This window comes from Phodopus roborovskii, unplaced genomic scaffold (assembly GCF_943737965.1).
Source record: "Phodopus roborovskii unplaced genomic scaffold, PHOROB, whole genome shotgun sequence".
NCBI classification, from domain to species: Eukaryota; Metazoa; Chordata; class Mammalia; order Rodentia; family Cricetidae; genus Phodopus; species Phodopus roborovskii.
This window is the reverse complement of record NW_026125893.1, coordinates 17,065-133,968: the sequence shown is the minus strand read 5'-3', so window position 1 is coordinate 133,968 and position 116,904 is coordinate 17,065. Positions and strand designations below refer to the sequence as shown.

Here is a 116,904-nt window from a genome sequence, read left to right as displayed (position 1 = left end):
TGTTGTGGGGGCTGGAGCCCACAGAAGTCAGAAAAGGGCATCAGATCCCCTTGGAACTGGAGCAACGAAGGGTTGTGAACCACCATTGTTTCACTAAGCTGGAACTGCAGGTCCTCTGTAAGAGCTCTAGGTCACCGAGCCATCTCTCCAGTCCCTATTTATACACATTTTAAACATTACATGAACACAGACATGGAGAATTAGAGAACTTGTAACTCCCAAGTGCTGTATCCCCACTTCACAAGAATGTCAGCCTTTTGTTGCTAGCAGCTATTTTTATATGCATGTACAATTTCCTCTGAATTAAAATTCCTTCCTGGAAGAAAATATACAAAATATACAAACAAACAAACAAAACTCCAGAAGTGAACAAAATTTACCAGTTCAGCTGAAACAAGATTTATAAGCTTCCAGGGACCATTGCTAGGGGAAAGAGCCTAGGACCATCAGCCATGCAAGTACTATGGGGGAGCTTCAGGGATGCAACTTCTGTGGGGTGCTGGGGTGGGCTTTTCTGTGATGCAGCTGTCTTTGAGTTATCCATCTGCCTGCAAATACCTCCAATAAACTTAGTTTCACTAAGCTAGATTTGAGTGGAATAATTTTCTTTGGCTTGTTGTTGGTGCCCTGAAACCACAGGAGGAAAAAAAAAAAAAAAAACCACACACACACACACACATACACACACACACACAACATTAGAATGCCATTATTTTGTACATGGATTGTGGTGATTATACTATCTTTCACTTTACTCCTCTCCACTTAACTATAGACATTTTAAAAATCTTAATTGCATACATGTGTGTATGTACATGGACTTACTCATGCCCCAGTGCAGATCAAAGGACAACTGGATGGAGTCAGTTCTTTTCATCCTGTGCCTTCTGGGCATTGAACTCAGGTCACCAGACTTGGCAGCTTGTTGAAGCATCCATCCAGTCCTCTTAAGAACACATTTCTTTAGCTGAGCACAATGCTACACAACTTTAACCCCAGCACTTGAGAGGCAGTCAGGTGGATCTCTGTGAGTTTGAGGTCAGCCTGGTCTGCAGAGTGAGTTCCAGGGCTATGTAGAGAGACCCTGTTTCAGAAAAGAAAGAAAGAAAGACAAGTAAACTTTTATTTTTTCTGAAAGTCCTTCACTGATTCTAGTATTGGTTTGTTTGTTGTGGGTGTTTTGTTTTATGTATTGACAGAGAAAGATTTTTCTAGTTCTATGTACTTCAGGACACCTGGCTGGAGAACTCCAGGCCAATTTTGTCTCTACCTCCCAACTTGCAGCAAGAAGGCTAAGATGGTGGAGGTGTACACCATGGAATCCAGTCTTTTATGTGGGTTCTAAGCATCAAAACCAGGTGTCAGGGGAGCATCCACATCTCAAGAAACTCCACCCCCCCACTGTGTTTTTGAGATATCTCACTTTGCAGCCCAGGATGAACTGGAACTTAACAATGATTTTTCTGTTTCAGCCTGCTGAAACAGCATTTCCATTTTATGCCACTATGCTTGGCTTGGATTTTTTTCCTCTTAGACAACTGTAGCTCAAACTGGCTTTGAAATCTCTATCTCCTGCCTCAGTTACTTATGTGTGGGGATACAAGTGTGTAGACCATGTCCAGCTCAGAAGTGAATATTCAATGAATAATGAAATTGAGAGCCTATTACGTAAATTGTTTTGTAATACCCTCTTTCACAAATAGTGGACATTTTTCAAGAATCATCAAATATTTACTAGCTGCTCTCTCCCAACTCCTCCTTTGCTCTTGCCCTCTCACCTTGGAATTGATATGTAGGTCAGCCTGGCCTTGAACTAGTAAAGATCTGACTGGAATCAAAGTAGTTTGCCACCAACTCACACCCAACAGGGTTTTTACTATGTAGCCCAGACTAGCTTTGAACTGTCAGCCTTTGAAGTGTTTATATCATACTTATGAACTACTATAGCTGAAATATACCACTTCTTGTTGGCAGACTTTTCTGTCTCACCAGCCAGTTCCCAAATAACTGCACAGAGACTTATTATTGTAAATGCTCAGACAATAGCTCAGACTTGTAATGAACTTTTACATTTTAATTTTTTTTTTTTTTTAATCTACACCCTGCCATTGATGGATGATACCTTTTTTTCTCCCCAACCAAGGTTTCTGTGTGTAACAGTCCTGGCTGTGCTGGAACTCCATTTGTAGGCCAGACTGGCCTGGAACTCACAGAGAGTGGTTTCCAATCCAGTCTCGGCTGGTCCCTACCAGTGGCCTAGAAAGCTCGCATCTCCTGGACCATCGACATTCCTGGAGGCGACAAGCGACCTTAGGTGGGCTCCTGGTCCGCCCATGGCGACACTGATAGGCTGCGTTCCCGCCAGATATTTAAGTCTCCTTTCTAGCGTTTAACGAGAATTCCCCTCCCACTTCCAGCAGTCTTTTCCAAAAGTTGATTCTTTCATCCCGGAGCGGAGAAAAGCTGCTATGGATGGTCACCACGGAAGGCCGACCTGCGAAGCTCGCCATGACGGAGTCCAACCAGACGGTGGCCTGTCCCAAGCGGGAAGCTGACGCCCTTAGAGGCGGGCGCGATCCCGGCATGCCGAGCTTGATGGGGATCCCACAGAGAAGCCCCGCGCCCGAGCGCCCGAACCCATTGGGGGGGGGTGTCCGTGTGCACCAAGGACCTACAACAGCACTAGGCCAGGGACCGACGGTAACAGCCGAACTGAACTGCCCGCCGTGAAGGAACCCCAGCTCCAAGCAATCCCTGATCCCGAGGTGCTCACTTTCCCGGAGCCCCAGCAACCAACCATCCCTTATCCTGAGCTGCTCACCAACCCAAAGGCCCAGCCAATAGCCACCCCTAACCCCGAGCAACCCAAGCCCATCTACCAGCTGTCCCTGAGCCCCAGCAGCCCGCCAAACTCCCAAGGTCACAAGGGGCCTGGCTGCTGGAGGGGCGCACCGCGGGGGGTCTAGGACTCAAGAAGGGGTTGAAAAACGACACTGAAATGCTGAGATCTCGAGGTGGGGGGCACCAAGGTGGTGAATGGGGTCTTGGGGCACCTGCTGTTAAGAATGCAGAGACAAGAGTTGGGAGTTCAAAGGCCTGCAGTAGATGAACACTGGCAGCTATTATGAGCATGTGAAGGTGAGTGGCCAAGACCTGCTTGCTGGAGGGGCTCTGTGTGCACTTCTCACTTGCCTCATGTGTTTGAGTTCTCCACAGTCTTGAGCTCCCCTCTTACCTTCTGGAACTACCCAAGCACTATTTTTCTTTTTTAATTCATTGTTAACCTGGAGACCAATTTTGATAGCTAGTTTCTCTTAACACTGCTTTGGAGGAACTCTGGAATTCCTCCTGAGGTGTTATGGTGGAGAAGATGTGATTTTTAAAGCAATCACAGTGGAAGGTCTGCACTCAGGATGGAGGATGACTCTGCTATGGCTGAGTGGATGGAGTCGTTTTCTTAATCTTCCCTTCTAGATTGAGTCCAGCCCATTCCAGAGATACTAGGACCACTTGCAATTATGCCAATTAGGGCAGAATTGTTTATAACTGGTTGGGTGAGGTGGTTGGATACTCAGGTGAGGGTCCAGTGACCTTCTCACACCTCCTTCAATGAGCAAACACTTAACAGTCAACAAGCCTAGCTCTGGTGCCCTTTGGAGAGCATGCCCCCGAATTCCAGAAGATAGTGGCAGTGTGGCTCAGAGTCCAGGTTGTAAGAAGTAAATCAATTGTAGTAGTTTTATTCAAATAATATGGCAACTACTGAAAGACCCCCAGAGACCCCAAGAGTTTGGAGCCTGTCAGGGGGAAGGCCCTTGCCCCCAAGAGACGAGACCAGACCACTGGATGCAAATGCAAGAGGTTGTTTATTGTTTACACAGGTACCTGTGGACGCTTCAGTCTTTCGGGGGACTGAGCGTGCTGAGGTTAAAACTCAGGCAGTTTATATAGGGTTGGGGTGGCAAGAAACAGGCTTACAGAAGCAGAAGCATGGTTACAGGGATTTCATTGTTTCATCTAAATGTAGCAGTTGTAGTTAACCAAGGACAGTTGGTTATTCGGGTTGGGCACAAAGAATACAAAGAATTCAGTTATGACTATCTCAGCATACTGGACACTGTCCTGCTGACCTTGCTTTGGTCCAAGCTGCAGACCACAGATATCTGGTTGGCGTTGGATGAGAGCAGCACCTGGTTCCCTCCAGTACTTTTCTCATAACTTGACCTTGGCAAATTAGCAAGAGCAATTTAAACAGGCAATAAGCATAGTGGGGGTCTTTCATTCCCCCCTTTTTCTATAAAATGAATAAAACCCTTTATTCATGGTTTTTCAGTTTTCATTTGTTTTAATTGCTGGTACTGCTGGGTCAAAACTAGGGCCTGAACAACTGACAAGTGTGTGTGTGTGTATTTGTTTTTGAACAGTACCAGTCTATTTAAAATGCATCCAGGCAGCAATCCTGTCTACTTTCAGGGCGGTGGGAGTTGTCAGGAGCACAGTGTAGGGGCCCTTCCAGCGGGGCTCTAAGTTCTTAGTCTGATGTCTCCGAACCCAGACTGAATCGCCAATCTGGAAAGCGTGGGGCTGACAAGAGGTTCTTTGTTCCTCCCGGGATGCAGCCGCCAGAGGTTTCCAGACCTCTTCTTGGACTATCTGTAAGGCTCATAGATGCACCTGTATGGAAGGGGTGTTTGCAAAATCAGAAATGTCAGCATCAAAGAATGATACAGCTGGCGGTGGACTGTCATATAGGATTTCAAAGGGAGTTAGGCCATGAGGGCCTGGAGTGTTTCTGGCCCAATAGAGGGCCAGAGGTAGGAGTTGTACCCAGTCCTTAAAGCCAGTTTCAAGGGTTAATTTGGATAAAGCCTCCTTAATGGTTTTATTTATCCTTTCTACCTGTCCTGAACTCTGGGGTCTGTAAGCACAATGTAATTTTTAATTTATCCCCAGCAACCTGGCCACCAACTGACTTACCTGGGAGATGAAGGCAGGCCCATTGTCTGATCCTATTACCTGTGGCATCCCATATCTGGGAAAGATTTTTTTCAATAGTTTCTTGGTGACCATTTTTGCAGTCTCATGTTTGGTAGGAAACGCTTCCATCCATCCTGAAAAGGTGTCTATAAAAACCAGTAAATATTTATAACCATATATTTTAGGTTTGACTTCAGTAAAGTCTATTTCTCAATGGACATCAGGCCTATGGCCACAAAGCCGGGTCCCAGAATTCAGTTTGGTTTTCCTTGGTTTATCTGAGCACAGGCCAGACAGTTAGCAGTTACTTGTTCCAGTAATAAATTCCGATTGGGAAGGTAAGTTCCAATTTCTTGTCTATCTAGCAAAGTTTTCATCTTTTTGGCTCTTAGATGAGTCAGTTTATGGAGGTAGTCTATTAACATTTTTGCCATTTTTATAGGCAGTATAGTCTTTCCTTGGTAGACCTAGCATTGCCGATTGGGGTCATAATCTGCACCTAGTTTCTGAACAATGTCCAAATCCGTTTCATCATAGTCCCAATCTGGAGTCTTAGCTGTTTTCTTTTCAGTCAATATGCTAATAGTCAATAGTTGGGGGCTTAAGGCTGCTTGTTTGGCTGCTTCATCAGCCAGGTGATTTCCTTTTGCCTCCAGGCTTTCCCCCTTTTGATGTCCAGGGCAATGCATTATGCTCAATTTTTTAGGAAGGAACAGGGCCTTTAATAATGTCAAGATTTTATTTTTATTTTTGATTTCTTTGCCTTGTGATGTTAAAAGGCCCCTTCTCCGATAAATTTCTCCATGGACATGGGCAGTGGCAAAGGCATACCGGCTATCAGTGTACACATTAAGCTTCTTACCTGCTGCTATCTGGAGAGCCTGAGTCAGAGCAAAGGGTTCAGCTCGCTGAGCAGAGGTGCCTCCGGGGAGTGCAGTGGCCCATATGACCTCTGAGGCATTCCTCACTGCAGCCCCTGCCCATCTCTCACCATTTAGCAAGTAGCTGCTGCCATCTGTGAACCAGGTGTAGTCTGCATCTTTCAAGGGCTGATTGGTCAGATCAGGCCACATTCCATGCATCTCTGCAAGGATCTGCTGACAGTCATGGGAGGCTGGTTCCTCCAGCAGTGGTAACAAGGTGGCTGGGTTCAGGATTATTATTAGGGGTGGCTGTTGTATGGCCAGCCCATGCCCCCTGTTTCTGCCCAGGCCAGGGGGTGTTGTTTTAACCATAAGTCCATTCCTTCCTGCTGTTCAGGAGGCTTTTCAAAAAGTCTATATTCATTTTTCAATTGTAAAGTCAATATTTGAAGTGGAGCCCCTTGTGGGCCAGAGACTTTAGCTCCTGGTCTTTCAAAATGGATCTGGGCTTTTAATTTAGTCAGTAGATCTCGACCCAGTAATGGATATGAACAGTCCGGTACATGCAAAAAGGAATGTGAGACTTTACCTGATGCGAGATGAACTTTTCTCTCCGTGGTCCATCAGTATTGTTTTTCTCCGGTGGCTCCTTGTACCCAAGCTGTTTTGGTACTCAATGGCCTGTTCGTTTCGTTGAGAACTAAATGTTGGGCTCTAGTGTCCACCAGGAAGGTGACTAGCTGCCCCTCTCCCGGACTTTTAAGGTTAGCCTGGGCTGGGGGAGGGGGCTCCTGGCCCCAACCGCCCTAGTCTTCATCTAGGGCTAGAAGCTGAGTTGGTCTTTGGGGTCCATCCCCATGCCTCTGATTTTTAGGTCTCTTAGGGCAATCTTTGACCCAATGGCCTTTTTCTTTGCAGTAGGCACACTGGTCTCGATCTACCCTGGGCCTCCTTTTTTTTTTTTTTTTTCTTTTTTTTCTGACTTCCTGCACTATGATTATTCTGAGCTACAGTGGCCAGGATTTTGCTTAATTCTCTCCGGTTCCTATGATCCCTCTCTCTCTCTTTTAGCTACTTCTTAAACTTGTCCTCTCTTTTCTCCTGTAACTTTTTAAGTCTTTTTTTTTTTTTTTTTTTTTTAACCAACTGATTGTGAGCTCGGCTCTGTACATCATCAATGATCTAAAATAAACTTAAGGGGGTGGTTAAAGATTGTTTCATATTTTTTTCGAAATAAAGAATCAGACAGATAAACAGAACAGACAAAACACATAGACAGCCGGCACAAAGACACGCTGCGTGTTTTCGGCGTAAAACCGAAACCAGATACTGAGTTGGAGGCACAGAGGATCTTAAGTCCCCTGGCCCCCCCAAAACCACGAATCCCTGGGACTCGTTGTGGGCCCCGAAAAATCGGGCGCCCCAGATCCCTGAGACGTCTCCCAGGGTGGCGGGTAGAAGTCCGAGCTCGTCAGCTCCTTCTCAAGCCACGTACAGACTCCACTAGCCTAGCCGATTACCGATCGCTGCGCAACAAGCAACAAGTAAAAGACATATGAACAAAGCAACAAAGAACAGAAATTAAGCGCTGGCCAGCTTACCTCCCTGTGGGTGTCAGTGTCAGTCTCCAGGGGGAAGGGTCTCCAATCTCGGTGGAACCTCCAATGAAAGACCCCCAGAGACCCCAAGAGTTAGGAGCCTGTCAGGGGGAAGGCCCTTGCCCCCAAGAGACGAGACCAGACCACTGGATGCAAGTGCAAGAGGTTGTTTATTGTTTACACAGGTACCTGTGGATGCTTCAGTCTTTCGGGGGACTGAGCGTGCTGAGGTTAAAACTCAGGCAGTTTATATAGGGTTGGGGTGGCAAGAAGCAGGCTTACAGAAGCAGAAGCATGGTTACAGGGATTTCATTGTTTCATCTAAATGTAGCAGTTGTAGTTAACCAAGGACAGTTGGTTATTCGGGTTGGGCACAAAGAATACAAAGAATTCAGTTATGACTATCTCAGCATACTGGACACTGTCCTGCTGACCTTGCTTTGGTCCAAGCTGCAGGCCACAGATATCTGGTTGGCGTTGGATGAGAGCAGCACCTGGTTCCCTCCAGTACTTTTCTCATAACTTGACCTTGGCAAATTAGCAAGAGCAATTTAAACAGGCAATAAGCATAGTGGGGGTCTTTCATTTTCAGTGTGGTGTCTCCAATGAAACTTTCACAGAAAAAAAAATGCAATTGTTTGAAAAGATTTTATAAGAAAATATTTCAATGTTATTTTTACTATTTCCTAGATATCTGCTCCTAATGAATTTGATGTTATGTTTAAACTCGATGTCCCCAGAATTCAGCTACAAGAATATTATGACACTGGTGCATTTTATCTTGTGAAACTCGGAAGAATTCCAAGAGGAAATCCACTGGGTAATTTTTTAGTAGGGGAAATATTGTCAGCTTCCAAGATGCTGTCAAAGTTTAGGGAAATCATTAAAGAAGAAGTTAAAAGAATCAAAGGTGAGATTTTTGGTTTTCATTCTTGCAGACCAGAAGCTGCCTTACTCATGTACATTGCTCTACTGATCTCCTCTTATGTCATCCCCTCCTTCATCCCCATGTGTGTATCTCTCTACCTCTCTCCCCAACTTCTCTTTCCCACTTCCGTTCTGTGGGCACTCCCAGAAATCTTTCCTCAGTGCAGTCTACTGTTACCTCCCAAAGTCATCTTATCTGACCACACTACTGTCTCTACAATGATATCTGCTCCAGCAATCTGTCAGTCCATCCGTCTGTGCGTCCGTCTGTCTGTCCATCCATCCATTCAAATGGGATCTCACTATGTAACCCTGACTGACCTATGTAGTACCTAGTCACTATGTAGACCAGGCTGGCCTTGTCTCTTGAATGCTGCTAACATGTTGCCTTACACCAACACTGAGCAAGCTTATGGTGAACTTAATTTTGGTCACTGTTTCTTCATCCTGCTTATTCTGTTTTGGGAAATGGAAATGTCAACCATTTTATAGGACAGACTCCTGGAATCACATCAAAGGCATCTGCCTTCCCTTCTTCACTTACAGACTTAGTGCCCTGGTGATTTGAGACTACATGTTTATTTAGAGGTGGGGTATCAATGACACAGCCCAAGCTGTGCTTGAAAACATTTTCTGGTGGACAATGGGACTGTACTCAAGATCTTGGGCATACTGGGCAAGCACCACCACTGAACCAGAGTTTGAACTCTGTAATTACTCTCTCTTCTGCTACTGTTTCTCGATACTCGATGCCTCTCTTCTGGACTGTAGCTGTGGTCTGTTCTCCTACTCTCTTCCCTGCTGCTCTGTGGCTTTTGCTGGCTTCTCTCCTTTTAAAATTCTAAATGAAAATTTAATTACAGCACTCCCAAATACAAAGTCTTCAGGAATGCTTCCTCAGGTCTTAGATAGAATCCTGACACTGTCTCCAGATAGTTAACTATTGGTTACATGGTGAAACACTATGCCTCATGGGGGTATAATTCTATATTAGGGCTAAAGTTTATTAAGGTTTAGGCTATAGATTTTAAATCTTGTTCCTGATTTTAGAGGAATTGCCTTAAGCATCTCTCCATTTAGTTTGATGTTGGCTGTTGATTTACTGTATATTGTTCTTATTATGTTTAGGTGTATTTCTGTTATCCCTGATCTCTCTAAGACCTTTATCATGAAAGGGTGTTGGATTTGTCAAAGGCTTTTTTAGCATCTAGGGAGATGGTCATGTGTTTCATTTTTTTTTTTCAATTTGTTTATGTGGTAGATCACATTGATAGATTTTCATATGTTAAACCATCCCTGCAACCCAGGGATGAAGCCTACTTGGTCATTGTGGATGATTTCTCTATGTATTCTTGGATTTGGTTTGACAGCATTTTTTTAAATTAATTTATTTTATATAACCAAGTCCATTTAAATGAAAACAAACATTTATAGACAATATTTGGGAATTTGGGTGTTTTTCTTTCCAAACTACTTCCTGCTGGTAAGGGGTGCTGTCAAAGGGGATTCTAAGAAGATGTAGAAATCCTGGCTGTGGTCTGTAAGGCTGCTTTGTCCAGCTGTTTTGAATGTAGGATCACCTGGTACTCTGTTTCAGGTGGTCTGGCTTGATCAAACCAGATTAGTCTGGAAGGACTCCACAGCTTTTCATTTTCTGTGGAAACAAAAATAGAAATCCTTTTCCCTAGTAACTTGCCCTTCAACTTAAATTTGGAGTCAAAGCATTTTTTTTAGTTTAATATATTATTTTACATGTAGATCCCAGTTCCCCCTTCCTCCCTCTGTCACTTCCTCCATCCCTCCTTCCCTCTCTCCCTCCTTCCCTCCCTTTTACCCTCTCTGCCCTCTCACATGCACCCTAACCACTCTCCCCTTCCATCCCCAACCCCAATTCCATATGTAGGGGAATGCCATCCAGTTGGGGTCATGTAGATCTGATAGGTCATGTGAAGTAGGGACTAGGGCTTCTCTCCTGTCTCTAGGTTAAGGCACTTATCCCTCCATGGGGGATGTGTTAGCAAGGTCCTTTTGTGCACCAGGGATACATCCTGGCTCCACTGTCTGAGGTCCCTTAGACTGCTCAGTCGTTCTGGCTGAGACCCATATTCAGGGGGGCCTGAATCAGTCCCATGCTGGCTTCCCATCTGTCTGGTGGCCGCTTAGCTCCTCCTTGTTCAGGTAAGCTGTCTCTATGTGTTTCTGCAGCCTGGTCTTGTCCTCCCCATCTGCACCTGGGTTCTAGTTCGACTCAGTGTTTATGTATGGGTGTTTGCTCCTGTTTCCAACAGGCATTAGATGAGGGCTCCATGGATAAGTTAGTTGTTGATCTCACTATCCGGGAAGGGCATTTATGGTAGCTTTTCCACGGAAGCTCAAATTGTTAGTTGGCAGCAGTCTTGTAGTTCTCTAGACCTTTCTTTGTGTTCAGTTTTATCTTCAAACCAATATTGGATCCCTCTTTTATGTTCTCTCTCTCTCTCTCTTTCTCTCTCTCTCTTGTCTTCTATTCCTAACCAGGCTCAATCTTCCTAGTCCCACATGTTTTCCTCTCATCCCCCTCGTTTTCTCCTACTTTTCTCTCCATTCGCTGCCCCCCCTCACTTCCCTTGTGCTCTGGGGGACTTGTCCCTTCCTGCTTCTGTGAGGGACTTTATATGAATCTCTTAGAATACACCTTATATCCTAGTTCCTCTGGTGGCATGAGTTATAGGCTGGTGATCCTTTGCTCTAGGTCTAAAATCCATATATGAGTGAGTACATACTATGTTCCTCTTTTTGTGACTGGGTTACCTCATTCAGGATGGTTTCTTCAAGTGCCATCCACTTGCCTGTGAATTTCAAGATACCATTATTTTTTTTCTTCAGAGTAGGATTCCATTGTGTAGATGTGCCACATCTTCATTATCCATTCTTCAGTTGAGGGGCATCTAGGTTGCTTCCAGGTTCTTGCTATTACAAATAGTGCTGCTATGAACATAGTTGAACAGATGTCTTTGTTGCATGGATGTGGATCCTTTGGGTATATGCCTAAGAGGGGGATTGCTAGGTCCTGTGGTTAACTAATTCCCATTTTCCTGAGGAACCGCCATACTGATCTGGCTGTACGACTTTGCACTCCCACCAGCAGTGAAGGAGTGTTCCCCTTTCAACACATCTTCTCCAGCAAGAGTGATCATTGGTGTTTCTAATTTTAGCCATTCTGGCAGGAGTAAGATGTTATCTCAAAGTTGTTTTGATTTGCATTTCCTTGATAGCTAAGGATGTGGAGCACTTTCTTAAGTGTCTTTCAGCCTTTTTGATTTCCTCTATTGAGAATTCTTTCTTTAGTTCTGCACCCCATTTTTTATAGGGTTATTTGGTGTTTTGTTGTCTAGTTTCTTGAGTTCTTTGTATATTTTGGAGATCAGCCCTTTGTTGGATATAGGATTGGTGAAAATCTTTTCCCAGTCTGTGGGCTGCCGTTTCGTCTTGTCGACTGTGTCCTTTGCCTTACAGAAGCTTCTAAGTTTGAAGAGGTTCCATTTATTAATTGTTTCTCTCAGTGTCTGTGCCCCTGGAGTTATGTTCAGGAAGTGGTCTCCTATACCAGTTTGTTCAAGGGTACCTCCTACTTTCTCTTCTAAGAGGTTCAATGTGGCTGGATTGATGTTGAGGTCTTTGATCCATTTGGACTTGAGTTTTGTGCATGGCGATAGACATGGGTCTATCTGCAGTCTTCTACACACCTTCATCCAATTGTGCCAGCAACATTTGTTGAAGATGCTGTCCTTGCCCCATTGTATAATTTTAGCTGTTTTGTCAAAAATTAGGTGTTCATAGGTGTGTAGGTTAATATCAGGATTTTCAATTCGATTCCATTGGTCTACCTGTCTATTTTTATGCCAATAATACCAGTCTGTTTTCAGAACTATAGCTCTGTAGTAGAGCTTAAAGTCAGGAATGGTGATGCCTCCTGAAGTTCTTTTATTGTAAAGGGTTGTTTTGGCTACCCTGGTTCTTTTGTTTTTCCATATAAAGTTGATTATTATCCTTTCAAGGTCAGTGAAGAATTGTGCTGTGATTTTAATGGGGATTGCATTGAATCTGTAGATTGCTTTTGGCAAGATTGCCATTTTTACTGTTTATCCTACATATCCAAGTGCCTGGGAAATCTTTTCATTTTCTGGTATCTTCTTTATTTTCTTTCTTTAAAGACACAAAGTTCTTATTATATAGGTCTTTCACTTGTTTGGTAAGCGTTACACCAATATACTTTATGTTGTTTGTGACTATTGTAAAGGGTGATGTTTCTCTGATTTCTTTCTCAGCCCCGTTGTCATCTGAATAATGTAGGGCTACTGATTTTTTTTAGAGTTTATCTTGTATCCAGCTAGTTTTCTGAGGGTGTTTATCAGCTGTAGGAGTTCCCTGGTAGAGTTCTTTTGGTCACTTACGTAAACTATCATATCATCTGCAAATAGAGACAGTTTGACTTCTTCCTTTCCAATTTGTATCCCCTTTATCTCCTTTTGTCATCTTATTGCTTTAGCTAGAACTTCAAGATATGGAGAGGGCAGCCTTGTCTTGTTCCTGATTTTAGAGGAATTGGCTTAAGCATCTCTCTATTCAGTTTGATGTTGGCTGTTGATTTACTGTGTATTGTTCTTATTATGTTTAGGTGTATTTCTGTTATCCCTGATCTCTCCAAGACCTTTATCATGAAAGGGTGTTGAATTTTGTCAAAGGCGTTTTTAGCATCTAGGGAGATGATCATGTGGTTTTTTTTTTCAATTTGTTTATATTGTAGATCATATTGATAGATTTTCATATGTTAAACCATCCCTGCAACCCAGGGATGAAGCCTGCTTGGTCATTGTGGATGATTTCTCTATGTATTCTTGGATTTGGTTTGACAGTATTTTATTGAGTATTTTTGCATCAATGTTCATGAGGGATCATGGTCTGTAGTTTTCTTAGTTGTGTCTTTGTGTGACTTGGGTATCAAGGTGATTGTGGCCTCATAAAAAGAGTTTGATAATGAACCTTCTGTTTCTATTGTGTGGAATAATTTGGGGAGTATTGGTGTTGTTCTTTTGATGCAGCTAATGCCTATAAAGCACAAACACGAGACTCAGTATGCACATGGAGTTTATTGAGAGAGGGGAGAAAAAGGGGGTAGCTGGTGGGTGGCCAACAGAAAGCAGGGGAGAGAGAGAGCAGAGAAAAAAAAGCAAGAGAGGCCCACTTGGCACCTTTGCTTTAAAAGGGGGCCTTGAGCATGCCAAATTGAGTCCTCTGGCAGCCAGGTAAAGCCTGACTTAGAGATAACATGGCCATGAGCTTCCCGCCCATTGTCAGGGGCACAGGTCATCAGGCTGCTGATTCCCAACATTCCCACCTCTTATTGTTATTAAAAATGTGGGGGTTGGGCGTGGCAGGTAAGGGAATAAGGAAGTTGAGCTCTCAAGACTGTTTCCTGCTGACTTGGGGAAGTGATCATCTTTGGGTGAATTAGAAAGCTGGGGTGCTGCCAAGTCCTCCTGGTAGTTGGTTGTTTCATCACAGTCCTGACTGTATGGAATGCTGGTGTCTTTTTGAGATCAGGCAAGATGTTAGCAGAGCAGAGGACAAGGTTACATTTTTTCTTAGGTCCAAGTACTTAATGGGAGAAGTGTAAGGTGGGGGAGGGCCTCCCAAGGGGGTCCCAGGACAAGGTTAGGAAGTCCCAAGGCCAGGAAAAAGTTGAGTAATATTTATTTGGAGTGAATCTGACCTGTAAATGGATCCAATTCTGCTCCCTGGAACCTAAAGAATCTTTTGGGTTTGTGAAACATAAATATCAGACACTTCATCAGCATACTCATGTTAGAAATGATTTGGCTGAAAGAATTAACACATACAACTGGCAGATTTTTTTTAGCAGAATGAAAAGCACCTTAATTGTAAGCTTATAGTTACAGTTATGATCATATAGTGGCAGAGTATGGTGTTTAGTACTCCGTCAGAATTTGATTAGTAGCTTATTAAAACTTTATTGATTAATGTTAAGACTATAAACAGTAGTAACCTTTTGAAATTGTTTTGTAACAGTTGGAGTCTTGGCTGTTGCTTTAAGCTGACAAAGCTACCAGTCATCAAAAGCATCAGAGTTCTTGAGAAGGATAAAATTTTACCTGAATGATTAGAGAGTAACAGGGACTTACTAGCTGGCAGCATGGACAGCCACCCCCAGATCCTCCACAGTTGTTGAAGTCAGAGGCTTTAAGGACATCTGCCTTCTGCTGATGGCACAAGACCTGTGGATTAGGAGCTTTTGGAGGATTTACCTACTGTTGACCCAAGCATCTTGGAGAAAGTCTATTCCACTGCCATTTTGTCCACGGTCCTTAGAGCCCTTTGCAACAGTTGAGATGAAAGGCTGGATTGTTCAGTGGCTAGTGTTGCCACTTTTGTGGGTGGAGCTTCTTCAGTGTCCATCAGTCTTCTTGGAGGAAATGGGTGGTGCCAGCAGCTGGCCTGTCTCTCTGTTACAAAAGATTTTTAATGAAACATTTTAAATGCCATATTCTCTAGCTCTCTGAGCATTTGAGGGCTGTCTGACTGTTTAGTATACCTTGGTATACAAAATTTGTCTTTAGCTACTTGCCTTAAGCACATAGGTGGCTAGGTAAGGCTTTATCCCTGTAATTAATTAATCTGTCTGGAAAACTGGATCCAAGTTGAGAGGCTGTGGAGGGATGTTTTACTCAGAGCCCTGCAGCCTGACTGTAACTGGTTTTAACTTAGTAGGTTAGACTTATACCTGTAAAGGACAAAGAAATAGAGAAAAACTCCCTTTGATAATAGAGGCTTAACCTTTATAAACAGCTTACAGGAAAGACTGGGTGGCATAAATATTTTGTTAGCTTGAAATAGACATTTATAACCTTAAATATTTACCATCATTTAAAGACACATAACAATTTAGAAATATTTGAGACTTAGTACAGTTGAATTTAAGTTTATGAAGTTAGCTTACATTTACCTAAATTTAAATTTAAATCAAATGTACAGATATATTAAACAGGACTGGGTAAAAATGGAAGGGCTAGAGTGTGAAGTTATGTATGACATAGTCAGTGAAGAAAGAAATTAGAGACAAAGAATAAAAGGCAAAAGGTAAATGAATTACAGGTTTTGTTGGCGGCAGAAGCTGGCTAGACTCCCTCTGCCTAGGTGGCTGTGTAGCAGAGGGAAGAACCTTGGGGGGTGAGGCTAGGCCACATGGTCAAGATGGTGGCTGACATAAACATATCCCCAACAGCTGGCAGAAATCATAAAGTTTTGAGATATAATTTTGTTTGTTTTTTTTCTCTCCATGAGTGAGGCAGAAGGATTTGTGAAACTAACAGGACACTGGAGTCCAAGGGGTACTACATCCAAAAAGACCACTGTAGGCCTGAGCAATGTATGTACCAGTCTAAGGGCAGTGCTAGTGTATAAAACCCGAGAGACCCTCGTGGGTCTGAGAGACAAATGCACCAGTCAGCATGAGTGGTGCTAGGGCACAGAATCTGAAAACCTCATTCGTGGGGAAGAATGAAAAACTTGAGCAGATGCTGCCTCAGCCCAGCCCACTGCCCTGAGACAGGCTGCAACTGCAGCAGGCAGGAGAATTTCAGCGTGGCGGGAAGAGAACAGAAACAAGTTTAGGGAAGGAGATTGTTTAGTAGAGAGGTAGAAAAAACTCCTTCCATCTACCTGGCAGTAATTTTGGCCAATTTGACTTATTTTATAGGGGATATATAGGCTAGTTTATTTCCCATGGGTGAAGTAAAAACTGGCCAATCATTTTTGGAACTCATCAGTCCAAGAATGTGGCCAAGGGCAAAGTGCTCAATAAGGACTCAGCAGTTAGAAGGCAGGAAGGCTTCAAGCCGGAATCTTAACTCACCAGTGGGAAATGCACCAGACCCTAAGGAAATGAGTAATAATGAAAAAGGGTACCTTACCGAATTGTAGCCGGTGTGGGATGGTATTTCCAGCAAAATGGGTGAATGGAAGTGGTAATCAGGGTCCCCAAATACCTCAGGCTGGCCATCCAACAATAGGTGGCTGCTGAGTACTTGAGGAGGGCCTCATCTGAGTCATGGCTCCAATGTTGTTCTTTTGATGCAGCTAATGCCTATAAAGCACAAACACTTAGCGCCCACATGGAGTTTATTGAGAGAGGGGAAAGAAAGGGGGGGTAGCTGGTGGCCAACCGAAAGCAGGGGGGGGGGAGAGAGAAAGAGAGAGAGAGCAGAGAGAAAAAGCAAGAGAGGCCCACTTAGCACCCTTGCTTTAAAAGGGGGGGCTTGCACATGCGAAATTGAGTCCTCTGGCAGCCAGGTAAAGCCTGACTTAGAGATAACATGGCCATGAGCTTCCCGCCCATAGTCAGGGGCAGGGGTCATCAGGCTGCTGATTCCCAACAATTGGTATTAGCTCTTCCTTGAATTTCTGGTAGAATTCTGCACTGAAGCCCTGGGCTTTTTTTAGTTGGAAGGCTTTTGATGACTGTTTCTATTTCATTAGGGGTCATAGGTCTATTTAAGTTGTCTATTCTTGTTTTAATTTTGGTAAGTGATAATTATTTAGAAATTTGTCCATTTCCTTTGAATTTTCAAATTTTGTGGAGCACAGGTTTTCAAAGTATGACCTGAAAATTGTCTAGATTTCTTCTGTGTCTGTTGTTATGTTCCCCTTTTCGTTTCTGATTTTGTTAATTTGCATGTTCTCTCTCTGCTTTTTCGTTAGTTTGGATAAAGGTTGTCTATCTTGTTGATTTTCTCGAAAAACCAGCTCTTTGTTGCATTGATTTTTTTTGTATTGTTTTTCCTGGTTTCTACTTTATTGATTTCAGCCCTCAAATTGATTATTTCCTGGCGTCTACAACTCTGGGGTGTGTTCTAAGGCTTTCAGTTGTGCTGTTAATTCTCTAATGTGATTATGCTCCATTTTCTCATATGGGCACTTAGTGCAATGAACTTCCCTCGTAGCACTGCTTTCAAGGTGTTCCATAAGTTCAGGTATGTTGTGTCCTCATTCTTGTTGAATTTTAGGAAGTCCTTAATTTCTTTATTTCTTCTTTGACCCGGGTATGGTGTAATAGCACATTGTTTAGTTTCCATGAGTTTGCAGGTTTTCTGCGATTTTTGTTGTTGAATTCCAACTTTAAAGCATGGTGGTCTGATAAGATACAGGGGACCATTCCATTTTATTTTATTTGTATCTGTTGAGGTTTCCTATGTCACCTAGTATGTGGTCGATTTTAGAGAGGTTCCATGTGAAGCAGAGAAGAAGATATATTCTTTTGTGTTTAGATGGAATGTTCTATAGATGTCTGTTAAACCCAATTGATACATAACTTCTGTTAGTTCTTTTGTTTCTTTGTTAAGTTTCTGACTGGTGGTCTTGTAGAGCGGTGAGCGGTGGGTGTTGAAGTCTCCCATTATAAGTGTGTGAGGTTTATGTGAGGTTTGAGTTTTAGTAGCGTTTCTTTTACGAATGTGGGTGCCTTTGTATTTGGGGCATAGGTGTTCAGAATTGAGACTTTGTGCTGATGGATTTCTCCTGTGATGAATACAAAATGACCATCTTCATCTCTTTTGATTGATTTTGGTTTGAAGTTTAACTTGTTAGATATTAGGATAGCCACACCTGCTTGCTTCTTGGGTCCATTTGATTGGAAGATCTTTTCCCAACCCTTTACCCTGAGGTAATGTCTGTCTTTGAAGCTTAGATGTGTTTCTTGTATGCAGCAGAAGGATGGATTCTGTCTTTGTATCCATTCTGTTAGCCCGTGTCTTTTTATAGGCAGGTTAAGACCATTAATGTTGAAGGAAGGTAAGCACCATTGATTGTTAATGCTTGTTTGTTTTAGATTTGTTGTTGGAGGTGGTATTGTGAATATATTTGCCCTGCTTTACCCTTGGGTTCTGGTGAAGTGGGATTATCTATTTCCTATGTCTTTGTGAGTGTAGTTGACTTCCTTGTGTTGTAGTTTTCCTTCCAGAACTTTCTGTAGGGCTGTATTTGTAGATATGTACTGTGAAAATCTGGCTTTGTCATTAAATATCTTGTTTTCTCTGTCTATAGTGATTCAAAGTTTTGCTGGGTATAATAGCCTGGGCTGGCATCCGTGGACTCTGAGTTCTTGTAGAACATTTACCCAGGACCTTCTGGCCTTGAGAGTTTCCATGGAGAAGTCAGGTGCAATTTTGATAGGTCTGCCTTTATATGTTACCTGTCCTTTTTCCTTTGCTGCTCTTAATATTCTTTCTTTATTCTGTATGCTAGGTGTTTTGATTATTATGTGTTGAAGGGTCTTTTCTTTGGTCCAGTCTAATTTGGTGTTTGGTATTCAGATTGGTGCATGGGCATTCAGATTGAGAAAGTTTTCTCCAATGATTTTGTTGAATATGTTTTCTGCACCTTTGAGCTGGGCTTCTTTGCCTTCCCCTATGCCTATCATTCGTAGGTTTGGCCTTTTTACGGTGTACTACATTTTCTGGATGTTTTGTGTTAAGGATTTGTTGGATTTATGATTTTTTTTTCTTGGTCAATGCATCTATTTCCTCTAGTTTATGTTCAGTGCCTGAGAGCCTCTCTTCCATCTCTTGTATTCTGTTGGTTATCCTTGTGTCTGTAATTCCCGATCATTTGCCCAATTTTTCTATTTCCAGCATTCCTTCAGTTTGTGTTTTCTTTATTGTCTCTATTTCAGTTTTCAAGTCTTGAACCGTTTCCTTCACCTGTTTAATTGTTTTTTCTTGGCTTTCCATACTTTAAGAGATTTGTTCATTTCTTCCAACTTTTTGTTATTTTTTTCTTCTGTTTCTTTAAGGGATTTTCTCACATCGTCTTCGTTTTTTTTTTTTTTTTTTTTTTTGAAGATATTTTTAAGTTGTTCTCTTCTGCTTCATCTGCTTTGGGGTGTTCAGGTCTAGTTGGTGTAGAGTCCTTAGATTCTGGTGGTGTCATGCTTGTCTTTCTATTGTTAGGTGTTTTCTTGTATTGACATCTTCCCATTGCTTCTTCCAGTAGGTACAGGTGGGGTCTTTCTCTCTCTCTGGTACTCCCCAGGTGGGTTTAGGTGGGTCAAAAGTTCAATGTCTGTAGCTCTGGGTGGTCCAAGCTCTCTAGAAGGTCTCTCCTCAGGCAGGGGCCCAATGATGGGGGTCAAACATCAGGCTACAGCAGAGGTCGGGCAATGGGGGTCAGATATCAGGCAGGTGGGGATTCAGGGTGGTCCCGAGTGGATAGGCAGGTCTAGTGTGCTCAGAGCAGCTCCAGGAAGTTCCCCCTCTTCTCTCTCTCTCTCTCTCTCTCTCTCTCTCTCTCTCTCTCTCTCTCTCTCTCTCTCTGAGGCAGGGATTCTCTGTTGTTTTGGTTTTGGAGGCTGTCCTAGTACTACCTGTTATAGACCAGGCTAGTCTCGAACTCACAGATCCCCCTCTCTCTGCCTCCTTAACACTAGGATTAAAGGCATGAACCACTACCGCCTGGCAAAGAGACAATTTCAGGCCTTGAAGTTTAGATCCCCTTGCCCCAGCTTCACTAGTACCTGGGGATTACATCCATAAACTACCAAACTGGGTTTGTACTATTCTTTTGTGTTCAACTCATGCTGAGATCTTGGAAAATGAGTTTCTAAGTGTTCTGATGGCTTTTAAAGCACTTTAAGGAACATCCATTTGAAGTGTACAGGATAATGGTGTACCTGGGTCCTCTGCAAGAAGAATAGTGTTCTTAATTACTAAACCATCAAGTACTTTTGACTATGAAGCCATCTTCTCAGTCCCAAAGTACTGCCAATTCACCTTCTGTGTGATGGCTGCAGTTTTTGTTTGTCTCCTAGCACCAAAAGGGATAACACCTAGAACCCTGTACATGCTGGTCAAGAAGTTTACCACTTTAAAAAGTGGGTTCCACCTCCCCTTTCTTTTTCCCCCTCTTGTTTTTTGGAGGGTGGTTTCTCTGTAAAGTCCTAGCTGTTCTGGAACTCACTTTGTATACCAGGCTGGCATTAAAGTCAGAGAGCTGAGTGCCTTGGAGTTCTAGGATTAAGGGAAAGTTGATCTTGTGGTTATTGGAGCTCTGATTGCTCCAACATCATCCTAGTACTTCGGTGCAGGTTTTATAAGAAGACAAAATGATAGGAAGCTAGCCAGTGCCAGGACTGTACAGTTGTCACTCTCAGGGAAGCATGTCACTATGTCACTGTCCCTACACTCAGCTCTGTATTACTGTATACGGTAAGAACACTTACCTGCTCAAACTAGCAATTTGGGAATGCTAAAGAGAAAGGAAGCATGATTTAAAAAAAAAAAAAAGTAACATGGGGGCTGGAGAGATGGCTTGGTGGTTAAGAGTACTGGCTGCTCTTCCAGAGGACCCAGGTTCAATTCTTAGCACCCACAATATTCTGTAACTCCAGCCCTAGGTGTAACTCCAGTCCCAAGGGATCTGACACCCTCCTTCGGCCTCCATGTGCACTGCAAACATGTGATATACAGACATATATGCAGGCTAAATTTCCATAAATTTCCATAAAAAAACTTAAGTGAAATGGTCTGAATAAGGAAAACTAATATCCAAACATTTCCAAGATTTACAGTAACACTGATCTATCTGAGATTAGGAATAAAGGGGAACATTTGCTAGCTTTGCTGCAATGACTTAACTGCAACTTAATTTGTTTGTGGGAAACATCAACTGAAATTATGTTTCATGGGGAATCTGTGCCCCACAAAGTATCAGTCCCTATGAAGACTCCAGCAAAGAGGCCCTGAAACAAGTACCACTGAGCTTTTTAGTGCAGAGATGGATAGACTGGATAGGTGTGGTCAGAAAACAGATTGCTGGGGAACTAATGTCCACCATCACCAATACTGTGGCTATATTTCCAGCAGAATGTATGATGATGAAGAGGAGAGCTGAGGGTGCAGCTTAGGACTGAGCACTTGTCAGTCACATGGGAAGCCCTGGCTTTGATTACTTGTACCACTGACACCCCCACCAAAACAAGCATGGTACCTCCTCCAATTGTGAGGTGATGGCACACTGATCAAAGCAGGCACAGCAAGGTCCAACATGTCAACAACCAACCAAATTCCTATTTAAAGCTTACATAGAAAACATTTTATCATCTTCAAATGTATGAGCCATGATGTCCTCAAATAAATCTTGGTTGTAAGGTCTGGCCCTTCCAGCTGTTGTCAGTGTTTTCGGTGTCTTCTGGATAAAGGAGAGGTGGGTGCTTTCCCAGCCAGCTTTCTCAGCTGATCCCCATGAGTGACTGAGAAAGTTCTCGTCCCATGCACTGCCTCTTCCTGGCAGCGACGTGCTAGCTCACGTGGGCACCTGCGCCTGCTCAAGGCGGCGCCACAGACAGGCTGCGTTCCCGCCAGATATTTAAGTTTCGTTTCCAGAAGTTACCGAGAGTTCCCCTTCCTGTGGTCTTTTCCCCGAAGTGGATTCTTCCTTACCGGATTGGAGAGACGCAGCTATGGAGGGTCAATGCCTAAGGCCTACAGCATCGCGCGCTATGAAGCTGGCAGCGAACCGTGCCACGACAGAGGCCAACCGGGCCGAGGCCGCCCTGTCCCACGTGGGAAGTCGCGGCCCGCAGAGGGGGGCGCGATCGCGGCGTGCGGAGCCTGATGGGGACCCCATGGAGAAGCCGCGAGCTCGAGCGCCCCGAACCCATCCAGGGAGGGCGTCCGTGCGCCCCAAGGAACTTCAGATCTCAGCAATGGGCGTGGCTGGAGATGCTGAACTGCCTACTGCTCCGGAGCCCCGGCTGGCTGCGGTCCTGGACCCCCAGCTGCTCGCAGACCCCGAGGTTTCCGTCTCAAGGGGTCTTGGCCACAGGAGGGGCGCGCGCTCTATGGGGAAGCAGAGAACGCCGCGGGGATCCCGGAAGGAGCATGAAGAGACTCCCGACAAAAGGCTCAAGAAGGTCCTGGAAAACTTGAAATTGAAACGCAATGAGATCTCGGTGGCGGCGGAGGTGGTGAATGAGGTCGTGGGGCATCTGCTGTCAAGAATGAGGAACCGTGAGTCGGAGTTCAAAGGCGTGCAGCAGCTGAACACTGGCAGCTACTATGAGCATGTGAAGGTGAGTGGCCAAGACCTGCTTGCTGGAGGGGCTCTGTGTGCACTTCTCACTTGCCTCATGTGTTTGAGTTCTCCACAGGCTTGGGCTCCCCTCTTACCTTCTTGAACTACCCATTCTTGATCTCTCTCTCTCTCTCTCTCTCTCTCTCTCTCTCTCTCTCTCTCTTGTTCTCTTCCTCCCTCGTTCCCTCCCCCTCCCTCTCTGTGATCTGAGACAACCTTTTTTTTTGTTTTGTTTTGTTTTTTAATGCATTCAATTAGCATGCAGACCAATTTTGATAGCTAGTTTCTCTTAACACTGCTTTGGAGGAACTCTGGAATTCCTCCTGAGGTGTTATGGTGGAGAAGATGTGATTTTTAAAGCAATCACAGTGGAAGGTCTGCACTCAGGATGGAGGATGACTCTGCTATGGCTGAGTGGATGGAGTCGTTTTCTTAATCTTCCCTTCTAGATTGAGTCCAGCCCATTCCGGAGATACTAGGACCACTTGCAATTATGCCAATTAGGGCAGAATTGTTTATAACTGGTTGGGTGAGGTGGTTGGATACTCAGGTGAGGGTCCAGTGACCTTCTCACACCTCCTTCAATGAGCAAACACTTAACAGTCAACAAGCCTAGCTCTGGTGCCCTTTGGAGAGCATGCCCCCGAATTCCAGAAGATAGTGGCAGTGTGGCTCAGAGTCCAGGTTGTAAGAAGTAAATCAATTGTAGTAGTTTTATTCAAATAATATGGCAACTACTAAATCCCAGCAGGAAGGCAGAGGCAGGTGGATCCCTGTGAGTTCAAGGCCAGCTTGGTCTACATAGAGAGTTTCAGGACAGCCAGGGCTCTGTAGATAACCTGTGTCAAAACAAAACAAATAAAAATAAAAAAAGGAAAAAAAAAAACCATAGCAACTTGTAACATGAATGGATTATAAAAACAAACTAATGCATACAGCTACTATAATAAGACAAGAAAAAGAAACCAAATGACTAAGATGGCAAAGGAACAAAAACACTTTTATTGTACAGGTGACAGATTTATGTACAAACAATTAAAATGTGTTGATTAGAAAGATTATAGGGTACAAAAGCAATAAACTAAAACCAACTACTTAAATGTGGTAGCAAGAGATGGGCAAATGAGGTAAAAAACAGCATTAAAAGCCAAGTAGGGGTGGAGAGTTGGTAGTGCTCGCCTTTAATTCTAGCACTAGGGAGGCAGAGGCAGGCAGATCTCTGTGAGTTTGAGGCCAATCTGGTCTACAGAGTGAGTTCTAGTTCCAGGACAGGCTCCAAAGCAATACAGAAAAACCCAGTCTTGAAAAGCCAAAAAAAAAAAAAAAAAAAAAAAAAAAAAACCAAAACAAAATAAAACAAAACATGCCATGTTTTTCAGGCTAGCATGAGCTACCGTGTAAGACTCTGTTTAAAAACAAACATACTTGTACTGCTTTAAAAAAGTGATGTATAATAACAGGAAATGGCTGTTCTCAGTTGTGGTAGTCCTGTTCTGAGAGGGGATACATATTTGCAATCTTGTTTTCCTTCCTTCCTTCCTTCCTTCCTTTCTTCCTTCCTTCCTTCCTTCCTTCCCTCCCTCCCTCCCTCCCTCCCCTCCCTCCCTCCCTCCCTTCCTTCCTTCCTTCCTTTCCTTTTTGTTCTTTTGAGACAGGGTCTCTCTATGTAGTCTTGGCTGTCCTGGAACTCACAGACATCCACCTGCCTCTGCCTCCAGAGTTCTAGGATTAAAGGCTTGTAAGATAAGCTGGGATCTTGCCTCTTTCTCTATTTATTTATTGATTGATTTTTGAGACTCACTCTGTAGATCAGGCTGGCCTTAAACTCACAGCCTCTGCCTTCTGAGTACTGGGATAAAGGCGGGCACCACCACTGTTCTGCCACTTACTTTTTGAAAGACCTCCCCAGAGACCCCATGAGTTTGGAGCCTGTCAGGGGGAAGGCCCTTGCCCCCAAGAGACGAGACCAGACCACTGGATGCAAGTGCAAGAGGTTGTTTATTGTTTACACAGGTACCTGTGGATGCTTCAGTCTTTCGGGGGACTGAGCGTGCTGAGGTTAAAACTCAGGCAGTTTATATAGGGTTGGGGTGGCAAGAAGCAGGCTTACAGAAGCAGAAGCATGGTTACAGGGATTTCATTGTTTCATCTAAATGTAGCAGTTGTAGTTAACCAAGGACAGTTGGTTATTCGGGTTGGGCACAAAGAATACAAAGAATTCAGTTATGACTATCTCAGCATACTGGACACTGTCCTGCTGACCTTGCTTTGGTCCAAGCTGCAGACCACAGATATCTGGTTGGCGTTGCTTGAGAGCAGCACCTGGTTCCCTCCAGTACTTTTCTCATAACTTGACCTTGGCAAATTAGCAAGAGCAATTTAAACAGGCAATAAGCATAGTGGGGGTCTTTCATTTTCAGTGTGGTGTCTCCAATGAAACTTTCACAGAAAAAAAAAATGCAATTGTTTGAAAAGATTTTATAAGAAAATATTTCAATGTTATTTTTACTATTTCCTAGATATCTGCTCCTAATGAATTTGATGTTATGTTTAAACTCGATGTCCCCAGAATTCAGCTACAAGAATATTATGACACTGGTGCATTTTATCTTGTGAAACTCGGAAGAATTCCAAGAGGAAATCCACTGGGTAATTTTTTAGTAGGGGAAATATTGTCAGCTTCCAAGATGCTGTCAAAGTTTAGGGAAATCATTAAAGAAGAAGTTAAAAGAATCAAAGGTGAGATTTTTGGTTTTCATTCTTGCAGACCAGAAGCTGCCTTACTCATGTACATTGCTCTACTGATCTCCTCTTATGTCATCCCCTCCTTCATCCCCATGTGTGTATCTCTCTACCTCTCTCCCCAACTTCTCTTTCCCACTTCCGTTCTGTGGGCACTCCCAGAAATCTTTCCTCAGTGCAGTCTACTGTTACCTCCCAAAGTCATCTTATCTGACCACACTACTGTCTCTACAATGATATCTGCTCCAGCAATCTGTCAGTCCATCCGTCTGTGCGTCCGTCTGTCTGTCCATCCATCCATTCAAATGGGATCTCACTATGTAACCCTGACTGACCTATGTAGTACCTAGTCACTATGTAGACCAGGCTGGCCTTGTCTCTTGAATGCTGCTAACATGTTGCCTTACACCAACACTGAGCAAGCTTATGGTGAACTTAATTTTGGTCACTGTTTCTTCATCCTGCTTATTCTGTTTTGGGAAATGGAAATGTCAACCATTTTATAGGACAGACTCCTGGAATCACATCAAAGGCATCTGCCTTCCCTTCTTCACTTACAGACTTAGTGCCCTGGTGATTTGAGACTACATGTTTATTTAGAGGTGGGGTATCAATGACACAGCCCAAGCTGTGCTTGAAAACATTTTCTGGTGGACAATGGGACTGTACTCAAGATCTTGGGCATACTGGGCAAGCACCACCACTGAACCAGAGTTTGAACTCTGTAATTACTCTCTCTTCTGCTACTGTTTCTCGATACTCGATGCCTCTCTTCTGGACTGTAGCTGTGGTCTGTTCTCCTACTCTCTTCCCTGCTGCTCTGTGGCTTTTGCTGGCTTCTCTCCTTTTAAAATTCTAAATGAAAATTTAATTACAGCACTCCCAAATACAAAGTCTTCAGGAATGCTTCCTCAGGTCTTAGATAGAATCCTGACACTGTCTCCAGATAGTTAACTATTGGTTACATGGTGAAACACTATGCCTCATGGGGGTATAATTCTATATTAGGGCTAAAGTTTATTAAGGTTTAGGCTATAGATTTTAAATTTCCAGAGAAAATGGATCAACCTTTTCTTTTCTTCAATATGTGTAACAGGCGTAGATGTCAGTGTGGAGATGGAAAAACCAGGAAGCCCTGCTGTAACACTTCTTATCAGAAACCCTGAAGAAATATCTGTGGACATAATTCTGGCTTTGGAGTCAAAAGGCAGCTGGCCTGTTAGTACCAAAGAAGGACTACCCATCCAAAATTGGCTTGGCACAAAAGTTAGGACTAATCTAAGACGAGAGCCCTTTTATCTTGTACCCAAGAATGCAAAAGTTGGAAATGGTTTTCAAGGTTTGTTAAATGTGAATATTAATGGGAAGATTGTAAAAGTTTCATTACTGTTATATGCAAAGGCAGCAAAAATGAAGTGTGCTGGCATTTCAAGAGCCATCAGGCTACATAAGCCACAAAAGGAGTGTGGCTAAATAGAATTGAGAAATGGGTGTCAGAGGAAGCAGGCAGAGTAAGGCAGAGCAGGAGGAACAGGAGTTTCAGGTCATCTCAGGTACACAATGAGTTGCAGGCCAATCTGGGCTACATGAGACCCTGTCTCAAAATAATTCTCAAGCTACAGCAACAATAATTATTTCATTTTCTAATAATGGCTATGGGTCCCTGCATCTAAATTTTGTTTTAAGTGAAGACAGTACTGCCTTCTTGGACTTACCAGATTGTGGTTCTGAATCTCAAGGCTTTCCCTTGAATAACTCTGACATCTTGTGCTAGTTTTTAAGCCTCTTTAAATCTGTTCAGCAACTCATCTGGACAAATCAGAGCTTTTAAAAAGATTCTGAGAAAGTTAAAGCATCAGAGAAACAAAACATTAATGCAATGAATTTAGCACAACATGAGAGATAATGTATCTGATGTTGGCTAAGTACCTTAGGTCTGATGTCTGTGTTTCCCTATTTAGATCCCCTTTTGCTATGTAATATTTATGTCAATACTTATTTCGTTTATCTGTTCACTTCTTTTGGTCTGTATTCCTCTTAAATTTCCTCAGAATTGTATTTTAGTGTAGGATTTAACCTTAAATAATATTTTTTTCATATGGTTACTTTTAGTAAAATAGCTGTTTTTCTTTCTTAAATTAAGGCAAGACATGGCGCCTCTCTTTCTCTCACACTGAAAAATACATTTTGAATAATCATGGGATAGAAAAAACATGTTGTGAGTCTTCTGGAGTCAAATGTTGCAGGTAATGTCCTGTTTTTTTTTTTAAATTGGCAAATTACCTAAGATATTAACATTTAATGCTTTCTTGGTGCCATAGCCCGGATGTGAGAATTATTATGGCTCAGCTGGGAGAAGGGTAGTGCTGGGATGATTTGGGGAAGAGACCAAGGGGTAAAAGAGAAGGAGCAAGGGAAAGAAGCAGAGGAGGTTATGTATACACACATATGTAAATTCAATAATGATTACCCTTTTTTGGGGGGCTGGGATCTCCCTATATAGCCCAAGTTGGCCTTGACCTCACTCTGTAGCCATTGTTGATTGTGAATTCATTGTGATGTTCCTGCCTTAGCCTCCCAAGTGTTAGGAATGTAGGCATGCATACTACACCTGGCTAATTGAGTATATTATTGTTATGAAAGGTGAAGAGGCCAAAGAATGACTCTTATTGGATAGTAGAGGCTACTTTGGGATAGAGTAGTTTTGTTGCTGTTAGAAACTGACTGGTAGAAATAAAAAAATCCAATAAGTGGGTCATATTTCTTCTTAGAATATACACCATTAAATAAGTGAGACTGAGGGCTGCAGAAATGGCTCAGGGGTCAAGTGCACTGGATGCTCTTCCAGAGGTGCTGAGTTCAATTCCCTACACCCACATGGTCTGTAATAGGATCTAATGTCGTCTCCTGGCATGCAGGCATACATGCAGAGCACTCATACATAAAACAAAATAAAATAAAACAAAAAGATTTAGTAAAAAAAAAAAAAAGTGAGACTGAATGGGGCACACCTTTAGTACCAGTACTCGGGAGGAAGGGGCAGGCCGATCTCTGTGAGTTCAAGGCCATTCTGTTCTTCGAGTGAGCTCCAGGACAGGCTTCAAAACTACAGAGAAAGCCTATTTTGAAATAAACAAAAGACAAGGAAAAATATAAATGAAGTGGTTGAGGCAAGGATGGTAGTGCAGACTCTAACCCAGCACTTTATGATGAAAGAGAATAGAGCTGAAGGCCATTCTCTGCTATATGACAACTTAAAGGCCACCCTGAGCTACATTAGACCCTGCCTTAAAAATTTGGAAATAAAGAAGAAAGCATGTTTACAAAAGAAACAGGACAGATAAGATGGTACACAGCTTTAATTCTAGCACTTGTATTTGGGAGGCAGAGGGCGTGGACCTCTGTGTTCCAGGAAATTTAGGATTACTAAGAGAGACCTTGTCTCAAAAGAGGCAGGTTATAAATAAATAAAAAATAATATGTTTTCTTTTAACAGGAAAGATTGTTTAAAACTAATGAAATACCTCTTGGAGCAGTTGAAAAAAGAGTATGAAGAATTAGATGATTTTTGTTCTTACCACGTGAAAACTGCAATCTTCCACATGTGGACAGAGAACCCACAAGATAGTCAGTGGGACCCCAAGCACATAAGCGCCTGCTTTGATAACTTTTTGACATTCTTTGTTGAGTGCCTCAAGACAGAGAAACTGATGCATTACTTTATTCCAAAGTTTAATCTATTCTCTCAAGAGCTAATTGACAAAAACAGTAAAGAATTTCTGTTGAAGAGAATTGAATATGAAAGAAACAATGGATTTCCAATTTTTAACAAATTTTGAAATTATGTATTTGTGTATGTGTTATGTGTTCTTGTGGGTGTGTACTTAGGACAGAGGTTGAAGCATATGTCTTCCTCCATCACACTTTACTTTTTTGAGACAAAGTCTGCCTCTGAACTCAGAGCTCATGGAGCTGTCCAGGCTGATCAGCCAGCGAGCTTCCAGGATCCACCTGTCTCTGAGCATCACCTGTACAGCTTTTACATTGTTGCTAGGGATCTGAACTCAGGTCCTCATGCTTACAAAGCAAGTACTATATTGTCTGAGCCATCTTCCCAGCCTGAAATTGTATTTTAAAATGAGATTGGGTTAAAGGGACTTAGGTCCATCGTGGTGGCGTATGCCTGTACATGAGAAGTAGAGGCAGAAGAACATAGTTCAGGGTGACCTTTGGTTGTATCTCTAGTTCAAGGAGAGCCTGGGCTACAGGAAACCTACTTAAAACCAAGTACAAAGGGTACTGGAGAGATGGCTTGCTGCTCATTCAGAGAACTTGGGTTTTGTTTTCAGTACCAAATGGCAGGTCATAACTGTAACTCCAGTTCCAGGCAATCTAGTTTGACCCTTGCACGATTCTGCTTACACATACACAAACACACATGAAAAAAATAAATATTTTTTAAAAGCATCAGAAACCATCAGAAAGTAAAACTGATATGATCCCATGATATGTTAAGTATATTGGCACTTATAATCTTGGCACTTGAGAAACTGATGTATGAGGGTTGCCATGAATGCAAGGCCAGCCTGGGCTACTGAATAAGATTTTGTCTCAAAAAACAAAACACCAAGAGCCAGCAGCAGTCCCTATGAGTCACCATGGGGTTTGGCCTGGTTTTGCTCACCCATCCTGAATCAGAAAAATAGAGTACTTTGTTTCCTTGTATGCTGGTCAGATCCTAAGGGGGCTTTTCTTGGTATCTCTACTTCCTTACTCTTTCTTTTGAAGTTTCCCCCAACCTCTCAACACATATACACCATATGACTGCTTGTCCATCATGTGGCTGCTGTCATCTTTGAATACAAAAATGTGATTCTAATGATTCAAAAGGTCACAGCAGTGACTAAAATGAATAAAGTTATTTATCTCTCAGTTTTTCATAATTCCCTCAGATATAAAGATTTTAATAAAAGTTAAACATTTTTGAAAGAGAAAACAAATATCTGTTTCCCCAAATAAATGCATTACATACTTAGTATCACTTCTTAGGTGGTGTTAAGTCTTCAAAAGGTTGTGAGAGATCACATTGGAAATGGTTGGTTTAGGCTTTGTTTGAATATGAGAGATGTACATGGGAGCAGTGCTTGGTCCTGTGTCTCAGTGTAGGAAAGGAATGAAAAATTAAGTTCTGCATATCCATACTTCAGGTACTTTATCATGTGTGGATAAGCATGCAATTTATTTTTATTTGTTTTGTATAGTTTTACAAAAGCAATGGTACCTCAGGCAGAGAAATGGGTATGGGACAGAGGATGACTCTCCTCTCCATTCAAGCAGCATTCACCAGTGACAACTGATGCTCATTAACTTTTTTGAGTACTTTGTGTTGAATGTATTTGTTGCAGGAACCTCTTTCTCATTGTCCTGTAGTTGTTTGTTCCCTGTGTAACAAATCATGTCTACCATATGTGTTGTTCTCACTTTGTTGGTACCTTACAATAAATAAGATTTAAAAGTTTTAATGTAGTTGAATTTATCAGCCTTAGAGTTTGAGCCTTGTACTTAACAACCACTAGGTTTGAATTTCATACAAAAAACTGTCAACATGGGGAGGAAAGTTTTGAGGACAGTTAACAAGTAGAATGTCAGACAAAAAAAAAAAAAATCCAAACTCTTCGAAACATCTTCAAATGTGCCATTGTCTTCCAGAAAAACAAACAAACAAACAACAACAACAACAACAAAAAACCCAAAAACAATTAAAGGTACACAAAGCATTGGTTTTAGGTCCCAGAACATAAATAAGATAAAAAGACAAATTCAGATCTTTAAGTTCAGACTTCCTTGCCCCAGCCTCACCAGTACCTGGGATTACACCCATACACTATCAGGCTGTGTATTGCTCTTTTGCGTTCAACTCATGCTGAGATCTTGGAGAACCAATTTCTTACTGTCCTGATGTCTTTTAAAGCACTTTAAGGAACAACTTCATTGAGTATTATGCACCCCATATAGTTTAACAATTTGAAGTGTACAGGTCAATGGTGAACCTGGGTCCTCTGCAAGAACAGTAGTGTTTTTAATCCCTGAGCCATCTTTCCCTTCCCAGCAAGTACTCTTGACCCTGAAGCCATCTTCTCAGCCCCAAAGTGTTGCCAATTCACCTTCAATGTGATGGTTGCAGTTTTTTTTTCCCTGCCACAAAAAAGGGACAGAACCTAGGATAGGGCCCTGTACATGCTGGTTGATCGATTTATCACTATAAAAAGAGTTTTTTTTTTCCCTTTCCTTTTTTTTTTTTAAATAAAAGAGGGTGAATGAGGTAACCCAGTCACAAAAAGAGGAACATGGTATGTACTTGCTCATATATGGATTTTAGACCTAGAGCATAGGATCACCAGCCTATAATCCACACCACCAGATGAACTAAGATACAAGGTATATTCTAAGAGGTTCTAAGGGATATAAAGTCCCTGGAAAGGACAAGTCTCCCAGAGCACATGGGAAGTGGAGGGGCAGTGAATGGAGAGAGAAGTAGGAGAAAGAGAAGGGGAGGAGAGGAAAACATGTGCGACTAGGAAGATTGAGTCAGGGTAGGAATAGAAGATAGAACAGAGAGAGGGAGAGAGAGAGAGAGAGAGAGAGAGAGAGAGGGAGGGAGGGAGGGAGGGAGGGAGGGAGGGAGGGAGGGAGAGAGAGAGAGCACATAAAAAAGGGAGCCATTATTGGTTTGAAGAGAAAACTGAACCTAAAGAAAGGTCTAGAGACCTACAAGACTGCCACCAACTAACAATTTGAGCAACTGTGGAAAGGCTACCATAAATGCCCTTCCCAGATAGTGAGATCAACAACTAACTTATCCACCATCACGGAGCCCTCATTTAGTACCTGTTGGAAACAGAAGCAACACCCATACCTAAACACTGAGTCAAACTAGAATCCAGATGCAGAGGGAGAGGACAAGACCAGGTTGCAGAAACACATAAAGATAGCTGACCTGAACAAGAAGGAGTTAACAGGCCCCCAGACTGATAGCTGGGAATTCAGCATGGGACTGACTCAGCCTCCCCTGAATATGGGTCTCAGCCAGAAGGACTGAGCAGTCTAAGGGACCTCAGACAGTGGAATCAGGATGTATTCCTGGTGCATAAAAAGACCTTGCGGGCACATTCCCCATGGAGGGATACCTGCCTTAACCTAGAGACAGGAGAGAAGTCCTAGTCCCTACTTCAAATGACCTGACAGATTTACATGGCCCCATCTGGATGGCATTCCCCTACATATGGAATTGGGGTGGGGGGATGGGAGGGGAGGGTGGTCAGGGTACATGTGAGGGGACAGAGAATGTAAGAGGGAGGGAGGGAGACAGGGAGAACAGGAGGGAGGGAGAAGGAACTGGGATTTCTCTGTATAGTCCTAGCTGTTCACTATGTAGATCAGGCTGGCATTAAACTCAGAGAGCTGAGTGCCTTGGAGTTCTATGATTAAGGAAAGGTGGATCTCATAGTTATTGGAGCTCTGATTGTTCCCACATCATCCCAGTACTTGGGTGAAGGTTTTATAAGAAGACAAAATGATAGGAAGCTAGCCAGTGCCAGGACTGTACAGTTGTCACTCTCAGGGAAGCATGTCACTATGTCACTGTCCCTACATTCAGTTCTCTATGTCTATATACAATAAGACCACTTACCTAAAGTTTTGTTTTTCAAGATTTCTGTTACATCAACTATGGTTCAAAAACTTGAAGTGGAAAACTTTGGAAATAAAAAATTTAAGTTTAAAGCTGTATGTTACTCTGAGTGGCATGTTGGAGTCTTGCATAATGATACTCTTGTCCAGTGTCCTGCCAGTCCTTACTAGGGCATGAATCATGTCTTTGTCCACAGTATCAATGCTGTATGTGCTTACCTAGCCATTGCTTACATAATAGGACCCTTAACATTTTTTGCTTAGACTTTTTTTTGTGTATTTATACTTTGCCTTTATGTATGTACACTACATTCATGCCTGTGGAAGTCATCAGAGGGGGTCAAGTTCCCTGGAACTGGAGTTACCAGTGGTTGAGCTGCCACTTCAGTGCTGGGAACTGAACTTGAACCCTCTGCAAGAGCAATAAGTATGATAAACCACTGAGCCATCTCTTCAGCTCTTAAAATTGCAGGGTTTTTTCTGTTTTTAATTTTGTGTGGGTGTGGTGATTTTGAAATAGGGTTTCTCTGTGTAAGAGTCCTGGCTGTCCTGGAACTTGCTTTGTAGACCAGGCTGGCCTGGAGCTTACAGAGATCTACCTACCTTTGTCTCCTGAGTGCTAGGATTAAAGGCATGTTCCACCACTGCCTGGCCACAATTGCACTCTTAGTAATCAAATTATTGTATCATTGAAGTCCTTGTCTTGTTAATAAAACCCCTTTGTTATTTAATAATGGCTTTTGAATGCAATACAATTAACCCTAGCAATTTGGGTATGCCAAAGAGAAAGGAAGCATGATTAAAAAAAAAAAAAAGTAACATGGGGGCTGGAGAGATGGCTTGGTGGTTAAGAGTACTGGCTGCTCTTCCAGAGGACCCAGGTTCAATTCTTAGCACCCACAATATTCTGTAACTCCAGCCCTAGGTGTAACTCCAGTCCCAAGGGATCTGACACCCTCCTTCGGCCTCCATGTGCACTGCAAACATGTGATATACAGACATATATGCAGGCTAAATTTCCATAAATTTCCATAAAAAACTTAAGTGAAATGGTCTGAATAAGGAAAACTAATATCCAAACATTTCCAAGATTTACAGTAACACTGATCTATCTGAGATTAGGAATAAAGGGGAACATTTGCTAGCTTTGCTGCAATGACTTAACTGCAACTTAATTTGTTTGTGGGAAACATCAACTGAAATTATGTTTCATGGGGAATCTGTGCCCCACAAAGTATCAGTCCCTATGAAGACTCCAGCAAAGAGGCCCTGAAACAAGTACCACTGAGCTTTTTAGTGCAGAGATGGATAGACTGGATAGGTGTGGTCAGAAAACAGATTGCTGGGGAACTAATGTCCACCATCACCAATACTGTGGCTATATTTCCAGCAGAATGTATGATGATGAAGAGGAGAGCTGAGGGTGCAGCTTAGGACTGAGCACTTGTCTGTCACATGGGAAGCCCTGGCTTTGATTACTTGTACCACTGACACCCCCACCAAAACAAGCATGGTACCTCCTCCAATTGTGAGGTGATGGCACACTGATCAAAGCAGGCACAGCAAGGTCCAACATGTTAACAACCAACTAAAACCCCAAGAGGAGCTTGTGTGATGGCATAACAGATGACAGTGCATGCATGCGGCCTGGTGACTTGAGTTCAATCCCTGAGATCTACCCAAATGTGGAAGGAGAGAACTGACTCCATGAAGTTTCTCTTTGACCCTCTACATGTGTAGGTGTTATGCATGCATGACATACCCATGCAGACACAGTAACAAATTTTTAAATTTTTTTTTAAAAGAGATTTATTTATTGTGTTTACAATGCTCTGCTTACATGTCTGCTTCAACACCAGAAGAGGGCACCAGACCCAATTACAGATGGCTGTGAGCCACCATGTGGTTGCTGGGAATTGAACTCAGGACCTTTGGAAGAGTAACCAGTGCTAACCTCTGAGCCATCTCTCCAGCCCCCAAATTTTTAAAATCTTGAAAACCAAAACAAAACAAAACCAAAAGGGGGGCTAGGGAGATGGTTCTGTGGGTGAAATTTCTGGCTATGAAAGCAAGAGGATCTGAGTTCAAATATCCAGAACTTACATAGAAGCTGGGTTTGATTGCCTATGTCTGTTATCTGAGTTTGGGATGGAGACTCATGGGTCCCAGGAACTTGCTGAACAGCTTCTGGTTTAGAAAAACCCTGTTTCAAAAAATAAGGTAGTGATGGAGGGTAATTTCCAATACCCTACATGCACATATACTGCAACCTGTTGAAAATCTTATACTGTGCCTATCCCAGTTACTTTTCTGTTGCTGTGATGAAATATTTTTGGGTTCATTTTGCCTCATAGTTCAAGGGTATGGCTCATCATGGCAGGATCTCCCTTGCAGATATATGATGTAGCTGGTCCCATTGCATATGCAGTTAGTTCAGAGACACAGAACAATCAATGTTTATGTCTAGCTTCCTTTTTATGTTGTCCTCCTTTAGGCTGTTTTCCCTTGCTAATAAATCTAATTAAGATAATTCCTCACAGACCTGGTCAAAGACTAACCAATCTAAGTAATCCCTCACAGATGTATCTGGAGGCTTTTCTCCTAGGTGATCCTGGATTCTGTCAAGCTGACAATATTAAACACAGTGCCAATGACTTTACAATAGGTGTGTATTCACAGGAACAACACACATTTAATTCAGTACTATCCACTTCCAAGCATCTACTGGGGGCTTTGAATGCAGTTCCCTCAAATTAGAGGCTATTTATAATTTCCATACTTTAAAGGGTACCTAAGGAAAGGAAACACATTTAAAATGACAGGAATGTGAGTAGTGGTACATGCTTATAATCTCAGCACTCAGAAGGTGAAGGCAGGAGGATCAAAAGTTGACAGTCATCTTAGGCTACATAGTAAGTTCAAGTCAGGCATAGGATATATGATACCCTCTCTTGAAAGCCTCAAATTTACCTGATACTTGGATATTTTTTCTGGAGATTCAGCTATTGATTTCTCATGGTTTCCTTTCTTCTATTAGGTTCTATTATTAATCTTGCCACCAAATCTCAGCAAACACTGCGCAGATGAATAATGTAGACTTGAGGATGGCCTAACATCATGACACATACCTTACACACAAATATAATTACATACACTGAGAGATTAAAGCTACACAAACCCTGGACCTCATAAATATACAAGTAACTGCCGTTAACAGTGGAACAGGTAACACAAAATCATAAGGGAGCAGTTATACGAATGAGATTGAAGAAGTATTAATGTAAATACAGTTTAATTTTCCCAGGATGCCAGCGTAGAGTTATGAGTTTGATAGACAAATGGTTCATGTTTTCTCTGTTTGCTTATTTCACACTTCCAAAAGGTGATCTGTATGTACTTATTTGAAAAAAGTACATCCAGATAAAATACTGTTTTCATAATACAAAACTAAAATACCATCCAGAAATAAAAACATTTCTTTTTATTGCAAAAATCAATATTTTGGGTGGGCAGTGGTGGCACACACCTTTAATCCCAGTACTCAGGAGGCAGAGACAGGCATATCTCTGTGAGTTCGAGGCCAGTCTGGTCTACAGAGTGAGTGCTAAGACAGCTTCTAATGCTACATAGAAACTCTGTCTTGAAAAGAAAAGTAAATCAACATTTTTTCCCCACAGTATCTTTTCACTGCATGACAACAACTGGACAAGCATCAGACTCTTCAGATGTTGGTGCAGCAACATTACAGGTGATAATTGTCTTTTTTTTTTCTTTCACAGTGCTGAGGGTTGAAACCTTGATCTTACACATGGTAGGCAAGCACCCTACCACTGAGCAACATCCTCAGGCCAAAAGGTTCTCTTTATAAACTAAAATATTATAAGTAAGACCTTTTAGTACTATCTTAACAAATATCCATGAAAAATTTCAACAAGGTTAAAAACTATTGATTTTTATTAAAGAAAGTATAAAACATTGAATTCTACATTTAAAAACACTATTATTTTAAGAATCAGCCAAGTCTCTTCATATTGATGTATGTTTCAACAATTCCAATAAAATCTTGAATCCTGAAAAATAAGTGGGAGAAAAGTTACTATTTACAAAAAAAAATTTTTTTTTGGGGGGGGGAACAGGGTTTCTCTGTGTAGCTTGCTTTGTAGACTAGACTGGCCTCACAGATCTGCCTGCTTCTATATCCCATTAAGTGCTTATAAAGGCATGTGCCACCACTACCCATCTCAAAATTATTTTTTTAAAGGGTGGTATGATTACATAATTAAAATACACCATCTCAACCACTTTCAAGTGTTCAGTTCAGTGCTGACAACTATATTCACTGTTGTGTGTGCAATTTCCATAGCTTTCAACTTGCAAAATTTAAACTCTATATCCATTAAACAGTGATGCTATTTTGCTTACCTTATCCCCACTCATCCTTGAAAGTATTATTCTGTTTTTGTGATTTTTCTTCTTTGAGACAGGGTCTCATGTAAGGCCAGGCTGTCCAGAACTCCTGATCCTGCTGCTTCCAGGATATTTTAGATGCCTATTACTAGATTCACATGAAGTATTTGTTCACTTGAAATGCCTTTTAATTTAAAGCATAATATCCTCAAAATTGACTCTGGTTGCAACAGGCCACATACCTTTTTAAGATGGCATGTCCCATTGTTTTGTATGTAATGCACCATATTAATTTATTGTTGGACATTTGGGTTGTGCTGTAATCTTCTGTAGACTGCCAACCAGCTCCCAAATAGAGACACGGAGACTTATTTGTAATTATGAATGCTCAGCCTTAGCTTAGGCTTTTACCAGTAGCTCTTTTAACTTATTATTTTTTTGTTTTTGAAGACAGGGTTTTTCTGTGTAACAATTCTAGCTATCTTGGAACTAGCTCTGTAGATCAGGATGGCCTTGAACTCAAAAAACATCCTGCTGCCTCTGCCTCTCAAGTGTTGAGATCAAAGGTGTGCACCACCACCAACTGGCTCTTTTACCTTTCATTCTGTATGTCCTACTTTCCTGCTTCTTCTGTGTCTGTCTATCTGTCTGGTCCTTGGTGTCTCCTCCTTGTTCTTTACTGAGTCTAAATTCTTCCTTTTACTTACTCCTCCTGCCTGGAAGTTCCACCTATACTTCCTCCTTCCATATCGGCCATTCAGCTTTTTGTAAGACCAACCAGTTGCTTTTAGGCAGGCAAGGTAAAACAACAACACATTTTTACATATTAAATAAGTGCAACACATCTTTACATAGTTAAAAAAGTATTCCACAATATAAACAAATGCAATACAACTTTACATATTAAACAAATATTCTGTAACATAAATAAATGTAACACATCTTTACATAATTAATCAAATGTAACACATTGTTGCATAGTTAAACAAATATTCCACAACATTTCTCCCTTTTGTCTAAATAAAAAATTTTAGCTTTTTAAAAAAAATATTTATTTCTTTTTATGTACAATGCTCTGTCTGCATGTATGCCTGTATTACAGAAGAGGGTATCAGATCCCATTATAGATGGTGGTGAGCTACCATGTGGTTGCGGGGAATTGAACTCAGGACCTCTAGAAGAGAAGCCAGTGCTCTTAACTGCTGAGCCAGCCCCTAGAAAAGTTTTAGCTTTAACATAGTAAGACTATATACAATAAGGACAATGAAAAGAATTATATTTACAATACCCAGTCCATTTACATTTGGCAAATTCAGAGAAAAATTTTACATTATCTATCCTATCTTGGTGAGTCCAAAGTTGTGTAACTAATTTACTTTCTATCCTAACTTGTATTACCAACCCAAAATTATCTTTTTTAGACTTCAAATCATTTTCTTAGATAAACAATTTAAGTTTTTATGTTTCTCAACCTTATAAACTTACATCTCTTATGTAATCTCTTATCTGAATTTGGCAAGAAGGAAAACTGTAACTATAATTATCTGTCTTCAACCCCATCAGAGACCTGAGAAGTAGATAATATTACCTGAGTAAACAGGAAGTGCAGAGCAACTTCCAAATCTATAGAAATGAAATAGCTGGCTGCCTGGAAAGTCACCAATGTTCTTCTGCAAAATTGGGGCATCCATCTTTGGCCTACAGGCCTAAAATATCTGACAGACTTGTTTATGAAGCAGGATTTTTTGAAGGACTGTCCCACCTTGTCTTGGCAAAGTTCAGCAGTCTTTTTTGTGTCCTGCTTGTCCAATTTGTACAGTATAATGTCAGCAGTCGAGGCAAGGGCAGTTTCTTGCCCGAATGGCTAGCTTTGCCACAATGAAGTGAACTCCATATGGAGGTTCTTCGATGCCCATCATTCTTTTATGAAGTAGATTGGTGCTGCCAGGAGCAGATGTGTCTCACTGTCATGAAAATCCTTATGTTATTAAATAGCCTAAATGCCATATCCTTTAGGTCTCTGAAGCATTTGAAGATCGCCTATCTTTCTAAAATATATGTTTAACCTTAAAAACATACCTAACATGACCTCAAGTTTGTTTTAAGATGACTAACCACTAACTTGCACTTTAAAATTATCTTAAACAGTTTGTAAAAATAGTGTCCAAGGATCAGAACTTATATTACATTTTTAAATGAGGTGCTTAAGTACAATACCTTAAACAAGAGTACACACACACACACACACACACACACACACACACACACACACACAACAGTATAACAAAAATAACCTTAAATTTGCATCAATATACAAAAACCTACACCAATGTAAACTATTTGAGATGAGTATTTGTCTTTTTATCCTATATTTCTATATTCTCACTAAATAATGACAAACATCCATAACCCACCAAATGACCAAAACCCACCACTCCATTCTTGGGAATGTGGGTGTTGTATTCTCTAGATTGCTTCCTGTTGTCTGGGGATGATGACATCCCCAGGGGACCCTTAGAAAATTGAGTTAATGGTCAAGTCCTAAGAAAAATAGCTATAATATTTGTTGTTCAGGCTCTGTGTTATGGGAAAGTACAAGGCTTATATGATGATGTTCTGGCTAAATAGTCTATGAGACTGGACCATCTCAGCCAGCAGACTTGAAATTGTTCTGAATGCAGAACTCTGAGGGAACTGCAACAGAGACATTCTCTAAGGCCAGCATTTTCATTGGTGTCTGTTCCCCTTGCTTTGAAAACAAACTTTCAGAACAACATATCAGAATTAACATGTATGGACTGTGCACTGTACACAAGCCAGCCAAAGATGATTGTTTCATGTATAAACTGTATACTGTTTGTTTGGACTGTATAACCAAACCTCTATCCATGCCATATGAAAGGATGTAATATTAAGTCATGAGGACTCTGTACCCAATAAGATCTATCATGTCTCATCCAGTCTCAGAGCTGTTCTCATGCCAAGGGATCAGCATATATGTCACCTGTCTTGTAGTTTTTTTTCTAGGTTTTTCTTTATGTCTGTAGCCAAGATTTTTAGGGGGGGTCTCCCCAGTCAAATCTGGTCTATATTAATTTTGAAGGACTCCATTCTTTCATTTCCTATGGAAACAAAAGCATGACCTCTCTCCCAGTTCAATACATTTTCTGAATTCCACCTTAAAGTTAAGACATCTTTCAAGTTTCTAGGCTGATTTAATTCAGCAATTCTTTTTATAATCCTATATCTCTTAGCAGCTGTTATTCACTCATCAGTATTCAAAAAAATTCAATGTCAACAAAGCACCATATACAGGATCCAGACTCCTTGTACATTTGCCATCTTTACATGGTGTATTTTTTTTATTATTACTTTTTAAAAGACTTTGTTTTTAAACTATGACTGTCTATACCCATTTTCTTTTCTTTCTTAAGCTCTGACACACAATGTAACCTGTTTAGAGTTTTTTTCTTGTTTGATTTTTTTTTCGCTTGGCCTGGACATGTTTTACTATGCACCTGTTGTGTTCTCTTACTACATAAGCCAAACCTTAAACCACTAAGTGAAAGGTAGGCCTTCTACTTGTGGCTCTGGAAATTGGCCCTGCCCCCTCCTAGGCAGTAAGGGCAAATCCTTAAACCTGTGGGCTTTGCCAAGCTCTCATTTAACTGAGAGCTGCATTTACCACCTCTAGGAAGTTGGTGCCCACACTGTGGCAGGCATTTTTACTTAGCTTGCTGTTTTGACTTAGCATGCTGGCTGCTCAAGTGCTATACTGCACAGCAGTGCCTCTTAAGGGAGCTGTATCTGTTTTTTTTTTTTCCAGCTTTCTCAGGTCCTATGTGGAAATTCAGGCCCCCATTTGTAGTTGGAATTTTCTTTGGGCCACCAGCCAGCTCCCAAATAAAGACAGAGACATATTATTAATTACAAATGCCTGACCTTAGGTTAGGCTCGTCCCACTAGCTCTTTTAATTTTATTTAACATGTTTCTATTCATCTGTGTTTTGCTTTGGGGCTTTTTTAACTTTTTTTCATTCTGTATGTTCTATTTTCCTGTTTTCTGTCTGTCTATCTGTCTCCTGGCATCTTCCTGGTGTTTCCTTTTCATTCTTCCAGCCTAGATTCCTCATCCTATTTACTCTCTCTGCCCAGAAGTTCCATCTATACCTCCTCCCTTCCTCACTATTGGCCATTCAGCTTTTTATAAGACTAAATCAGGTACCTTAGGAAGGCAAGGTAAAACAGCAGCACACTTTTATATAATTAAATAAATACAACACATATTCACATATTAAACAAATATTCTGCAACATAAACAAATGCAACACATCTTTGCATAGTTAAATATTGTTCAACAGGGTTGCTTCCAAGAAAGTAGTGCTGTTTTTTAAACATGATGCTATGAAATGAGGGCACACAGTTTTGAGATCCTGCTTCCTATTATTTTGAACATGTACTCAGAAGTAGATTGTGACATCATATGATTGCTAAGGAAGCACTATGGTGTTTTCCACAGGAAACAAATGAATTTACAACCCTACCAACAGTGAACAAGGGGCCCAATTTTTCCACATGCTTGCCAACAACTGACTTTTTTTGATAGTCACTTGATAAATATGTAAGTTACTTCTGGGTTGTATGTTTTGTTTTGCTTATGTAATCCTAGCACTTGGGAGGCAAAGACAGAAAAGGCAGAAGGGTAGCAGGTAGGAGGCCAGCCTGGGTAGCATATGTCTAAAAACAGTTATATTAACTAGAATTTTTAACAGGTGAAAGAGTAAATTTTCATCATTTATTATGTTAGCAGTTCTTAGAGATTATGTTGATTGTAATACATATACCATTTTAACCTAGTTTTGAGGGACAGGGATTTTTTTGGGGCAGTACACACCTTTTAATCCCAGAATTTGGGAGGCAGAAGCAGGTAGATCTTTGAGTTTAGGACCAACCTGGTGTACATACATAGTGAGTTCTAAGACTTCCAGTAATACATAAAGAAACCCTGTCTCCAAGAACATACAACAATAAAACAAACAAACAAACAAACAAACAAGACAGATTTAAATGTCTACACCATAAAAATTTACCTGTAGCATGCTAGTGCAACACCGGACATTAGTAAAATTTCTGTGGCTTTCCTTGAGGTCTTCCCAACTTTTTTTCCATCTCTCTTTTCAGTTTATTTGCTTTGTACCTCTCAGCCATTAAGACAAGTTCCTCTGGGATACTCTGCAATTATTAAATATGTTATTAGGATTCTGAGTTCCTTTCTTCTTACAACATGCTGAATGATCTTCAAATTATTTCAGAGAATCCCACAATTACAAGAGACATCTTTCAAAAAAAAAAAAAAAAAAAGAAAAAAAAAAAAAGAAAGAAAAAAGGGCAGAAAAGGTGTTTCTTTGCCAGTTAAATCCTAAATATATTACTAAGCTACAGACCAAAGTACCCATCATTCTTCTACTCACTGTTTCTACTGTTTCCTAGCTGCCTAACAGTTCCTTTAACACATATTTTTATTTTCAATTTTTTGGTTTTATTTTATATGTATGACTGTTTTGCCTGCATGTATGTCTATATACCACTTGTGCACTTGGTGTCTGCAGAGGTCAGAAGGGGGATTCTCTGGAACTAGAGTTACAAATGACTGTGAACCATCATGTGGGTGCCATATATGTATATAAGCCGAATCACAAAACTGAATTGTCAGAAGATATCCACTCACATATATAAACTATAACATGATTATTAAGTGCTTTAAAGAAATAACCAGAATTATAGAGAGCTGGAGGAGTGGGCCATTGATTATGGTCAGAAGGGGGGGTTTTCACTACATGGCTTTTTCAAATTCTTCATTTTGGTCAATTCCCTTTTCTCTCTTAGTTTGCCAATAGCCCTTTTTAACAGTAGCATTCCTCAAGTATTCTGTCTCACTGACAGACTTAGAGTGTTCCCACTGCTATCTATTGCTTTCTCAGATCACATTAAGTTTCTCAATCAAATACTCCCATAGCTCACAATCTTTGCCATGTTGTAACCCTCATATTAGTGTTTTGTTTACATATCTTACTTGTCAAGTAGAGATGGTATAACATATATGTTAACATGTAAATTTCTATTAAGTTGTATTTTCTCACCTGATTTGCTCTTTCCAGAATATTAATCAATTCAGTGGCAACCCTCCAATCATTTCTTGTGATGAGGGTAATTGACATTCCAGTTCGCCTTTAAGAGGGAAAAAGTTCATGTAATTTATTTTATACCATGTTAATACAGAAAACAGAACAAAAACAAGAAACCTCAACCTTTACAGGTACGTATTATAGAGTTAATATCACATAAACAGCAATTTAGAATCTAAATAAAGTTATCTTTTTGCATTAAATGGAGATGATAACCCCATGAGGTTATCAAATCAGAGGATGCTCAAATCTCTTACATAAAATGACATCACATTTATGTATTGTCCTGTATAATGTAAATCATATCTGGACTAACTTACTGTATGTGCTCGTTCACACACACTCTTACAAAAGCAGATGTCATAATCTTTTATCTTGGGAACAAAGGAAAAAAAAATCTGTGTTCAGCACAGGCAGTTTTTTTTAATTAATTATTTTTATGTACATTGGTGTTTTGTCTGCATGCATGTTTGTATGAAGTGTCAGATGCTCTGAATGGGAGTTAGAGACACTTGGTCAGGTCTGAAAAACAGAAATTCTGGGTTCAGAAGGCTGGTGGAATTTCAGTTACTTTAAAAACAGCCCAAGGGTTCAAAAAGGTTCTCTTCTCATGCTAATGCAATTTTGAATACTTTGTCAATAACAATAAAAGTAACCATTGAGCACAGTTCACTGTTGGAATACTGCAGGCTTAAAATATTAGCATAAACAATTACATACTTGGGAAGCTAAGGCAGGAAGATCAAAGTTCAAGAATTTCCTGGGCAACTTATAGACTGTGAGGTAGGGGCTATGGTGGGGGCTTAGTAGGCCCAGGGATGTGGCTTAGTGATAGAATACTTCCTCATATGTGTCAGGCCTGAAATTCAATCCCCAGTACTGCAAAAAATCCCAAACACACATGGTTTAGAGAGGTGGCCCAAGAGTGCTGGTTACTCTTCCGGTGGTCCTGAGTTCAATTCCCAGCAACCATGTGGTAGCTTACAACCTATAATTTCCTTCTCACATGCACACCAACATTCACACAAACTAATCTTTTTTTTTTTTTTTTTTTTTAAAGGAACAAAAGTGACAACAAAAACCAAACACACACAAAACCTACAGATAACAATAAACAATCAAAAAAATTCAAATTACAAGAAGCTAATCACAGCAGGATCTAGTTCATCCAAATAAAAAGGAATAAAACAGTCCATAAGGGTCTAGAGAAGAATAGAACATTTACAAGGGAATAAAATGGGTTTTTGGGCAAGAACAATCTCTGAGGGGAATGAAGGAAACCCAGAACCAGAATTGACTTCTCTTCTGGGTATACCCAGCTGGCTTACCCTGCTCTCCCAGTGCGTCCTACTCTGTGTACATATTCTTCAATGTTCCGAGGAAAATCGTAATTGTAGACATGAGTGATATCATGGACATCAAGTCCTCGAGATGCCAAGTCAGTAGCGATGAGTATTCTTACTTTACCTAAAGAGTAAAGGCAAATAAACACTAACTCTCTCTGGTAACAGCTCGTCCAAGACATTTGGAATTTAATTATTCTTATTATTTAATTAGATGATTATTGCTTATAGTGAAAGTGGAGAAGATTTTTAAACTATGGGAAAGTCACAACACAACATACCACAGTTCAGGAAATGGTTCTTTCCTGAACTATCTAAACTATGTGGGAAAGAGAATGTTTTGGTGGTCTGAAAGAAAACGGTCCCCAGAGACTCCTTTGTTTAAAAGCTTGGTTGCCATTGGTGTAAATTTAGAGAAGGATTAGGTGTGGCCTTATTGGAAAAATGTACATCACTGGGGGAGGGTTTGAAGTTTCAGGAGCCTCCCACCATCCCCAGTGCAGCTCTCTGCTTCATGAGCTCTCAGCTGCTATTCCAGCCATGCCTGCCTGCTATCAAGTTCTTCATGGTGATGCTGATGGATCCCCATAAGGCCTTCCTTTCATATGTTGCCTTGGTCATAGTGTTTTATCACAACAACAGTGAAATAACTGGGGCATATGTTTTTCTGGTAAATTAATATACAGTCTCTACTACAAGTTAATATTCTGACATTTGTCCATGTATTGGTCTTTGTGGAGTTAGCTAGTTATGTCTCAGAAGCAGATTAATATTCAGAACTGTAACAAGTCTATTCTAGATTTACAATGTGAGGACAGATTGAGATATGGGAAATATGAAAAGATACCATCACTAAGTCAAGCCCCAGTACTGGGATTCCCTGAAACTGCAACAGACAGCAATTATAACTCACCCGTCTTAAAGTTCTCTAATGCTTTCTCTCGGTCACTCTGTTCTCTGTTGCCATGCAGAGACTCTACTGATATGTGTCGGAGAATCAGGTCACTTGATAAGTGATCAGCACTGAAGCAAAGAATAAATTTAATCATACATGCTTATTCTAAGTCCATCATCAGCCAAACAATTTGTCAACTTCCCCATTTGACAGTCACAAGTAAATCAACTGATTGCTGATGATAATAAAAGCACAAAGAAATACCTACACAGCTTTTCTGCTGACAAAGACAATGACTTTATCTTTGGGTGACATATTCTCTAGGAAGGTTTGGATATGAGTTCGTTTCTCTTCTTCTGTGGTGATGATTATATTTTGCTTCACTGTACTTACAGCCTAAATAATCCAGAGATCATAGTACATTAGCACCACCCACAAGTGGCTCAGAAATGCATATATAATCAGTTAATACCGTGAAAATAGAAAGGTAGTGAGCATAGCAAAATTACTGTTTCTACTCAACACTTACAGCTCAGCCTTTGGGGTTTATCATTTATTTACTCACACTAAATATGGGAACACATGAATGATTTGCAGGGATGCTAAAAGCTTTTGACTATTGTCAAGTAATACCATATTTGCAAGAATTATCTTCCTGGACTTTGCATATCAGATTTAGAAACACGAATCTCAATTCAGTGAGTACTTGGCAATTTAATACAAAAATTGACTAGAGTCATTTTTTTTTTAACCATAATGGGGGGGGCTTTAGAAAACAGATTGTAAGCCGGGTGGTGGTGGCACATGCATTTACTCCCAGCACTTGGGAGGCAGAGACAGGTAGATCTCTGTGAGTTTGAGACCAGCCTGCTCTATAAGAGCTAGGTCCAGCAAAGCCACAGAGAAACCCTGTCTTGAAAAAATAAAACAAAACAAACAAAAATAGATTGTATAAGCATGTAGTGAATGAGTACTCAAATAGTTTATCCTGAATGTTTATCTATCACTTCACAAAGTATTAGTTTATATTTACTATTATTTTATGTGTATGTGTACAGAAATAATGAGTGTGGAGGCCCAAAGTTGACAGGATCTTCCTCGATTGCTCCCCATGTCATTAAATAAGGCAAAGTCTCCCACTGAACTTGGAGCTCTCTGACTTTGGCTATGCTCATTAGTTACTTGTCCTGGGGATCCTGTCTTAGTGACTGCCACGTCTGCCTGGCTTTTTATTTGGATTCTGAGGCTCTGAATTCCATGTTTGAGTGGCAAGCTCTTCATCCACTGAGACCTCTCCCCAACACATACATATTTGGGGAGAGGGCTCAGTGTGTATGCATGTATGTGTATGTATGTACATATAGTAAACTAATGAGTTAACAAAATAGACACAAAATCAGTTATTTTTCCCCCTAGGGGAAAATACCCTCATGAATGCTAAATATCTACTCCATCATGAAGTACACCTCACTACCTCTATGTTCTTTAAGTATAATTATAAGAAGTTTTAATAGTAATAAAAACAAGCTTACAACTAGATCCAAAGTACCAACATAGACAATCATTGGTTCTTTCAAATAAGATTGTGCAAGACGGCGGACAGCATATGGCCACGTAGCACTGGAAACAAAACAAGATACACCAACATCAAAATTTTATTATAACACATTACCATGTTTTTTCTCCCTTCCTTTCTTTCTTTCTTCAAGACAAGGGTTTCTTTATAGCTTTGGAGTCTGTCCTGGAACTCACTCTGTAGACCAGGCTGGCATCGAACTCATAGAGATCCACCTGCCTCTGCTGGGCTTAAAGGCGTGCACCATCAGCTCAGCTACAAAATTTCTTTAAGCATTCATTGAACCATGCTACTCACAAAAGACATCTTTACATTTCTAATCTTTTAAATAAGTGAAATAAATCCTATTAAGAGTTGTCTAGCTACAGCCAAGCTACTGGACACAATCTTTAAACTAAGTTTAATAAAATGTTGTTTTTCACTCACTCACTTATTTTTTTTTATATTTTCCTATATAACTTCAAATACATTTTCATATGTAAAAAGGTAACAAAAGTTTAGTTGTATTTCATCCTTTATAAAAGTCAAAACAAACCACTAAAACCAGTGTCATCAAGGAAAACCAAGTGCTTAGGCCCAATACAAATAATTTAATGTATATCGGTCAAAGACTATATAAGTTTATACTTTCCTTCCACATACATAAAGTAATGAAATGGGTCACCTTTTGTATATGTACAAAAATATAATTTCATTTTTTTGAAATGGCAGATAACAGAAAATAAAGTGACTTAGTGTTTTTCCACAGTCATCCAACTGTCCTTTCTGTAAAAGTTTTTCATTCATATACAAATACATTTTATTTGATCAAACCCGCCTTTTATTGTCCTCTCTCCCTCCCCCAAACTTCATGCCTATCCCTTTTCTCTCTGTGTGTCTCTTTCACTTTCACACACATACACACAACCATACTGAGTTCAAATGTGCTGCCACATGCATTTGGGTATAGGGCTATCCACCTTAGCATAAGCAACCTACCATGAAGAAAACCGACTTTCTACTGGCAACTGGCAAATGCCTTGAGTCCCTCACCCCAACCTGTTCAATCCATGCTAAAATACCAACTAGATCAATCATACGGATTTCTTGTATAGCAACTGCTTGTAGTGTCCAGAAGACATGTGCCCCTTCTTCTGTGACATTTCCTGAGCCTTCTGGGAAGACATACACTATTCTTTAAAAAAAAAAAAGATTTAGTATTATTATTTTAATTACATTTATATTTGTGCATGGGTATATGCTTATGACTGCAGGTGCCTCTAAAGGCCAGGGGCATCAGAATTCCTGGAAATGGAGTTACAGGTGAGTCACCTGATGTGTATGCTGGGAACTGGGGTGCTCTGCATGAGCAGCAAGCATTCTTAATCACTGAACCTCCTTTCCAGTCTACATACTCTATTCTTAATAAAGACAAAGAATATAGGCCTAGGACAAATTAGTCTTTATAAATCACACAAACAATCATTGCTGCCTCAGTTTTATATCAGGAAAAGTAATCAAATATGAAACATTTATCTCTAGAATTAAGTGATCAAATTGAGAGCACCCTTGGAGCTCCGATACACCCCCACCCATCCCCACCACGAGCCTGCACCCACTACCCTGTGCCCTACCCTGCCCACTGTCCTGCCGCTCTGGTTGAGCACTGGGACAGAGGTTGGAGCCAACAGTCCACACTACTTCGGGGACTTCTTGGAGCAATGCTGAACACAGGAGACCTGCCAAACTCTTTTTATGAGGCCACAATAACCTTGGTACCCAAGCCTCACAAAGACACAACTAAGAAAGAAAACTACAGACCAATATCCCTGATGAACACCGATGCAAAAATACTCAATAAAATACTGGCAAACCGAATTCAAGAATACATCAGAGAAATCATCCACCATGACCAAGTAGGCTTCATCCCTGGAATGCAGGGATGGTTTAAGATACGAAAATCTATCAACGTGATCCACCATATAAACAAACAGAAAAAGAAAAACCATATGATTATCTCCCTAGATGCGGAAAAAGCCTTCGACAAAATTCAACACCCTTTCATGATAAAGGTCTTGGAGAGATCAGGGATAACAGGAACATACCTAAACATAATAAGAGCAATATACAGCAAACCAACTGCCAACATCAAACTGAATGGAGAGAAACTTAAGCCAATTCCTCTAAAATCAGGAAGAAGACAAGGCTGCCCTCTCTCTCCATACCTCTTCAATATCGTACTGGAAGTTCTAGCTAATGCTATAAGACAACAAAAGGAGATCAAGGAGATCCGATTGGAAGGGAAGAAGTCAAACTGTCTCTATTCTCAGATGATATGATAGTTTACATAAGCGACCCAATAAACTCCACCAGGGAACTCCTACAGCTGATAAACACCTTCAGCAAACTAGCAGGATACAAAATAAACTCAAAAAAAAAAAAAATCAGTAGCCCTACTTTTTTCAGACGACAAAGAGACAGAGAAAGAAATCAGAGAAACATCACCCTGTACAATAGCCACAAGCAACATAAAGTATCTTGGTGTAATGCTTACCAAACAAGTAAAAGACCTATATGATAAGAACTTTGTGGTTCTAAAGACAGAAATTAAAGAAGATACCAGAAAATGGAAAAATCTCCCATGCTCTTGGTTAGGTAGGATAAACATAGTAAAATTGGCAATCTTGCCAAAAGCAATCTACAGATTCAATGCAATCCCCATTAAAATCCCACCACAATTTTTCACTGACCTTGAAAGGATAATAATCAGTTTTATATGGAAAAACAAAAGACCCAGGATAGCCAAAACAATCCTATACAATAAAAGAACTTCAGGAGGCATCACCATTCCTGACTTTAAGCTCTACTACAGAGCTATAGTTCTGAAAACAGACTGGTATTATTGGCATAAAAATAGACAGGTAGACCAATGGAATCGAATTGAAAATCCTGATATTAACCTACACACCTATGAACACCTAATTTTTGACAAAACAGCTAAAATTATACAATGGGGCAAGGACAGCATCTTCAACAAATGTTGCTGGCACAATTGGATGAAGGTGTGTAGAAGACTGCAGATAGACCCATGTCTATCGCCATGCACAAAACTCAAGTCCAAATGGATCAAAGACCTCAACATCAATCCAGCCACATTGAACCTCTTAGAAGAGAAAGTAGGAGGTACCCTTGAACAAACTGGTATAGGAGACCACTTCCTGAACATAACTCCAGGGGCACAAATACTGAGAGAAACAATTAATAAATGGAACCTCTTCAAACTTAGAAGCTTCTGTAAGGCAAAGGACACAGTCGACAAGACGAAACGGCAGCCCACAGACTGGGAAAAGATTTTCACCAATCCTATATCCAACAAAGGGCTGATCTCCAAAATATACAGAGAACTCTAGAAACTAGTCAACAAAACACCAAATAACCCTATTAAAAAATGGGGTACAGAACTGAAGAAAGAATTCTCAATAGAGGAAATCAAAAAGGCTGAAAGACACTTAAGAAAGTGCTCCACATCCTTAGCTATCAAGGAAATGCAAATCAAAACAACTTTGAGATAACATCTTACTCCTGCCAGAATGGCTAAAATTAGAAACACCAATGATCACTCTTGCTGGAGAAGATGTGTTGAAAGGGGAACACTCCTTTACTGCTGGTGGGAGTGCAAAGTCGTACAGCCAGATCAGCATGGCGGTTCCTCAGGAAAATGGGAATTAGTTAACCACAGGACCCGGCAATCCCCCTCTTAGGCATATACCCAAAGGATCCACATCCATGCAACAAAGACATCTGTTCAACTATGTTCATAGCAGCACTATTTGTAATAGCAAGAACCTGGAAGCAACCTAGATGCCCCTCAACTGAAGAATGGATAATGAAGATGTGGCACATCTACACAATGGAATCCTACTCTGAAGAAGAAAAAAATAATGGTATCTTGAAATTCACAGGCAAGTGGATGGCACTTGAAGAAACCATCCTGAATGAGGTAACCCAGTCACAAAAAGAGGAACATAGTATGTACTCACTCATATATGGATTTTAGACCTAGAGCAAAGGATCACCAGCCTATAACTCATGCCACCAGAGGAACTAGGATATAAGGTGTATTCTAAGAGATTCATATAAAGTCCCTCACAGAAGCAGGAAGGGACAAGTCCCCCAGAGCACAAGGGAAGTGAGGGGGGGGGCAGCGAATGGAGAGAAAAGTAGGAGAAAACGAGGGGGATGAGAGGAAAACATGTGCGACTAGGAAGATTGAGCCTGGTTAGGAATAGAAGACAAGAGAGAGAGAGAAAGAGAGAGAGAGAGAGAACATAAAAGAGGGATCCAATATTGGTTTGAAGATAAAACTGAACACAAAGAAAGGTCTAGAGAACTACAAGACTGCTGCCAACTAACAATTTGAGCTTCCGTGGAAAAGCTACCATAAATGCCCTTCCCGGATAGTGAGATCAACAACTAACTTATCCATGGAGCCCTCATCTAATGCCTGTTGGAAACAGGAGCAAACACCCATACATAAACACTGAGTCGAATTAGAACCCAGGTGCAGATGGGGAGGACAAGACCAGGCTGCAGAAACACATAGAGACAGCTTACCTGAACAAGGAGGAGCTAAGTGGCCCCCGGACTGATAGCTGGGAAGCCAGCATGGGACTGACTCAGGCCCCCCTGAATATGAGTCTCAGCCAGAAGGACTGAGCAGTCTAAGGGACCTCAGACAGTGGAATCAGTATGTATCCCTGGTGCACAAAAGGACCTTGGGAACACATCCCCCATGGAGGGATAAGTGCCTTAACCTAGAGACAGGAGAGAAGCCCTAGTCCCTACTTCAAATGACCTGTCTCATCTACATGACCCCAACTGAATGGCATTCCTCTACATATGGAATTTGGGTGGGGGGCTGGGAGAGGAGGGTGGTTAGGGTGCCAGTGAGAGGGCAGAGAGGGTAAAAGTGAGTGAGGGAGGGAGGGAAGGAGAGGGAACTGGGATCAACATGTAAAACAATAAATTAAATAAAAAAAGGAAAACAAAAAGAAAAAAAATAAATAAGTGATCATTTATTCAACATAAGATCTTCCCATGAAATTCAACTCATTGTGAGTGACTCAAGTAGCTGAAATCACTTGCTACCAAGGGTAATAACCTAATTCCCATTCCCAGGACTCACAGGGTGGCTTTGTCCTCGCATGTATGCCACAGTGCAGGCACAAACAGAGAAAAATAAATATAGCTGGGCATGATAGTACATGCCTTTAATACCAGCACTTGGGAGACAGATCTCTGATTTGAGGTCAGCCAAATCTACATGGAAAGTTCCATGATAGGAAGAACTATATAATGTCTCAAAAAGAAGTAACAAAAATATCAAACCTACCTATTATATTGGAAAGGTATAACAGTCAAGGATAAAGCAGCAATTGTTATACTTAAGATTCTCAAAATACCCCCCATGGAGGGATAACTGCCTTAACCTAGAGACAGGAGAGAAGCCCTAGTCCCTACTTCACAAGACCTGTAAGATCTACATGACCCCAACTGGATGGCATTCCCTTACATATGGAATTGGGGTGGGGGATGGGAGGGGAGGGTGGTTAGGGTGCATGGGAGAGGGCAGAGAGGGTAAAAGGGAGGGAGGGAGGGAGGAAAGGATGGAAGAAAGGAGGGAGAGGGAACTGGGATCGACATGTAAAATAATAAATTAAATAAAAAAGAATGCTTTGACTCCAAATTTAAGTTCAAGGACAAGTTACTGGGGAAAAGGATTTCTATTTTTGTTTCCACAGAAAATGAAAAGCTGTGGATTCCTTCCAGACTAATGTTGTTTGATCAAGCCAGACTGCCTGAAACAGAGTACCAGGTGATCCTACATTCAAAGCAGCTGGACAAAGCAGCCTTACAGACTACAGCCAGGATTTCTGCATCTTCTTAGAATCCCCCATGACAGCGCCCCTTACCAGCAGGAAGTAGTTTGGAAAGAACGACACCCAAATTCCCAAATATTGTCTATAAATGTTTGTTTTCATTTAAATGGACTTGGTTATATAAAATAAATAAATAAAGAATCTCAAAATACTTTCAAGTAATGCTGTGAAAGATAGTTGAGAAAGCAACCTAATAGAATAGGATTTTATTATACTGATTTCTATTCTAAATACATAACTAGACATTCTTACCTTGTCATAATAGTCTGCCGGTCTGGGCGTACATCTAACAAAATCTTCATTATCTGGGGTTCAAATCCCATGTCCAGCATCTTGTCTGCTTCATCTAAAACCTGTATTCAAAGTGAAGAATGTGGCCAACCTCATATCTAAACACTTATTTCTCCTACTGCCTAAGACACTTCAACTTCTTAGAGACCAGAATAAACTTTCTGTGGTCAAGAATACAGAATGACTTGTTTCACTCGATTCCCACTCACTTTTATGACTAGTGAAAGAGAAAACGAATGTCTAACTTTCCTACTCTTTACTATGCTACACTGAATGGGAAATAGTCCCAGAATACAGAGCACCATGAAACAGCCATCCCCACACCCATTTCCTACAAATTCAGTTGTTTTTCCTCCCAGTATTCCAAACCCTTACTCCATGATTACCAAATAGGTTACACTTTTCAGGTTGACAAAATTATTCATTTGTAGGTCATTCAATCTTCCAGGAGTTGCAATAATGATGTCTACACCTTTTGAAACATCTTGTATTTGTCCATCTCTATCACCACCACCATATACACAAACACTTTAAAAAAAGATCCAGAAATTCATGTTTAAGAAAAGAACATTCCATCATAACTCAAAATCACAACTAACCTAAGCATTTTGGTTACAGGGTAAGATGAAATAAAAGACTATCTGATGCTCTTAGGAGTAGCTGCCCTTCGTGGAAACCATCTACACTGTTAGCCTACAGTGTGTTTCCTAAAAAACCATGTTTCTACATTTTTTGGCTCTATATAATATGGCTATTTTTAATCAAACCAGACTGTGAAGGTGTGCATTAATGAAGATGTCAGAAGCTATAACAAAAGGTAAATTCGAGCAAGAACCTATTGTGTTATTATAGCACAGCAGTGACTTAAATTTTTTTTAATTTATTTTTATTTTATGTGCATTGTTGTTTTCCATGGGTGTCAGATCCTCTGCAACTGGAGCTACAGACAGTTGTAAGCTGCCATGTGGGTGCTGGGAATTGAACCCAGATCCTCTTGAAGAGCAGTCAGTGCTTTTAACCACTGAGCCATCTCCTCTCTCCAGCCACTCCCTCAGCCCCCAAGTTACTACAAACATGTAGGTGAATATAACACTTATATAGGAGTGACTTACCTTTTAAGATCACTATATGAATATTTAGAACATTCAGCTTCTACTTGAAGGGCTAACTCCCGGGTAGGTGTAAGGACTAGCATGCCTGGTCCATTTCTTTGTTCTCTAGCTCTTTAAAAAAGAGACATCCACATTAAGTTATTTGTCTTAGATGCATGGCAAGTTCATTAAGAGCAAAATTTGTAGTGATGAGGGTCAAAGATGCAGAAAAGACATATTTGTATTTTTTGGTGAGGTATAGATTAAAAATTTCTCCTGTAGCCGGAGGTGGTGGTACACACCTTTAATCCCAGTGCTTGGGAGGCAGAGGTAGGTGGATCTCTGTGAGTTCGAGGCCAGCCTGGTCTACAAAGCAGATGCCAGGGTAGCCAGGACTGTTATACAGAGAAACCCTATCTCAAAAAACCAAAAGTTCTTCCTGTAGACTTTGGTTAAAAATTTAGCTGCTATAACTTTTTTTTATTACAAAGGTTAATATCATAAAATGACAAATGCCAGAAAATAAGCCACATAAACCACAATCCACTGTACCAAATACTTACTTGTTAATTTTAACATGCTTCCCCCCCACATTTCATTTGAAATGCTAAATAATTTCTTATTGAATAGAACTATATTGGACAATATATCCATACAACTTTAATTAAACAGCATGATTTAGGACAATTTAAACAATTTAATTCCAGTGGCTTTTTAAATTATGACTTTTGGCAGACTGCCTATTGCTTCCTAAAATGGTTTTATGACTTCATCAGCATAGCCATGTGCAGCCTGGTCAAGAAGAGGTATCATTATGCCCAATGCAAGAAATGACAGGAACTTAATTATAGTTTTAGTTATATATCTATTAAATCACTAATAAGAGAATAGAGTCAAAGGAATTCTTACAGTGGTTGAGAGTCTAGATGGATAAATCCGGGCATTAAATAGGACAGTGTCTTCCCTGTTCCGGTTTGTGCTACTCCAATAAGATCTATTCCTTGCAGAACTATTGGCCATGCCTGTGACTGAAAAGAATGATAAATACTGAAACAAGAATCACAGCTCCTCTTGCCATCTCTTTTTTATGTTTTTAAACACATTCTGTGTTAGCCATAGGCAGTGCTGGCAGGAGGCACTGGCTTTTAAGACACACGTAATCTCTGGTGATTTAACTTCTAACAGATATTATTTGGGGGCGGGGGGGGGAGCATTCAACAAAATATTGGCGTTAACAAAAGCATACCTGAATTGGTGTAGGTTTTTGAAAGCCTGCTCTTTTAATGTTTTCCATAACTTCTGGGTAACTTTGAAAGGCATCTTCAAATTTACATATAGGGTTGGGGATAGGACGTTTCTCACCATCTTTCAAGTCATCACATGTTATATTAAAATTTTCTTTCCTTTATTGAAAATACAAGGATTAATGGATTTGTTCAATTTACTAAAGAAAAAAATATTTCTTATAATCAGTTCAGGTAATAGCTAGAAAGTCATCTGCAAGTGATTAAAACTAGACTTTTGGTGGCACACAGTTGAAATCCAAGCACTTGGGAGGTGGAGTTTGAAGCCAACCTGGGATATGCAGACTCTGTTTCTGAACAAACAAGTAAAAAAAAAAATGAACATACAAAAAGAGAAATAGGAGTCTGTTTCCTTCTTATAATGAGGGTACAGAGGTAAAGGAAAACCTAATTATATGAGTGAATGAGTATGGAAAATGGAACCCAAATATGTGCATTATAATACAAAACTATATTAACAAACAGTCCTAAGATTACTTATTTGACCAAGGCTTACCATTATTTCAGTCTTCTTTCTGATACACATGCAAGCATGCATGCATGCATGCATGCACGCGCGCGCGCGCACACACACACACACACACACACACACACACACACACACACACACACACTTGCAGAGCCTTATGTGGCCTAGGCTAGCCTGAAACTCCATCCGACCTCAATCTCCAGAATGCAAAGATTACAGACAGGTACTACTATGCCTAGCCATTATTTTTGCAACAGACTTATTTTTAAGAGTTGTGGCAGGTTTTAAGGTTAATAAGAGATTCTAGAGATGGTTCAGTGGTTAAGAGTACTATTTGCAAAGGACTGGGGTTCAGTTCCCAGTACCCACATGGTGGCTATAATAGTAACTCCAGATCCAGAAGATTTAAAGCCCTCTTCTGGCTTCCTTGGGAACTGAGTGCATGTGGTGTACATATATACACATATGCTAAACATAAATCTTCTGACTTTAGATAAGAACTCAGGAGTTTAAGAACAAACTGACTAGAATGTTTAGCTCTAGCAGGAAGTAGTTTGGAAAGAACGACACTCAAATTCCCAAATATTGACTATAAATGTTGTTTTCATTTAAATGGACTTGGTTATTAAAAAAAAAGAATGTTCAGCTCTAACTGATATATCTATAAGACAAGCCTTACATCTTAGGCTAGGGGAACATCACTAAAGATGAGGTAGACAGACTATAAAAGCCAGAGGACTAGGGCATCTTTGGTGAAATTGTGTCTTCTTATTAATGAGAGGGAAGATGCACCCATGAAATCTCAAATATATGGTTGCCTAAACAGGACCTGAACAATATACCAGTTGACATGTCAAGGTTGATGGTGTGTGTGGGGGGGTGGTAAGTCTCATAAAGTCCCACCCACAAATGAAGAGCTACAGGTAATTAATTAATGATATTTGAGGGAGGAAGAATTAGTCTTCCCCAAGGACAAAGGACCTACTTGGTTATCTAACACAAAGTAGTCATTCCGGAAAACATACATTTAGTTAACAACAAATGGGCTCAGCAGGTTGTATAATTCATGTAAAAATGATATGTAATAGTAACAAGGAGAAAAAAACCCATGAGTTTGAGAGGGAATGGAAGGACACATAAGGAATTGGAAGAAAGGGAAAGGGGAAATGATATAAATATAGTACACATATGTGAAATTTTTAAAAATGAAAAGAAATTACAGTGCTGGCAAGATGGCTTAGTGAGTAATGGTGCATGGCAGTGAGTTTAATGTTCTATCTCTGAGACCCACAGAGTAGGAGAGAAGCAATTCCTGCAAGTGGTCCTTTGGCTTCCATGTGTATCATGCCATGCAGGTCACATGCATATTCATATGTGAGTAAGTATAATTAATGAGTAAAGAGTTTCATTGAAAAAATTATTATATTAACAAACACTTTTTTTTTTAAACCTTTTCAACTTTCCATTGTTATCTGAGGATGTGGCTAAGTTGTAGAGTATCAGCGTAGAATGCACGAAGCCCTGAGTTCACTCCTAAGTTCAACATAAGTTGGGCATGATGGTGCACACTTTTAATCTCATCACAAGGAAAGTAGAAGCAGCAGGAGGATAAGAAATTCAAGGTTATCTTTGGCTGTACAGTAAATCTGAGGCTAGTCTTAGAGGTCAGTCTCAGGAAAAAAACTATATTTACTTAATATGTGTGTATATGTTGGGGGTGGGATGCACACTTGCCACTGTGTCCATTTGAAGGTCAGGACAACTTGTACCTTGTGGATACCAGGGTGTCAAACTCAGGTTTTCAGGTGCTCTTACCTGCTTTGTCATCTTGCCAGCACCCCATCCCCAACCCTCAATTTTCCAGTATTAGAAACATAATTCTCTAAAGTACTATCAAATATAGCATCACTCATGTGACAATTTAATTTGAAATTAAGAGCCATGTCAATTAATGATGGTAGATGCGTTCTGAGAGATCACTGATAGGCAATTTCTCTGTTTCATAAACATGACAGAGTACTTACACAAACCTGTATGTGACTGTCAAATACAACCTGGCCTTTATAATTTTATGTATCTAAATTTTTCATCTTATTATTTTATGTGTACAAATATTTTATTAAGTGCATGTTTTGTGCCCATAGAAGTCAGAAGAGGGTGGCAGTTCCCTTGGAACTGTGTTACAGATGGTTGTGAGCTCACGTTTGGGTGATGGGAATCAAACCTGGGTCCTTTAAAACTCTTAAAAATTAAACTCTCTGTCCAACCTGACTTTTTTAAAAAAAGATTTATTTTTATTTTATGTTTATAACTGTTTTACTTGCTTGTAAAAAATTACACCATGTGCATGAAGTCTTCAAGAGGCCAGAAAAGGATGTTAGAGCCTCTGAAACTAGAGGTATAAACAGTTGTGAGCTGCTGTATGGTGCTGGGAACTGAACCTAGGTCCTCTGGTCCTCTGCAACAGGTGCTTTTAATTACTGAGCCATCTCTCCAGCCCCTCAACTGGGCCTTTAGAAAGTGGTACATGGGCATGAGTACATGTCACATGTACATGAGTACATGTGGAGGACAGAGGTCAGCTTCAGACATTGTTCCTCTGGAGTCTCTACCTTGTTTTTTGAGACAGGGCCTCTCATTGTCCTGGAGCTAAATAAGTAAAGCAGGAAAGTTAATTGGCCTCCAAGCCTTAGTGATCTGCCTGTCTTCACTGAGCCAGCTTTTTATGTTCTGGTGATTAAATTCAGATCTTTCTGTTTTTTGTGGCAAGCACTTTACTAACTGAACTATCTCTCAAGCCCCCTTTCAAAATTCATTTTGGTTTGGAGAGATGGCTCAGTGGCTAAGAACACTTGTCAGTAAGCCTGATGACGTAGATTTGATTCCTGGGATCTACACAGTGGAAACAGAGAATTGACCTGGCAAGTTTTCTGATCTCCACACACAGGATCTGACCTCTGACCCTGGCAGAAGTACCACTCCCCTCAACACACATACACACATATAATAAAAATTTAGCTATCCTACAAAGCAATTGCTGACACTACATACTAAACATATAACTAAACATATAATTTTACTTTATTCTTACTCATCTTTTTCTGCAAAGTCTTCCCCCAACAACCTGCTTCTTAATGCTGGCAACAGTGTATAATAAAAGTAAGATATATGAGTTTGAGAATGGACAGATAGCTCAAAGGTTAAGAGCACTTGCTATACTTGCAGAAGACCTGGATGTGGGTCTCTGTACCAACAAAGGGCAAGTAACAACCCCATGGGCACTCATGTAGTACATATATATGCAGGCACTAATGCAGTCACATAAAATAAATATTTTTATACAGGAAAGACAGGTGTTTTCTGACAGTATAATGTGACATATAGTCTTCCTTCCTTTTCTGTTTTTGAAACAGGGATTTGTATTCCAGACTGCTCTCAAGCTCATTACCTAGACAAGGATGATCATCAACCTCTGATTCTTGCCTTTATCTAGAAAGCTGGGATTATAGGCATGTGCCATCATGTCTGGATATGTGGTGCTAGGGACCAAACTTTGGGTTCTGTGCATGCTAGGCAAGCACTCTACCAACTGAAGTATAGTCTCAGAACCACAGTAACTTTTTAATTTGGGGGTGAGTGGCAACCAAATGCAGAGTCTTGTACATGTCAAGCAAGAATTCTACTACTGAGATATACCACCAGCCCTAGTATACTTTTTGTCAGAATGACTATACTTTAAAATAATAACAAAAATATAACAAATATATAAACTAGTAGCAGTTGTCTATTCTCATTATAAAGTGTTACAAGCTGTACATTAACACCATACTCTAATGATCATAGCTTTAGTTGTACCACTGTTACCACACACATGTTAACAATCCATTGCATTGTATTTATGGCAGCTACAATCATTTTTAAATAGTACTTCTTCAGGTACATTATAATCTTATGGGGTCACTGTCATGCAGGTTGAGTTTGACTATTACATCCCTAGCATATGTTGTGTTTAGTTCCTCATCTATAAGAACCACAGGAAGTGTTCAGTTGCTATGTATGTCCTCTGAGAGCCAAACAGATCAGCTTCCACCATCACAATTGGACATTTGTTGTTTGTGACAGTCTTGTTGACCTTGGACTCATGATCTCCTACCTCTGCCTCCTGAGTGCTGGGCTTACAGGCATGTGCCACCATGCTCCACAGTAGAATTTGACAACAATGCTCTAAAATTCATCATGTAAGATGCAGCCAAGTTTTCAGCTGAGCAAACATGTTAAGTTGGGTATAGTGTTCCAATACAATCATTCAAAATCCTTGCCTAACAAGTCAATAGTAAGAACTTAAGAACACACTGAGGTAATGAAACAACTACCCACCTCCAGTTGTCTATTTGCACTTGTGACATTGAGCTTGTTGTTGCAGACTCTATGTAAAAGTTTTTCTTAATTGGAGGTAAATCTGGGACAAAGATGACAATCCAAACTTTGATAAATAATGAGAATGTACATTTACTAACACTTATTCAAAACTAGAGGTATCAAACTAGAATAATATTAAGTTCTCTATGCATACAGTTTTAGATAGTTCTACATGTTGCCATCTAGGCTTATGCCAGTCTCAAAGATCTCCTTTTGGTTTCTCTTTCAACCACATTTTTTTCACCCAGGAAGGAATCTTTTTTTAAAAAAATATTTTATTACTTCTTATGTATGTGTATGCATATCTGTGTGTTATACCATCTGTGTATAGGTATATACAGAGAAGGCAGTGGACCCTCTGGAGCTGGGGTCTCTGGCAGCTGTGGGCACCCAACAAGGGTGCTGAGACTTGAACTAGGGTTCTCTGCCAAGAGCAGCAGGTATTCTCAACCATTTGGGCATGTCTCCAGCCCACAGGAAGGAGTCTTTTACATTAAAGGATAAAAACGTATGATTATTTTATTTTTTCTATGCAGGGTCTCACTGTGTAGCTCTGGCTGACCTGGAATTCACTATGTAGACCAGAGTGGCCTTGAACTAACAAGAGATCCACCTGCCTTTGCCTTCTGAATGCTAAGATTAAAAGTGTATGCCACTATGCCTGGAGAGTATGATTTTTAAAGAAGCCAAAATTACTGCAACAAATGAATTTGTTCTCAAACACTTTACTTTTGTTATGTCTATGAATGTATATCTATGTGTGGGTATATGAGTGAAGCTTGCGGAGACATTGAATTCCCCCTGGGGCTGGTTCTCAGATTACTGACATAGGTCTTAGGAACAAAACTCCTGTCTTCTGCAAGAAGAGTACATACACTATTAACCCTACATCATCTTTTCAGTACCATATCATCAGTGTTTATTTTTGTAATGTTGGTCATCAAATCCATACCTTCTTGTTCAGGAAAAGTACTCTACCACTGATCCACAAATTCCCTGCCCCCATACTACTACTTTTAGACCTTAAATATAGATCCTCATTCAATTTTCTGAGGTTGTCTGTGTCTGTCTGAGTCTCTCTCTCTGTGAGTGTGGTATATGTGTGTATACATATATGTGTGCATGTACAAGCCAGAGAATGATGGTGGATGTCCTCCTTAGATGTTCTCTTATTTATTTGTTTGTTTCTTTTGGTTTTTCAAGAAAGGTTTTTCTCTGTAGAGCCCTAGCTGTCCTGGAACTAGCTCTGTAGACCAGGATGGCTTTGAACTCACAGAGATCCACTTGCCTCTGCCTCTGGAGTACTGGGATTAAAGGTTAACTCTATTTTATTGAGGCAAGGCCTCTCACTGAATTTGAAGCTCACTAACTGGCTAGACTGGCTGGCTCGTAAAATTCTAGGATCTACTTTTCTCTACTCCAGCTGTGAGGTAACATGAAATTCTGAACTTGGTCCTCATGCTTATGTGGCAAGCACTGTTCTTTCTCTGCAGCCCCTGAGGTTGTAAAAGCACCTCTTCTAAGTGTAAACCTTTACATAGTGCCCCCCCCAACACATCAACTGCCTAAACATTTAACATGCAGAGGTTCAGGCCTATATAATGACATAATTACCAACATTTCTATTACTTTATTAACAGTGCACTATCTTTTGTGAAGTATGTGTGAGTGTTTATACAAACATCTGTCTGAGAGTATGCTCCAGCTTGTGGAGGCCAGAAAGCAGCAGATATCCCCCTCTACCCCTTTCTACCTTATTCTTTTGAGGCAGGTTGTCTTGATGAACCTGGAGTTCAAATTTTTCAGTTAGGCTGGCCAACAATCCTCCTGGCTCCATCTCCCTATCCCCATGCTAGCGTTACAGGCATGCACAGGACCACATCCAGCTTTTTATGTGGGTGGGGTGCTGGAGCTAAACCCAGGTCCTCATGGTTGCACAATAAGTACTCCAGCACTGAGCCATCTCTCCAGCCTATACAACCAAATATTAAATAATGATGCTGTATTCTTGCCTCATTTTAATAGCCAAGGTTAGTGCTCAATTTGAGCCTATAAGTAGACATTTTATGAAGCAGTTCGTAAACTTTTCTCAGAACCACTTTTCACTGGAGAAATTTTTACATGACCCTGGTTATTATGTAAAACAGATATATATTAGTCACTGAAAATAAATCAGAGATTTACTTAAAAAATCTTTGGTATACATTTAATTTTACCATTTATTAAAGATTAAGGTAAAATTATATTCTAATGAGATATATGTACTTACTTATTTTATAGCCCTGGCTATCCTGAAACTTGTTCTGTAGACCAGGCTGGCCTCGAACTCAAAGATCAGCCTGCCTCCAGAGTGCGGGGATTAAAGGCATGTGTCACCACTGCCTAGCTCATTTATTTTTTATACAAAAAACTAAATAACTGAATAACACTGCAGGGTATAGAGCATTGTCAATAGTTTTCAGAATTGTCAGTACTTTTACATTCTAATCATTTACACTTAAGCATGTCACTTCACACAAATACATAGTACAAAATGGTCATTTCATAAATTGTTGGAAATTCTATCCTAATCCCAAGGCAAATTTATTGAATATTTTTATTTTTTTGAAATTCCTCTGCAAATCAAATAGCATTTTTAAATTTTATTTATTTACTTACTTATTTTTTGGGGCAGGGACTCACTATGTAGCCCTGGCTAGCTTGGAACTAGCTATGTAGACTGGGCTGGCCTCAAGCTTTCAGAGATCTTGTCTCTGCCTCCAGAGTTCTGGGATTACAGGTGTATGCTACCATGCCTGGCCAGCAAATTTTAGAGTCAAACATTTTAAAACAATATAATTCAAAGACATACTAATTTGATATTTAACATGCTGAGGAATGTTTAAAAAAATACCAAGTCTCTTTTTCCTTTCCTGTAGTTAAAGCATTATGTTTCTGTAAGGTCAGAAAACTTAGCATGTAGAGTAAAAAGCAACTGAATCATAACATATGAAAGAATCAAACCTGAGCAGAGGTATTTCAGGGGGCATCTGGTGGCATGATGGAATGTAATGCAGAGTGTATATTGTGTCAGAACCAAGACTATAGTGAGCACTGCCTGAAACACCTCAGAGCTATAATAGCTTTTGAGTTTGAATTAATGTTTGATTCCTGAGTGCTCAGAAACCTTGTACTGTTGCCACATTTTTCATTACCTCTGAATTCAGTTACATGACCCTATGTGGGTCAAGACCCACAGGTTAAGAAGCTGCATACAGAGGCATAACTTCAGTAAAGAAATAGCATCACCGCATATAAATGCTAGGATACAGCACTGACCTGCCCACTTTTTCTTTTCCCATTTCAAAGCATCTTCTCGAATTTGATCCCAATCTATCAATGGCTGATCTTCTGTTACACTGTCACCTGTACTGGTGTCTGTTCCAACAGAGGGTTGGAATGCAATAATATCTGTTGAAAGATTTTTACAATTAGCTTTGAAGTAAATCCAGACATACTAATCAGGGAGCACAAAATCCCCAAAGCACAATATTTCTATTGTGTTTAGGTGGAGAGCACTCAGATTTACTGTTGGCCTCTGAATACAAGCTAGAGCACACACACATAGGCAGAAACACATACGACCAATCTTTACTCTTAATACTAAAGTGTGTGTTAAAGAATTCTTTCACTTCAACTTACCTGTGGTTTAAAATGAAACTAGACTTACCATAATAGTTAAGTAGCCATGGGTATTATTCATTTCATCAATTTATTTGCTTATTTACACAGTGTATGTGCACTCACACGTGTCCCTGAATATGCTATGGGGCATGTGTCAGAGGACAACATGTACCTGTAGGGCCCTGCATGGACCCCCAAGGCACCTTGAGCTAGCCTGAAGCTGTTGGCGGGAACTCCTTGCCCCAAGGCTTTTGTTGGTACTCTTCCCGTGACAACACATCTCGTGACAACACATCTTGTGACATACACCTCGTGACAACACAGGGAGGAGCTAAGCCAAAAAATTCCTGTAATTTTCTATTGTGCTATAAGTCGGTATTTAAGCCCGTTCTTGCCCCTCAATAAACGGCATTCGGCATTTGGCGTTCCGACTTTGCCATTGAACGAATGACCCGCTGTCTTGTCTTTATTTCAATCTCTAGGCCTTCGCCCAATTCGTGGAAGAGATGGTAGCGTGGGCGCTACAAGTGGAGGTCCCGCTGAGATCGGGAAAGAAAGGATCACCTAAGAGATCGCCCTCAAAGGCCGGCCGGCAAAAGTAAGTGAATGAGGGTGTATTGAAGGATGGGTGCCAGTAACTGTGAGGAAATGTTCAGTGGGCAATTAGTGGCCCTATTGAAAAGACAGGGCACTAGGATTAAAACAAGACAGCTAAAAAATACATTACAATAAAGTAAAAGATATGGCATAGATGAATAGGACATCAGGGGATCTGCTGGTTTTGGGTCCACAGGCTCCATGGGTGCCTTTTGAGTATCAACTCTTGAACAGCGCCCCATGCTCACCCTTAACATACAAGGTAGACGATTTTCTGGACGTGGGGACACGGGAGCAGACTCCTGAGTAATAGCAAAAAAAAAAAAAAAAAAACCATTGGCCACAGGCATGGCCTCTTCAGCCAGCCTCCACTCAATTACAAGGAGTGGGAACTGCTGTGGCTCCAGAACGTAGTACTGTTTCTTAAATGGTCAGATGATGAAGGACATACAGGAATTTTTCAGCCTTTTGTGTTAAGTCATATACCTGTTAATCTTTGGGGGGAGAGATGTGCTTCAGGCCATGGGAGCAGTCCTTACTACTGAGCCTGTTAAAAATATGCTGGCTGACCAAGGTTATGTACAAGGAAAAGGACTGGGTAAATTCCTACAAGGTGACCCTCAGTGTGTTGCATCCAAAAATTTAATTATCAAAAGAGCCGGAGATCGCTCTGGGCTGGGAAATTTTCCCTAGGGGCTATTGCTATGCAGCCTGTTCCCATTCCTATTATCTGGAAAACTGATAATCCAGTATGGGTGGAGCAATGGCCCTTATCTATTGAGAACTTACAGGCTGCTCATCAACTTGTACAGGAACAATTAGAGGCAGGACATATTGTTCCTTCCACTTCCCCATGAAATACCCCAATCTTTGTTATAAAGAAAAAAATTGGAAAATGGAGACTCCTACAAGATCTCCGACCTGTTAATGATTGTATGCAAATTATGGGAGCAACACAACCTGGCTTGCCTTCCCCTGTGGGTATTCCTCAAGGCTATCATTTATTAGTTATAGACCTAAAAGATTGCTTTTTTAGCATTCCTTTGCATCCTCAGGATAGTGAGCGATTTGCATTTAGCATTCCTTCTATTAACTTTAAAGAGCCCTATAAGAGATATCAATGGGTGGTGTTGCCTCAAGGAATGGCCAATAGTTCCACTATTTGTCAAATTTATGTATCATTGGCCATTGCCCCCATTAGAAATTTCAATCCCTATATATTATACATTATATGGATGATATTCTTTTAGCCGGCCCGGATTCTAAGGAAGTGAATGAGGCTTTTGGGGAATTGCAACATAATCTTCAACTAGTTGCAGTACAATTAGCCCTTCAACATTTTTCTGATGAGCCATTTAACTTATACACGGATAGTAAATATGTGTATCATATATTGGCTCCCTTAGAAACTGCTACTTATATAGCTCCAGTGTCTCGTGTACAAGAACATTTACTAGCCATACAAAGCCTACTATGGAGGCGCTCTCATCCAATTTTTGTAGGACATCTCCGAGCGCATTCTGATTTGCCTGGCCCTTTAAGTGAAGGAAATGCCATTGCTGATTTTAATACTAAAAGAGATAGTGCCATCATGATGATGAGAGTGTCTGGGTATGAAGCAGCCTGCAAAGCTCATACAACCTTCCACCTTAATGCAGGGTCACTCAAATTCCATTTTAAAATTACGAGACCAAGCTATTGAAATAGTTAAGAATTGTCCCCTATGTGCAGAGTTCTTACCTGTTCCACACCTTGGAGTTAACCCCCGTGGTGTCACACCTAATGATAATCTGGCAGATGGATGTTACTCATGTTCCTTCCTTTGGTTGACTACAATTTGTTCATGTAGCTGTGGATACCCATTCTCATCTCATATTTGCCTCTGCTCATACTGGAGAAAGGCTTAAGGATGTTAAGAGCCATTGTTTACAAGCCTTTGCTTATATGGGAATGCCCAGACAATTAAAAACTGATAATGGCCCTGCTTATAACTAGTAAGGGTTTTAATTCTTTTTGCAAAATTTTTTTTATCTCACATAAGATGGGTATCCCTTATAATCCTCAGGGTCAGGCCATGGTGGAACGTGCACATCGCACAATTAAAGCCTATCTTCATAAAACAAAAAAAGGGGGAGTTTACAGGATCTCCTCATAATCATCTTTCTCTTGTCCTATACATTTTAAATTTTTTAACTATTGATGGTGCTGCTCGATCTGTGGCCGACAGGCATTGGCGCCCTCGGTCATCTGACTATGGCTCAGTTATGTGGAAGAATGTCACTACTGGAAAATGGTGTGGTCCTGACCCAGTTCTAGTATGGTCCCGAGGGTCAGTTTGTGTTTTTCCACAAGACGCAGATAACCCTGTTTGGGTGCCTGAGCGGCTGATTCACCATATGCAGAGGGATGGTGATTGTAACAGCCAGAAAGAAGGTCTGATGGGTCTTCAAAAATCTACCCATCCTGATGCCTGTGTGTCTGAGTAGCCTTATATGGCCATTTTTCCTGACCACTAATTATAGTTTGGATCAAGCGGCTATATAAATTTACACTGATCCAAAGGACAAGAATTTCACCTTCATCTTAGGCACTATATTCTGGTTCCATTCTTTTGTTGTAATCAATGCTACTAATTTTGGAGAAAGTTTCAATTGTTCTCAGCAGGTCTGCTGGCTGTAACAGCTGTCGTGGGCCACGTACCCCAGGTATGCAGCAGAGAGGAAAGGAGATTCCTGGAACTCGGCTGCCAGTGCCGCCTTCACCACTGAAGCAACAGTTTCTACCATAGCCCTCTCCCAATCTGTAAATACTGCAAGCACAGTGGATCAACTAGCAGGTGATTTGGCTTAAGCCTTAGCTACCCAAAGCATACTTAATTATCTAGTACAAATTGGCATTTTTAAACTAAATTTACAAACTAACCTCCTATAGGAACACTTGAATTTTTGTGAGAAGCTCATATGGCTTCTTGTTCTCTGTCTTTTACACATATCTGTGTTAATGCATCATTTTTCTCAAGAAATCCTGGAGTGATGAGTTTTTAAGTTATACACATGCTTTAGCCATGCAGATCATTAATATCTATGAGACCTGAGTGCCACTTGCCAATGCAGAAGGCCTTTTACAAGGACTTCAACTTGTGGGCAGTACATTGGGTTTGTAGCCCTTGCACTTGGTGCTACTTTGCCACAGCATTAGACAGGCCCAGGCCAACTTTCTAACAAGACAGTCTTTGGCTCAAGAGAAAATGCCTCTGCCCACGTGTGGCTGACAAACTATTCACCAGTGACGGGTAAAGCAGAGGGGGCAAATATCCAACCTAAGACAGGAAGGTTACAGGCCTGGGTGACCTCTCCCCAGGAATTATGCTGACGTCCTCTGTCACCTAAGACAGGTGTTAGTTTATATTAAAAGAAAGGGGGACCCTGCATGGACCCCCAAGGCACCTTGAGCTAGCCTGAAGCTGTTGGCGGGAACTCCTTGCCCCAAGGCTTTTGTTGGTACTCTTCCCGTGACAACACATCTCGTGACAATACATCTTGTGACAACACATCTTGTGACACACACCTCATGACAACACAGGGAGGAGCTAAGCCAAAAAATTCCTGTAATTTTCCACTGTGCTATAAGTCGGTATTTAAGCCCGTTCTTGCCCCTCAGTAAACGGCATTCGGCATTTGGCGTTCCGACTTTGCCGCTGTCTTGTCTTTATTTCAATCTCTAGGCCTTCGCCCGATTAGTGGAACAGATTGTAGCGCAGGCGCTACAACGTAGGAAGTAGTTTTCTCTTTCCACTGTGTGCATTCTGGGAATAGAACTCAGGTCAGTTTGTTACTCTTGGTGTCAAGCACCTTTACTGAAATTATGTAATTTTAAAAAGCCAAAGTAACCTGGCCTTTTACTTTGTAAAAAATGTGTAGATCTGGGAAATCTGAAGCTTTGTCTGAGGAAGGGAATCAAGCATGATGCTTATAGCACTGAAAAGCAGTGTGGGTGAAGTATCCTTGTACCCCATTTCTCAGGAGGCTGAGGCAAGAGGGTAGAGTTTGAGACCACCTTGTCCTACATATGGAGACTTTGTATCACAGAACAAAACAAAACCAGTAAAAGCACTGGTTAAGAAGTATCTTTAAAATATGTCAGAAAAAATCAATTAAATGATTCCTAATGATATTCTGCTACACTTGTAGACCAGAATCTAGCATAATCATCACCAAAAAGGCTTCATCCAGTAACTGATGGAAGAAGACCCACAGCCAAACATTAGGCAGTGTTCAAGGAATCCCACAGAAGAGAGGAAGGAAGAACTGTGGGAGCCAGAGGAACCAAGTACACCAGGAGAACACAGCCCACATAATCAACTAACCAGGACTCACAGTGGCTCATACAGGCTCATGGATACTAAAGTGACAATGAGGGAATCTATGTGGTTCTGACTTAAGTCCTCTGCATATGTTACAGTTATGTTGCTTGGCATTTTTGTCCATGTGAGGGCTGTCTCTGACTTTTTTTGGGGGGGGCCCTTTTTCTCCTACTGAGTTGCCCTGTCAGCCCTGATATGAGGGTTTGTACCTAGTCATATTATAACTTGCTATGCCATGTTTGGTTGATATCCCTGGGAGGCCTACTTTTTTCTTAAGGAAAATGGAGGAGTGGATCTGGGGGAGAGGGAAGGTCGTGGAAGGGACTGGGAAGAGCTGAGGGAGGGGAAACTGTGGCCAGTATGTAATATATGAAAGAAGAATAAATAAATAAATTGAAAAAAATTCTAGAGCATTCTTGGCATGGTAGTACATGCCTTTAATCCCAGTACTTGGAAGGCAAAGGCAGGCAGATTTTTATGGGTTCAAGGCTAGCTTGGTCTACAGAGATAGTTCTAGACCAGCGAAGGCAACATAGGGAGAATCTCAATAACAAAAACAAACAAAAGCACTTAAATGTGTAAAAGTTACTTACCAACTCTGTGTCCTGGAATGTAATTTTGTTGTTTTTTAACAACATTATCTATCACTGTTTTTGCTTTTGTTTGCATGGCTTTATTGCCAAAAATTTTGATTTCTGCCTCAGGATTTCCTTTTATTACCTAGATGCAAAGGGAAAAGCACAGGTGAGTCTTCTCATCAAGCCCGATAGTCACGTCCAGTTCAAGTGAGATCCTATGTATCCTGCGTGGGTTTTTCTCCTGCTGGGTAACAACGACGATCTGAAAACTTAAATCAGAACGCACTGGTAGATGGCTCAATAGTTCCCAAAGCCTGGCCTTGAGATCAATCTTTAGATTCCACTGAAGACTGGTGAGAACCAACTCCACAAGTTTTATTCTGAACTACACACACACACACACACACACACACACACACACACACACACACACACACACCCACACCACACTGGTGTATGTGCTGCCCCACCACAAATAATAAATACTGTTGAAATATTAACCCAACAGGTAATGTTACTATGAATTGATGTTCCCTAGTCTGTAAATAGTACTTTGGGGGTCATATCTTATAGAACTATACAACTAGAGTAGAATAGCCTATAGGCAACTCTTTTCTGTTAGATTAGGTAAATTTTTAAATGAAAAGGATTCTCTAATTATACATATTTACAATGATGGAGCTAGTTTTGTTTTTGATGTTTAATTTTTTTGAGACAGAGTTTCTCTGTCCTGGAACTCACTCTGTAGACCAGGTCAGCTGTCAATTCAGAGATCTGCCTTGCTTTGTCTCCTAAGTGCTGGGATTAAAAATGTGTGCCACCAGTGCCCTGCAGATTTAGGTTTTCAAGAAGGCTAGTGTAATGAGAACTACGCTAGAATATAAAAGTAACAATTTATTACACTACTGAGGATTGCATCTAGGGTTTCACACATGCCACGTAAGTGCATTATTACCAAACTTTCCCAACTCTCTTTTTACTTTTTATTTTAAGACAGAGTCATGCTAATTTACCCAGGTTGGCTATGAACTCACACTGTAGCCCAGGCAGGCCTTGAACTTATGATCTTCCTGAGCAGATGGGTTTATAGGTCCATAGCCCCAGTTCTAGGAAATAACACCTTTAAATGTATATTTATCTTGAAACTACTGTATGTCATGTGTTGTCTTGGCTGGTTACTCAACTCCAGGGTTTACAGATATATGCAACTCTGTGGTAAATCCTAAAATGAAACCATTGTAAGATGCTTGTAGCATGTCATAACTTGACTCATCTGATGAAGTTCAATAGAAGTTGCCCAGAAAGAGATAACTCCAGTGTGAAAATGTTGTGCAGTAAGTAGATGACAGTCTTCAAAGAGTAGACAGACTTACTGTTAAGGTTTGATGGAGGTAACTTCCTTGTCACTTCTAGGAGATCCAATCTCAGCAGACTTCCTGGTCCTCTGGCTCTTACAATCTTTGGCTATGTTTAAAGTGTACTTTTTCAATGTACTTTGATTATGTCCATCTACCATTACTTCTCTCTAACTCCCCTTTCAAAAGTTTTGTTTGTATTTTAGTTTTGTTGTTATTATATTTGTTTGTTTTTTGAGGCACAGTTTCTCTGTGTAGCTCCTGGCTGTCCTGGAACTTACTCTGTAGAACAGGCTGGTACTGAAATCAGAGATCTGTCTGCCTCTGTCATTTGAATGCTGGGATAAAAGGTATGCACAACCACTGCCTGGAGCCTAAGGAGGTCAGAAGGGGTACCAGATCACCTGGAATTGGAATTACAGATGATTGTGAGTTGCTATGTGGGTGCTGAGAAGCAAACCTAGGCCCCCTGCAGGAGCAACAAGTGCTCTTAATCAGAGTCATCTGTCTAGCCTCGAGTTATTGTTCTTAAATGAAGATCGTATTTAAATATTTAGTTTTTACTTCCAAGAGTCACAAACCCTACATCTAGAAAAGATAACAAGTCAGGCAAATGATAGGGAATAGTCCTATGAAAAGCTCTGACCACTGACTTCACCATGCTAAGCACCAAGTAGATGTTAAAGTCAGGTGCTCCTTATGAAGAGCTACCTCTCAGGGTTCAGGAACACAGATGACTTACCTGTATTCTAGTGTTTGTTGTATTTTGGATTTCTCTAATCTTTGATCCACCACGACCTGTTTTTAAAAATAAAGAAATATATGATTATGAACTGAAATCAGTAAAAGAGGTCTACGTAGTTCCCACAAAGGCCTTTGGGTGGTTCTTCCCCAAATCATTCAAGGAAAGGTTCTCAGGTTGCAGTAAATACTTTTTGTTTTGGAAGGTGGAAGAGGATGGCATTTCACGTTTGGTTTTCCTATTTAGTTTGTTTTTCGAAGAAAGGGTTTCTTTGTGTGGTCCTGGCTGGAACTTGCCCTGTAGACCAAGATGGCCTCGAACTCAGAGATTTGCCTATTTCTGCCTCACAAGTGCTGGGATTAAAGGCCTGCAGCACCACACTCAGAAGACATTTCACATTGGTGTGGGTAGTAGGAGGCTTCTTTCACCAAGATAGAGATTCAAAGATTCAATTCTAGCACATACAAAAATTGGATCCAATTTGTATTGAAGTCAATGTGAAGAAACTGGAGCCACTACTAACAGCAAAACCCAGGCTTTTTAAAATTCATTTTTATTTTATGTTTTGACAGTGAGTCATACTATAACACAGGTTGAACTGACAATACATCCCATACTGGCCTTTGCCTCCTGCCTTTGCCCAAGTGGAGGCATTTCAAGCACTGAGCCACCATACCTAGCTAAATCCTTCAGTTTTTCAGAAAGTGGGCAAGGTAGGGTGTAGAACAGCTGAGCAGTATAGCACCTGCCTGAGCAGCAAGCCTAAGCCTCTGGGTATCATCTCTGACTGATAAAACAAATTCAAAAGGTGAGGGATCTGACATTTAAGTCTACAAGGGGTTCAACATCTCTAAAGTGTCTAACAGACTAACTACAAAAAGACTGCCTTTTATTTTTTCGTTTCTTTTTAAGATTTTGTTTATTTTTAAAAGTAGGGTTTCCTAGTTAGTATCTCTATTGCTGTGACAAAACACCATGACCAAAAAGCAAGTTGGGGAGGAAATGGTTTGTTTGACTTACACTTCCACATCATAGTCCATCATTGGAGGAAGTCAGAACAGGAACTCAAACAGGGCTGGAACCTGGAGGTAGAGGCTGATGCAGAGGCCATGGAAGGGAGCTGCTCGGTCCTGACCTCATATATACCTCTTCCATTTGATAATAGATTGTCACTGTGTGCATCCTACTTTATGGCTTGGTGGCCCAATGTCAAATGTTCAGTTTACACTAAGGCCCAATAGAAGGCTAAGAGCTGTCTTTCAAAGGGAGAATAGACTGCAGATGATGGTAGAGCCTTGCTCTCTTCTGTGATTCTCATATGGGGCCTGCTAATGACTCCAAACAGTATCCCTATCTGCCACTGATACCTCAAATATCATGGGGTCTGCTGAATTATATGGTCCAAGTGGTAAGTGGCCTGCACTGCAGCCTGAATGTGTTGAAGAGCCTTATGTTCCATGCTCCACACAAAGCCAGCAGCTTTCCGAGTCACTTAGTATAAGGGCAAGTGTAACATGCTCAAATGGGGAATGTGCTTTCTCCAGAATCCAAATAGGCACACTAAATGTTGTACTTCTTTCTGGATGATGGGTGTAGCTAGGTGCTGTAACCTATCCTTCACCTTGGAAAGAGTACCTCTGCATCCCCTACACCACTGAATGCTTAAAACTTACACTGAGGTAGAAGGCCCTTGAATTTTGGTTGGATTTAGTTCCCATCTGTTGGTACACATGTGTTACCAATGAGTTCAAAGTGGTTGCTACTTCCTGCTCATTTGATCCAATCAGCATAATATCATCAATGTAGTGCACCAGTGGGATACTTTGTGGAAGAGACAAACAATCAAGATCCCTTCTAAGTTATGATACAGAGCTAGAGAGTTAATATATCCCCAAGGCAAAATTGTACAGATATACTGCTGGCCTTGCCAACTGAAAGGGAACTGCTTATGATGGTCTTTATGGACGGGTATTGAGAAAAAGGCACTTACTAAATTAATAGCTACACACCATGTACCAGGAGAAAAGTTAATTTGCTCTAGTAAGGACACCACATTTGGTACAGCAGCTGCAAATAGAGTTACTACCTGATTGAGGTTTTGGTAGTCAACTGTCATTCTCCATAATCCACCTGTCTTCTGCTCTGGGCAGATAGGAGAGTTAAGGGGAGATGTGGTGGGAACCACCACCCCTGCCTGCCTCTTTCAAATCCTTGATGGTGGCACTAATTTCTGCAATCCCTTTAGGGATGTGATACTGTTTTGTTTCACTATTTTCTTTGGCAGGGGCAACTCTTAAGGCTTCATTTGCCTTTCCAACCATAACAACTCTCACTCCACAGGTCTGGGAACCAATGTGAGAATTCTGCCAACTTCTAAGTGTATCTGTCCCAACTGTACTTTCTGAAACTGGGAAAATAACCATAGGGTGAGTTTGGGGACCTACTGTGAGCCAGGCATCAGTGAAAACTCCATTAATCACCTGGCCTCCATAAGCCCCTACTTGAACTGGAGGGCCACAATGTCTCTTGGAATCTTCTGGAATCACCCACCATCAATTCAGAATCAGTATCCAAAGTCTGATTATTTCCTTTCCTCCTGTGTACAATTAACCTTGTAAAAGGCTGTAGGTCCCTCTGGGGAAGAACTGGAGAAAGGCTGAATGGAATGGAAAGTTCCAGAATATAGTAGTTGCTCAGTCCCACAAGGCTAGGCATCTCAACTGGTCTGTATGTGCTGTAATCCTAATCCCAGTGAAGGAATGGATCTCCTGACAAGACGAGGGCAAGCAGGCAAAGAATGAACAAACCCTCTCTTTTTCCATTGTCCTTATATAGGCTTCCAGCAGAAGGCGTGGCCCAGATTAATTAAAGGTAATCCTTCCTGACTCAAGATCTGGATCACAAGTGTGCCCATTTCTGTGCTGTAGCTTATTCCAGATACAGTCAAGTTGCCAACCAAGAACAGCCATCACAGGGGGTCTCACTATATAGTGACAACCTGCCCAGAACTCAATACACTGACCAGGACTAGTTCTACCTCCAGAGGGCTGAGGTTAAAGGCTACATCACCACATCCAACTTTATCCCTCTCTTTTAAAAAGATAATATGCAGTACCTGGCATTGAGCCAAGAGTTCTGTGTATGCTAGATAGATGCTCTACTGTGGGTACACTCCATCTTGGTACAAGGTCAGAGTTCAAAGCTGTCAGCAAGTCCCAAGTCAAAGGTGTGGCTACAGAAGGATGTCTCGGCTGTCTTAGTCTAAATAACAACAGACCTGAATCTGAGGTGTGGCTACTCCTGACTATCAAGGCTAGGGAAGGTGAAGTTGAATCTGAGGTATGGCTACTCCTGACCTCAAGGCTAGGGAACAAGAAGTTTAAAGCTAAGGTGTGGTTACTGAACCCTTAGAATAAGGGAGGAAGAAAAGTCTGTTTGTTCCATACACATGATACTATGTTCCCCTTTTGGTTAAGGTACGTAAGAGTGGCAAAAAATAAACTCAGTATTGACTGATCTGCCCTCCTGACCTTTATTCTAATTCTCCCTCTCTTTATTATCTATAGCTAGCCTTTCCCTCATCCACACTCCCCCACTCAGGTATGGACTTGGGGCCGCTCTGCTGGTTCCGATTGCAGCCCAGCACCTGCAAAGACTCCTCCCGACACTCTACCAGGGACCCATATCACTACTCCTAGAATAGCTATTATTTGAAACAAATACACATGCCTTAGTAGGGATATGGTCAAAGTGGAAACCTGTGAACTACTTGTATGACTGGCAAAAAACAAACAGAAGCCCTGCCAACTAATCCAGTATCCCGGTGACTGAGTACACATGTAAAAAGGACTGGAAGTTTGGTGGCTAGTATGTGCACTTTTGTGCTCAGAGGCCCTGATCACCAAACTAAAAAGCTGGAAGCAACTTGAACATCACCAAGGGAGGATGGACAGACACAACAGTGGGACAGACATACAATAAGGAACTAACTTCCAGTCTTAAAAAGGAAATTCTGTCAGATAATAAGAAACAGAAGATGACTGAGGGCTTTATGCTAGCCACAGTAAGCCAATCCCAAAATACTGTAATGTCTTAATTCTACTTGAGGGTCTAAAGGGCTCCAATAGCACTGGATGTCGATATGAAGGCACACGAGAAAGGAGAAATGGTATAATCCTAATCATGGAAGAGCTGGGACGCAATCTTCCATGTGTCATTAACCCTGCATTATGTATTTATTTCTAAGTATGAAATACTTAGAGTCTGGGTAGCAGTGGATTAGGGCTAAAGCATTTGCATAAACCTTTATGAAGCTATGGGTTCAATCCTGAATACCAACAGGAAGGCAAAGAAAGAGTGAGAAGGGAGAAGAAGAAAAGTAGATGAGAAAACAAGACTGTTATATTTTAACACACACACACATAAGGAATAAACCATATAGGTTGCAAGGCTAAGGGTGTAGCTCAGCAGTGGAGTCTACACCTCATTTGGGATGCCCAGAGTTCAGAGCCCAGAGTGAGAACAGTAGCATGTGTACCCAACAAGAAATGTTGTGTATTCCAATGCCTACACTTTACTGCTTCTTGCTGCAGGTCTAATTTCTATTCTTGCTCAAATATTGGGGTTCTCGTTAAGATTTTTTTTTGGACATGGGCCCTGGAGATGGAATCTGTCTACTCTAGTAAACAATCTTAAAACATATGATAAACACACCCCAAAGCAGGCTATTAGGACGAAAAATATTCATTCCAAGGACCCTGGGGACAAGAAACTGTAATTGGAACTAGAAATTAACACCGGATACTGAGGGAAACTTTCCCACTACTGTAAATGCATCTCAGAAAAGCTGAAAATTGCAACTGTAACCCAGCGTGAAGGCTTTCCTCAGTTGAATTTCCAGCAAGTTAGGCTAAAGCAAGAGACAAAGCCAAGGTTGACTTGACACTACCGCACCCCTGGTCTGTGAAAACGTCCTCGACGGTGCGGGAAACCGGAAAACCCCGCTCGCCGATACCCTGCTTTACCGCGGACACCGCGCGAGTCTTCCAGGAGGTTCTCTCCCGCACACACCTCTGCCCGCCGCAGAATTGTGCCCCGCGCTGCTGTCGCCCTGTCGCCGCTCGCCCGCCCACCCGCCTGCGCTCACCTATCACCGCGCCCACCACGTCGTTCTTCACCCCGAAGCAGAGCGGCGGTTCGCGACGGCCGGCCGTGGCCTCGGCGGTGGCACCCGCGGGCTCTCTCCAGCCGCCGCCCGCCCCCCTGCTACCGACCCGGCCTCTCCGGCTCGTCTCCTCCGCCGCCGCCCGCTCGGCGCCGCGGGACCCCGTCGAGCTTCGCCGGGGAGCAACGCCCGAGGAGGAAGCGTTGGCTGCGGGTTCCCGCCTAGACATGGCTCTGAGGAGACCCGCGCGTCGCACGTCGCACGTCGTTCCCGGCTCTGCAGCACAGGCCGCGGCGTAGGAGAAACTCCACTGCCGCCCGCGAGCTCGCCCTCCGGTCCTCCGCACGCTCATTGGCCACCGTGCCCAGGGAGGCGGGGCCTTTCCGGCTTGGCCAATCCGTGCTTGCAGCCACGGGGCCTCCAGGACCTGTATTGCTTCTAGTGTCTGGCCTGAAGATGGCTCATCTTCGTGGAGCCTCAGAAACGATCCCAACCGTGCCTCGAAATTCACGTTCAAGCCGGCCTGATGGTGCAGGCTTGAGATCCAGGGCAGGAAGGTCTGACTGCCAACTTGGTAAGACTATCTTAAAACAAAAATGAATCGATGAAAGCTTTGGGGATACAGCTCAGGTGTGTGCTGAAAAATTAAATTGTCCAGTTGCTTCTTTTCATGTTAGTAAAGGATATTGTATCAAAATTTTAATTTTAAAGTTACTCAGAATTTTTTTTTTTTTTTTTTTTTTTTTTTTTTGCAAAACATGGCACTTTCTAGATCTCAATGTGCTCTAAACTGTGACAATTTGGAATCAGACTTTGTCCCACCATTAGACGGATCATGATCATACTAGGTTCAAAGGCAAGAAACAGTATTTCCTTTGAGTATGCATAGTAAAGCAACTTGTATTGACAATGAATTAATATTCTGTTCCAGAATACTGTTTGATCCAACATACAAATTGGTGAATGAATGTATGAAAATGACAGCACTTCCTCCAAGTTGGAAAAATGAAAAACTCCAAAAACATCCAGGAAACATTAGCAAGAAGATACTCAGAGTTGTTTTAATCCTGATGTCAAAATGAAACAAGCAACAGGAAAATTAAAGACCAACACCTCTGATGAACATACATGCCAAAATTATTAATAAAATACTTGTAAGCAAAATTCAGTAATACAAACAGATTTTGCATTATGTTCAAGCCAGCATCATCCCAGAGATGAAAATAAAAAATGGAAACCAATACATACATGTGAAAGACCCCCAGAGACCCCAAGAGTTTGGAGCCTGTCAGGGGGAAGGCCCTTGCCCCCAAGAGACGAGACCAGACCACTGGATGCAAGTGCAAGAGGTTGTTTATTGTTTACACAGGTACCTGTGGACGCTTCAGTCTTTTGGGGGGACTGAGCGTGCTGAGGTTAAAACTCAGGCAGTTTATATAAGGTTGGGGTGGCAAGAAGCAGGCTTACAGAAGCAGAAGCATGGTTACAGGGATTTCATTGTTTCATCTAAATGTAGCAGTTGTAGTTAACCAAGGACAGTTGGTTATTCGGGTTGGGCACAAAGAATACAAAGAATTCAGTTATGACTATCTCAGCATACTGGACACTGTCCTGTTGACCTTGCTTTGGTCCAAGCTGCAGACCACAGATATCTGGTTGGCGTTGGATGAGAGCAGCACCTGGTTCCCTCCTGTACTTTTCTCATAGTTTGACCTTGGCAAATTAGCAAGAGCAATTTAAACAGGCAATAAGCATAGTGGGGGTCTTTCACATGGACTAAAGTATAGAAAGATGAATCACTACATTTGATTCACAAATGACCTTTGACAAAATACATCATTTATTTATAATAAATTTCTTAGAGGGAAAAGAGATAGAAGTGATATATTTCAACATAATAAAGACAATATAAAGGGAACCCACAATCAAAGTCATCCTAAAAAGAGATAAAACTCACAGTGTTTCTGCTAAAATCGGGAGCAAGACAAGTTCATTTGTCTCACCTCTTAGAATATTAGCAAGGGCAATAAAGCAAGGGCAATAAAGCAAGTGAAGGAGATGAAGCAGATACAATGAGAAATGAAGAAGTCAAGATTTGTTTATTTCCAGATGATACAATTCCATGCAGGAAAACCTAGAGAACACACACACACACACACACACACACACACACACACACAAATTCCTGGAGCTGATAAGTATTCAGAAAAGAAACAGGACACAAAACACAACAAAATCCTTCTTATATAAAAACGACAAACATGGATCCCCATCGTTGGGCCTATGCTGGAAACCTGCCTATCCAAATGGGCCCACCCTGAGTCCCCCACCTGCCTGATCTTTGACCCCCCATCACCAGGCCTCTGCCGGAGGTGAATCTGGGACCAGTTCATGTTGAATACACCCCCTTCCCTGGAAACTCCCTGGGTTAGGCCCGAATCTTGCATCCCCCTATATCCTGTCCACAGCGAGAACACACCTAGTACTCTGATCGACAAAGCCCACCACCCAAAACCTGCCCTCCCCCCACCCTGTGCCCTATGTAGCTCACTGCCCCCACTGCTCTGGTTGAGCACTAGACCAGAAGGCAGGTCCAAAAATCCTGCCGCCTCCAGGGAACTTCCTGGATCTGCTCTGAGCACACTAGACCAGCCTATCCATGTGGGACCACCCTGAATCCCCGCCTGCCTGATCTTTGACCCCCATCGATGGGCCCTTGCCTGAAGAGAGACCTCTTAGAGAGTTTGAACCACCCAGAGCTGCAGAAATCAAACTTCTGACCCACCTAAGCCCACCGGGGGGAGAAGTGTAGAGAGAGAGAGACCCCACCTGCACCAGCTGGAAGAAGCAATGGGAAGATATCAATACAAGAAAACACCTAACAATAGAAAGACAAGCATGACACCACCAGAATCTAGGAACTCTACACCAACTAGACCTGAACACACTAAAGCAGATGAAGCAGAAGAGAATGACTTAAAAATATTTTCATAAAAATGATAGAGGCCCTCAAAGATGATATGAGAAAATCCTTTAAAGAAAATAAAGAAAAACCAAACAAATATTGGAAGAAATAGAGGAAAAGACCATGCAAAAATGCAAGAAATGAACAAATCTCTTAAAGAAATTAAGGAAAGCTAAGAAAAAACAAACAGGTGAAGGAAACAGTTCAAGACTTGAAAAGTGAAAGAGAGACAATAAAGAAAACACAAACTGAAGGAATGCTGGAAATAGAAAAACTGGACAAACGATCGGGAACAACACACGAAAGCATAACCACAGAATACAAGAGATGGAAGAGAGAATCTTAGGCACTGAAGATAAATTAGAGGAAATAGATTCATCGACCAAAACAAACAAACAAACAAACAAACAAACAAACAAACTTAAGTCCAACAAATCCTTAACACAAAACATGCAGGAAATGTGGGACATTGTGAAAAGGCAAAATCTAAGAATAATAGGCATAGAAGAAGGCAAAAAAGCCCAGCCCAAAGGTGCAGAAAACATATTCAACAAAATCACTGAAGAAGGACATGCCCAGGAAAGTACAAGAAGTATATTGAACACCAAATAGACTGGACCAAAGAAAAAGAGCCCTCAACACATAATAATCAAAACACCCAACATACAGAATAAAGAAAGAATATCAAGAGCAGCGAAGAAAAAAGGCCAGATAACCTATCAAAATTACACCTGACTTCTCCATGGAAACTCTCAAAGCCAGAAGGTCCTGGAAAGATGTTCTGTAAGTACTAAGAGTCCAGGAATACCAGCCCAGGCTACTATACCCAGCAAAACTCTCAATCACTATAGATGGAGAAAACAAGATATTTAATGACAAACCCAGATTTTCACAATATGTATCTACAAATCCAGCCCTACAGAAAGTTCTGGAAGGAAAACTCCTACCTATGGAAGTTAACTACACTCACAAAGACATAAGCATTAGATAATCCCACTTCACCAGAACCCAAGGGTAAAACAGAGCAAATATATTCACAATACCACCTCCAACAACAAATCTAAAACAAACAAGCATTAACAATCAATGGTGCTTACCTTCCCTCAACATTAATGGTCTTAACCTGCCTATAAAAAGACACAGGCTAATAGAATGGATACGAAGACAGAATCCATTCTTCTGCTGCATACAAGAAACAAATCTAAGCTTCAAAGACAGACATTACCTCAGGGTAAAGGGTTGGGAAAAGATCTTCCATTCAAACAAGCTGGTGTAGCTATCCTAATATCTAACAAGTTAGACTTCAAACAAAATTAATCAAAAGAGATGAGGACAGTCATTTCGTATTCATCACAGGAGAAATCCATCAGCACAAAGTCTCAGTTCTGAACATCTAGGCACCAAATACAAAGGCACCCACATCTGTAAAAGAAACACTACTAAAACTCAAAGCTCACAAAAAACCTCACACACTTATAGTGGGAGACTTCAACACCCCACTCTCACTGCTAAGCAGGACCACCAGTCAGAAACTTAACAAAGAAACAAAAGAACTAACAGAAGTTATGTCTCAAATGGGTTTAACAGACATCTATAGAACCTTCCATCCAAACACAAAGAATATACCTTCTTCTCTGCTCCACATGGAACCATCTCTAAAATCGACCACATACTAGGCAGCATAACAAACCTCAACAGATACAAAGAACTGGAATAGTCCCCTGTATCTACAAACTTATGGAAACTGAACAATGTGTAATTTCACCATATCTGAGTCAAAGAAGAAATAAAGAAATTAAGGACTAGGACTTCTTAAAATTCAACGATAATGAGGACACAACATACCCGAACTTATGGGACACCTTGAAAGCAGTGTTACGAGGGAAGTTCATTGCACTAAATGGCCATATGAAGAAAATGGAGCATGATCATATTAGAGAATTAATAGCACAACTGAAAGCTTTAGAACAAAAAGAAGCAAACTCACCTCAGAGGAGTAGACACCAGGAAATAATCAATTTGAGGGCTGAAATCAATAAAGTAGAAACCAGGAAAACAATACAAAAATTGAATGCAACAAAGAGTTGGTTTTTCGAGAAAATCAACAAGATAGACAACCTTTATCCAAACTAACCAAAAAGGAGAGAGAGAACATGCAAATTAACAAAATCAGAAATGAAAGGGGGGACATAATAACGGACACAGAGGAAATCTAGACAATTTTCAGGTCATACTTTGAAAATCTGTACTCTGCAAAATTAGAAAATTCAAATTAAATGGCCAAATTTCTGGATAACTATCACTTACCAAAATTAAAGCAAGAGCAGACAAACAACTTAAATAGAGTCAGTCCCATGCTGGATTCCTAGCTCTACTACAAAGCTATAATCCTGAAAACAGCCTGGTATTGACACAAAAATAGACAAGTAGACCAATGGAATCAAATTGAAAATCCTGATATTAACCCACACACTTATGAACACCTGATTTTTGACAAAGCAGCTAAAATTATACAATGGGGGGAGGAAAGAATCTTCAACAAATGGTGCTGGCACAATTGGATGATGTTGTGTAGAAGACTGCAGATAGAGCCATGTGTATCACCATGCAAATTGATCAAAGTCCTGAGCATATATCCAGCCACACTGAACCTCTTAGAAGAGAAAGTGGGAGGTACCCTTGAACAAATTGGTATAGGAGACCACTTCCTGAACATAACTCCAGGGGCACAGATACTGAGAGAAACAATTAATAAATGAGACCTCCTCAAACTTAGAAGCTTCTGTAAGGCAAAGGACACAGTTGACAAGACCAAACGGCAGCCCACCGACTGGGAAAAGATTTTCACCAATCCTACATCTGACAAAGAGCTGATCTCCAAAATATACAAAGAACTCAAGAAACTAGTCAACAAAACACCAAATAACCCTATTAAAAATGAGGTACAGAACTTAAGAGAGAATTCTCAATAGAGGAAATCAAAAAGGCTGAAAGACACTTAAGAAAGTGCTCCACATCCTTAGCTATCAGGGAAATGCAAATCAAAACAACTTTGAGATACCATCCTACTCCTGCCAGAATAGCTAAAATTAGAAACACCAATGACAACTTATGCTGGAGAGGATGTGGAGAAAGTGGAATACTCCTCTACTGCTGGTGGGAATGCAAACTTGCACAGCCATTTGGAGATCAGTATGGTGGTTCCTTAGGAAAATGGGAATCGGTTTAGCACAGGACCCAGCAATCCCCCTCTAAGGCATATACCCAATGATCTACATCCATGCAGCAAAGACATATGCTCAACTATGTTCATAGTAGTTCATTATTTGTAGTAGCAAGTACCTGGAAGCAACCTAGATGCCCCTCGATTGAAGAATGGATAAAGAAGATGTGGCACAACTACACAATGGAATACTACTCTGTGGAAAAAACAATGGAATCTTGAAATTCCCAGGCAAGTGGATGGAACTTGAAGAAACCATCCTGAATGAGGTAACCCAGTCACAGAAAGAAGAACATGGTATGTACTTGCTCATATATGGATTTTAGACCTAGAGCAAAGGATCACCATCCTATAATTCACATTGCCAGAGGAACTTGCATGCAAGGTGGATTCTAAAAGATTCATATAAGGTCCCTCACAGAATGGGGAAGGGACAAGTTCTCCAGAGCACATGGGGAATGGGGGGGCAGTGAGTGGAGAGGGAAAGAGAAGGGGAGAAGAGGAAAGAATGTGGGACTAGGAGACTGAGTCAGGGGAGGAATAAAAGACAGGAGAGAGAGAGAGAGGACATAAAAGAGAGTCATTATAGGATTCAAGAGAAAACTGAACCTAAATAAGTGTCCAGAGACGTACAAGACTGACTCCAACTAACAATTTAAGTAACAGTGGAAAGGCTACCATAAATGCCTTTCTCTGATAATAAGATCAATGACTAACTTATCCACCATCATGGAGCCCTCATCTAGTACCTGTTGGAAACAGAAGCAAACACTCACAACTAAACACTGAGCTGAACTAGAATCCAGATTCAGAGAGGGAGGACATGACCATGCTGCAGGAACACACAGAGACAGCTTACCTGAACAAGGAGGAGCTAATGCCCCCCCCCCCCCCAGACTGATAGCTTGGAATCCAGCATGAGACTGACTCAGATCCCCTGATCATGGGTGTCAGCTAGAAGGACTGAGCAGTCTAAGGAACCTCAGATAGTGGAACCAGGATGTATTTCTGGTACACAAAAGGACCTTTCGGGCACATTCCCCATGGAGGGATACTCCCTTAACCTAGAGACAGGCGAGAAGTCCTAGTCCCTACCTCAAATGACTTGACAGATTTAGATGGCCCCTCCTGGATGGCATCACTCTACATGTGGAGTGGGGGTGGTAGTGGGAGGGGAGGGTGGTCAGGGTGCTAGTGAGGGCGGGAGAGAGGGAAAGAGGGAGGTAGGGATGGAGACCTGGGGTCAATATGTAAAATAAAAATAGAAAAACAATAAAAGAAAGAAATAGAAATAAAATGGGAATTCTTTTTGTTAAACTACCAACTCAGGAAGGACAGTCAACCACAGGCAGGCTTCTGGGCTCTGTGGTGCCTTTCCTCCTGTCCCCAAGTTGTTTCTTCCTTCAAAGCTTCAGAAGCAGCTGTCAGAGCTGGATGAGGATGACTTGTGTTATGTGTTTCAGTGAGAGTGCTCCACTAGACCCACCTGTACTTCCTGCAATATGTGTTCTAGTCTGCTACTGACAACATGGACATTACCCTGGTCACTCAGGTTTCCATGGACAAGTATGATTAATGACCTCACCCTCTACACAGTCCTCCTAACTGATACTCTTTACCCCCCCAGTAACAGCAGAGGATGAGAGATGGTCTCCTAGACTTGAAATGGACATGAAATCTCATTAAAGTATGAGGACAGGAAATGGACTTGTGTTTTTTTGGGGGGGGGCACAGTGGTGGTTTAAATACAGATGTCACACATGGGCTTATTAGTTACCAGGGAGTAGCACTTATTTTAGGAAGATTAGGAGGTGTGGCCTGGTTGAAGGAAGTGTGTTGCTGTGGTGGGCATTGAGGTTTCAAAAGCCCACTCCAAGCCCAGTGCCTCTCTTGCTCTACCTTCTTGTCTACAGATCATGATGCAAGTTCTCAGTCCTGTGCCTACATTCCTGCCACCATGATAATTGTAGATTAAATCTCTGAAACTGTAAGCAAGCCCCCATCAAATGCTTTCTTTTGAAAGAGATGCTTTGATTATGGTGACTGGGCAGGTGGAGTCCCTGGTAGAGATTTTTTCTGTAGGTTGAGAGTAACTCAAAGGAGTGGAGAACCCAAGTTTAGTTCCCAGCACCCACAATGTGGCTCATAGCCCTCTATGACTCCAGTTCCAAGGGCATCCAGTGCCCTCTTCTGACTTCCATGGGCACCAGGCATTCTTATGGTATACATGCATTCTTGCACGTGAAACACTCATATACATAAAATAAATAAGTACATTTAATTTTTTTCAATCACTCCTTTGAGTTACTCTCAACCTACAGAGTGAGCAACAGCAAACAAAAAATGCAACACCCATCCAACAAAGACACACCAGATATCTACACTAAGAAACCCTTCAAACACCTTGACTCCAGATGCCTAAATCTCAGCACAAAAACACAAACATGAACAGCCAGTACAATATGCCTCCTCCAGAAGCCAGGAACCCTGTGATTATTGGACCTGAGAAATGCAATCTAGCTGAACCACAAGGCAAGGACCTCAAAATAGCAATTATGAATGTGTTCAAGGACCTTAAAGAGAATATAAACAAACATCTTAATGAAGATGGTGGAAACACAAACACGTGAAAGAAATAATGAGAATATTTCAAGACATAAACATAGAAATAGAATCACTAAAGGAAACCCAAAACTAGAAACTAAAAACCTCAGAAGTAATCCCCACTTACAAAAAAAATCCATGCACATAAATATACAGGAAATATGGGACACCACAAAGAGACTAAATCTGCGAGAATAGAGGTAGAGTAAAAGAAGAAACTCAGGCTGGAGAGATGGCTTAGCAGGTAAGAACTCTGACTGCTCTTATAGGGGTCCCAGCACCCTCATAGCTGCTCACAGAAGGGCATTCAAGCTCATAAAACAAAACAAAACAAAATACAAAAACCACAATTACAGCCAAAATACATATAAGCCCCCACATTGTGATGGTGGTTGACTTTAATACCCCACTAAGCTCACTCTTACCAATAGACAGGTCATTTGGACAGAAAATAAACAGAGACATTCTGGAGTTAAATTACATCACAAGTCAAATGTACCTAGTAGACATCTACTGTAGCCACAAAGTTTAAACTTTGTCTGGTAATAACTATTTGTATCACTACATATACTTGGCTCTTACGTACCCACTTTATTCTGTGGCAGTGGATGGTAGCACAGACATATATATGAAGAATGAATGGAGGACAGAAATCAAGTTTAGGGTGATACTGTCTACCTTGTTTTTTGATATAAAGCCTAACTTACAAGACTATGAGATTCTTTCCTACATGTATTTAATTAAGTGTGTTGCTTGTGAACCTGGTGACCACTGAAGTCACAAGTCAGTGCTGGATTCCCTGGAATAGCAGTTCAGGACAGTTGTAGGCTACCACATGGGCTGGAAACTGAAACCTGCTCCTATGCAAGAGCAGAAAATGCTCGCAACTGCTCAACTTATCTTCAGCTGCTGTCTTATTTTTAGGTATTTTGGAGATGAAGTTTCTCATTCCACCTATCTCCACTTCTCAATGTTGAAGTTAGAAGTATATGCAACCATTATATTTTTTCCACTTGAGACAAGGTTCCTATATGATGCCCTGGCTGTCTTGAAACTTACTCTGTAGAACAGGCTGACCTTTGGAGATCTTTCTGCCTTTGCCTCCAAAGTACTGGTGTTAAAGGCAATATGGCTTAATTTGCAACCTGGCAATCTGGCTTAATTTGCAAGAATTGTGAGGATTGAATTCAATGTTCTCATACCCCCTCTTTCAAATAAAAATCAATGCCTCCCATTTCTCTAAAGTTAAAATATTATTATGCTCTGTAAAACAGAAATATTGTAAGAAGGGTGACTAGGATAACTGCCTTCCACATTTGTCATATATATCCCCCCTCCAACTAGAATGCTTTCCATTTGCATTGCTAAACTGACAACATATTCCTCTGTATTAGATACCCACCAGCTCCCAAGCACTCTGAACTGACACACCTGAAATTTGGCTTCACTTGTCACTCACTACAAAGGGTACTCAATTCTTCCTGAAAGATGGATATTGTTGTTCATTTGCTACAGCAGTTAGCAATGAAACACAAACAAGACACTCAATGAGGCCACCTGGAGTTCATTTTTGGAGGGAAAAGAAGGGTGGTGAAAAAAGTTAGCCAACACAGAGCAGAGAAGTGGGAGAGAAGAGGTATCCATGATGTGGCCATGTTGGGCATGCATGTCCTGCCCATAGTTTAGGGGCAAGGTCAGCACAATGCCAAGATTGCCACATATATGCTTTTGATAAGCTGTCTCAAGAGGCTTCCCTCCTCTTCAGTAATAATCCTATCCAGAATTTCCTGTGATAGAGAAAATGGTTGGTAAAGGTCTGGAGCCAATGGGAATAAAACAAAACACAACACAACAAAACTAACTGGAATGTCAAAACTCACATAAACTCAAATTTTGCAGAAAGATCTCTAAATAATCAAACTCAGGAAGAGCCTGCGTTATCCCAGTAAGAATGACTAAATATTATTCTTACTATTTATCATTATGTTTGCTCATGATATGCATTTGAGGAATGCAGATGCCATAAAATATATCTTCTATGGATGTGTTCTGGTGATTGAGCTCATGTCTTCAGGCATATATCATGGAGGTGCAGATGCCTGTACCTACTAAATTTCCTATCCAAGCCCCTAAATGTCTGTATGCCTGATGTCTCAAATAAGGCAGCAACATCCGTACCTCTTGTTCTCACTGCAGAAAGATCAGTGTCACTCAATTTACCCTGATATGATTATTCAGAGCCTCAGCGATTTGTAATAACTATTCCTCATGTATCCCAAATGGTTTTATGTTTCCCAAAGGTGAAACTTTAATCCCAGCCCTCAGGAGGCAGAGGCATGTAAATGTTTGAGTTCAAGGCCAGCCTGGTCTACAGAATAAATGCCAGGGACAGGCACTGCTATACAGAGAAACCGGGTCTTGCAAAAACAGCATATCTTTCATGGGGCTATAATTCAAACAGTGGTATGTGTTTAGTCATTGTATCCTTGTCTTTTTTTCACAGGAATTCCTTGAAAACACAGAATAGCTATATGACATTGAGGTACTTGTTTGTGAGAAATTAAGAAAAATCAATAAAGTTTAAGCTGTGCTTATTTACACTGTTGTTTTTATGTAAAGGTTGCATGAAAAATTAAAATTGTTTCAGAGGTTAATTTGTATAAATTAATGTATTTACCGTTCATTTTTTTCTAGAATGTTCTTCAATAGTAAATTCTTCCCAAATGTAGCCTGAAATATAAGACCAGAATATATATATTAATCGAAATAGTACACAATGTAAGTTAATATATTAAAAAATTCTAAGAACTATGCCTTATTCAACTAATTTTGTCTTTTCTCAATTGAAATTAGGACCAATAAGCAAGGAAACCTGTCCCCTTATTTTCAAACAAGAAGGAAAATGCAATCTTATCTTTAGCAGTGAGATTTCTCTAAATGTGCAGCATCACATACTTGTAGACCATTTTCTGGGGGAGTATTCAGCAAAGCCCACTCTTCCTGAGTTTAATTGATGTGCACATCATCATAGGTCACTGCATCCTAAAATAACCCATACATGAGTGGAAGAGTAAGTGTGATACTCACATTAGAAATGTCTTCTTCTTTTTCAATATAGTTATAAAATCCTGGTGCTTTTCACACTTGCATCATGACATGGCCTTCATGCAGTATTCACCTATTCAGGAAGGAAATGAATGGGAGTTAAACATGTACCATTTCTTGGCTCTTCAAATTGCTTATAGCCCTGAGAAAGAAATCACAATGAAGAGGCATAAAGGGAAAGGAAAGCTTGCAGAACAACACTACTGAGAACATATCTGAGAAACTATATCATAGGCCCAGCCTATCACAGCAATACCCCAGGCCCTGGTAGTAACTTCTGTCTTTGTGAGGTTTGTATTGTTGTGAAGAGACAACACAGGCCCTGACAACTTTTAAAAACAAAACAAGAACAAACAATAAAATCATTTAATTGAGGAGTCTCAGTTAAAACTTCAGAGGTTCAATTAATCATCATTATGGCAGCAGGCAGGCAGCTTAGGGTTCTGGAAGTTATAGTCCTAAAAGCTTATGACAGCAGCAACAGGAAGTTGACTAATAACACTGTGCAACACCCTGAAGGCAAGAAACCTCAGTTGTGTGACCCATAGAGTCATACCTCATCTAACAGTGAAAAGCCAACTCTAAAGAAAAAAAAAAAAGGTACACTTCCTCCTACTGTCACTCGTATGATCACAGACTGTGGACTGAGAGCTGCGGAAACTTCATGGCACCAAACTAGACTCACTGAATGTGGGTGACACTTATGTGACTGATATGTTGAGGGGCCCCTGTCAGTGAAATCAGGACCCATCGCAGGTGCATGAACTGGCTTTTTCGAGGCCACTCCCTGTGGTGGGATAATTTGATCATTCTTGATCAAAGCCTTACTGCTTTCTCAGCTTGGTTTGTCAGAGTTAGTAGACTATTGAAAATAGGCCTTTTCCCTTTGAGGAGTAGATGGGGGACAGAAAAAGAAAAGATGCTTTTGTAGATTATGCCTTGCCTAGTATCTAACATTCAACCCTCCTTCATCCACCCCAGTTTTGAGATCACAGTGTCTAATGTCATGCATGGGCTTCTCAAATTTTTAGGAAGCTTTGAATGAAAAACCTAACTATACAGAAAAATTTTAAAAATTAACTCTTTAAAGAAACAACAAAATTGTTTTGAACATCACAAAATTTAAGGCTAAACATATGTCATTTTTTACTTTTACAAAAAAGCCCCATACATTTAGGTAGCTATATGTAGTGCAAGTTTATAATTGCAGCACTTGGAAGTATGGACAGATGACTGCTATTACCTCCAAGCTAGCCTTGGCTACAAAGCAAGACCCTGCCTCAAAACAAATAAATATAGATAAAGAAACTTAAATGCAACCATCTCATATTTAATTAGTGAAAATTACAAACCAGTGGGATGGTACATGCCTTGCTCAGCATTCAGAAGCTTGAGACAGGAGGCACAAGTTCAAGGCCAGAAAGGACTGTATTGCTAAGAGCCTATCTTGGAAAAAAGAACAAATAAGATGAAAATAAACAATAAAACATACATTTACTTCACCACATTTGAAAAGAAGAAAATCATATCTTACCATTCTGGTGTGCTTCTGTTGCTGTGCTAAAACACTGAACAAACACAATGCAGGCCAGAAAGGGGCTTACTTAGCTTACACTCCAGGTCACTGTCCCTAATGAGAATTACAGCAGCAACTCAAGCAGGACAGTGGGAAGAAACTGTGGAGGAATGCAGTTGTCAGCTCATCTCTGGCTCTCTCACTTGCTCACAGTACCTTCTTTATGCAGCACAGTTTAACCTGGTTCACTCTATGTTGATCAACATAATCTCACACAGATGTAACCAAAGCACAATGGATGAAAACTCAGCCATCAAGTTGACAGCTAATGTAAATTACGACATATTGTAAATTTTGAGATGTCCAAAAAGACCCCAATACTAATTTGCAGCCTACATTGACAAACTTCTTTGGTAACTGTCTATAACATTCTGCCTTTAAGTAACTGTAATATGATTCAATGTGTATTTACCACTCTGGAGCTCTAGCAAGGAAACCTGTTATGGTCTTTCATGCTGATAGTGTTTTCCACACCTTGCAGGACACAGGACAACCCTACTTGAGCAAGTGGGCCAGTGGACAGAGGTAACAAGATAATTATACTATCCACAATCAGCCAACACAAGACATGAATATTCTTGCCAAAGAGCCTTAATTTAAGTACTCCCATAAGATAACAGAACAGAAAGTGTGGTAGGCCTACACTCAAGAGAACATCAATATCAGGCACCTGGGACAGAAGATCACCTTCAGGGAACACATTAGTTGTGGTAATTTAAGGGGAGGTCTGGGATTCCTTAACCTATCAAAATGAAAGCCAGCCTTCCCTGAGGACCACAGTTTGGGTGGGAAGACCTGGAATTATGGCTAACAAGTCATGCAGCAGTGTTGGGAACCAGTAGTCCTGTGGTAAACATTTAAGGTTATAAAGGTCTATTTCAACTAACAAAATATTTATGCCATACGGTCCTTCCTGTAAGCTGTTTATAAAGGTTAAGCCTCTATTATCAAAGGGAGTTTTTTGTCTACCTCTTTGTCCTTTACAGGTATAAGTCTAACCTAGTAAGTTAAAACCAGTTACAGTCAGGCTGCAGGGCTCTGAGTAAAACACCCCTCCACAGACTCTCAGCTTTTATCCAGTTTTCCAGACACATTAATTAATTACAGGGATAAACCATCACCTAGTCACCTATGTTTTTAAGGCAAGTAACTAAAGACAAATTTTGTATACTAAGGTATGCTAAACAGTAAGACAGCCCTCAAATGCTCAGAGATCTAGAGAATAAGGCATTTAAAATGTTTGATTAAAAAGCTCTTATAACAGAAAGACAGGCCAGCTGCTGGCAACACCCATTTCCTCCAAGAAGACCTATGGACACTGATGAAGCTCCACCCACAAAAGTTGCAACACTAGCTACCGAGCAATCCTGCCTTTCATCTCAACTGCTGCAAAGGGTTCTAAGGACCGTGGACAAGCTGGCAGTCGACTTTCTCCATGTTGCTTGGGCCAATGGTAGGTAAGTCTTCCAAACTTCCTAATCCACATGTCTCATGCCATCAGCAGAAGGCAGATGTCCTTAAAACCTCTGACTTCAACAACTGTGGAGGACCTAGGGGTGGCTGTCTATGCCACCAATAAAACTCACTGAATTTTTTGAGCTTTCCTCTTTCTCTGGAAGGGATGGGCAGAAGGGAAAACACTGTCCTTGTTGCTTCTTTTAACTCAAGAGGTTGAGAGGAAAAGATGCTTATGGAGCTGGGCAATAACTGCTCACCTTGCCTTGGGGGAAGGCAGAATAACACTGCTGTTCCTCATCATAGAAAGAGCACTGGTGCAGGTCTCCAGCGAAACCACATTTTTCTGTGAAAGGGTAGCCTAGTTTAGTCCCATTTGGGTAAGTGGAGGCCCTCAATTCTTTGCTACATTAAAGAGAAACCAAACTGGAGGGAAGGCTGTGTCACACAAACAAGTTCTCAGGTACAACTCTCACCCAAGTCCAGTACATAAAGCAAGATCAGCATCAAGAGGAGAAACTAGCAAGTGTTGTGACCAATCTCAGCTCTAGAAGGTGAACCGAAGTCTGGGAGTCCAAAATTATCTTTCATTATATAAACTTTAAGGTCAGACTGGACTTCAATAGGCCATCTCTTGGAAATCCACAAGTAAAACAAATACCAGAGGCAGTGAGGAAGGTATCCCAGGGACACAGGCAATCACTTCACTAGAAAGAAAAAGAACAGGTGATGTGCCCCTTTGTTGTTGAAGCAAAAGCTTTGCTCCCCAATGCCTCACCACTCAGCAGGAGGCCTGGAATTGTCAGCTTTCACCTTTCTCCCTTCAATTCAAAGGACACTCCACAGCCTCATACAGGCTCCCCTCAAGTCCTGTACCAGCTCATCTTCCATTTGAACGTTTCATCCTGCAGGTATCTCCTCCTACTCCCATGTCTATTGTAGATGCTGCTGGTGTCTTTTCCTCAGTGGGAACCTAAAATATAATTTTATCCTTATTCTGAGATTTAAAAGATGAAATTTTTGTATTTCTATGCAACAGACTCTAGAGTTTTGCAAGGTTTTCCATTATCTCCATAAACACAGAGAGGATCCTGCAGGACACTCTAGAATAGCAGTTCTCAACATTTTGTTTGGACCACTTTGGGTGTTCAAATGACCCTCTCAACAGGGTTGCCTATGACCATTAAAAAACACAGACATTTGTGTAGGATTCATAACTTGAAAAATTACAATTGTGAAGTAGTAACAAATAATGTTATAGTTTGGGGTCTGTATGCCATGAAGAAGTATGTAAAAAGAGGGCAGCATTAAGGAGGGTTGACAAACTCTGTTGTAGAATTACCTTGGAAGAGCCTCAAAGAGGGCTGTCTGGATGTATTCATTCTGCCCAGCCAAGTTTACAAGGGTTTCTTTAAGTGAGGAAAAGAATTCTCAAGGCAAGGTGGACATTATTTCCTGGGTTTGAGTGAGCATAAATACATTTACCCTTTCTGACTTTTTTTTAAAAACACATTTGTTTTATTATGTGCATTGATATTTTGCCTGCATGTAGGTCTGGGTTAGAACCTCAGATCTTAAGAGTTATTGGCGGGTATGAACTGCCATGTGGGTCCTGAGTACAGAACCTTGTTTCTCTGGAAGCACAGTCAGTGCTCTCAACTACTAAGCTACTAAGGCAACCTTTTCTTTTTTTTAAAGTTTTGTATTTTTGACTTCTGCTGGTAATGAAGCCATGTCCCTAAATTTATCATTCTATCTTTCTCTACTTTCCTCTATTAATATTACTATCAGTACAACAGAATGATTGGCTATCTTATTTGAAAGTTGGCTTGATCCTGTCTAATGCTTTGGTTATGTAGCACCAATTGTAAAGGCTATAACCCCAGTGACTGAGTGCTTGCCCTTTCTTGACATACTCTGCCTACAAGTTGAAATCCTTGTAAAAGTTCTTCTGCACTGGCAGGTGGTACTCAAATTTCATTGATTTTAATCATGTGCATGGCTAAACCACATGCGCAATCTAAAAACTGATAATTCCAGGATCCATGGAGAAAAGTAATTACAACTGATGCATTAACACAGCAATGTGTGAAAGAGAGAGAACAAGAAGCCTAACCCTAATCCCAGGTGGATTTGGCTGAGTGAAAGGAGTTCTGGGAAGGGAAACTGTGGTCAGAACACTTTGTATGAAATAAAACCTGAAGGATCTAAAAAAAGAACTAATAAAGCATTCCCACCATACCCCCTTCCCCAAAAACAAAAATAAAAAAGAAGCTGTGGGGTTGTGTCACAGATCATTAATCCTAGCCCTTGGGAGGCAGAGCCAAGCTATTTTCTGTGTACTTGAAGCCAGTCTGGTCTCAAGAGTGAATTCCAGGACAGTCTGCAAAGATGCATAGAATCCATTTTGCCAACCAATCAAAATAAACAATAAAATAAAATAAAAAGACAAGGGAGCAGAACTCTCTGACTATAAGTGATTCTTTTCTTTATATTCAACTGCACTCAGCTAGGAATGGCACTGTTCTGACCCAGGTGAGGATATATAGGGTATTGAGTTTAGGCAAAGTGGGCTCTAGCCATTACCAATACTTGGTAGACTTTCCAGTTAATGCAGCATCTCTCAGTCCTCCCCGAATGTTCCAGGTTCAGCAAAGAGCAATATAATCCCACACTTCCAAAGCAAACCATATCCAAGTTAGACTTTCCACACAAGAGGAGAGGCATTAATTTGTAAAAGGAAGGCAGCAGGAGCCAGAAGTATGATGATGGTGTTGATGAACAACAACAACTCTGGTCCCCTAAAAACAAATACAATATATACTAAAATGGTTCTTTCACATTCCTCAGAGATAATACCTTACCAACTGAGATGATGTTACTTGGATATCTATCATTCAAGAATGTTTGTCTTCCTGACTGACAACACACTTTCTGGAAGATAAGCTCTCACAGATATCTTGTGGCACGTGTTGGAAGGAGGTAAAGGAGCCATGGAGAGTAAGGGGGAGAAAGGGATTATAATGCTAAAATTCACAAGGCCAGCAAATTTGTTTGACAAATTCCAGCAATGATGAGCCACACGTTGGCTGCCCTACCTACTTTGGTTTTCATTTCCACGTCTTTGGGTTAGTTAACTCAACAAGATACCAAGATGAACACAATCATATGATATACTTTTTAAGGTCCTTTTTGTTCTTTGTGTTTCCTAGTGAGAACTTAAAACCAATTTTCATGTGAAGAATTGTGAGGAGGCTCTCATATTGAGAAAGCACAGTCTTACATGAAAAGGGAAAGACCACCCAGGTTTAGAAAAGACCACACAGGAAAGAAAAAGAAAATAAGAGAGAAAAAAATGTGAGTTTACAGACAAAGGAAAAAGGAAAAAGGGAGAACAGACTAGATGTTGGTGACACTGGCCTTCAATCCCATCAGCACTAGGGAGGCAAACAAAAATTGATCTGTTTGAATTTCAAACCTGCTTTATTACAGAGAGTGTGCTAGGACAGTCTCGAAAGGAATAGAGGAAATGTTTGTCTCAAAAATAATCAGAATAATAATGATGATAATAGTAATAATAATTTAAAAATGAAATGCTCATGTATTTATTTTATGCACGAGTATTGTGTCTGCAGGTATGCCCTTTTACCAGGAGAGGGCACTACATGCCACCAAGTGACCCCTGGAATTTATAGATAGTCTATGCTCCTGGGCCCTATTCTTTAATATTTGTGTGTGTGTGTGTGTGTGTGTGTGTGTGTGTGTGTGTGTGTGTGTGTGTAAATTGGTAGAAGACTGGGCACTTGTATGATACAGCAGCAAGCAATGGGATGGGGTGTGGAGGCAGAATGCATACAAAACCTGTGTGCCTGTGGGACCAGCAATACAAGCTCCATGCCAACCAGGTCTCTGATTTTACTTATGAAATAAAGAAAGGTGGACAAAGAAAGACTCACTTGGTAATCGGAATCTGTGTTTCTTCACATACTAACCCAAGTTCAAACAAGCACCACAACTTGTTTGTTCTTTGTAAGCATACACTACTAGACTAGTTCAGCTTTCCAGCAATACATGAAGTTTCATCTGATCCCCAGGCCAAGTTCCTTTTGATCTTCTTCATTTATTTTTGATTTTTATCTGTATTTAAGGCCAGGTTAATTATTTTAACTCTAGTTATTTTTGATTGTGTAGGGAGGTCAGAGGATCTGGATTTCCTGGAGTGCGCAGACATAAAGGCAGATGGGTAAGTAATTAAAATATTAAATTGCTAGATAGAAAGACTTGAAAGGCGAAATTATTGGGCAGTGGCCATGAGAGCTTATATCAACAGCACTCAGGAAGCTGTGTGAGTTTGAGTTCAACGGAGCCTCAGGTCAGTAAAAGCTGCATAGAGAAGCCTCATCATGAAATAGCAAAAGAAAATAAGAAGGAGAAGAAGAAGTAAAAGAAGAAGAAGATGATGAGAAAGATAAAGAACAAAAAGAAGTCGAAGAGGGGGAAGAAGAAGGAAAGGAAGAAGTTGATGTGGTAGAAGAAAGAAAATAAGGAAGTAAGGAAGAAGAAAACCCAGTATGGAGCAGGAAATATCGCCACATGCCTGTAATGTAACCACTCTGGTGGCAAGAGGATCTATGAGTTCATGGCCAGCCTGGTCTACAGATTGAGTGCTGGGACAGTCAAAGCTACACAGAAAAATCATGTCTTGAAAAATTGAAAACTATCTTTTTGCACAAAATCTAACTATAAATCTAAAAATTTTCATGCTCAAACTGAGTATGCCGGTTGGCAGGGAGGCAGATGAGATGTACACACACACACACACACACACACACACACACACACACACAATGATAAAGCCAAAAACAAACAAATGACATTAGTTCAGTGAAAAGCTAGAGAGTGACAAGAGGACTAACAGGATTTCAATGATTTTAAAATTCACAACGTATCCATAATTACAAGTACAAGAGAATTTGGGCCAAACTTTGTTAAACCCTACAGCAAGAAAGGTCCCATTTGCTCTTTAACAGGGCTGGATTTTCATGCATGGCTTGCCCTGTCTCTGCTGTATAGTGAGAGCAACAACATTAGTAGAGGTAAACTAATTTGAAGTAGCTCAATGCTTTCATATCTGTTCTCAGAAAGAAGACCTGCACCATGTAGTGGAGCACAGATAAAGGGACAGGACCTGTCTTAAAAAAACAAGTGAAAATATAAAGTAAACAAAACAAAGTTTATTTTTCCTCATAAACCTGAAAATAACTGAATTCCTATCAGCAATGCAGGCTTTCCCTCCTAGACCAATGTTTAACTGGAAAGCATGACACATGCATATCTGAGTATTCCAGTGGAGATTGGTGCACAGAATTTCTGAGGCAGAGGCAGAGAGGCAGGTTGATTTCTGACTTTCAGTTCTGCCTGGCCTACAAAATGAGTTTTAAGACAGGCTCTCAAGGTACAAAGACAAAACCAGTTTAAAAAAACAAATGAAAGGAAGGAAGGGAGAGACACGGGAGGAAATGTACATATGGAGACAGTAAAAACAAAAACAAAAACAAACAAACATCAAGAAAAAAAGGCCACACAGTCCCTAAGGCAGAACACCAACTGATTCTTTAGTATTGTTCTGCTACTATTGGACTCAGGTCTCATGTACTCAAAAATAAATAACAAAATTCCAACTTTTAGCCACAGATGACGAATCAAGGCTCTGTTCTCAGAAATCTGAAGGTGGAGAATTGTCAGCTCACCAGGACTTCAGTGTGAGTTCTAGAACAGAAATGGGTATACAGAGAAATGCTGGAAAAAAAAGACAGAAAGTTAGACAGATTTGCAAACAGCCCCCAACCTTTTTCTCATCCTATCTACCCAAAGCTTCCAACAACAACCAAAATAGCTTTGTTATGAGTCTGAGTTGTGGCAACACCACAGTTTATGTACTGCTGTGGGTAAAAGCCACTGCTCTGGACACTATAAAATAACTCACTTCCTGAACAATACCACTGATATAAATAAACAAGATAAGTAAATAGGTGATATATGATAGATAGACAGACAAATAGATAGATAGAGAGATACATAGATAAATAAAGCAATACAGAGATAGATGATAAATGAGAAAGGTGAAATTTGCCAGGGAGTGGTGATAGGACTAAGGAGACAGTGGATGTCTAATCTCCAATTTAGAGGTAGTTCCAGCACAGCTAGGATGACAAAAATATTCCACATACTGACAAAAAAAGTAAATAATTAATCATAAACACAAATACAATCCACTTCAAATCTTTCAAGACCAGTGCTGGGCATCTTGTTTATGAGGGAATGGGTAATCCCTTGTCTCCAGGCATTTCCATGCCATTCAGGTCTCTTTTATATTTTATTTTCTACTTATTTGCAATAGTGTTTTTTGATGTGTAGAACTCTTAATGTTTGGAATTTTTTCTGTGTGCCAAACCAAATGTGAGCTCAGAGATTCAACTGCCTATTTCCCCAGTGCTGGGAAAAAGTTTAGCAGCACTGTACTAGGCTTTCTTTTATTTCTTTATCAACAGGATTGTTTGAAATAAAATTAATGTAGGTACCGGGCCATGAACAAACATACACATGGAGAGAGTGGGCATAGATAAGGAGGAATAATAAGAGAAATTTATGGGTTTATAGTTCATTTTTCTGAATTCCAGGGCCAGGCAGGGAGACCCAGTCTATATTATATGAGACAAGGTATTGCAGGTATTATTATTTAAGCCTCTTATTGCGATTGTGACAGGACAAGCCCTCCTTTGCAGCATCTAAGATCATCACATGCTCATATTCACTATGTTCCCCTTAAAAGTGTCCCTCTCTCTCTCTCTCTCTCTCTCTCTCTGTCTCTCTGCCTCTCTGCCTGTCTCTCACTCCCTCTCCCTTTCTCTCTCTCAATCTACAATATCTCTTTCCTCCATTTCTTTCATCATTGTACTGCTGCTGTATTTTCTGGAGGCTGGTCTTCCTCCTTTTTTTCACTTTCCATTATCCCTTTCCCTAATTAAAAAGAATCCTCTGCCTGACCCCTGTCTCCTGGTGTCCTTCTCTCACACAGATCATTTGATATGTTGCTACTGTAGTGAAACTGTTTTCACATTCCTCAATGATTCAGGTTTGCTAGATAGAAACAGAATGAATACCTGAACTTTTTTAAGTTTTCTAAGAGGTAAGTAAAATATTACAACTTAATACTTCTAGAGGAAAATGTAGTTGAATGTGGGTCTTCATTTTGCAGTTAATCATCTGTATGATGTCTTGTCCATCTACATCAATACCTGCTTCTCTGATCATTTTATCTAACTCGTCATACATTTGTCACGCTGGCAGTGGTGGTTGGAGTCTTATGTACTGGTGCTGGAGCTCTTGTGTTTTTGATGCCATATACACAGTGGCCCAGCGGGAGATGCTCAGCGCACAGCACAGGTAACACTATAGCAGCAGTAGAAGCCATGGAGACACCTCGGCGATCAGAGACCCTGCTCAACTGCAACCACCCTTGCCTGCTCCACTCTTTCTTCCGTCACTTGCACCGTGGCTGAGAAGCTAACTGAAGAACAGATTGCTGAATTCAAAAAAGATTATTCACTATTCGATAAAGATGGTGATGGCACCATCACAACAAAGGAACCTAGGACTGGCATGAGGTCACTGGAAATAACCCAACAGAAGCTAAATGGTAGAAAATAATTAACTAAGCAGATACTGAGGGAAACAGAACCATTGACTGCCTAGCGTTCTTAAACATAATGGCTAGAATAGTGAAAGATACACATAATGAAGAAGGAACTAGCGAGGCATTCCAAATTTTTGACAAGGATGGGAATGCAGCAGAATCATTGCAGCAGAACTTATTTATTTTTTACTGCTCTCTTTTGTTTGATATTTTAGCCAATGGAATTCATCACGTTTTGAGTTCTATTCAATCTCATTTTTGTACTCTGTGTGTATTAACCCCTAGATTACAGGGGATCAAACCTAGGGTGACCGTGAAGTAACAACAAAATCACAACTACTGTTTTAAAATGTAGCATACGGAATAATATATATAGTGTGGATTTACAGATAGATAAACATGAGAGAATGGTGACCTTAAGATAGAGCAACTGATACTCATTTTTATTGTTTATGCTTGGAGGGTCCTTCCTACTCATTCACCTCTGCTTAAATTAAAAATTACTTGAATGTACAACCAGAAGCATCCAAATTTTAGATCAATCCCAGGAGAAGTAAAGAAGGAGGGGAGGGAAGGAGGAAAAAGTGTGGGAGAAGAGACATTCTCAATTATAACACCATTCTTCAATTAGAGCTGTTCTCTGAATGAGAGGTAATACCTCTTGAATTTTCCTATTTTTAATTTTTACCAGATCCTGATAGAAATACAGGATTTGTCCAAAGTCGCAGGAAAGAAAATTAACAATGCAAAACAAACAATCAAAAATTATGCAATCCTAATCCAATATATTTTTCCTTCTGTGTATTTTGGATTCATTTACTTTATGAAAAAATTTTACACAGTGTTATCTTGAAATAGAAGCCACTTGCCTCTATTTGTGTAGTCAACAGTATGCTTTTGATAAACAAACCAACAAATATAAAAACTAGGCACTGTACAAATCTAAGCACCCATTTTCTCAGAGATAAAAATGCATATACCATTCCAGTACCTAAGCCTGAAGTTATTTTTTAATTTTATTTAATTTTATATAACAGTCCAATTAAATGAAAACAAACATTTATACACAATATTTGGGAATTTGGGCGTCGTTCTTTCCAAACTACTTCCTGCTGGTAAGGGGCCCTGTCTTGGGGGATTCGAAGAAGATTCAGATATCCTGTAAGCCTGAAGTTATCTAAAGTTGATAATGACAAAAGAATGGAATAGATTTCCTCAACAATTCTTAGTGAGTAAGTAAAACCACACCTATGTGCAGGCCCCTGGTGTATTTGGCTGGGTGGAGGAGAGAATCTTACAGAAGTTGTGGGAAGGGGAAGTGTGGTCAGAATACATTGTATGAAATTTTGAAAACAGAGGAAATAAAGAAAGAGAAGAAGAAAGGATAAAGCATTACTACTGTAATCCCTTCTCCAAAATAAGAAATAAGCAAAAGGGTGGTGGCAAATGTCATTAATGCCTGCACTTAGTAGGCAGAGAAATGCTATTGTCTGTATGTTTGAGGCCAGCCTGAACTCTAGAGTGAGTTTCAGGACTGTCTCCAAAGATACATAGAATCCTTTCTTCAACAAACAAAATAAACAAATTAAATAAAATAAAGACAAGGCAGCAGAACACTGTAACTGGAAGTGTTCCCTTTCTCTTTATCCACTCTCAGCTGGTTTTGGTGCAATTCTGACCTAGGTGAGGAATATCCAAAATATTGAGTTTAAGCAAAGTGGGCTCCAGCTGTATGTATATGGAAAGCCATCATCAATACTTGGCAGAAATTACAGTTAATGCAGCAGCTCTCAGTCATCTCTGAATATCCCAGGGTCAGCAAAGAGCAAAAAAAAAAAAAAACCCACAGTTCCAAAAGAAACAATGTCCACGTGAGGTTATCCTTTGAATTATCCTCACAAGAAGAGAGGCATTAATTTGCAAAAGGAAGAATGGAGGAGCCAGAAAATGATGATGATGTTGATGAATAACAATAACTCTGGACAACTACGCAACAAATATGATATAGGCTTAAATATGTTTTTTTGACAGTCTTCAGAAATAATTAATGCCTAACTGTATGGCATTGTGTTATTGGGATGACTACCATTAAGAATGTTTATCTTACTGACTGACATCACTCTTTCTAAAAGGGTACTTTGCACAGCCATCATGGGTCACACATTGGATAGATGGAAAGAGTCATGAAGGAGAGGGGGAGCAAGGGAATAGCACAGCCAAATATGACAGGAAATGGAAAAGTTCACTGGGACTCCATATCTATTGCCAACATCCAGTAAGCTGAGCAACATGATGGGTGCACCATCACATTTCCTTTTCATTACCGCCTGTTGCATAATACTTGGAATCATTTAGTATTTGTGCAATTTCTGCATATTGTATTAATAGAAAATTTCTTGTTAATCATTTATGACTCTTCCCAGATATTTCTTCAAACTTTCCCCAGGAAAGTCTTCAGAATACTACCCATCTTCTTGCTTTAAGGGGGATTTTTTTTATCTACTTGCAAAGGGCTTCCTCATAAATTGGAGGTTTTGAGACCCATAACGAAGCCAGAAGCCTATTAAATGGGCTATGAGACACTCTTGAAACATTGTCACTGTACATACACAAGAAAAACAAGATTTTCAAAAAAAAGTAAAACTTCAAAGGAACAACTACAAAACACCAAAAGAACTGTTATCTAAAAAAAAAAAAAAAAAAAAAAAAAAACAAAAAACAAAGAAACAAACAAAAAACTACTAGCCCATAGATGACATGGACTCAAACATACATTACATGATAAGTAAAAAAAAAATCAATAGAACAAATATGACTGGAATACATAAGTACACATAGGGACAACTTTTGCTGGAGAGAATGTGGAGAAACGGGAACACTCCTCAACTGCAGGTGGGAGTACAAACTTGTACATCCATATTTTAGATCACAATAGTGGTTCCTAATCATAACCTTAACCCTAACCCCAACCCAAAACATAATCCTAACCCAAACCCTAACCATAAACATAACCCTAACAATAACGCTAACCCTAACCCTACCCCTACCCCCTAATACTAACCCAAACCCAAACCCTAACTCTATCCCTACCCTTAACCCTAAAACTACCCCTAACCCGAACCCAAACCCAGACCAAGACCCTAAACCTAACCCTAACCCAAACACTAACCCTAACCCTAAAACAAACCCAAAACCTAAAATTACCCTAAACCCTGAACCTAACACTAACCCTACCCATAACCCTAACCCTAAACCAAACACTAATCCAAACACTAACCTTAACCACTAAACCTAAACCGAACCCTAATCTTAATCCAAACCCAAAACATAACCATAACCTAACCCCCTTACACTAACCCTAAACCTAACCCTAACCCAAACACTAACCCTAACCATACCCCTAACCCTATCACTACACCAAACTCTAACCCTAACCTTAACGCTAAACCTAACCCTAAACCTAACTTTAACACTAACACAAACCCTAACACTACCCCTAACACTAACCCAAACACTAACCATAACTCTAAATGTTACCGTAACCCTAACCATAGCCCTAATGCTAACACCTAACCTTAACCCTAACCCTATCCATAACACTAACCATAACCCTAACCCTAACCCAATAGCTAACTCTAACCCTAACGCTAAACCTAACCCTAAAACTAACCCTAACCTTAACAGTACCTCTACCCAACCTCTAACCATAACCGTAATACTAACCCTATGCTAACCCTAACCCTAACACTAACTCTAACGCTAACCTTAACCGTAACCCTAACACTAATCCTAATCCTAAACTTAACCCCAATGCTAAACCTAACCCTATTTTAACCCTAACCCTAACGCTAAGCCTAACCCTAACCCTAATCCTAACCCTAAATCTAACCCCTAACCCTAAACTTAACCCTAATTTTAACTATAACCCTAACCCTAAGTCTAACCGTAGCCCTAAACTATTGCGGTAAATAAGGGTCAGGATAAACAAATAGGCCGAATAGATGTTTATTCAGGGAGAAATAACTTACAACCTAGACAGATGAACACCAGGAAATTCAACCCGATCCTCTCCTGTCCGAGTCACGCCAGAAAGAGAGCGCCTTCCTGGCCCCCTCCGACCTCCTTCCTCAGGTCACCTCCGCCCATCGCTCCACCCCCCAATGGGCGTGGTCAGTGCTACAGAAGGACTACCTCACTACAATTCCCCTTTTAGTCTAAAGAAAAGATTTAGGCTTAATACAAAACTATATACAAAACAGTGAATAACAAGTGTGCTCTAAGAAAAGGAAAATCGAGAACAAAATGACCTACATATCTAGTCCTAGGGTGAGGGCATAATGGAGTTTACAATAGAGTTGTCCTAAGCTGGAAAACGTAAGTCTAGTACCTAATATATCTAACTAGGAAGAGAGAATAATAGTTGTGATAGTTTAATCTTCAACCTCATCAAGACCTGAGAAGGAAAATAACAATACTAGAGTAGACAGGAAATGCGGATGGACAACTTCCAAAACGGTGCAGCAAGGACAGAAACAGCAAGCCACCTGAACAGTCACCCTAGGTCTCACAGCGACGTTGGTACACCCAGATTTGGCTAAGGCCAAGAGAACTTGACAGACCACAACAACAGCAGGGAAATAGAATGGCTGTCTTACCCTGACTTGGCAAGGTCAAGCAGTCTTCTATATTTGTCTCCTGCAAGCACATAGGACTGCATGTCCAAATCAGTGGTCAAGGTGGGGGCAATTCTATGCCCAACAGGCCATTAGCTGAGGCGAGATTGAACTCCAGCAGGAGCAACAACAGTGTCCAACATATTTTCGGGAAAATGCACGGTGCTGTCAGGAGCAACAGTGTCTCATGTCAAAGGAGTACTAATATTAAAACATTTAAATGCCATGTTCTGCATGTCTATGAAGGATTGAAGATTAAGCATCTATATCTGACTAATCTCATAGGTACAGGAAATGTGAGTGAAGATAATCTATAATACTCGGGAACTTAGCTAAAAAGACTGATTAAAACTTTCCTGAGTAAAGCAGGAACAAATACTTAAACAATATAACTATTTACATATACCTACATGTAAATCCCTAAAATAGAGGTAGAGTATAAGTGTCAAGACAAGAGGTAGAACTATAAAGGGCAGCAAGATAAATATCCCAAATTGTATCAATATACAAAATGTCTTGAACACAAGAAAAGTATACATACATAGAATATGGTAAAAAATAATGTGCATAAATATTATAAGTGGAAACATTTAACACAATATAACAAAATATAAACTTAATTTTACATAGCTTACCACATAGGAATGCATAACAATGTAAGCTGTAAAATACTATCTCATTCAAACTCAAATTCTCAAGGAAATAGGCTAATCTACTTATATCCCATCTAAACCATACCTTTACCCACCATTCCCTATTCCTGTCTAAAAGATAAACCCGAGTGTAAGCATCACCCAATCCCAAATAACTAAAACCAACCCAAAGACGATGACTATTATCCCAAATTTCCAAGGGTAGGGAAAGGGGGCGTTGTCATATTAAGATTACTTCCTGCTGAAATGGGACGATGATTGCTCCAATGGATCCTGTAGGAAGAAAATTTTTAGCAACCAAATTTCTCAACAGAACTGGCTGTGACATATGTAGTTAGTCACTGTGTGGCCGAAAATTCTTGACTGTAGTTCTATTTGAAACTGGCCAGGGTGTAATAAAAAGGTGCACCATTACAGCTAGCTAGTCATGAGTTGTCTCGAGCAAAACAGTCTCAAACCGGTTTTAGGGTGATGTTTGTAGTTCCGATGCATCAGGTTGAGTCAAGTGGAAATGATGATGTGGGGCCCCATCTTCTTTCCGGAAAGTTCAAAGACTGCTGTTAGGAATCGTTATTATTCCTTGTGGAAAAGTTACACATCAATATTAAAGTAAAATTTTCAAGTTTTAAGGTATGCATTAGGGAAAGACAACAATAAGCATTAAAAGTATGTGAGAAAATTAGGATTTCAGAGAGAAAATTGCATAAGATATGAGTCCCCAGATTTTGTTTCTTCTGCCTTACACCAATTGGCTTCTTGATTTAAGGCAGAAACCATGAATTTAATCTTAACAACATGCTTGAATTTAGAGAAGGAAAGCCAAATCCAACTCCAAAGCCAGCATTGGTTTACAAAATTTGGGACTTCAGGAATACTAGATAATAGAGAGAAATAGATTTCTATATAGAAATAGTTTACTACAATTAATTTTTTTTTTTTTACCATATATCAGATTCTGCTTCCTTAAGTGATTGTTTCTGAAGAGCTGTCTTCTCTTCTGTAGGCACCTACATGTTCAGTGTCTTTTGGCTGTTTGATGATAGGTTTTCTCTGTTTTCCTGTAAAAACAAGAACAGAACACTTCCCCTACCTTTGAAAGGCCTCCGCACACCTCATAGGACCTAGTTTGTTGGATGACTTGTCATTTCTCTTCATTAAGATGCTTCTCTTGTTCAACTCGGATCTTGATTAACTTAGATGGTATCCATAGTTTTTCTTCTCCTGTAGATACAAATGCAAAACCCCTACCCCAACGTAACACATATCCTGCTTTCCATTCTGAGGTCAGTACATCCTTGAAATACACTGGCTGATTTAGTTCAGAAGTTTTTTCTATTGTCCAGTGTCTTTCTGCAGCTGTTTTTCCTTTTTCATCAGCATTAAGAAAGTTTAATGTTAATAAAGCATTATGTAATCTGTGTTTGGGTGTTTTGGTTCCTCCTGCCTGTTTATGGAGCATTTCTTTTAAAGTACGATTGGATCTCTCAACCACTGCTTGTCCTGTAGGATTGTGTGGTATACCAGTTATGTGCTTTATCTTGTAATACTCAAAAAACTGTTTCAATTTGCTGGAGACATATGCTGGAGCATTGTCAGTTTTTATTTGTGCAGGTATGCCCATAATGGCCATTACCTCTAAAAGGTGCGTTATAACAGAATCAGCCTTTTCAGAGCTCAGAGCAGTAGCCCACTGAAACCCTGAAAATGTATCTATAGTGTGATGTACATATTTTAATTTTCCAAATTCTGCAAAATGAAACACATCCATTTGCCATATTTCATTCCTATTTATACCTTTAGGGTTACTGCCTGGTGGTAAAGGAGTTTGGTTATAGAATGAGCAAGTAGGACATTTCCTTACTATTTCCTTGGCTTGTTCCCAAGTGATAGAAAAATCCTTTTTTAAACCTTTGCTGTTCACGTGGTGTTTCTTATGAAACTCTGAGGCTTCTAGCACACTTCCTATCAATAAACGATCAATTTCATCATTGCCTTGTGCTAGAGGACCTGGCAGACCCGTATGGGATCTGATGTGTGTTATATATATAGGATGAGTCCTCTTTCTGATAGTATCTTGTAACTGTATAAACAATGAAGTTAATTCTGTATTGTCAGGAATAAATTCTGCAGTCTCAATGTGTAAAACGACTCTCTCTGCGTATTGAGAGTCAGTAACTATATTGAGGGGTTCTTTAAAATCCATAAGTACCATGAGAATGGCATACAATTCTGCCTTTTGTACAGAATTGTAAGGGCTTTGAACCACTTTACTAATATTTCCTGATTTATATCCTGCCTTACCTGATTTATTTGCATCAGTGTAGAATGTATGAACTCCAGAAATAGGTGTTTTTCTTACAATGCGTGGAAGAATCCAAATCGTTTTCTTTATGAATTTGATTCTCTCAGTTTTGGGATAGTTGTTGCTAATTGTTCCCAAAAAGTTACTGCAAGCTCTCTGCCAATATTCGTTATCTTTCCATAAGGAAGAAATTTCCTCATTAGTTAAAGGTACTATAATTTCTGCTGGGTCCCTTCCTATTAGCTGACGAAGTCTTAATTTACCTTTTATAATCAAGTCAGAGATCTTTTCTATATATGTTTTCAGTTTTTTATTCTGTTTATGTGGTAGGAATATCCATTCTAATATGATATCTTCTCTCTGCATCAAAATCCCTGAAGGATATTCTCTAGATGGTAATATAACCAGAATACAGTCTAGGTTTGGATCCACACGGTCCACATGTGCTTCTAGTATCCTCTTTTCTACCCATTCTAATTCCTTCTCAGCTTCAGCTGATAGTATTCGTGGACTATTCAAGTCCTTATCTCCTTTTAGGGCCATTTTCAAGTTTTTCAAATCATGCCCTTCTACTCCAATTATGGTTTGCAGTTGAGAAATCTCTCCTAGTAATTTTTGAAGATCATTAAGAGTCTGGTAGCGATCTCTTCTGATCTGTACTTTTTGTGGTCTAATTTTCTGTAGACCTATTTTATATCCTAAGTAGTTGATAGACTCTCCTTTTTGTATTTTTTCAGGTGCAATTTGTAATCCCCAGCGAGGTAAAACTTCCTTTACTTTCTCAAACATTTTTTCTAATATTTCTCCTTTAGAGTCAGCTAACAATATATCATCCATGTAATGATAGATTATGGATTGTGGAAACTGTTTACGAATTATTTCTAACGGCTTTTGTACGAAATATTGGCACAGGGTGGGGCTATTTAGCATTCCCTGTGGCAAAACCTTCCATTGATATCTCTTCACCGGTTGAGAATTGTTATAATTAGGTACCGTGAAGGCAAATTTCTCTTTGTCTTGTTCTTGTAAAGGTATAGTGAAGAAGCAATCCTTTAAATCAATAACTATAATAGGCCATTCTTTGGGTATCAAAGAAGGCAAGGGCATTCCAGGCTGTAGAGAGCCCATTGGCTGGATAACTTTATTGATGGCTCTCAGGTCTGTAAGCATTCTCCATTTACCAGATTTCTTTTTGATCACAAATACAGGAGAATTCCAAGGGCTGGTTGATTCCTCAATATGTCCAGCATTTAGCTGTTCCTGAACCAGGCTTTCTAAAGCTTCTAACTTCTCAGAGGTCATAGGCCATTGTCCTACCCAGACAGGTTCCTCTGTTAGCCATTTTAAAGGTAGGGCTTTTGGTTCCTCTGTTTGTTCAGCATTTGTATTTTGTTTTTGTACTGCCTGGATATTTGGTCTCTGTCTTGTATAGTACTTAACAGTATTCTTTCCACAATCATGAGGTCGTCTATGGTTCCTATCTAATACAGGAGGAATGTTAATCTGTGTATTCCATTGCTGTAATAGATCACGACCCCATAAATTTATCACTACATCAGCCACATATGGTCTCAACCTCCCTCTCTGTCCTTCTGGTCCTATACAGTCAATCCATCTCGTGCTTTGTTTTACCTGAGCCAGGGTTCCAATCCCTAAGAATTGAACATTTACCTCATGCAGGGGCCATCTTTGAGGCCAAGATTTATTAGATATGATAGTTACATCAGCTCCAGTGTCCACCAGACCCTCAAACAGTCTATTATTCATCTTAACTATCAATCTAGGCCTATGACTATTTATAGCAGTTTGCCAAAATATACGTTTTTCATTTCCTTCTGTCATGTTTGATTCAACTTCCGTCACTAGTTTGTCATCCAGAGCAGTATGAGTTTTTATAATAGGCACAGAATTTTCTAATTGTCCTGTGGGAGATTGTCTTCCACTGTGACTGGGAATGTTCGAACCACCTGTGATGTGGGGGCCTTCGAGAGGCCCCCCAAGGAGTTTCCCGATGGTAAAGGGTTTCCTTGCTTGTCTCTGGTCGATCTACACTCATTTGTCCAGTGTCTGCCTTTGCCACACCTTCTACATAACCCAGAAGGCTGAGGCCTTCTGTTTGATTCATTCCTGGGGGTGTTACTTCTAGGGAAGCTTTGCCTACAATTTCTTTTTAGATGTCCTATCTTACCACAGTTATAACATCTGACATTATGATATCTTTTCAAACCTTTGGGGATGGCTTCTCCTACCCAAGCTTCTAAGTCACCATAGTAAGGAACTCTGTTATCTTGATATCTTCTCTGACCTTTAGATATGGCTTCTCCTATCCATGCTTCAGTCTTATTGTCATTATACTCAATGTTGCCTGTATATAGGACCCATTCATCCAAGGGTGCTGATCGCATTTTTAAAGGCCAAAGCACCTGTTTGCATTGAGGATTCGCATTCGTATAAGCTAAAGATTCTATGAGTATTCGCCTAGCATCTATGTCTGCTATCTCTAATTGTACTGCCCTAGATAATCTTTCTAAAAAGATACTAAAACGTTCTCTAGGTCCTTGCTTTATCTTGGTATAAGGTTCTATCCTCTCTCCTAATTCATGAACCTTATCCCAAGCATTCAAAGCTGCTGTACTGCATAGAGACAAGATGTGTTCATCATAGGCAGCTTGGGTTTCTGGGTCAGCATAGAGACCCTCACCAAGAATTTTATCTTGGGGAGCTTTATACCCTTTCTTTAAGCCCTGAAGTTCAAGAGCTTTTGCTTCCTCTCTCCATAAAGCCCTCCATTCTATTTGAGAGGCGCTTTCAAGGACAGCTGATATTAATTGATCCCAATCCTTAGGGGTTACCTTGTTATTCCATGCCCATGATTCTACTAATTGCTTCACATAAGGTGAATGCATGCCATAAGAGACTACTGCTTCCTTTATACCTTTTAAATCTTTCATACGTATTGGTTCCCACTGATATGCAACGACACCTTTTGGATGTTTCTTCGTTGCTGGCTTTTCATGAATAGATACAGGGAAAGCTCCCCTGACCCTAAATGGTGTGGAAAATTTTAAATCTTTTTCATGCCTTGTTACCTGTAGTTCTTCTTCTGATGTATCAGACTGAAGGTCTTCTAAAGCCTGAAATCTATTCACCATTGTTTCTTTGAGTGTCTGAACTTCTTGAATCAAATAACTTTCTAGAGACTTCATTGTATCAGTCAGTTTCTTACTTTCTCCAACTACAAATGATTCCATGTTTTTAATCTTATCATCCTTAGATATTATCTGAATGGCGTGTAAACTGCCTTCCAGAAACAATGTTCTATCTGCTAGCTTGCCATTATCCTCAGACATGGAAGAGATTCTGTCATCTAGTCTTTCTATCTGATGTTCCAGTTTTTTAAACTTATTAGTAGCTTCCTCCGACCAGGAGTGGGCTGTTTCTGCTAGTTTGTTAATGCATTGCATTGTTTCTGTTCTGGTTATTGAAGTATCTGACATTAAACAAATTATACCTTTCAGCTCGCCAACGCCATCTTCAATATTCTGAATCTTTCTTTCTATATTTTCTATGCTTTGAATTCTATCATTTTCAATGTTTCGAATCTTTGTCTCTATGCTTTGAATTCCATCATTTTCAATGTTTTGAATCTTTGTCTCTATGCTTTGAATTCTATCATTTTCAATGTTTCGAATCTTTGTTACTAAGTCTCCCATGGTTTGTACAAGTTCCTTATTGTTTGCTGTAATCTCAAACCATTTCTTTAAGAATATCATGTTAATGATGAAACCCATTGCTATTACAAAATAAAAGTATATATTGGTCCAGTCATAAGTTTCTTCTGCTAAAATCCCTTCTACATATGAAGTAAAATAATTCCTAAAGTTCTGCATAGTAAAATTATCTGCCATAGTTATAGAACAATTTATCTCAGATTTTATATCAGCTTAAATTGCAAAGGATGTTACAATTACCTTAGGTGTAATTCTGCTGTCCTGGAACTTTGATGCTTTTAGTTGTATATCTCCGCTTGTGGTAGCTACGCCTGGAGGTGTGTCATCAAATAGCGCCTAGCCGCCCAGGCTCGTCTGATCCCGGTTCCTGTAAAAAGTTCTTAACAAACTATGGCAAGCAGAATTTTGTTAAAAGGGGACTTTTGGAGTTACTTGTAACACAAGACGAAACGCGTGCAAGCCGGGCGGGTGGCCGCCGGGCGGGTGCCGCCGGGTGGGTGCCGCCAGGCGGGTGCCGCCGGGCGGGTGCCGCCGAGAGGCTCTGCGCGAATGCAAAGTCCCGTGCGGAAATGGGCAAAAAATGTTAAGCGGTAAGTGCCTTCTCAGGTCTGCTTTAGCGGCAAAGATCTCCTTTGCAGTAAGGAAGAGGCAAATGTCCCAAAGCTGTGGTGAGTCCACCTGGTTAAACCCTGCCCGTTGGGGAAGGTGGGGGGAGGGGGCGGGCTTCTGCCGCCTGGGGGCAAAACCCAGGTAAATTCCGCTTCTGACACCAGATATTGCGGTAAATAAGGGTCAGGATATACAAATAGGCCGAATAGATGTTTATTCAGGGAGAAATAACTTACAACCTAGACAGATGAACACCAGGAAATTCAACCCGATCCTCTCCTGTCCGAGTCACGCCAGAAAGAGAGCGCCTTCCTGGCCCCCTCCGACCTCCTTCCTCAGGTCACCTCCGCCCATCGCTCCACCCCCCAATGGGCGTGGTCAGTGCTACAGAAGGACTACCTCACTACACTAAACATAACCCTAAGTCTAACCCTAACCCTAGTCTAACCCTAACCTAACTGAAAACCCTAACCCTAACCTAACACTAACCTAAACCCTAACCCTAACCCTAAGACCTAACCCTAACCCTAAACCTAACCCTAAGTCTAACCCTAACACAAACCCTAACCCTAAGTCTAACCATAACCCAAACCCTAAGACTTAACCCTTAACCTAACCGTACTCCTAACCCTAAATCTAATCCTAAACCTAACACTAACCATAACCATAACTTAACCCTAACGCTAACACTAAACCCAACCCTAACCCTAACCCTAAGTCTAACCCTAACTCTAACCATAACCCTAAGTCTAATCCTAACCATAATCCTAACCCTAATTCTAAACCTAACCCTAAGTCTAAACCTAACCCTAAGACTAACCCTAATCCTAAACCTAACCCTAAGTCTAACCCTATCCCTAACCCTAAGTCTAATCCTAAACCAAACCCTAAACGGAACCCTAACCCTAAACGTAACCCTAACCCTAAACCTAACATTAACCCAAACCCTAACCCTAAACCTAATCGTAAGTCTAACCCTAACTCTAACCCTAACCATAAGTCTAACCCTACCCCTAACACCTAACCCTAAACCTAACCCTACCCCTAACCCTATATCTAAACCTAACCCTAACAATAACTATATCCCTAACACTAACGCTAACACTAAAACCAACCCTTACCCTAACTCTAACCCTAACCCTAAACCTAACCCTAAGTCTAACCCTAACCCTATCCTTAACACATAATCATAAACCTAACCATACCCCTAACCCTAACACTAACCCTAACACCTAACCCTAATATTAATACTTACAGTTAAGCATAAACCTAAACCTTACATTAAGTCTAACCCTAACTCTAACCCTAAACCTAAGCCTAAACGTAACCCTAACCCTAACAGTAACACTAAACCAAACATTAACCATAACCGTAACCCTAAGTCTAACACTAACCCTAACCCTACTCCTAACCCTATCCCTAACCTTTAACCCTAACCCTAACGCTAACACTAACCAAAACCTGATTCTAAACCTAACCCTAAGTAAACCTAACTGTGAACCTAACCATAAACCTAACTCTAACCCGAAATCTAACCCTAACCCCTAACCCTAAACATTAACCCTAACCCTAACCTTAACCCTAATTATAACTCTTACCCTAACCCTAAACCTAACCCTAAGTCTAAACGTAACCATAACCCGAAGTCTAACCATAAACACAACCCTAAACATAACCCTAACACTAACACTACCAAAAAAGTAAACCAAACCCTAACTTAACCATGTCTAACCCTACCCTAAACCTAACCCTAAATCTAATCCTAACCCTAATCCTAAAGCTAATCCTAAACCTAACCCTAAACGTAACCATAACCCTAACACTAACACTAACCCAAAACCTAACCCTAACGCTAAACCTAAGACAAACCCTAACCCTAAATCTAACCCTAAGCCTAACACCTAACCCTAATACTTACATTTAAGCCTAACCCTAACCTTAAACCTAATTCTAACTCTTACCCTAACCCTAAACCTAACCCAGTCTAACCCTAAGCCTAAACCTAACCCTAAGTCTAAACGTAACCCTAAACCTAAGTCTAAACATAACACTAACCCTAACACTAACAATAACCCAAAACCTAACCCTAACCATAAGTCTAACCCTAACCCTAAACCTAACCCTAAGTCTAACCCTAACTATAACACTAACCCTATCCCAAACCCTAACGCTAACCCTAACGATAATACTAACCCGAACGCTAAACCAAACCAAACCCTCACCCTAACGCTAAACCTAACTCTAACCCTAATCCTAAACCTAATGCTAACCCTTACCCTTACTCTAACCCAAGCCCTAACCCAAAGCTAACCCTAACCCTAAAGCTAATGCTAATCCTAACGCTAATAGTAACACTAAACCTATCCCTAACTCTAATGCTAACTCTATCCCTATCCCTAACTTTAACCCAAACACTAACCCTAACCCCAACCCAACCATAAGCCTAATGCTAAACCAAATCCTAACACTAATCTAAACCCTAACTAAAATGTAAACATTACCCTAAACATAACCCTAACCCTAACCTAATGCTAACCCTAACTTACACTAACCCTAACACTAACTCTAACCCTAACCATAACCCTAACGCTAACGCTAATACTAACCCTAACCCTAACACTACCCCTAACCCTAACCAAAACCTTAACCCTAACCCAAATCCTAATCCAAACTCTAACGCTAAACCTAACCCTAATCTTAACCCTAAACTTAACACTGTTCCTAACCCTACCTGTAATCCTAATCCTAACACCAACCCTAACGCTAACCCTAACACTAAACCTAACCCAAATGCTACCCCTAACCCTAATCCTAAATCTAATCCTAACCCTAACCCGAACACTTCCCCTAACCATGCCTCTAACCATGTCCCTAAAACTAACCCTAACCCTAACCTTAAACATAACGCTAACCATAACCCTGAAACTAATGCTAGCGCTAAATCTAACCCTAATCCAAACATTAACCCTAACACTAAACCTAACCTTAATCTTAACTCTAACCCTAACTTAACTCTAACGCTAACCATAACCCTAACCCTATCACTAATTTAATCCTAACACTAAACCTAACCCTAATCCTAACCATAACCTGAACTCTAATCCTAACCCCAACCCTAACCCTAACACTAAACCTAACCCAAAACCTAACGCTAACATTAACCGTAAACCTAACCCTAACCCTAAACCTAACTCTAACCCGAACCCTAAACCTAAGCTAACGCTTACCCTAACACTATCCCTAATGCTAACCCTAACACTAACCTAAATCCTAAACCTAAACCTAATCCTAACAGTAGCACTAACCCTAAAGCTAACCCTAAACCTAACCCTAACCTAACTCTAATGCTAACCATAACCCTAACTCTATCACTAATTTAATCCTAACACTAAACCTAACCCTAATCCTAACGCCGACGTTAAAACTAAACCTAACCATAAACCTTACTCTAATGCTAACCCTAACCCTAATAGTAACACTAAACCTTACCCTAACTCTAACGCTAACCCTATCCCTAACCCTAACCCCAACGCTAACACTAACCCTAACGCTTAACCAAACCTAACCCTCAATCTAACGCTAAACCTAACTAACGCTAACACTAACCCTAAACCTAATGCTAACGCTTACTCTTACTCTAACCCAAGCCCTAACCAAAAGCTAACCCTAGCCCTAAGCCTAACCCTCTAACTCTAACTCTAACTCTAACAGTAACACTAAACCTAACCCTAACTCTAACGCTAACCCTATCCCTATCCCTAACGCTAACCCAAACACTAACCCTAACCTTAACCATAACCCTAAGCCTAACCATAACCCTAACCGTAATGATAACCCAAACCCAACCCTAAGCCTAACGCTACACCAAATCCTAACACTAATCCAAACCCTAACTAAAACGTAAAAATAACCCTAAACATAACCCTAACCCTAACGCTAAAACTAACCCTAACCCTAACTCTAACACTACCCCTAACCCTACGAAGAATCCTACACCTAACACTAACACTAACGCTAATCCTTACAGTAACCCTAAAATTAATGCTAACCCTAACTATAACCCTAACGCTAATGCAAAAACTAACACTAACTCTACCCATGAATCTAACTCTACCGCTAAACCTAACCCTAAACATAATGCTAATCTTACCCTAACCATAACGCTAACCCTAACCATAAACCTAACTCTAATCCTAACCCCAACCCTAACCCTAACGCTAAACCTAACTCTAATCCTAACCCTAAACCGAAGGCTAACACTTACCCTAACACTATCCCTAAGGCTGAACCTAACACTAACACTAAACTTAATCCTAAAGCTAAACCAATTCCTAACTCTAACCCTAAGCCTAACAATAACGCTAAAGCTAAAACTTAACCTAAACCAAATCTAAGCTTAACCCTAATTATAACCCAAGCCCTAACCCAAAGCTAACCCTAACCCTAACCATAAACCTAAAGCTAATGTTAACCCTGATGCTAATAGTAACACTAAACCTAACCCTAACTCTAACGCTAACCCTATCCCTATCTCTAACACTAACCCAAACACTAACCATAAACTTAACCCTAACCCTAAGCCTAACCGTAACCTTAACCGTAACGATAACCCCAGCCCAACCCTAAACCTAACGCTAAACCAAATCCTAACACTAATCCAAACCCTAACTAAAACGTAAACATAACCCTAACTCTAACGCTAACCCTAAACCAAACCTAATCCTAACCCTAACGCTAAACCTCACTCTAACATTAACCCTAACCTTAAACCTAACACTAACATTTACCCTCTAACCCTAACCCTAACGCTAACACTAACACTAAACCTAACCCTAACGATAACATTAACACTAAACGTAACCCTAACGCTAAACCAAACCTAACCCTAACGCTAAACCTAACTCTAACCCTAACCCTAAACCTAAGGCTAACACTTACCCTAACACTATCCCTAACACTAACACTAACACTAACCTTAATACTAAACCTAATCCTAACCCTAACACTAACACTAATCCTAAAGCTAACCCTA

At 40.6% G+C, this 116,904-nt stretch overlaps 2 protein-coding genes across 2 annotated transcripts; one reads left to right on the top strand and one right to left on the bottom strand.

The window, feature by feature from the left end:
- Nucleotides 1-21,860: 21,860 nt before the first annotated feature.
- Cgas (cyclic GMP-AMP synthase) lies at nucleotides 21,861-29,857 on the top strand. The gene is made up of 5 exons (XM_051178902.1): nucleotides 21,861-22,487; nucleotides 25,009-25,228; nucleotides 26,328-26,570; nucleotides 27,375-27,477; nucleotides 28,728-29,857. The coding sequence occupies exons 1-5, from the start codon at nucleotides 21,876-21,878 to the stop codon at nucleotides 29,068-29,070; spliced, it is 1,521 nt and encodes a 506-aa protein (XP_051034859.1). The 5' UTR covers nucleotides 21,861-21,875; the 3' UTR covers nucleotides 29,071-29,857.
- A 12,566-nt stretch (nucleotides 29,858-42,423) lies between these two features.
- Nucleotides 42,424-77,605, bottom strand: Ddx43 (DEAD-box helicase 43). Its single transcript, XM_051178901.1, has 16 exons — nucleotides 77,263-77,605; nucleotides 72,117-72,172; nucleotides 70,035-70,161; nucleotides 64,137-64,268; nucleotides 60,777-60,858; nucleotides 55,873-56,029; nucleotides 55,536-55,654; nucleotides 54,648-54,758; nucleotides 53,922-54,063; nucleotides 53,497-53,597; nucleotides 47,283-47,370; nucleotides 46,019-46,146; nucleotides 45,769-45,878; nucleotides 44,841-44,979; nucleotides 43,468-43,555; nucleotides 42,424-42,559 (listed from the first exon to the last, which is right to left on the bottom strand). The coding sequence occupies exons 1-16, from the start codon at nucleotides 77,507-77,509 to the stop codon at nucleotides 42,446-42,448; spliced, it is 1,941 nt and encodes a 646-aa protein (XP_051034858.1). The 5' UTR covers nucleotides 77,510-77,605; the 3' UTR covers nucleotides 42,424-42,445.
- Between the last annotated feature and the right edge of the window lie 39,299 nt (nucleotides 77,606-116,904).

Bases quoted from the DNA above. Each gene is read 5' to 3' on its own strand.
- Cgas (XM_051178902.1), top strand. From the start codon at position 21,876: ATGGAGGGTCAATGCCTAAGGCCTACAGCATCGCGCGCTATGAAGCTG. The intron at 22,488-25,008 runs GTGAGTGGCCAA...ACTATTTCCTAG, and splicing joins GCTACTATGAGCATGTGAAG to ATATCTGCTCCTAATGAATT. The intron at 25,229-26,327 runs GTGAGATTTTTG...TATGTGTAACAG, and splicing joins AGAAGTTAAAAGAATCAAAG to GCGTAGATGTCAGTGTGGAG.
- Ddx43 (XM_051178901.1), bottom strand. From the start codon at position 77,509: ATGTCTAGGCGGGAACCCGCAGCCAACGCTTCCTCCTCGGGCGTTGCT. The intron at 53,598-53,921 runs GTAATCATGGAG...CTTTGAATACAG, and splicing joins TGAAAAGTGTAACCTATTTG to GTTTTAGATGAAGCAGACAA. The intron at 46,147-47,282 runs GTAAGCTTGTTT...TGGATTATTTAG, and splicing joins TTGGTACTTTGGATCTAGTT to GCTGTAAGTACAGTGAAGCA.